Source organism: Schistocerca cancellata, chromosome 2 (genome assembly GCF_023864275.1).
Source record: "Schistocerca cancellata isolate TAMUIC-IGC-003103 chromosome 2, iqSchCanc2.1, whole genome shotgun sequence".
Classification (NCBI taxonomy): Eukaryota; Metazoa; Arthropoda; class Insecta; order Orthoptera; family Acrididae; genus Schistocerca; species Schistocerca cancellata.
Genome location: NC_064627.1, coordinates 812,883,174 through 813,027,352, shown reverse-complemented (window position 1 = coordinate 813,027,352; position 144,179 = coordinate 812,883,174). Strand labels below are relative to the sequence as shown.

General features: G+C 40.0%; 2 protein-coding genes across 2 annotated transcripts in view; one reads left to right on the top strand and one right to left on the bottom strand.

Moving 5' to 3' along the window:
• The window catches only part of LOC126162695 (zinc finger protein 160-like), a 76,365-nt gene extending 5,144 nt beyond the window's left edge, over nt 1-71,221 (top strand). The window contains exons 2-6 of the mRNA XM_049919349.1: nt 10,903-11,177; nt 23,106-23,322; nt 45,854-46,078; nt 66,454-66,795; nt 69,156-71,221. Coding sequence (XP_049775306.1) covers nt 11,002-11,177; nt 23,106-23,322; nt 45,854-46,078; nt 66,454-66,795; nt 69,156-69,470 — 1,275 coding nt within the window. The 5' untranslated portion in view covers nt 10,903-11,001 and the 3' untranslated portion in view covers nt 69,471-71,221. The remainder of the gene's footprint in view (nt 1-10,902; nt 11,178-23,105; nt 23,323-45,853; nt 46,079-66,453; nt 66,796-69,155) is intronic.
• A 7,502-nt stretch (nt 71,222-78,723) lies between these two features.
• LOC126162697 (Werner Syndrome-like exonuclease) lies at nt 78,724-132,776 on the bottom strand. Its single transcript, XM_049919350.1, has 7 exons — nt 132,268-132,776; nt 131,967-132,067; nt 126,337-126,469; nt 114,437-114,522; nt 84,096-84,237; nt 83,896-83,997; nt 78,724-79,594 (listed from the first exon to the last, which is right to left on the bottom strand). Exons 1-7 carry the CDS (start codon nt 132,319-132,321, stop codon nt 79,535-79,537), a joined length of 678 nt encoding a protein of 225 aa, XP_049775307.1. The 5' UTR covers nt 132,322-132,776; the 3' UTR covers nt 78,724-79,534.
• Nucleotides 132,777-144,179: the final 11,403 nt, after the last annotated feature.

Below are 144,179 nucleotides of genomic sequence, written 5' to 3'. Positions count from 1 at the left end.
TTTATTTAGCACCATTTCTAGGTTTTCAAAGCTTTCTTTCATATGTACAGAATGTCCAACAGGTGTAGATGCATACATGTTACCGTTGTGTAATAAAACTGCATTCAAACTAGTTTTGGATGACTCAATAAACAGCCTCCAGTCTTCCTTTTTGAATTCAGTACCAAACTCATTCATTAGACCGGGAATGTCTGAGCAGTACACTAAATCACCTTCTTGTTGAAAAAACTTGGTAAATTGCTGCTCTCTCTTTTATAAATGTATATGCTGGTTCCAACTGCCAATAAGTTATTTTCTTTTAATCTAGAGCCAAGCAATTTAACCTCCCCCCCCCCCCCCCCCCCCCATCCCAGATCCCTAACCAAATCGTTAAGCTCGGTCTGAGTAAATTTGGGCTCTAGATTTTCTGTTTTACAATAGAATTCATCCTCATCTGGTTCATCTAAATCAGATCGTACATCAGAAGATACTTCTGTTGTTGGAATAGAACTTAAATCATCTGGTGGCTCAGGAACCGGCAAATCTACACCATGCCCTACTAGTTGGATGGCAGACAGAAGGTTAGGGTAGCTTATTAGCTTGTTGTTTTTCAAATTATGACCAGTAATATCAACACTGCAAAAGCAGCAATTATCAGAGTGATTTCTTGGCTCCCTCCATATCATAGGAACAGCAAATCTAAAAGCTTTTTTCGCCTTTTTGGGCCATTTTCTCATATCTTCAACACACACATAACATACCTTGTGTGGCAGCCAAGATACATCTTGATCTCCAAGTTTAGATCCAAAGTATGATAGATAAACCTTTTTCACAAAGTCTGTAATGTTTCTTTGCTGTTTTTTAATCACAAATTCACCATAAATATAACAAAAACTGACAGCAGAGTTTTTACAACCACGATTAGACATTGTACTAAGCACATGTACAGGAAACGGGAAAGTGAGGTTAGGTTGTCAGTAAGCAAAACACCATCTATTAACACAAAAGCAGAATCGACCTTTTTTTGCCAGCAGATGTTTTTCAGTAGTGCTACCACCATCATCTACATTCATTACACCTCCTTTTTAAATTATTGTAACTATAAAAAAGCTGTTAAATTCTTTAAAATATAGATCTATTTAATAAATTTAATTGTAAAATGTGAAGAAACGGTGGGTGATAGAGTTTTTTGAGTATCATATTTGGATTTCCCACCCTAAAAGACATAAGAATAAGGTATTATCAGCAAAAAAGTTTCTCCATTGTTGGCCTGTTTAATCCACACGCTTTCAAATTGAAACTGAAGAGTTTCCTCGTGTGTCACTCCTTCTGTTCGGTCGAGGAGTTCCTTGAAAAATTAGGCTGATTCTTGTTGTATTGTTATTGCATTTAATTAAACTTATGGCTTGACTTTTTTCAGGTTCATAAACATTTTATTTTTATCTGTTATTACTTTTATGTTGTAAATTCATGTACTGACGTGTTTCATGATCTTGGAGATTTGGTCCTGTGGAACTTGATGTGTAAATAAATAAATAAATAAAATGAAATAACTAAGTAAGACACTCTGCATGGCATTGAGCTGGTAGTGCAGTGTGAAATAATTGTGAAGACACACTGCATGGCATTGAGCTAGTAGTGCAGTGCGGAATAACTGCAAAAAGCTGGGTTGACACGGTGAGAAACATGCACTGCCTGCCCTTCCTGGACTGCCGACGTAACCTTCCTAAGGAATTGGTCATAGTACAATGCAGAGGATACTTCATGCACCATCAGTGGAAATTCAAACAGGTTTGTTGGTAAGTATTGATGAAGGACAAAACACAGTTTCCTGGCAACCAAATTCTACACTGGTGTCAAAAGACGGTGGGACAGTGTGTCTTCCTTGACATGTTGAGTGGTGGGGTGAAAATGGCTTTGATGGTGATACCTACTCAAGAGCATTGCCCTTTGCCTGAAGACACTGCACTGTATTGTGCGGGAGCTTGGAACAATGTCCAAACAGGGAAATGCCCGAACAGTCAGCAGGTGGAATTTGTTGCCATACAAATACACATGTAATTTCTCGACTCCATAATCAATCGTGAAATCACCTCTTGTATCTAGGATCCGTGCAACATTTAACATTTTGGAGGCAAAGGCAATGAGATGCTCAGAATCATCTTACAGTTTGTGACAGAAAACTGCTGCAATGTTGTACTGGTATGCATCCAGTGCCAACATCAATGGTAGGCCCAACATGTATGGCATGAAATAGAGAGCCACATTGAAACCGTGCTGAAGGAACTGGAAAATCTGGTGACAAGGAACTTGCACAGCTGATTAGGGGCTGTGCGATCTGTGCCGCTTGGGGATTGATCTTTGCATAATATATTATTTTCTCCAGAAATAAAATACACTATTATTGTAAGATATGGATTGTTCATGCTGCATCATTATTGTAGAGAATATGATGCTCTGGCAGGCATTTGCATAATAAAAAGAAAAAAAAATGTAATAAATCAAGAAATAAAATAGCTACAGATATGTTGCATTCAGGGATGAAAGTTACAGGGCAATACTATCATATGAGATTTCATTTGTTGAAATTGTGTGAATCATTTGAAGTTGGTAATTCAGAGGTTCATTATCATAATTTTTAGTCACTGTAAGTTACTAACTTTTGTTGTTTTAAAGATACTGGAAGTATCATTATGTCACGGGATGTGCCTCATTTTTCTGAGGTCGCAGATGTATTCAGATTTGCTTTCATATTTCTCTGTGAATTAATGTCGAATTTCAAAGAGCTGTAAGTAGCCATCTTTCAGCTTGTCTCAGAGTCCACCGTTGCTGTTGCATTCCATATTTTGTTAAGTGTATGACCATTGTCCAGCTTTCTTTCTGGGATTTTTCCCATTTCCAGTGACATTGCTCACCTTTGTACCTGGCTGGCCCTTAACAGTTACCTAGCCGGGTAGGCAGCAGTGCACCCTGAGCACTGGGCCTGCTAGTGTTCAGCCTTACAACAAATTCACCTTACCTCATACGAACTCTGGGTGGCTGATTAGCACGCCTTCATATATGTAACATTACATAACTTAAACACTAATGTGTAAGCAGTAAGCAGTTATAGAATCAAGACAATGAGAAGTCATAGACTATTGTCATTTCCATCACAGGCCTGTCTTTGCCTTATATATATTTATTTTTAATGATGAACTAGTTTCAGATACTGACATTCGTTGTGACTTATCTGTAATAGGTATAGATGTACTACCTAAAGCTGAAGGGTTGGTGCCAGCATCTTTATGATTGTGTCGATGTAGTCGTGCCTAGGTGCAATGCCTGTGAGAGTAAGAATGTACCCGACATAGGTGGTGTTAGAGGCAAAGAAATTACACTTTTCAACCAGCAGTGCAAGCCATTTTCCTGGACTCATCTAAATAGGGATTCAAGATTCTGGTATGTTCCGCATAAGTTAGCTCCATAACAATAATGTTGTCCAAATAATTCACACAGTGTAGGATATCATCAATCAACTGTTCCAGATGCTTTTGAAAAATGGTGGGTGTATTCGCAGTCACAAATGGTGAGTGATTGTATGGATAAAAGCCAAATAGTTTATTTGAGACAAGCAACTTCGTGGCCCTCAGTCAGTCTTGCCCATAGCTTCACCGAACAAGGCAAGGGGTGAAGATGTTAGACTGCTGGGAGTTGATAGTGGAGTTAAAATTACCATAAACGCATAACAAACTTTTGGATTTTTAGTGACCATTGAGAACATCAAACATTGATGAACGGAAAGTGGAGAAGTAATACCATGGTCCTTACGCCGTGCGAGTTTCACGTCATGTACTGCAAATGAAAGCAGTTGGTTGGGGTAAAACTTAGGCACTGCAGAAGGCTTAAGGGAAACGTTTAAACATCTGCTAATAGGAAGAGCATAGGACATCCAGATCAGAAAACAGTACTGTTTCTGACAGTAAATTAACTTGGTCCTTTATTTTGAACCCAAAGCTGGTGAAAGCTCCAATCTATAGCTGTTAGTGGCAGTAGGAGAGCATAAAACCTGGAAGGTTAAGACGCTTTCAACTATTTTTGTACTTAGCTGCCAGCAACATTTCTCCGAGGAGAGAAACACCACAGTGACAGTAAGACAGGACCCAGCACAGGTCTCATTGCAGCAGAGGTGAACTGAGACAGTTATATGTATCATCGTTGATTAAAGACAATGCAATGCCGATCTGCAGCTTGAATTCCGCAGGCTGGCCACAAAGCCTCAACTACACTGTGAGCTTTCACAGTGGTAGGGGACCTACCTGCTCCTCTACTGTGACAACATGGACTGCCTTGTTGTTTTCACACTGTGGCTCACCCCACAGCTGGTGCGCTACTTGTTGACACACATCATCTAGGTGACCGCACTTGCCAAAGACCCACAATCTGCTGAATGATACAAGCAGTGGCTTTTCTTATGCTAACTATTGCAGTCAGAAATATTGAAGCTTTTTCAACTCTGGTGACATATGTCTCAACACTTTAGGAGGGATGGACATTGCTGACTCATCCTATTAACTCTACCAAAAAAGTCCATTGATGCTGAGGAGGGAGTAGAATAATTGATGCACTTAAAGTCTCACATTAGATGCTGGCAATCTGAATGCCTATGAAGTCGGGTGAGGTTTGTAGGCAGAAGTATAGGATGATGAATTGGAATTGTCAGTTGACCACTGAGTGTGATGGCAATTAACATCTTAGGAAACATTAAAGTCTTATGTAAAAGCCTGCCGAGCCACTGAAGCATCCTCAAAAGATTTAACAATGTGAAGCGTATCGCCAAGACCAGGCATTTGCAGTAACCTCCCTGTCAGGGGGAAGACACGTAGTCATTCTTGAATCGACAGTTCTGCATATGAAACATTATAGTTCCGGCTCTGAAAATTGCACCTGCAAATCAGCAGCCCATGCTTCATACGACTGTCCACATTGCTTACAACACTCGTGAAACTGGAAAGTATCCATAGCCAGGTGCATCTGCTGACTAGTATTTGGTTAACAGAGCACTCAGATCATTGAAAGACAAATCACAGGGGTCTAAGAATGCTTTCAGTTTCTCCTCTACCTTGTATCAACAGTGGAATTGAAAACAACAGAGTTAGACATCTCAAATCTCTGCAGACTTGTTGTCTGCAATGAATGGTTGTAGTGGGGGCAAAGCCATGGCCACTGACTGATGTGGTTGTTTCCACTGAAACATGAGCTGGAGAGGAGTGGCATGCTGCTCTGTGCAGCTGCTCTTGAGCAGCAAACTGTTTCTTCTGCTGCTGCAATGACAGCTGTTGCAGTCAGAGTTGGGGTCCATAACATAGGAATTGGAGGCAAACACATCATCATAAACATGAGAGGGTAAGAACTCATTGCCACTAAAGTGTGTGCAGCAGATACGAAAGCATAATCCCGAAAGAAAGCCAAGGTTGTCATGAGTGGAGCACTGAACAAACACCGATTACGAAAGCCAGTAAGTCACAATCCAAAGCAGAATCAGTTTTCTAATAGCAACTTGGTGAGAATTGAAAAAGTTCATATGGTGTGGTAAGTTGCAATAGGGCTCACTCATGTGACCCAGCAACGGCAGCCCTGCTGGTACCTGACAGAGGGTAACTGCTGTTCCTCTGACCCCTGCTCGATAATGTTGGCTGGTGGGGATATTAAATTTTTATTATTTGTTGTACTCAACAAATACAAACTATTTTTATACAGGTGACATTTTTTGTCTCTAATCTTTTCATTTTAGTTGTATAACTTCATCTTTGTTTCACAAAGTTTTTTTTCCGTTTTTGTTGAGATAGTTACATTTTTTCATGTGTCTGTTGCCTCATTTTATTTGATGGCAGCTCTAAACTCACTCACTCTATTGCAGGTCATACTACTCATAGTGTGAGAAGGAGGGTGGGGTGTTTCAGTTAGTTTATTAAGTAATATTTCAGGTAATTTTTTATGCAGTTTCTCATAACACCTATGTTACTATAAAATGATACATTTACATCCATACTCTGCAAACCACAATGAAATGCTTGCCAGAGGCTTTATCCCATTGTACCAGTTATTAGGGTTTCTTTCTGTTCCATTCACACATGAAGCACAGAAGAATGATAGTTTGAATGCCTCTGTGCATGCTATAATTATTCTAATCTTGTCCTCATGATCCCTATGTGAGCAATATGTAGGGGGTTGTAGTATTTTCCTAGAGTCATCATTTAAAGCCATTTCTTGAAATTTTGTTAGTAGAATTTTTCAAGACAGTTTACGTCTGTCTTCAAGAGTTTGGCAATTCAGTTTCTTCAGCATCTCTTGAACACACTCCCACAGGTCAGCCAAACCTGTGAACATTTGTGCTGCCCTTCTCTGTGTATGTTAAGTATCCCCTATTAGTCCTGTTTGGTATGGGTCCCACACACTTAAGAAATATTCTAGAACTGGTCACATGAGTGAGTGATTTGTAAGCAATCTCCTTTGTAGATTGATTGCACTTCCCTAGTATTCTACCAATAAGCCAAAGTCTACCACCCGCTTTATCCACAATTGAGCCTATGTGATCATTCCATTTCATATCCTTGCAAAGTGTTACACTCGGGTATTTGTACGAGTTGACCAGTTCCAACTGTGACTCATTGAAATTTCAGTTATAGTATACTATGATTTTTTCCATTTTGTGAAATGCACAGTTTCATGTTTTTGAACATTTAAAACAAGTTGCCAATCTTTGCATCAGTTTATAATCTTATCAAGATCTGACTGTGTATTTATACAGCATCTCTCAGATAGTAATTCATTATAGAGCACTGCATGCCAAAAGTCTGAGATTATTATTAATGTTGTGCATGAAGTCATTAATGTACAACATGAACATCAAGGTTCCCAACACACTTCCCTGTGGCACACCTGAAGTTACTTCTACATCTGATGATGATTGAACATTTGACAATAAGCGTAGGCGTGTCACTGAGTCAAATACTTTTCAGAAATCAAGAAATACTGCCTCTACCGGACTGCCTTGATCCAAAGCTTTCAGTATGGTATCTTAGAAAAGTTTGAGTTGGATTTCACATGAATGTTTTTGGAATCCATGCTGATTGGTGTGAAGGAGGCCATTCTATTCAAGATACTTCATTATGTTTGAGCTCAAATTATGTTCTAAGATTCTACAACAAATCGGTGTCAAAGATATTGGATGATAGTTTTGTTGCCCACTTCTACGACCCTTCATGTTGATGGGTGTTACCTGTGCTTTCCTCCAACTACTGGGCACTCAACTGCAAATTCGGTATAGTGTCTGACAGGCATTCCATTGTTCCATTTTAACAATTTCAGCTGTTCCTCAACAACACTGATACTTATACTTGTTTCATCCATCTTTTCAATGGTACAAGAATTAAATTGGGCAAGTCACCTGAGTTTTCCTTTGTAAAAATGGGGATTCGAAAACAGACTTAAGAATTTCAGAGGAAGAAAAGGACCTGATATAGTAGTCAAATGACAAGCTAACATCCAGGTAAGATTTACACAGAATAATTAAGAACCACAGCAGCATAATATGTTTACAGTAAGCAAATTAAACATTAGCCATGTTGTGTGGAAGCAGAAGAGTATATTTAAGAGATACCATTTCTAAATAGAATAGGAATAAGTTGTCTTAGAGATGTATGTGTTTAATATTAAACAGGATACTGTACCCTTATGTATAAATGGTGTTATGAATAGGGTAGGTATACCAAAGAAAACAGGATTTACACCTAAAGGAAGGAGACTGGAGATATATTTAGGGCCTATTGTTGTGAAAACTGGATAGTTATTAGGGGATAACCTTCTGAGGAAGGAGGTGTAGTTGATGATTTCTACAGAGGTAGACTACTGTTGTAATTTCTCAGACTTTCCTAACACTGTGTTGACATCTTGCGATACCTTAGGTTTCTTAGAATACTGTTGGTTTTGAGGCTTACTCCAAAGTTGCGTAACAGAGGGACCTACCTTTTTGTACTGGTCTTATTTATATACTGTTTTAATAATATACTGATTTGCTTTGTATGCTGTTGACATTGTAGGTAGTAAGGAGTAAAGAAGTGTACGATGGAAGGCAACAAAAAGTTGTTAAAGTGAAATATGAAATGTCTGATAAGAAATCTGATCAACATTAAGATATTGTTGGGTATATCCAATGACCTAACAAGTAAGCATATTATGCAAGTATACCTTGGCACATTTTGTATAGGTTTTGCATACCTTTCAAATGGGTGGTAATAACAGTGTTTGCTATGAGTTTTGTATTTGCAACCTGTTAAATAAATCTCATGATTGGGTTTGTACACATTTTTTAGGGGAGGTTAGCTCAAGTTAATATGAGCGGGATAAACATTTACCTATGCACAGTTCCAAGTTTCTTAGGTACTCTGGTCAATTAAGAGACGGAACTTGCTATTTCAAAGTATTATGGTGTTAGAACAAATTTTTGGGGCCTGTGGACGTGAAGCCAGTGGCGTCTGTTCTGTAGGATTGGCAAACATCTTTTTCCTCCATCCCATAAGTGAAGTACCTATCAGGCAGGGATCCTTGGGCTGGGGAATAGGGTGAGTATTCGTACTGAGTGTCTGTTGTCTTTCTTTTTTCTATTATGTAGTAGATAATGAGAACTTATTAAATCTTCCAGATTCCAGAACAAGAATAGGAGTAATGATGAAGGATCCATATTAAGAATAACTACATTATTTGTCTGAATAGTACTCAAGAAGCAAGAGATTATAAGTGGAGAGCTATGAGGTTCACAGTCTGAATGTATAAACATTATTTCAGACATAGGAAACAACTGGATCTCAGTAACATAATAATTGCAAATATCATTGCACTTCCCAAAACAGATGTGCATTGCACTGTTTCTGATATTAAACGTGTGTGAAAAAAGTTGTGCACAATTTGTTTCCAGGGTTTTGGTTGGTGTCAAGTGACTGATTTATTTTTAAATGAAAGTTATTGCTTCTGTGATTGGCAAAAATTATTAAACTTGGATATCTGCGTATAATCAGAAAGTCAAAAAGCAGGGTTCCAGAGGCAGATCTGGCTTAGCAATGACAAAAAGAAAAGAAGCATGAATAGGCTACTCAGAAGTAAAAGGCATTGTTCCAGAGGCAAATCTGGCTTAGCAATGACAAAAAGAAAAGAAGCATGAATAGGCTACTCAGAAGTAAAAGGCATTCTTGTTGCCTTTTTTTTATTGTAGAGTCATTCATATGGAGTTCACATTAAATGGACAAAAAAGAAATACAGCATTTTCTTTTCATGTACTCAGGTAACTCGAGAAAAAGTGTCACAGGTGCCTGTTTTAAATTGCAGCATGTGTAAATGCTTCACCAAGATGATGCATTGATCCATACCGCATTGAAGGTTAGGGAGTTTTTGGCTAAAAAGAAAATTCCAGTGCTTTTCTGTTCACCGTATAGCCCAGACACAGCCTTATGTGACTTCGTTTTGTTTAATCTTTTTAAACTTGACTTATAAGCAAACTATTTTGGGATCATTACAGACATACCAGCTAAATTGACAAAAAGAACTCTATCCGAACAAGCATTGGAAAGTACAATGGTGCTGTGTCATCCTCAGCCGATAGGCCTCACTGGATGCAGATATGGAAGGGCATGGGGTCAGCATTCTGCTCTCTTTGCCATTATCAGCTTTCATGACCAAAGCTGCTACTTCTCAATCAAGAAGCTCCTCAATTGGCCATATAAGGGCTGAGGGCACCCCACTTGCCAACAGCTTGCTGCAGGCCTGGATGGTCACCCATCCAAGTCCTGACAGCGATTAACTTCGTTGATCTGACAGGAACCAGTGTTACCACTGCACCAAGGCTGTTGGTACAAACAAACATGCAAGCAGCTATGACAGATACTTCGACAGTTTCGTGGTTAAAGTCTTTCTGAACTGGAGAGGGGGATATTGGATGTGATGCAGACACTTTGGGGACTGGAATAAATTTTTGATCTGCAGTGGAGTGTGCACTGATTTGAAACTTCCTGACAAATAAAAACTGTGTGCTGGGCCGGGATTGAACCTGGGACATTTGTGTATTGGAGATCATGAGTTTTGCTTCGAAAGCTAAGTAGATAGAGCTCTTGCCTGCAAAAGGTGAAGGTTCCTTGTTCAAGTCGCAGTCTGGTATCTGACAGGAAGTTTCACTTCTTTGCAAAGTGAAAATTCATTATAGAAACAATACCCCAGTGTGTGGCTAAGCCATGCCTCTGCAGTATCCTTTCTTCTAGGAGAGCGAGTTCCACAATGTAGGCAGAACTTCTGTTAAGTTTGGAAGGAGATGAGGTACTGTTGGAAGTAGGATGTGAGGACTGATCTTGAGCTGTGCTTGAATAGTGTGGTGTTAGGGCAAGGGCCCAGGTCTGAGTTTTGGCCTGGTACTGTTTCTGCCTGTCAGGAAATTTCTAAGGAGACTATTTTGGAAACTATTAAGTGTGTATGGACACCATTTCAATCAAATAATTTTATCAGACTCTCTCTCTCTCTCTCTCTCTTTTTTTTTTTTTTTTTTTTTTTTTTTTTTTTTTTTTTTTTTTTTTGTAGGATCTCCTTTTTGGGAGAGATATCGTGTATTGGATTTCATCTGTTTGGCAGCTGATCAATGTCCACAGTATAGGATGTGTACAAAAACAATCAGGCAACATGTTTCATTTATTTAAGAATGGTCTTTTGTTTTATCAATGGTGTAATGATGGCTATAATGGCGTTATGAAACTTTAGATAGCCAATTGTGTATGTAGATTATACTTTGCATCTGCTGCTGCTGCTGTTGGTGATGTGATGGCAAGCAAATAATGATATACTTATATCATTTTTTGTCAGAAGTAGGTCACGTTTATTTGTTTTCTTTTCCTATTGTTTCAGGCTCCACTTGCACTTCCTGGCACAAATCTGTATGGACCTCCACCACCACAGTCATTACAGTGCCGTGTCTGCCGCACAGAATTTTCATCAGAGGAGCAGATGGCAGCTCACCATATTCCAGATAAACCATTGTCATGTTCACTTTGTGGTAGACAGTTCTGTGAGCAACGGGTACTCCGCATCCACCGAAGACGCTGCCATCCTAATGGTATTCCAGCACAGAGAAAGTCGTACCTCTGTCCCCAGTGTGGAAGGGTCTTTGGTGATCGTGGTCGGTGAGTGGTATAAAGCACATTGTTTGTGAAGCTTAGTGATATTATGACATACTGCAGATAATCAAGTAATTTTATTTTTGTCTTGTGGTAGGCATTCAATGCAAGACATTCATTTCTCGCTTTCCTTTTTAAGACATTCATTTCTCGCTTTCCTCTTGTCTAGTGCTAACATCATGCGTGTATTTATCTTTTTTGTTGCCAGCCAGTAAAGGCACGCACTGCTTCCATTCCATGTCTTTCATTATTCAATAAGTCTTGTAAGTTGTGTTATTCCACAGAAATTCTTCATTATCTCTTTGTATTTTTCGATTGGTGCTCTTGAAAGGCTTTGATAAGACTTCTTCAACAACTGTCTTATAAGTGCTGTTTGGAAAAGCTCAACACTACCTTTCTAATTTTATTTTATTTTTATTTTTTATTATTTTTGTATTATTTGTGTGTGTTTGAGGGCCCACAGCCTCAGTTTGTATTGAGAATGAAATCTGAGTAGGCTGAACTCCTTTTATTATCAGTGCAATTGTTTTATTTCAACAGTGGGTCATTTTCAAGCAAATATCTTTTAACTTCCAGCTTCATTTCTGCGTGTACACATAGAAGTACAATGTATACCTGTCCATGTGTACTGTTGATCTACTGCAATATGAAATGAATCTGCAAGCTTAAGATACGTGCTTGAAAATGACCCACAGTTGAAATTGGACAATTGCACAGATAATAAAAAGAATACAGCCTACTTGGACTATGTTTCCATTCTCAAACCATTTCTGATTACTGTTAACTTGTTTCACATTAGTGAAATGGATATTGACAGTAACCATACCTATCATCAAAAGTATATGCTATAGCAAGAACAAACACAATTTATGGAATATAGTACTTTATAGAGAAACACATGAGATACCATGAAGAACAAGTTGTGCGTAGCACTGAACACATTGACTGGACAACAGTAATACATGTTACAGAATAGGCTGAGCTCTTGTTTGCAATCACTTAAGTAATACTGTTTCTTTGGCAGCTCACGGGAGTGGAGTCAACCCAGCTAACTTCTGTAAGTGGGCCTGTGAACTGTATGGTTGCATGATCTCTGAAATCATGCACCTCATGAGTGAAGGTACATCACCTCTCCCATCCAGGTTTAGGAAAACCACATACATAAAAACACTTTTGTGCCCCAATGGAGTAAAACGGTAAGAACTCAAAAAATGGTTGAAAGCAGCTTCAGGGGGAGCTTTAAACATCCAAACTACGCGTTCGGCCTCACCGTTTGATTTAGGATGAAACGGGGGAGCTGTGAGATGGTGAACACCAGTAGCCTGACAGAAAGATGCAAATTGTCAACAAACAAACTGGTGATGGTTACCAGTAACTACGGTATACAGAAGTCCCTCAATTGCAAGAATCTTAGACAGGACTGAAATAGTGACCACCGTGGACGCAGGCAGACAAGTAGGGAAATTTGGAATAGGTATCTGTTACAATGAGCCAATACTGATTCAAGAAGGGCCCAGCAAAATGGACATGTAGATGTTCCCATAGGCATTGCTTTGTTGGCCAGGGGAAAAAGACATCCACAGAGCCTCGTGTTGCTGAATACAGTGAGTGCAAGCAATGATAAGCTGCATAATGTCCCCACCTATGCCTGATCAATACACATTCTGGCGGACCAAAGCTTTGGTGCGAGAAGTCAGACACACAGAAGCCACAGTACATTATGGTGTAAGGAAGTGGGATTCACTACTTAGGCAGCAGAGTCCTCTATTGCTAAGAAAAGAATCCCGTCAAACACAAAAAGGTGGAGCTGGAGGGAGAAGTAATTATGCAAGGGATCCGAGGCACTGTCCGGGGATTTTACTGGAGAACCAGGCTGCACAACATAGAGAACCCAACTAAGTACAGGATCCATGGTGAGTGCCGATGCTATTGTGGTGCTAGTGATGGTAAACCATTGACCACAGTCTGGTTCTCAGTATCTAAATAGAAACAATGCGACTCATTGGGGTTTAACACTGGGTCTGGCCTGATTGGAAGGCGAGATAAGGCATCAGCATTGGCATGTTGCATCGTCGGCTGGTAATGGATCTGATAATGATAAAGGGAGAGGAAGAGAGTTCATCACTGGAAAAAATGTGCTACCGTGTTTGACATGGAAGCCGAAGGGTTAAAAAGAGCAACTAACAGCTTGTAATCTGTGATTAAATGGAACTTAAAACCATACAAGAAGATGTGAAATTTCTTGAGGGTGAACCAGTCGCTAAAGCCTCCTGTTCGATCTGAGAATACTGCTGCTAAGTGGAAGTTACCGTATTTACTCGAATCTAAGCCGCACTCAAATCTAAGCTGCACCTGAAAAATGATACTCGAAATCAAGGGAAAAAGAACTTCCCGCACCTGAAATTTGAGACTCGAAATTCAGGGGGGGAGAAAAGTTTTAGACCGCACCTCAAAATCAAAACAAAAGTTGGTCCATTGTAACATGAGACACAATTGACGTTGAATGGATGAAGATACAGCTACAGTAGTTTGGTTTGAGTATAATCTTAACAGTTAAGCTTTACCAAGTAGCCATTGATATGTGTCAGGTGCTCCATCTGTGTTTATACATGCACCCCTCCTTTTCAGATGCTTTGTCTGGTTTGAATCGATTACTTACTTTGCTTTGATGTTATAAGTGCCTTAGTCTTTGTTATAGGTGTTTACGTCACTCTAAGCTGAAAATGCATTATTGTACTGTGTCATGCATTGTTTGTCGCAATCTGATAATGAGTGTTTACAACCTGTCGCCGCTCGCGGCATGACTTGCTTTTGTGCACGCTACTGCCACTTACAATAAAAAAAGAGAGGAATTGTGTCATAAGCGAAACAATGGCAAGAGACTGCTATTTGTTGTTACTTACACTGCTACTTTTTTTGATAATGATCAACAAGAACCAAATAGATTATGTTCTGAACGCGAGTTTAGCGAAAATTTTTCTCTGTTTGAAAATCTTTGCAGGTGCCTCTTTAGTACATTACATTCTGCACAGAAATTAGAGTCATCTTAGATTTAAAAATCTGGTCAGTTGTTGTGCTTCATTTCTGACTGTATCACTATTCAGCATAAGAATAATACGAATATAAACATGACCTGATATGTATATTCTTCTGCGTGTGCTGTTGTCTCTCTCTAGTTTTTTAGTTTATTAAGCAGACAGGATGTAAATGAGATAGCAGCAAACGCGAAAGAATACATGGCGTAATAAATAAGATTCTTCTACCTTTTCTTTTAATTTATTTACTGACGCAGATGTTTTGGCACCATTATTTATCTTTGTGCCTGCAAAGCTTGTCTGTGTAGTGGTACATATAATCTACGGCAGAAGTTAGTTGTGGCGGCACCTACCAACATTTTTAGAACTTCCGCTTACTTTGCACTCGATTCTAAGCCGCAGGCGGTTTTTTGGATTACAAAAACCGGAAAAGTGCAGCTTAGATTCGAGTAAATACGGTAAAGTCTTGCTAGCATAAGCAGTGGGTCTTTCAGACCTTTTCGTGTATTCGTGTGTCAATAACACACAAAGACTGTGCTGAGAGGCACCTGTAGCCAACATGAGATGCTGACTCGACTGAAAAATGGCCAGACACGGGGCAGATTGAAGCTTAGATTTGAGCAAAGCAAATGCTTGGTCACAAGCCAGGGACCAGAAAAAAGGCAGATTTTTACGCAAAAGCGCGTGCAGTGGCTGAACAACAGTGGATGCGCCTGGTAAAAAGTTATGATAGTACACAACTTTACTTAGAAACACGTACAATTTATTTAGAAACACTTGAAGTTCCTTAACAGAGGTCAGCTGCGACAAAGCTGCAATTGCGTCTACATTTTGATGCAACAGGTTGAGAAACCTCAACACTTAGGTACTCTGCTGACAGCTGAAAAAATAAAAGATATGGCAGGATTACACTTGAGACCTGCAGACAGCAAAACAGGGAACAACTATCAGAGATTGCTAAGATGCTCTTTAGAGGAAGAACCTGAAAGAACATATTGTTGACGTAATTGATGCAGCCAGGTAGAGAGGCTGTCAGCTGTTTTAAAAAAGTTAAAAAATTGCAGGCATGTGTTGATATTGGTATTGGCGAAAAGGTGTATTGACAACTAGAAGGCACCTAGTGGCCTCACCCAATGGGAACTGCAGATATACTTCTGACAAATCAGTCTTGGGAAAGTAGTGCCCACCTTAAAATTTTGTGAGAAACTTGTCAGGGTGGGGCAAAGGGTAGATATATATCACAGAGTGTACATTAATCGTGACACTGAAGTCACCACAGAGGCAAAACTTACCTGTTGGCTTTTTTAGAATGACCAGTGGTGTAACCCATTCACTTGAAGAAATAGGCCAAATGACATCGAGTGATGATAAATGGTCTAATTCGGCCTTGACAGAGTCGCGCAACGCAATAGGGACATTCCATGCCTGGGAAAAATGATGGCAGGCTGACACTATCTTGGTAATGTGGGCCTGAAAACCAGTGGCACAGCTGAGCCCAGGGGGAAAACAGAGACAAAAGCTCAGTGCAGAGGTACTCCAGTTGCTGATATGGAACTTGATCTTACACTAAATTTACGTCATTGACAATGAAGAAACCAAAAGCATTAAACGCTTCTAACACGAACAAGTGTGTGGTGTGGGTATGATCCGAAGGTGAGAGGGTGAACAACAGATCTGTAAGAGACAGGAGGATGGAATCTGCTGTTCATTGCAGCTAACCAACTTCCCTGAAACCTGTGTGAGGGAATGGGAGCTCAAGTCGACGTACATTTGTACATTTACTGTCCGCAGCTTGTGGTCTTGCGGTACCGTTCTCGCTTCCCGAGCACGGGGTACCGGGTTCGATTCCCTGCGGAGTCAGGTATTTTCTCTGCCTCGAGATGACTGGGTGTTGTGTGTCCTTCATCATCATTTCATTATCATTGACTCGCAAGTCACCGAAGTGGCGTCAACTAAAAGAGACTTGCAATACGGCGGCTGAACTTCCCCGCATGGAGCCTCCCGGCCAACAATGCCATACGATCATTTCATTTCATTTGTACATTCACTAAAGTCACCACAGCTCATGTGTCCATAAGCATTTTTAGTGGTTTATTAGACACACGCATGTCAATAAACAATTTGTTTAGGAAACAGTCATTGTAGAGATGCAGTTTATGTTCAGCAGTGCTAATGTGTTGGGCACATCACACACAATGTGGCCGGTCTTTTGACACTTGCAAACCGCTCAATGCTTAGGACTCGCAGCATGTTGGACGAAGCAGCAGGAGCAAGATGGAAAGGGGGCGGGGGGTGTATATGCAGCCGCTGCTGTGATGTGTCCTGTCGCTTGTGTGACCACAACCACCACTGCCGCATGCAATGCTGAGTCAAAGGTTGTACTACTGCAGTGCCTTCCTTGTCATCCTGAACACTTGCAGCATGCCTAACACAGGTGACTGAGCAACTTCTGATACCTCCCCCCACCCCCACCCCTAAACAATTTGATTGCATGCAGCCTGTGACACTTCAAAGAACTGTGTTATTTTGAGCACATTCATAAGTATCGGACTCTAACATTGAAGTGCTTTTTCGTGGACTTCCCTATTGAGGGCCAGACGAATAATACCATCACTCACCCTGTGATTAGTGTAGGGTTCGTATGGGTACTAGTGTCAAATTTACAATGATGGCTCAACCCGTATAATTCTGCAGCCCAGGCTCTGTAAGATTCTGACAAAGGTAAAATTCGACATGCATTGCAATGGCATCCTTTCTGTCACAGTAATAGGTTGATACAAGCTTACACATTTCATCAAATGATAAGCTGGCCGGTTCTTGCAAAGGCGCAAGTTGGCACAACTGATAAATGCTCTACCCAGGTTTGCATCATCCACACAAAAAATCTGGAAATGTTGGCATAAGTGTGTCTCATAGCAGTTCCAATCTACAACTGATTCATCGTATACCGGAAAGGACGACGGTTGCACTTTTGATGAAACAAGCTGGGATCTCTTTACTTCCTGTCTTGTTTTGCCATCTGCCTCCTTAAATTCATTTCATTTTCATTTTTGCCTGATTATTGTTAACATGCTGGAGCATAATCTGTGTTTCCATAAAAGAGAAAGGTTGGCCCTCAGTCTTAAGGAATATAGCACTAGGTCTAATTTTATGCTTAGTTTTGTGTATGTAATTAATTTCCTAATTTATTTTGACTATTCCTAGTTAATATCTTTTGCTACAGATCATTATAAGGGTGAAATCAGTAATTGTTTGTGACTTAGATTCTGTTGTTGACTTATAAACAAATATAAATTCTGTACTAATTATAAACATTTGGAAGAAGAACTACTAGGATTCTTAAAGTATTTATTTGGCTCTGTTCGAAAACATATTAGCAAAGTCAGCCCTTAATTAATTAATAATTACTATGTTTGTCAAAAGTATTGTTTGTATTACTATATCTGTTAATTTAATTATTTAAACAAATAATTTGGCGCAACCTTTGTGGTAGAAGGAACTGTTAAAAAGAAAGAATTTTTCTATGTAGTCAGTTAATTGAATGAGTTATGTTTTAATTGTAATTTCAATACTTAAACATCGAACAATGTATAGTTTCAGTGCCTGTTATTGTGAGGAAATGTAAAGGACCGATTTTTGGTCTGTGGCCGATTTTCAGATGTGAAATGTATTGGTTAGATTAACAATAATGCGGCAACTTAACAGTGGAATAAGTGTAATACAGATAGGCCGTGTGTTAGAATAATTAATGACAATGTCTGTTTAATTTATTTCAAAAATAATGTCGCAAGTACTGTATTATTCTGCCAGAACTGTGAACTGTGTGGTTAGATTTTTACTGCTCATAGACGTTCAACAGCAAACTATTGTAGCAGTATGCTGATGTTGCCTGCAACCTATTAAAGAGGCTTATCAACATTTACCAACTGGCCATATAATTGTGTAATATTAGGGCGTTGTAACAGTGAAAGTAAAGAACTGTGAAACGCAATTGTGCAACTGTTGGCTACATCATTTATTGTAGTCAGTGTTGAACTTCCACCCTCCCCCCCCTCCCATTTTTCAGCCAGTATAACAAAGCAGTATGTCTACACTGAGGACTGTCAGTGAAGAAATAAAGCAAGTGAATGTCACACACTGATGGGAGAGTAACCTGACATGAACACGCAGATGCCATTTGGTTTAGAGCGGTGGCGAGAGCCTGCTGTTGTTCCACGGAAGCTTGCTGTTGCGCAGTGATACATTGGAGTATTTCGTCTTGCACTGCAAGGAAGCAGGAGAGAGGATAATGTTATGGGTGGCTGATTTCCTCTTTCTACAACACAAATGCACATGTGTATTAATACGGTTCTTTATTTACGTGAACTATAACATTTACATCAATTGAATAGAGTCCATGTTTTGTGGTACAAGCTCATCCGTAATAGTCCTCTTGCATATAATAGAGGGAAACATTCCACGTGGGAAAAATATATCTAAAAAGAAGGTAGATAATGATGTGCATAAAGGTTAGGTGGATGTGTTGCCGCCAAAACACGTTAAAGGGTGGAGAAATTCGGGAAAATTTCGAAAAAACTACGTGAGGATGTGTTAAAAGGAGTGGTTTGGTGGTGGCAGATTATGGAAATGAGGCTAACAATTGTCTGATGAAGAAATAATGACGTTAAAACCTGTGGGAAGTGGCTAAAAATGATCGGTGATGTGAGAAAAACGGAAATGGAAATAAAGCAAAAGTTATTAAAACTAGCCGAAAAGGTTGTTTAATAGCTGAAAGGAACTGTTTGTGAACTAGAAACGGTGGATTTTATAGCAGCGGTAGTGTTGAAAGCGGAAAAAATTTTTTTGGTTATGGTTTGGAAGTGGGTTACGTATTATTACGTATTATTGAGTATATATCGGCAGGATAAAATTGTATACTGGATTACGGTAAAAAAGGAGAAGGTGAATACAAAGTGAAACTACTGGCAAAAACAGAAGGAGGAAATGGACGACAGAAAAGATTACAAAATGTGACAGTGACAATAACAAACGTAATTGTTGGGTTCAAATTAATGTCATGAATATAACAGAGGGAAACATTCCACTTGGGAAAAATATATCTAAAAAGATATAGATAAAGATAGATATAGTCCTCTTGCAGATTGATGTAAAGTACAATTCTAGTTAAGTAAACTAGTTCCACTACAGTCACTAATCTGGCCGCTATGTATTGTCCTACCCTGTGACGAACTAAACCCCCATCTGCAAGTATACTGACAGATGCCAAACTGGATGATTGAGTGAGTTGGTTAGTAAGTGAGGCCCTCCAGTCGGCGACAGTAGGCTAAATACATGCTGTTGAGAGGGCGTTGGTGGCGTGTTGCTTGTGGGTGTGTCTCTGGCCTCTCTCGTGATAGGCACACTTGATCTAGCACCTGCTAATCGATCTTCGTGCTTCATCTTTTCCGACCAGTGTGCTGGCGACAGCTTACGCCAGCACAGTCAGGTGACTTAGCACTGACACTAACATGCAGGGAAAACATAACCCTCACTCTCGTCACCAAGCTTGCCACAGCAAGAACAAATAAAATTTATGGAATGTAGTACTTCAGAGATAAACACATAAGATACAACGAACTACAGGTTGTGCGTAGTACTGAACACATTGACTGGACAACAGTAATACAGATTACTGATTAGGGTGGGCATTCTTTTGTGATCATTTAAATAATACCGTTTCTTTTGCAGCTCACCAGAGTGCACCAGGAGGCCAACCCAGGTAGCCTCTATAAGGGTGTGTGTGAAATGCATGGACGTGTGATCTCTGAAATCGCATGCATCATGAGTATAACATCAAACTTCTCTCAGTATCAGTGTCCAACTTGTAAATCTCTGCATAGAATGAATCAATCAGTCTGAAGATAACATTTCATTTGTCATTTTCTGAACATCGTTTAAATTATTAAACTTATATTTTTTGAGCTTCTGCGACTCTTCAAAATAGGTCGATGATCCTTGAAACTTATAATTTCGCATCCCAGGAGGTACATCCTATCATGAAGTTGCTGTGATTGCCGTCCCATCTTGAAGACAGTAGTCCCTCAACATGACTCACCACATGCAAATAAAATAACAGACCCAAATAATATCTGTTCTCTTATCTACAACCTGTTTTGTATAGGTTTCATTCGTATCATTTGTCAGTCAGAAGATGAAGATATATGCATCACTTCTCTGGAGCAGTATGTAACACTGCAAAGGACAAAATACATCAGTCATGCGTGTCAAATTTCTTTTTCCTGCTATTGTTGATGAAGCTGTAATTTGCTTGTAAAGTTCTTGTGTATGAGATTGTTTAACAAGCTTTTCAGTCTCTCGCTGGGCAATGGTCTCGACCCATGCGTTTAAAAAATATCGGTTGAATGGAGCAATGTTATCTCAACGTGTAGCCTCCAAAACTATAGCACTAGGTTGATAGGAATATATTCTAGTTTAAAGGTTGTCATGACACTGCATACTTCAGACATACAACTGCATCTTTCGTACATAACGTCATTTTCTCCTAGTTCTGTGTGCCCAGTTGTGACAAAACTGCTGGCGTGGTACTTTTGAAGTTCCTACTTGCTTCTACTGCTCCTTTTCTTTGTAATGGTACCATTATTGCTTCACCTTAACTGGAAGACCTGTCATGGTAAATATAAGAACAGTTAATGTAATTTATTGTATAATAAAATGTTGTGTGCTTTTAAACATGAATTGTTTACTAATATTTACAAATCCATCAAAACAGGAATTACCTGTAAAATTATAATATTGTATGTTAGGAAGTATAAAAATTAACAGTGATGCACAAAACTCTCAGGAAAAAGAGATTACTAAAACTGTTATAAGGTGTATTTGAAGATTAGAATTAACATGTCATCAGCAACGAGTCCATTAGAAACAGAACATACTACAATGTAGGAGTTAACGACGTTATTATGGAAACGATAGATTGCTACTCACCATACAGAGTTGTTGTTGAGTTGCAGAGAGGCACAACAAAATGACTGTTGTACATTTGAGCTTTCAGCCAAAAGGCCTTCTTCTTAAGCAAAAAACACACACATTCACACAAGCAAGACTCACCCACACAACTACAACTCACACACACAACCACTGTCCTGGCTGCTGAGGCTCTAGTGCATACAGAAACTGCCACTGATGCTCCCATCAGTCTGTGGGTGGTTGAGGTGAGGAGGGATAAAGAGGAGGCTGGGATGGGAGGAAAAGGGATAGCAGAGTAGAGGTGGGGGAAGGTGAAGTGCTGCTTGTGGGAGCATGCAGGGACGTGATGTGATGTGGACAGGGTAGGGCTGCTACATGCAGTTGGGAGATTTTAGGAGGGGGGGGGGGGGGGGGAGTGGAGCGGAAAATGAAAAGAGACAGAGGAGGGGAAAAAGACTAGTTGGTGCATTGGTGGCATAATAGAAGGCTGAGTACAGCTGGAGCGGAGCAGGAAAGGGATAGATGGGTGAAGGACAGGGACTAGTGAAGGTTGAGACCAGGGGGGTTACAGGAACACAGGATACACTGCAGAGTTCCCATGTGTACAATTCAGAAAAGCTGGTGTTGATAGAAATGATTCAGATGGTGCAGGCTGTGAAGCCATCATTAAAGTGAAGCATTTTGTGTTACGCAGCATGTTCAGTAACAAGGTGGTCCAGCAATCTACTGACCTCTTTGTTCATGGCTATTCTTGCAGACAAACAGCTTGTTGATTGTCATGTCCACATAGAATGAAGCACAGTGGTTGCAGCTTAGCTTGTAGATCATATGACTTGTTTCACAGGTAGCCCTGCCTTTGATAGGGTAGGTGATGCTTGTGACGGGACTGGAGTAGATGGTGGTGGGAGGAGGTATAAGACTAGTCTTGCATCAAGGTCTAATGAGGAGATATAGGCCATAAGGCAAGGGATTGAGAGTGAGGGTGGAATAGGGATGAACAAGGAGATGCGGAGGCTTGGTGGGTGCGGATAACCACTATGGGAGGGTTGGAAACGGTAATGGGTGGGATATTTCTCATTTCAGGGCGCAATGAGAGATAGTCGAATCCTTGGCGAGAATGTGATTCAGTTGCTCCAGTCGTGGGTGGTACTGAGTCATGAGGGGAGTGCTCCTTTGTGTCTGGACGGTGGGAATATGGGATGTGGTAGGTGGCTGGATAGACAAGGCTCGAGAGAGCTATTTATCTATTTCTGTAGCAGGTTTGAAGAGTAATTTCAGTCTATGGAGGCATTAGTGAAATCCTTAGTTTATTTGGAAAGTGACAGCTCATTACTACAGATGTGATGGCCAAGGGTGGCTAGGCTGTATGGAAGTGACTTCTTTACAGGAAGAGTGGCAGTTGACAAAGTGAAGGTATTGCTGGTGGTTGGTAGGTTTGATATGGACGGATGTATTGATGGAGCCATCTTTGAGGTGGAGGTCAACATAGAGGAAGATGGCTTGTTTGCTTGAGGAGGCCCAAGAGAAGTTAATGGGGGAGAAGGTTTTGAGGTTCTGGAGGAATGTGGATAGGGTGTCCTCACCCTCAGTCCAGACCACAAAGCTGTCATCAGTGATGTGAACCAGGTGAGGGGTTTGGGATTGTGGGTAGTTAGCAGTTAAATTCCACATGGTTTTTCTATTGCTCAAAACAACAAATAAAATAAAATAAATTAAAATGTTAATTTAAAGCTAATTTTAATCTGTGACTTAGAATATGAGGTGTACCTTACAAAAATAACAACATGGAGAGAAACTGAAGCCCATAACCTTTTTTTTATGTTGCTTAATTTGTAATATGTTTTACAGATTAGAAATTGTTAGAAGTTTCTTTTCTTCCAAAATTAATGCAAATCAAATAGTTAATTTCTGTGTTTGCTTTGATATTTTTAAGATACCGTCGCCATCGTGAGGCCCATCTTGATAAGCAACCTCATCGCTGTGAGGTATGTCCCAGAGGATTCTCAACACAGCAAGCTTTGGCAAGACATACATTTCTTGCACACCCTCACCGCCAGGGATTCCGCTGTCAGGATTGCCGCTTGTCCTTCCGTGACAGCAATGCTCTGCGGGATCATATCCGCAAGGATCATCCCAGCAACAGTTCTCTTGTAAGTGCCTTTTCCTTTCTTTGCCATGGTCACAGGAGTGTGTGTGTGTGTGTGTGTGTGTGTGTGTGTGTGTGTGTGTGTGTGTGTGTGTGTGTGTACTATTGATGAAAAAAGAGCTAGTGCTTGAAAGCTAGTGTGAATGCTGTAAGAATGCAGTTTTGCAGTGATATCATTAAATAAAAAGTTCTTCGGTTTCTAACCATGTGAAATAATTAAAATTGTATGAGCTTTTGGCTAAATACTCCTTGGCCATTGTCAAGTAGTATGACTGCCGATGGGTTGCTGGTACATCTTTTATATACACTAGCTTCCAGCTGTGACGTCACAGGTGCCTGCAGCATCGCCATATATGGACATATGTTGACTCGGCATTCAGTGCACCCACGTCAACTGCATGATTGCTGGATCCCATGCCATGCTGTGTTGCAGGCCATTCTCTCCATGTAGGTTGTTATTGGTGTCGGTCAAGATAAACCGCCTGCTCAAATGACTCAAATCAAATTGATCTTCAGGCCTATGACAAAAATCCGTCAATTACTGAGACCAGTTAAAGATGCAGCAGGTCTCAGAACAACTGGAGTATACAAGATACCTTGCATGTGTGGCCAGTCTTGTGTCAGACAAACGTTACACACTGTGGAACAATGCAGCAAGGAGCATGAGAGATTTTATCCCCTACACTACCGGTGAAATCTGCCTTAGCTGGCATGCTTTAGAAAACAGACACCAGATAAAATCTGATGAAACCTCTGTTGTGGCTTGCACAAACAGCTTCTGGTATTGTGTAATCAAAGAAACCATTGAAGTAAAACTCACGAATAACACCCTAAATAGAGGTGGTGGCCTGCAGCTCATCACAGCATGGGATCCAGTGATCGCATCGAATGCTGAGTCAACGTATGCCCCTATATTGTGATGCCTCAGGCAACAGTGACATCACAGCTGGCAGCCGGTGTATGTAAGGGGCATACCAGCAGCCCACTGGCAGTCATGACACAGTTGGAAAACCAAGAACTTTTTATTCATTGTGTATGCTGTTTTCTGTTATGTGTTATTGTGCTCCACACATTGATCCACTATAAGTGAGTGGTTGCCTCTCCCTTATTTTATGCATAGCTAAATCCAGGAATTTACATTATTGTAATTTGTTATTTAAAATGAATATAGTTTCTATGACGAATAAAAAGTGAATATCAGGCTTGAGTGTGAATGGAGTAAACACACTTGCTGTTTCCTCCAATTCCTTCCTACACATATTTATTTCCTTCTTTAATCCTGGGAAAGAATACCTTTTACATCCACGTATATGGTTGATTAATGTATCAATATCATAGAAGGAAAGTTGTCACTTACCATATAGCAGACATGTTGAGTCATGATAGGCACAACAAAAAGATTCACACAGTTATAGCTTTCAGCGATTAATGCATTCGTCAACAATAGACAAACGTACATAAATGCAAACACACACATCCACACAAACGCAACTCGTGCACACGACTACAGTCTCAGTCAACCGAAACCACACTGCGAGCAGCAGCATCAGTGCATGATGGGAGTGGCACCTACGTGGGGATAAGGAGGAGGTTGGTGTGGGGTAGGGGAGCGATAGTGTAGTGGGGGTGGTGGACTGTGAAGTGCTGCAGTTTGACGGAGGGAAGGGGAGAGGTGGGGAGGTGGGGGGGGGGGGGGAGTAGCATAAGGTGAGAAATAAAAAGACTGGGTGTGGTGGTAAAATGTCGGCTGTATAGTGCTGAAATGGAAACAGAGAGGGGGCTGGATGGGTGAGGACAGTGACTAATGAAGGTTGGTCAGAAGAGTCACAGGAACGCAGGATGTATTGCAGGGAAAGTTCCCACCTGCACAATTCAGAAAAGGCTGTGAAGCAGTCATTGAAATGAAGGATGTTTGGCAGCATGTTCAGCAACAGGGTGGTCCACTTATTTCTTGGCCACTGTTTGTCGGTGGCCATTCATGCGGACAGACAGCTTGTAGGTTGTCGTGCCTACGTAGAATGCAGCACAGTGGTTGCAGCTTAGCTTGTAAATCACATGACTGGTTTCACAGGTAGCCCTGCCTTTGATGGGATAGGTGATGTTAGCGACTGGACTGGAGTAGGTGGTGGTGAGAGGATGTACGGGACAGGTCTTGCATCTAGGTCTATTACAGGGGTATGAGACATGAGGTAAGGGACAGGGAGCAGGGGTTGTGTATGGGTGGTTGAGTATATTGTGTAGGCTCGGAGGACAACGGAATACCACAGTAGGAGGAGTGGGAAGGATAATGGGCAGGACATTTCTCATTTCAGGCTATGATGAGAGGTGATTGAAACCCTGGCGGAGAATGCAATTCAACTGCTCCAGTCCTGGGTGGTACTGAGTTATGAGGAGAATGCTCCTGTGTACCTGGACTGTGGGACTTTGGGACGTGGTGGGAGACTGGAAAGATAAGGCACGGCAGATTTGTTTTTTGTGCAAGATTGGGAGGATAATTACAGTCAGTGAAGGCTTTAGTAAGACCCTCAGTATATTCCGAGATGGACTGCTCATCACTGAAGATGTGACGACCACAGGTGGCTGGGCTGTACAGAAGGGTCTTCTTAGTATGGAATGGGTGGCAGCTGTTGAAGAGGAGGGACTGCTGGTGATTTGGAGGTTTGATATGGATAGGGGTATTGATGTAGCCATCTCTGAGGTGGATGTCAACTTCTAGGAAGGTGGCTTGTTTAGTTGAGAAGGGCCGGGTGAAGCAAATGGGGGAGAAGTTGTTGAGGTTCTGGAGGAATGTGGATAGGGTGTCCTCACCTTCGATCCAGGTAGCAAAGATGTCACCAGTGAATCTGAAACAGGTGAGGGGTTTAGGATTCTGGGTTTTTTAGGAAGGATTCCTCTAGATGGTCCATGAATAGTTTGACATAGGATGGTGCCATGCATGTACCCGTAGCTGTACCCTGGATTTGTTTGTAGGTAATTCCTTCAAAGGAGAATTAATTGTGGGTGATGATATGTTGGTCTTGGTGACTGTGAAAGAGGTGGTTGGTTTGGAATCCATAGGGCATTTGGAAAGGTAGTGTTCAATAGCAGTAAGGCCATGGACATTAGGAATGTTAGTGTATAAGGAGGTGGCATCAATAGTGACGAGCAGAGCACTGTGTGGTAAAGGGACAGGAACTGTGGAGAGTCGGTGAAGGAAATGGTTGGTGTCTTTTATACAAGAGGGTATGTTCCGGGTAATAGGTTGAAGGTGTTGGTCTATAAGAGCAGAGATTCTCTCAGTGGGGGCACAGTAACTGGCCACAATGGAGTGTCCTGGGGGGTTTGGTTTGTGGACTCCAGGAACCATGTAGAAAGTGTGAGAACAGGGAGTGGTAGGGGTGGGTAGAGAAATGGACTCCAGGGAGAGGTTCTGGGATGGGCCTAAGGATTTGAGTAGTGACTGGAGATCCTGTTTGATTACTGGAATGGGGTCACTGTGGCAAGGTTTGTAGGTGGATGTATCTGATAGCTGACGGAGTCCTTCCATCAGGTAATCCTTGCGATTCAAAACAGCAGTGGTGGAGCCTTTGTCCGCAGGTAGGATTATAAGGTCAGGATATGTTTTTAGATGGTGGACTGCAGTTCTTTCTGTGGATGTAAGGTTAGTTTGCATGTTGAGGGATTTGGGGAATGATGGTGAGGCAAGGTTCGAGATTAAGAAATTCTGGAAAGTTAACGGGGTGATTTGGTGGCAGTGGGTGTGGATCATGGTTGGATGGATGAGTGAACGGAGTCAGGCAGGGTTCAACATTGGTCTTTGGTTGAGTCTGATTGGTAGGGGTGGTGGCGAAAAAGTGTTTGCACTGTAGGGACCAGGAGAAGGAGAGAAGGTCTTTAACAAGTCCTGCATGATGCAGGACTGGTATTTGTGTGGGACTAAGACTTCTGGAGGAAAGGTTCATGACTGTGTTGTGGGTCTGTTTAGATTCTGGATTCTGTGTGGTGGTGGGAGGAAGTTTTGGAGGGTGGGGTAAGTGTAGTAGGTCTGTGAGACAGGGTTTGTCAGCTATGAGGGGATGTGGGGGAGGTTTGGAGGTTGCTGTAGAGATGGTGGACAGTGGTACTCCAAGGCAGGAGTAGGAAGTCAGCTGGATGGAGAGTTTTTTGAGTTGGCGTTTCGCATGTTGCTCAAGTTCCTGCAGGGCAAGAGTACACAACATTCCTGATGCCCATGGCCTTACTGGTATTGAACACTACCTTTCCAAATGCCCTATGGGTTCCAAACCAACAACCTCTTTCCTAGTTGCCATGACCAACATATCCTCACTCACAATTACTTCTCCTTTGAAGGCCTTACCTACAAACAAATCCAGAGTACGGCTATGGGCACCCACATGGTACCATCCAATGCCAACCTATTTTTGGGCCATCTAGAGGAATCCTTCCTAAAAAACCAGAATCCTAAACCCCTCACCTGGTTCAGATTCATTGATGACATCTTTGCTATCAGGATGGAAGGTAAGGAAACCCTATCCACATTCCTCCAGAACCTCAACAACTTCTCCCCCATTTGCTTCACCTGGTCCTACTCAACCCAACAAGCCACCTCTGTAGATATTGACCTCCACCTCAGAGATGGCTACTTCAGTACCTTTGTCCATTCAAACCTACTAATCACCAGCAATACCTCCACGTCGACAGCTGCCACCCATTCCATACCAAGAAGTCCCTTCCGTACAGCTTAGCCACCTGTGGTCGTCGCATCTGCAGTGATGAGCAATGCCTCTTGGAATATACCAAGGGTCTCACTGAAGCCTTCACTGACCATAATTATCCTCCCAACCTTGTACAAAAACAAATCTGTCGTGCCTTATCTTTCCAGTCTCCCACCACCTCCCAAAGTTCCTTAGTCCGGCCACAGAGGAGCATTCTCCTCGTAACCCAGTACCACCCAGGACTGGAGCAACTGAATGACATTTCTCCGCCAGGGTTTCGATTACCTCTCATCATGGCCTGAAATGAGAAATGTCCTAGCCACTATCCTTCCTTCTCCTCCTACAGTGGTGTTCCGCCATCCTCTGAACCTACACAATATACTCACCCATCCTTACACAACCCCTGCTCCCAATCCCTTACCTCATGGCTGATACTCCTGTAATAGACCTAGATGCATGACCTGTCCCATACATCCCCCTACCACCACCTACTCCACTCAGGTCACTAATATCAACGGCAGGGCTACCTGTGAAACCAGTCGTGTTTTAGAAGCTAAGCTGCAACCACTGTGCTGCATTCTATGTAGGCATGACAACTAACACGTTGTCGGTCTGCATGAACTGCTACCAGCAAACTGTGGCCAAGAAGCAAGTGGACTACCCTGTTGCTTAACGCGCTGCCAAATGAGATATCCTTCATTTCAATGACTGCTTCACAGCCTGTGCCGTATGGATCCTTCCAACCAACACCAGCTTTTTTGAATTGTGCAGGTGGAAACTTTCCCTGTAATACATCCTATGTACCCATAACATCTTCGTTAGTCACTGTCCTCACCCATCCAGTCCCCTCCCTGTTTCCATTCTAGCGCTACACAGCCATAATATTACCACCACACCCAGTCTTTTTATTTCTCTCTCTCTCTCTCTCTCTCTCTCTCTCTCTCTCTCTCTCTCTCTCTCTCTCCCTCTTCTTTCCACTACTTCCCTCCCCCCTCTCCCCTGCCCTTCGTCTACACTGCAGCACCTCATTGTCAGCCACCTCTACTATAGGGTCCCTCCCCCACCCCGCACCAGCCTCCTCCTCATCCTCATGTAGTCGCCACTCCCATCATGCTCTGATGCAGCTGCTCGTAGAGTGGTTCCGGTTGTCTGAAACTGCAGTCATGTGAGTGAGCTGCATTTGCATGTGTGTGTGTGTGTGTGTGTGTGTGTGTGTGTGTGTGTGTTGCTGACAAAGCTATAATTGTGTGAATCTTTTTGTTGTGCCTATCATGACTCAATATCTCCACTATGTGGTGAGTGGCAACTTTCCTTCTCTAAAATTGTTACGTTCCATCCTGGGTTTCCCATTGGTTGATTAATGTATTTTTAATAGCTGAAGCTATTTCTCTTTCCAAAATGATTTCAGCGTTCACTCATCTATAAAATGAATATTTAATGCTGGATCTGGTGATAGATTTTTGTTGGATCATTTTTACCGCTTCTTTCTTATTGCAAGAATTGTCCTTTTGTGTGGTTGACAAGTAAACTTATTGTAGGTTGGAACTACTATAGAAATATTTTGAGAGACCGAGATTATCCTCTGAGGCATAAGATGTAAGATATAACACATACATTATGATCTTTTGCTTGTCGTGTTCACTGTTTTGATCTACCAGAGAAAATTTGTTCTATTTATTCTACTGCAATTTTTTTGTGAACAAATTTTAAACCATTAGGTGCATTTCAGTGTTTATTACAGTGTATTTCTAGTGGTCAGTTGATATCGCTTTCCAGAGCCACTGTTTTATTATAATTGTTGTTGTTGTTTTAATTAGATTGAGAATGTAGAGAGCTGCCTAGTTGCTATAGTGGCTCTAGAGTTGCAGAGAATCAGTGGATACAAATCTGCTTCCTTTTTTATTTTCACAAATTTATTTTACCTGTCCTGACTCTAGATTCCCTCTTTCTTCATTCTCATTTATTTTTGTCACGTGCACTACCATTTATGTGTGATACCTCATCCACCACTTTTCAGTAATCATTGCTTCTGTCTTTGTATACACAATGTTCTCTTTTGGAGAGAATTGTTGAAATCTTTGAGACCAAACCGTTTTGCATTTTTTTAGATGTCACAATTTACCTCCTGTCCATTGTTGTATGTGTGTAGTATTTTCTTTTCCTTTGTTGATTATAGCTCGGCGTGACCTTTTGCGTAGCTTATAGTTTTACGCTTGTAAGGGAACATTTGGTCCAGATTTCTTGATTGACTTGTTCTCTTTTTAGTGTACTTTCACCTCTACAACAGTTTGCACTTTGGGGGAGTTAACATGCCATCTTGATTTGTTAATACATGATGTATTCAGACCAAATGTGTAGACAAGAAGTTATCCCACTTTTTATTTTATACATGAAATGTGTTCATAGTTGTGAATGTGAACAGCCATCAGCTTTATAATAGAATTACAACAATGAAAATTTGTGCTAGACTGGGACTCCAACCAAAATTTCTTCCCTATATGGGAATATACATAACGAATGTACAAGTGCAGGTTGTAGACACATGGTTGATGGCATATGGAAGTCTGGGCCTGGCCGTGTGTTGTGGTCAGATAACATAATGATAAGGTGACCACTCACAATAAGTGGGATATCTGGATTTGAGTCATGATCCATCTGAAATGTTCATTATCAGCATTCAGTTACATAGCTGATGGTTGTCAATATCCAAAAGTGCAAATACATTACATGAATTTCAAAACAGCTGTAGATGCTGCAGTGCCTGTTCCATCAGACATGCATACATGTCTCAAGGAATATTGCAACATACTTCTGAACAACACAGGCACTGCAATATCATTTGTATTGTATGTTTCTCCATCTTCATTTCTTCTGTAGTGAAGATAAAAAACAAAATGTCAGAAAAAATAACACAAGAATTTGAAAAGAGAAACAACTTACTGTTGCAACAGTGTAGCATGTCCAGTCTGCGATTATAAATGTAAGAAAATAATGGGCTTATATCTTTTATCAAATGAAACTAAATTACTTCCAAGGCTGTGTTTTACTTAACTAAACTTTATACTTCATGATTCACCAGTTTTGATGTCATTGTCATTATAGAAACTTAATATGTTTGCTGCATTAGCAATTAGATATCACTGCACCACTTAATATAATTTATGGTTCGCCAGCAAAATCTGACCTGGTAAAGCTGCTACTTTGAATTACACCATTTGTGCCTTGTAAGCAAAGTGTGGGTAACCAGGAGTGATGAATTTCATTTTATGTGAGTTTTGTTTCAACCAATTCAGTAAGATCGGAAGTATAAACGGCTCAAGTTTTTCCTCCCCTACATGTCAATGAACTGAACTGAGAGAAAATTTTACAAACTCTTTCTGGAACAATTAATATCACTGTTTGGGCTCTGATTAACAACAGTATTCATCTTTCATATTCCAGTTCAAAAGCTAATTCCATACCTGCATTTAATACTAGTGATTATGAAGAAGTGGTTTTCATAAATGAACAGCTATAGCCGGTAAAATTTAAATTTGGACATTAATTAAGACTAATACTTCATAGGTGCTATCGCTGCACTATTTACACAATGTAGCTGTTAGCATTGTCACCTGTCTTAATAGAAACCTGTAACAATGTGCAGTTTCAGCCTAAACTTAAAACTATGAATTGTTAGTGTCTCACTATAAGATGCAGTAGAGAGCCATTTCACATATGCATAAGTGCATTGCACTACACTTAATCTGTGGAGAATTCTCATTACAGAATGTGTGCAAAAAATGCTCAATTTAACATTCTCCCTTTCTGTAACAACACAAGCGAAACAATGAAAAGCAGGTAAATTACTTGCTGTAGGACTGTATGGCCACTATATGAGGAACTAAAACAAATACATACTGCTTTACAGTTAATTGAGTGTAAGAAATAAAATCACGTTGTTTTAGATATTTACCAAGCAAAGAAAATATGACATTGATTTGTTACAGTGCTTATGGGCAGTAAAATCTCATAATACCCGTTGCCTATGTAAGCTTACTGGACAAAAAATTAGTCACCCCTAGGGAAAACATTTCAATAATTATGTAATTCTGTCCCTGGACTTTACAGACATGTGGAGTCGCTTAGGAGGTGAGTCCACAAGATTGAGCAGGTACATCACATCAGGGTTAAGTCACTCGCTGAGAATTTAATTGTGTGGTTCCACTAAATTGCAGGGATGCTGATGTCAGCATTTTACTCGCTGTTTCAACATGTCCCACAGATTTCAAGTGAAGTTATTTAGCAGCCAGTCAACATGAGCTGGGATGGAGGAGTATTCGGAAAACTGATCAAATATTATTTCAGCTCAATAAACCCTGCTGTTGTTGTCTTGAGAACTATGGGTATCAATAGCATACTCATCATGCAGATGTTAACTGAAAGGCAACGTCTGAGCATTCAGAATGTTTGATTATACAGCTGGTTGATGTTAGTGGTCATCTCCCCTCAAAATATCACAGATCCACCTTCAGTTGAACCTTGATATTCCACATATTCAGGACAAAATGCTTCATTTGGTCTTCAATGGCCAAGGATGTTGTCAAACATAATTGCCACTCTGTAGGGTCCTTTATATCCATGTTATGTGCAGTGTCTGCTTGAAACATGTCTCACTGATTGCTACTCCCTTACGTGCACATAGAGGCAGTATGTGCATGGTTGAGCATGTGACTTGATCGTTGTGCCATCTATAAAGGGTTAACAATTCATGTGTGCATGACTAACTTTTTGAGCGTACTATATTATGATTAGTTGTGCTGTATTACGTATTTTAAATCTATGAAAATGTGTACTTACTGTGATTGTTTTTCCCTTGTAGCTAAAGTAACTTTTCTATAAACTTCCCCTTCTTGTAACAATACCAGACAAGGAAAGTTGCCTGAAACCACATGTGTGTCTACTGCTGACAAAGGCCTTAATGGCCGAAATCTTTAATTGTGTGAATCGTTTTGTTGTGCCTATCACAACTCAGCATCTCCGCTATATGGTGAGTAGCAACTTTCCTTCTCTGGTATTGTTACATTCCATTCTGGATTTTCCATTGTTTGATTTTCCCCTTCTTGTAGCACTTTTGAACCTCATTCATAGTCATTCTTTTAGGCTGTTGCATAAAATAAACACTAAGGAAGAACTCCCTAATTTTACAGAAAAGAAAATCTGAAGACAAATGTAAAAATCTTAGAATTACTTTCACTAAGAAAGTTATACAAAATATGAATTGAATGAGCTGCAATATATAAGTGGAAAACTCAGCTGAAACAGTAGCTACTTGCATGCATGAGAGTGGCATTTTGGAGCAGCTTGAGGGAAATGTCAGACTATTTCTGATGGTTGCTAATCAAGTTTGGTTAGATTTGAGCTGCTGCCCATATGGCTTACTGCTAGAAACAGTTGAAGTAGTTGGAGACACTGCTCGAATGTCATTTTCACACTATGCATCCTGTTTACAATTTCAAACAGCTGCTCGAACATATGCACTATTAATAGTACAATTGGCTGTTGAAGTGTAATTTTATGTTGGTGAAACAAAACACTTACATTGTAAACATAATTACTTATTTATGAGAATCTGATGCCACCTGTTATGCAAACAACTAATAGTTCTATTGTCCAAACATGTTTCGGCACATACATACCATCATCTGTGGGTCATGTTTTGTTCAGGTGTAGAAAAATATTACTTATTTAATGTAATAATTATTGCAATGAAAATTAGGCCTAAAATATTTTGTATCTATTGTGATCTTGACATTTTTCTATCGTGTGATAGGTTGTGTCGAATTTCTGTGCACTGTCATATAACTTGCATCTGTAATAAATTGAATTTTTTGGAAGTTTATTGGTGAGCTTGCTAATCACTTTATCCAGGGTGTATACGACCCGGGACAACCGGGAAATCTGGGAAAAACACGGGAATATTTTCATCCGGGAGAAAACCGGGAAAAATCGGGGAATTTTTCGGAATCCCGGGAATTTTTCATTATTTTAGCTTTCAGTTAAATTTTTTAAATTTTGGCTGCAGAATTGATTCTCTAGCAAAGAATGTTATTGTATCCTGCTACTGGAGAATGATACTGCAGCAATAAAATATAAACGAGAGGGAAAAAAACAAAACTTTAGTGACAAAGGAAATGTGCAATTTACAACAAAAAAACCGTGCACGCACAAGCGTTTGCAAATAGCAAAAATATGTCAAAGGCCGTAGGGCGCAGACTGTAATTCTTCGTAACAATAAACTGCTTGCTATGAGCATGACGTCACAACTTTTCACATTAGGTTCGTTTGACCAATTCCCAGCGGTCTGTTGCGCATGCGCATTTGACTCGCGTATAAGCAGTACCTTCTCTTTCTACATGAAGTTTGGCTGTTAGTTGTGTCTGTAGCAGTAGCAAGCAGCCAGATACAAACGAGAAAAATTTTTCTCACGTGCCCTAGCTGCCAGATTCACACTTGCACAGAGTTGTCTGAGTTGTAGTGGGGAGGGGGTTAACCTCCACGTGACGCGTGTTTACGCTGCTTTCGCTGCTTCTCTTCGTGTACAGCTCCCAAGTCAAATGAAAACAAAACGGATATCTGTGGCTGGGGAGCTATCAAGTGAATTAAAATACATTCACATAATTATGGAGGGCAAAAATATATTATTAATTTCAGTTTTCTGATTTGATTTTATTTCCAAGTTAGTAGCAGTCAAGCATTAATCGCGTTGCAGAACATTGAAGTTATTTTTGCAAGTTTGCTAAAGAAATTTGGCTTTATTAATCTTTCCGCTGAGGCAATCATTTTATTTGAAACGAAGTGTTTCATTCTACATTATTGGCTAATTTCCACTTTTCGCTGAATTTCAAGTGCACGTTATCATCTTCTGCCATATATGGCATTATGCCATAATAAAGAACCAAAAATGAGATCGTAGAGTACTGGTACTCCAAGAAAATTTACATCCCAAAAACCACACTGAAAAGCTTAATATCAGATGGAACATACTTCATTGTGAATCTGGAAAAAGCCAATTCACACTTCAAGCCGAATTATGCATTTTAGTATGGTTTACGAAATTCCAATGCTCTGATGCCCTGTTTCTTTTATGGTGTAATGTAAGCTCTTTTAGTGCTTTATAAACACGAACATACTGGCTTCCTACACCACTGCAGTAGCACACGCACAATAATGCCTGTTTTCTGGTGCTCTCTGGAAACTGGTAAATCGAACCTATTTCTAACAGTCTTCGGATAGTATTGCGAACGGTGGTTAGAAAAGCGTTACTTTCAAAGTAAATTTCTTTTTATGCAAGATGAATTATGTTACGTGTGAGAAAGTGGGATGGATATCTAAACCACAGAGCATTCGAAACTGAACAGTTTGAGGACCAGCCACTTACAAGAGTTTCGAGCCGAGACATTTATGTCATAATATTAAATTTACTGGCACATTTGTGTGATGTATCTTAAAGTATAACACACGCAAAAAAGATCAATATTACATGTGAAAACTAAGCTTCTGTTGTAGCGTGTTAATCTTAGAGACTAATATTATATGTGAAAGCTTAGCTTTTATTGTAGATATACGGTACTGTGTACATTAATGTAAACCGTTAACTTTTGCTCTTGAGTGTTCGCGCTATTTAACCTGTGATCTTGCTATTGGCTGACTATAACAAGTGTCCAATGCTCTGAAGAGCTGCTGTTATCGGCTGACGAGATCTCGTGGCTTGAGATATGACTCGCTTACAAAACGACATCGCAACCTCGGTTTCAACGCTCCGCAAAGTAACGCGCTGTGTTTGGTGCAATTCGAATTTATGCTTTCATAATACGAAAATATGCAACGTATATGATGCTGCAAATCAAAGGTATCTTTTTTTTGTTATAAGTCTCTCCAAAACTTCTCTGCCCGTCTTTTTTTTTTTCCGGGAAGTTCTACGCGATTGTATAAAACGTTAACCATTCAAAGAATTGATAAGTTTTACAGTTCCGAGGGAAAATCTACTGTCAGTTAGCACAGAAAAAGTGTATTTTCGACCGGGAAAAAGCGTATTTTTTAAACGGGATATCCGGGAGAAATCCGGGAATAATCCGGGAATTTTTTTTCCTTGTCCCCGTATACACCCTGTTATCTTTTAACGTAATGTTGCTGCACAAAAATATTTCATAACAATATTTTGTGACTGCTCACAGTTTTTTCGTAGTTCTTGAATTCATCTGCAGGGCCATCTCTCATATCAGTAAGCATGAAACACATTGTATGTTGTTATTGAACAACACTTTCAAATTAAAATGACTAACTTCACAGAACACATTTGTTTGTGTTCCTGATGTGCGCTTTGTCCATGTTGATGTTCACCTGTTTTTCTGCTCAATCTTCCACTTCATTTGATCTTTGTTTGCTTACTTTTATTTTATCAAGTACCAATATATAACTTTGTAGTGTTTGGGTTATGCCAATGACATAATATGCCTGATTGATGAACCATACGCACAAATGCACAAAACAACTATGTGAGAAAATAAATGTGTTACCCCCAAAAACTCATTGAAGTAGAGAAACAGAAAATAAACTAAATTTTGTAGACCTCATCTTACAAAAGATAAACAATGCACAGGATTTCACAGTGTACAGAAAATGCACAGGCACTGCTATCCACATGCAAACGAAAAACTTGTTGACTAACAAGCAAGCTTCAGATTAATGATTCACAGATTAAACACAACACCTATAAACAAACAGGTACACACTGGAACAATACACAATAAAATAAATAGTACTAGAAAATAGTTATAACACTACCTCTCCAAGATCAAAATGAACCTCATCCCTCTCAGTAAGGCCATGAAAACTGGAAATAAACCTCTTCAAGATCAAAATGAATTTCATCTCTCTCAATAAGGCCATGTAAGCCGGAAATAAAATTCATAAATATGACATTGCGAAGCTCAAAATCAATCAAAACATATTGGAAAAATACCACCAGCAAATGACATTCGAATCCCATAAATGGATGGACATTGCCTCCAAGATACAACAAGCAGCTAATTCTGCAATCCTGTCAACTAAAAAGAGAAAGCATAGATGGTGGAATGAGGTTTGTGATGAGGTGGTGGCCCAAAGAACAAATGGGTGCAAAAAATGGAACTCGATCAGGAGACCTGAAGATTTTGATGTATTCTGTGGAGCTCAAAAATGTGCAACCAGCGCTCTATGAAGGGTTAAGTGATTGTATGAGAAACGAAACAGCAGTTTGAACAGATTGATCAGGATTTCCAGAAAAACAATGGCGTAGACTTCTATCAGACATTCAAATCTGTGATGGACCTGAATGGATGATCACCAATCTGAGAAAAATTGGATGAGTTAAGAATTTCAGGTATCTCAATGAAGTCATCCAGGATAATGGATTAGAAGAAGAAGCAATTAATGTCAGGATGAGGAAGTTGGACCAAGTATACCAACTGACAAAGAATACCTATAACAAAAAGTCTATGAGTATAGGGGCCAAGTTCTGACATTATAATACAGTTGTGAACACTGAGGGCTTATATGCATCTGAACCTTTGACCATGAGTAGACAAGGTCAAGATGAGCAGCTGGAAAAGCGAGAGCATAGGATATTAAGGAAAATCCTAGGTAATAGATGGGTTGATGGACAATGGCGAATGAGAGCAAATGAGGACTTGTAAACTTGTAAAGCAAGAAAGAACCTATCACAACATCCATTAAGAAGAGACGATTGTTACCGTATTTACTCGAATCTAAGCCGCACTTTTTTTCCGGTTTTTGTAATCCAAAAAACCGCCTGCGGCTTAGAATCGAGTGCAAAGCAAGCGGAAGTTCTGAAAAATGTTTGTAGGTGCCGCCACAACTAACTTCTGCCGTTGAATATATGTAGTGCTACACGGGCATGCTTTGTAGGCACAAAGATAAATACTGGCGCCAAAACCTCTGCGTCAGTAAATGAATTAAAAAAAAAATGTGGAAGACGAGCTTTTTTCTCCGCCCCGAGTTTCGACCACGGCATTTTCATACATTACTCAACGAAGTAAATACAAATTCCGTATTGTTCATCTTCGAATGTAGCAGAATTTCAATGTAATACGAAAATCCGACTGGCAAGACTGTTTGGGATGTTTGTCAATATATTTTTTCCTACCTGTGAGAAGAGATGGTTGCTAATAGAAACCTGATGAAATGTGAATCACATGCAGTATTCTCTTCACCATAAGAATAATAGGAATATAAACATTTTGCCATGTATTCTTTCGTGTTTGCTGCTATCTCATTTAAATCCTGCCTGCCTAAAAAACTACGAAACTAGAGTGAGACAACAGCAAACGCGGAAGAATATACGTATCATCTCATGTTTATATTCGTATTATTCTTATGCCTAATAGTGATACAGTCAGAAATGAAGCACGGCAACTGACTAGATTTTTAATTCTAAGATGACTCTAATTTCTGTGCAGAATTTGATGTACTAAAGAAGCGGCCGCAAAGATTTTCAAACGGAGAAAAATTTTCGCCTAACTCTCTTTCAGAACTATGTTCTATCATACGCAGTCTATTATTTGGTTCTTGTTGATCCTTATCAAAGAAAGCAGCAGTGTAAGTAACAACAAATAGCAGTCTCTTGCCGTTGTTTCGGTTATGAGACAATTCCTCTCTTTGTTTTAATTGTAAGCGGCAGTAGCGCGCACAAAAGCAAGCCATGCCGCGAGCGGCAACAGGCCGTAAACACGCACTATCGGAATGCGACAAACAATGCATGACACAGTACAGTAATGCATTTTCAGCTTAGAGTGACGTAAACACCTATAACAAAGAAAACGGCACTTATCAGCTCAAAGCAAAATAAGCAATCGATTCAAACCAGACGAAGCACGTGAAAAAGGAAGGGTACCCGTATAAATACGGACGGAGTGCCTGACGCATAGCAATGGCTACCTGGTAAAGCTTAACTGCTAAGCTTACGACTCGAACCAAACTACTGTAGCTGCATCGTCATTCATTCGACCTAAATTGTGTCTCATATTAGAATGTACCAACTTTGTTTCGATTTGGAGGTGCGGCCTAAAACTTTTTTCTCCCCTTAAATTTCGAGTCTCAGATTTCAGGTGCGGCTTAGATTCGAGAATTTTTTTTTTTTCCTTTATTTCGAGTCTCATTTTTCGAGTGCGGCTTAGATTCGAGTGCGGCTTAGATTTGAGTAAATACGGTATTTTACGGTCATTTCAGGAGGATGGACGGTGACCGACTAACAAAAAGAATATGGAGTTTCATCCAATCTAAGAAAACAAGGCCAAGATGGTTCGAAGAATGTGGAAAAGATCTAAGGCAGACTCGTGTCTCAGAGAGAGAAATTCCTGACAGGAACAAATTTAGAAGATTGGTGACCAACTACCAAGGTTTTAAAATGGCATCAGTGTCCAAAAAAACGGAGAGGACCATTATCCAAAGAAGTGCATAAACAAGCATTTCTTGGTGGGCTCAGAAGATACTGGCAGGAAGTCAAAGTGGCAATAAGAACAATACCATCATCATCATCATCATCATCATTTAAGACTGATTATGCCTTTCAGCGTTCAGTCTGGAGCATAGCCCCCTTATAAAATTCCTCCATGATCCCCTATTCAGTGCTAACTTTGGTGCCTCTTCTGATGTTAAACCTATTACTTCAAAATCATTCTCAACCGAATCCAGGTACCTTCTCCTTGGTCTGCCCCAACTCCTCCTACCCTCTACTGCTGAACCCATGAGTCTTTTGGGTAACCTTGCTTCTCCCATGCGTGTAACATGACCCCACCATCTAAGCCTGTTCACCCTGACTGCTACATCTATAGAGTTCATTCCCAGTTTTTCTTTGATTTCCTCATTGTGGACACCCTCCTGCCATTGTTCCCATCTACTAGTACCTGCAATCATCCTAGCTACTTTCATATCTGTAACCTCAACCTTGTTGATAAGGTAACCTGAATCCATCCAGCTTTCGTTCCCATACAACAAAGTTGGTCGAAAGATTGAACGGTGCACAGATAACTTAGTCTTGGTACTGACTTCCTTCTTGCAGAAGAGTAGATCGTAGCTGAGCGCTCACTGCATTAGCTTTGCTACACCTCGCTTCCAGTTGTTTCACTATGTTGCCATCCTGTGAGAATATGCATCCTAAGTACTTGAAACCGTCCACCTGTTCTAGCTTTGTTCCTCCTATTTGTCACTCAATCCGTTTATATTTCTTTCCCACTGACATTACTTTCGTTTTGGAGATGCTAATCTTCATACCATAGTCCTTACATTTCTGATCCAGCTCTGAAATATTACTTTGCAAACTTTCAATCGAATCTGCCATCACAACTAGTCATCCGCATATGCAAGACTGCTTATTTTGTGTTCACATATCTTAATCTCACCCAGCCAGTCTATTGTTTTCAACATATGATCCATAAATAATATGAACAACAGTGGAGACAGGTTGCAGCCTTGTCTTACCCCTGAAACTACTCTGAACCATGAGCTCAATTTACCGTCAACTCTAACTGCTGCCTGACTATCCATGTAAAGATCTTTAATTGCTTGCAAAAGTTTGCCTCCTATTCCATAATCTCGTAGAACAGACAATAACTTCCTCCTAGGAACCCAGTCATATGCCTTTTCTAGATCTATAAAGCATAGATACAGTTCCCTGTTCCACTCATAACACTTCTCCATTATTTGCCGTAAGCTAAAGATCTGGTCCTGACAACCTCTAAGAGGCCTAAACCCACACTGATTTTCATCCAATTGGTCCTCAACTAATACTCGCACTTTCCTTTCAACAATACCTGAGAAGATTTTACCCACAATGCTGATTAAAGATATACCTCTGTAGTTGTTACAATCCTTTCTGTTTCCATGTTTAAAGATTGGTGTGATTACTGCTTTTGTCCAGTCTGATGGAACCTGTCCCGACTCCCAGGCCATTTCAATTATCCTGTGTAGCCATTTAAGATCTGACATTCCACTGTATTTTATGAGTTCCGACTTAATTTTATCCACCCCAGCTGCTTTATTGCACTGCAATCTACTGACCATTTTCTCCACTTCCTCAAATGTGATCCTATTTCCACCATCATTTCTGTCCCATTCTACCTCGAAATCTGAAACATTACTGATCGTATTTTCACCTACATTGAGCAACTCTTCAAAATATTCCCTCCATCTGCCCAAGGCATCCACAGGATTCACCAGCAGTTTTCCTGACCTGTCCAAAATACTTGTCATTTCCTTCTTACCTCCCTTTCGAAGACTGCTAATTACACTCCAGAATGGTTTTCCAGCAGCTTGACCCATAGTCTCCAACCTGTTTCCAAAGTCTTCCCAAGATTTCTTCTTGAATGCTGCAATTATATCTGTTTGGCTTTGTTTCTTTCTTCAACATAACTTTCTCTGTCTACCTGAGTTCTAGTGTGTAGCCATTTTTGATACGCCTTCTTTTTCCTTTTGCAAGCTGCCTTGACTGTGTCATTCCTCCAAGCTGTTTGCTTCATCCTACTTTTACACACTACTGTTCCAAGACATTCTTTAGCCACTTCTAGTACTGTGTCCCTGTACTTTGTCCATTCCTTTTCCAATGACTCTAATTGACTGCATTCAACTAACTGGTACCTTTCTGAGATCGCTGTTATGTACTTGTGCCTGATTTCCTTATCCTGAAGTTTCTCCACTCTTATCCTCCTACATATGGACCTGACCTCCTGCACTTTCGGCTTCACAATCCCAATTTCACTGCAGATTAAATAATGATCAGTGTCATCAAAGAATCCCCTGAATACACATGTGTCCCTCACAGCGTTCCTGAATTCCTGATCTGTTATTATATAGTCAATGACAGATCTGGTTCCCCTGCCTTCCCAAGTATACCGGTGAATGTTCTTATGTTTAAAAAAGGAGTTTGTGATTACTAAGCCCATACTGGCACAGAAATCCAAGTGTTTTTTCCCATTCCTGTTGGCCTCCATGTTGTTGTGGTCTTCAGTCCTGAGACTGGTTTGATGCAGCTCTCCATGCTACTCTATCCTGTGCAAGCTTCTTCATCTCCCAGTATCTACTGCAACCTACATCCTTCTGAATCTGCTTAGTGTATTCATCTCTTGGTCTCCCTCTACGATTTTTACCCTCCACACTGCCCTTCAATGCTAAATTTGTGATCCCTTGATGCCTCAAAACATGTCCTACCAACCGATCCCTTCTTCTAGTCAAGTTGTGCCACAAACTTCTCTTCTCCCCAATCCTATTCAATACCTCCTCATTAGTTACGTGATCTACCCACCTTATCTTCAGCATTCTTCTGTAGCACCACATTTCGAAAGCTTCTATTCTCTTCTTGTCCAAACTAGTTATCGTCCATGTTTCACTTCCATACATGGCTACACTCCATACAAATACTTTCAGAAACGACTTCCGAACACTTAAATCTATACTCGATGTTAACAAATTTCTCTTCTTCAGAAACACTTCCCTTGCCATTGCCAGTCTACATTTTATATCCTCTCTACTTCGACCATCATCAGTTATTTTGCTCCCGAAATAGCAAAACTCCTTTACAACTTTAAGTGTGTCATTTCCTAATCTAATTCCCTCAGCATCACCCGACTTAATTTGACTACATTCCATTATCCTCGTTTTACTTTTGTTGATGTTCATCTTATATCCTCCTTTCAAGACACTGTCCATTCCGTTCAACTGCTCTTCCAAGTCCTTTGCTGTCTCTGACAGAATTACAATGTCATCGGCGAACCTCAAAGTTTTTACTTCTTCTCCATGAATTTTAATACCTACTCCCAATTTTTCTTTTGTTTCCTTTACTGCTTGCTCAATATACAGATTGAATAACATCGGGGAGAGGCTACAACCCTGTCTTACTCCTTTCCCAACCACTGCTTCCCTTTCATGCCCCTCGACTTTTATAACTGCCGTCTGGTTTCTGTACAAATTGTAAATAGCCTTCGCTCCCTGTATTTTACCCCTGCCACCTTCAGAATTTGAAAGAGAGTATTCCAGTTAACATTGTCAAAAGCTTTCTCTAAGTCTACAAATGCTAGAAACGTAGGTTTGCCTTTTCTTAATCTTTCTTCTAAGATAAGTCGTAAGGTCAGTATTGCCTCACGTGTTCCAACATTTCTACGGAATCCAAACTGATCTTCCCCGAGGTCGGCTTCTACCAGTTTTTCCATTCGTCTGTAAAGAATTCGCGTTAGTATTTTGCAGCTGTGACTTATTAAACTGATAGTTCGGTAATTTTCACATCTGTCAACACCTGCTTTCTTTGGGATTGGAATTATTATATTCTTCTTAAAGTCTGAGGGTATTTCGCCTGTCTCATACATCGTGCTCACCAGATGGTAGAGTTTTGTCAGGACTGGCTCTCCCGAGGCCATCAGTAGTTCAAATGGAATGTTGTCTACTCCCGGGGCCTTGTTTTGACTCAGGTCTTTCAGTGCTCTGTCAAACTCTTCACGCAGAATCTTATCTCCCATTTCGTTTTCATCTACATCCTCTTCCATTTCCATAATATTGTCCTCAAGTACATCGCCCTTGTATAAACCCTCTATTGGCCTCCATATCCTCTCCAAATTTACCCATAACCTTTTCATACCCTTCTGTTCGATTTCCAATCCTGCTGTTAAAATCACCCATTAGCAGAACACTGTCCTTGTCCTTTACTCTGAAACTACATCACTGAGTGCATCATAAAAACTATCCATCTTATCTTGATCTGTCCCTTCACAATGCGAATATACTGACACAATCCTAATTTTCTTACTAGACACTGTCAAATCTATCCACATCAGTCGTTCATTTACATACCTTATTGCAACTATGCCGGGTTCCATTTCTTTCCTGATGTAAAGCCCTACACCCCATTGTGCTATTCCTGCTTTGACTCCTGACAAGTAGACCTTGTATTCTCCCACTTCCTCTTCTTTCTCACCCCTTACCCGAATGTCACTAACAGCTAAAACGTCCAGCCCCATCTTACTTGCAGCCTCTGCCAGCTCTACCTTCTTCCCAGAGTAGCCCCCATTGAGATTAATAGCTCCCCATCTCATTACCATTTGTTTGCCAAGTCGTATCTTAGGAGTCCTTGGTTTGTCAGCTAGAGGTGGGACTCCGTCACCTCCAAAGGTCCGAGGCATTTTGCTCTGATTGTTGCCAGCATCATATTTAAGGTACCAGGGAAGCAGGTTGCTAGCTTTACTTGCCCTGAGTCCCACTGGGTTTTACCCCTAACGGTTGAGGGACTAACCGATGGATTTGGTAGTCTTTGCTGTATGAGCACAAAGGTGACCATGACTCAGAATATGTCCGAGATGCCCAGCCTTATTCCAAAGTAACTGGTATCCCGACTGTCGGGACCACTTACTTGGCCACTCATACGTTGCCCTTGGTTCATGAACTAGGACATGACTACAGGAACCCACACCATGAAGCACAAGAACAATACCTAGACACTAAAATGAAATTGGTTGTTACCACACAGTCCATAGAGGCTCAACTCGATAATAATAAGAAAAAGTTATAACATTCACATGATAGAGAAATGTAACCATAAAATATGCGGACAGAGTCAATTCAAGTCATTCAGAAAGTAAAGAACACTTTTTTCTACAGCAGTTTTTATTTGATATAATTAAATGAAACTGTGTTTTACATGCATAGTCACTGATCAAATTTAGGCACTTGTTGTACCGTTTTACCAGTTTTTCTGTGCTTTCTGCATACACAGTTGCCTCCAAGTTGTTGAACCAGTGATTAACAGCTTCTGTAATTCATCACTTCTGTAGCATTGTTCACTCAAAGAAATCTTTCAATTTGGGGATAAGTGATAATCATTTGGGGCCAAGTTCAGACTATATGGCAGATGTTGAAACATTTCCCACTAAAACTGTTGAGGCAAGTTTTGTGTCATTTCCAGTGCATGCAGATGTGCATTATCATGAAGGAGGATGACTCCATTGTTTAGCACTCTGCACTGTTTGTTTTTAATGGTGCGGTGAAGTCATTGAAGTGTCTGACAGTAGACTGCTGCATTTATGAAATGCCTATCTCCTTGGATTTGTGTTTCAGTCCTTGCTTTGAGTCCATCAGTCACCACTGAGGGCCGACTGGAGCAATCTTCATGGTGAACATTCTTCTGGCCGCCATTGAACATAATACTCCGATTCCAAACTGGCACTTCGTTCGTCACATTACTGTAAACCTCAGTTCCCTGTCTATAAATTTCAATGGGTTGGATATTTTGCGCATTTAAAATGCGGGTAACACTGTGTGTCTCACACGTCGTAGGATCATCAATTTGGTCACACATTTTAAAGTCACACAGCTATGAAGTAAGCAAACGTATTGGATCGTAGGTGTTGCCAAACTGAAGCAGATGAGTATCAAGGTCAGTGGTCAATGGGTGGTGATTGTGGGGGGATGCGACCACATGTCGAAACAAAATCTTCTTCACTTTCTGAATGACCCTTGTGTGTGTCTATAGTTCGTGCAGTACATTTGCCGATTACTTAGTAGCCCGCAACCACAGTCCAACTAAAGTTGACAAAGATTTAAAAATACTAAAATACTGCCGCATGTTATATCAAAAGGTTATCTCAGAAGAAAACTTCCACTTAACGAAGGCAATAGCAGAAGGAAAACAGCTTATAAATGACTACATGTACAGTGACCCAGTGCGTGGTATACTGAAGGAACAATACAAAAAAGGACAGCACACACACACACACACAAATGTATTTAAGAACATAATTACATGATTTGTTTTGCTTTTTATAGGTATGTGATGTGTGCCATGACAGCTGGCCAGCAGCCTCATTCCTTGCCCATTACCTATCTTGCCGTTCAGTGGGAGATGGTGCTCCCTGTGTGACATGTGCTGTGTGCCAGAAGGTATTCTCTCGCCCAGGTGCCTTGGACCGCCATCTCCGCCTACACAATCCTACTCTTCGGAAGGGTCATCGTTGTGACATCTGTGATAGAACTGTACTCAAGGCTGCACAGGTGAAGGCAGTGTTTATGTCACATGATTTCATTAGTGCTAGTGTCACTTTTGTATTATCACAAAATCTCAAGAGTGAAAATTTATAGCGATGTTGTATCTTAAATGAGTACTTCGTAAATAATATAAATTCTGCTCACTAATCAGTCATTACCTTAAGAATCAGGTCCTTAATTAGACTTATGTTATGAGTATATATTGTACTGATAAGAAAAGTAATATGCAAGTACTTCTTGACAAAATTCAGATTGCTTTTGTCTTTTAGGAAAATTACTTATTCAAGGGAAAAAAAAAAACTTCTTTTCACCATGCCTGACTCATCAAACTAACATTATCATATTTCTTTATTTATATTATGGGACTGATGAACTGCCTATCAGATTCTATGCCCAGTTTGCTGCTAAATTACACCTCTGTTAACTATAACCTATCGTAGATTCCTTGAGAAGGGGGTGGAGGGAGGGGACTGTTATAGAATCTTTGAACGTATTTCGAGCTCAAACATAATAAAATATCTTGAACAGAATGACTTTCTCCATGTCAGCCAGCATTGATTTCAAAAGCGTCAGTCATGTGAAACCCAACATGCACTTGTTACACATGACATACTGACTGAAAGCCTTAGATTGATGCAGTCAGGTAGATGCAGTATTTCTTGATTTCCGAAAAGCACCTATGTGTATTATGAAAATTACGATCATTTGGGCTGTCAAACAAAATTTGTGATTGGATTGAGGATTTTTTGGTAGTGACCACGCAGCAAATTGTCTTGTATGCAGAGTCACTGACGGATGTAGAAGTAATTTCGCGTGTGCCCCAGGGAAGTGTGTTGGGTCACTTGCTTTTCATATTGTATGTTGATTCCCTTGAGGATAATATAAACAGTAAATTTAGACTTTTCACGGGTGAATCCATTATCTATGATAAAATAAAATCTGAAAGAAACTGCACAAATATTCTGTCAGATCTTGATAAAATTTCAAAATGGTGCAAAGATTGGCAACTTGATTAAAATGTGCCCACATGTAAAGGTGTGCTCTTCACAAAAAGAAAAAAAAAAGTAGTATCCTATGACTGTAATGTCCCCGAGTCACAGTTGGAATCAGTCAATTCATACAAATACATGTATGTAACACTCTGTAGGGACATGAAATGGGACAATCACCTCAGCTCATTAGTGGGTAAAGCAGGTAGCAAATTTCAGTTAATTGGTAGAATACTAGGATATTGCAGTCAGTTTACAAAGGAGATTGCTTGTAAATAACTTGTCAACCCATTCTAAATATTGCCCTCGTGTGTGGGTCCCATACCAAATGGGGAAGATTGAACATATGCAGAGAAGGGCACCACAGTTGGTCACATGACCAGAGGGAGAGTGTCATGGAGATGTTGAAAGACCTGAACTTTCAGACCCCCAACGGCAGATAAACTACATCGACAAAACTTGTTTACAAAGTTTCAAGAATGAGCTTTAAATGAGTGTCAGGAATATACTATAAGGGGTGATCAAAATGTTTCCGTTCAGGGGCTGTACAGTCTAGAATTGGTATGCCAATCAGCAAACTCACCATGAGCATTGAGGCAAACACACCACTGGCATGCGAAGTTGAAGATGCCTGTTTGGTAAAATACTATGTCCTGCTGCATGAAGAAGCCCATAACTGCCTGCTACCCTTCCTCATCCAACAGGAACCCTCAACCCATCAAGGCTTTTTTTAAGAGACAGACGGTGTGGTAATCACACGGGGAGAGGTCAAGACTATAGGGCAGGCGTCCAAGTGTCTTCCATTTGAGTTGGCAAAACTTCTGCATTATAAAATTTGTGATATGGGGATGTCCGTTATCGTGAAATAGCAGCATTCCTTGTTGCAGTTTTTTCAGAAGTTTAGCACTGATGCCCCATCCATATTCTTCATTCTCCGATGCGTCTCTTCCAAGGTTTTTCCTTCGGCAGCCAAGAAACAAATAACAGCACTGGGTCCTGTTTGGATTCATTTTATAATAATGTTGCCATAGTTCAAATTTCTGTATTTACTGCATACACAGGAAAGACACAAGTGCCACAATAATCCCAGCCTACATGTCAGTGATTATATACCTGCTTCGGAGTCATGCTACATTGCACACATGCTGCAGCAACACCCTCAGACGGAAACTTTTTGCTCGCCTCTTATACAACCAGCCCTACATATTGTTCCCATAGGTATCCTGAAGACAAAGATAGATTAATTACAGCATGCACAGTGGCATTTAAACAGTCATACTTCCTGTACTACACACTTGAATGAAACGGGGGGGAAAAGCATAGAACAGTGGTTTGCAGAGTTGGTTGTACATGTAGATATGGATGTCTGATGTTACACTAATTAACTTTGTGTACTGTGCCAGACTGCTGGCAAATAATTGAAATGTAAATTTTTGGATGGTTGATCTCCTTAGAACACAAGAAACTCCATCATTGGATGAAGACATATTTTGAGACTGTATAAATACTTTGTAAGGGAGATTTGCACATTTGCTTGACATGATAGGAGGTAACTGAATTTTGTATATATTGTACAGATTGTGATGATTACTTTTCTCTAACTCAATTTTTGTTTTCGTATATATGTTCATGATTGTGTTAGTTGTAAATGAAATTATGAAGAGTAGGTAAAGTTCATTCAAGTGAGTATATTCAGTGTGTAGCTAAAAGTAGTAAGAATGAGTAGAACACATTTACTATATCCGAAGTATAGTGTTACATAAATATGCATGTTGACAAAGTTTTGAACACAGTAGATGTCATTTCAGACCAGGAGAGAAACAAATAAAAAATCATGATAGAGACTGTGACAGAAATACGTAGACCTCATTGCTAGAAAAAGATCCAGTTTTTTACTGCTACCAGTTAGGATTAATAGAGAACATTCAAATGTGTTTCGTCAAGGATTCAGTTACCAAGTTAAGAATGTCACAGAAATGCTCATTCAAATCTAATGGCAGTTGCTTCTGGAAAAGCTTTTTACATCACAGACAAATTTTATGTTGAAATCTGGAAATGCTCATTTTAAGAAGAGTTGGGCGACATGTTACTTCTTCCCACAAATATATTGCAAAATGACTGTGATAATAAAATAGAGAAATTTAAACTCATTCAGTGCCCCAGCAGCCATTCTTTTGCTGCATCATTTGTAAATCAAACAGGAAGGAAGAGGGGATAGTGATACAGGTACCCAAAGTACCTGCCACTACACCCTGGAAAATGGGTGTAGAGTCTAGTTATTGATTTATGTCATCAAATAAACAAGGATTAGGAACCATTGTGCTATTACAGTGACATTTGTCACCAAAGGTAAAAGCTTCATCAGGAAAGCTAGGAGAGTGTATGTTTTTGGTAGAACTGATGAATCTTATACAAATAAAAATGTAAATGTTCGCATGTAAGAAGTTGAAAATCTCCGAAAGTTCTCCACTAATTGCTTTAAAAATTTGACACAATGTTGCATTTGTATATGTGTGGGTTTTAATATACCTACCAAGTGCTGGTGTGTGTGTGTGTGTGTGTGTGTGTGTGTGTGTGTGCGTGCGTTTAATAAAGGGGATACGTTGTTAACAAAAATCTTATGTACGTTTGTTCGAACTCTTAAATCTCTGAAAGTTCTTCACTGATCCCTTTGAAATTTTGACACATGTTGCTTTCAGATATGCCCATTTTTATATACCTACTAGAGTGCCGTATGATATATATATATTTAAAAAGAAAGATGATGAGACTTACCAAACAAAAGTGCTGGCAGGTCGATAGACGGGAGAGGGTAAGGAGTCATTCCAGTCCCGGGAGCGGAAAGACTTACCTTAGGGGGAAAAAAGGACGGGTATACACTCGCACACACACACACACATTTCCATCCACACATATACAGACACAAGCAGACATATTTAAAGACAAAGAGTTTGGGCAGAGATGTCAGTCAAGGCAGAAGTGCAGAGCCAAAGATGTTGTTGAATGACAGGTGAGGTATGAGTGGCGGCAACTTGAAATTAGTGGAGATTGAGGCCTGGTGGATAACGGGAAGAGAGGATATGTTGAAGAGCAAGTTCCCATCTCCAGAGTTCGGATAGGTTGGTGTTAGTGGGAAGTATCCAGATAACCCGGACGGTGTAACACTGCGCCAAGATGTGCTGGCCGTGCACCAAGGCATGTTTAGCCACAGGTTTTACACCGGGGGCGGTTACAAGGGTAGGAGCCAGAGGGTAGGGAAGGTGGTTTGGGGATTTCATAGGGATGAACTAAGAGGTTACGAAGGTTAGGTGGATGGCGGAAAGACACTCTTGGTGGAGTGGGGAGAATTTCATGAAGGATGGATCTCATTTCAGGGCAGGATTTAAGGAAGTCGTATCCCTGCTGGAGAGCCACATTCAGAATCTGATCCAGTCCCGGAAAGTATCCTGTCACAAACGGGGCACTTTTGTGGTTCTTCTGTGGGAGGTTCTGGGTTTGAGAGGATGAGGAAGTGGCTCTGGTTATTTGCTTCTGTACCAGGTCGGGAGGGTAGTTGCGGGATGCGAAAGCTGTTGTCAGGTTGTTCGTGTAATGCTTCAGGGATTCCGGACTGGAGCAGATTCGTCTGCCACGAAGACCTAGGCTGTAGGGAAGGGACCGTTTGATGTGGAATGGGTGGCAGCTGTCGTAATGGAGGTACTGTTGCTTGTTGGTGGGTTTGATGTGGACGGACGTGTGATGCTGGCCATTGGACAGGTGAAGGTCAACATCGAGGAAAGTGGCATGGAATTTGGAGTAGGACCAGGTGAATCTGATGGAACCAAAGGAGTTGAGGTTGGAGAGGAAATTCTGGAGTTCTTCTTCACTGTGAGTCCAGATCATGAAGATGTCATCAATAAATCTGTACCAAACTTTGGGTTGGTGGGCCTGGGTAACCAAGAAGGCTTCCTCTAAGTGACCCATGAATAGGTTGGCGTACGAAGGGGCCATCGTGGTACCCATGGCTGTTCCCTTTAATTGTTGTTATGTCTGGTCTTCAAAAGTGAAGAAGTTGTGGGTCAGGATGAAGCTGGCTAAGGTAATGAGGAAAGATGTTTTGGGTAGGGTGGCAGGTGATCGGCGTGAAAGGAAGTGCTCCATCGCAGCGAGGCCCTGGACGTGCGGGATATTTGTGTATAAGGAAGTGGCATCAATGGTTACAAGGATGGTCTCTGGGGGTAACGGATTGGGTAAGGATTCCAGGCGTTCGAGAAAGTGGTTGGTGTCTTTGATGAAGGATGGGAGACTGCATGTAATGGGTTGAAGGTGTTGATCTATGTAGGCAGAGATACGTTCTGTGGGGGCTTGGTAACCAGCTACAATGGGGCGGCCGGGATGATTGGGTTTGTGAATTTTAGGAAGAAGGTAGAAGGTAGGGGTGTGGGGTGTCGGTGGGGTCAGGAGGTTGATGGAGTCAGGTGAAAGGTTTTGTAGGGGGCCTAAGGTTCTGAGGATTCCTTGAAGCTCTGCCTGGACATCAGGAATGGGATTACCTCGGCACACTTTGTATGTGGTGTTGTCTGAAAGCTGACGCAGTCCCTCAGCCACATACTCCCGACGATCAAGTACCACGGTCGTGGAACCCTTGTCCACCGGAAGAATGACGATGGACCGGTCAGCCTTCAGATCATGGATAGCCTGGGCTTCAGCGGTGGTGATGTTGGGAGTTGGATTAAGGTTTTTTAAGAAGGATTGAGAGGCAAGGCTGGAAGTCAGAAATTCCTGGAAGGTTTGGAGAGGGTGATTTTGAGGAAGAGGAGGTGGGTCCCGCTGTGACGGAGGACGGAACTGTTCCAGGCAGGGTTCAATTTGGATAGTGTCTTGGGGAGTTGGATCATTAGGGGTAGGATTAGGATCATTTTTCTTCGTGGCAAAGTGATACTTCCAGCAGAGAGTACGAGTGTAGGACAGTAAATCTTTGACGAGGGCTGTTTGGTTGAATCTGGGAGTGGGGCTGAAGGTGAGGCCTTTGGACAGGACAGAGGTTTCGGATTGGGAGAGAGGTTTGGAGGAAAGGTTAACTACTGAATTAGGGTGTTGTGGTACCAGATTGTGTTGACTGGAATTTTGAGGTTTTGGAGGGAGTGGAGCTGGAAGTGGGAGATTGAGTAGATGGGAGAGACTGGGTTTGTGTGCAATGAGAGGTGGTTGAGGTTTGCTGGAAAGGTTGTGAAGGGTGAGTGAGTTGCCTTTCCGGAGGTGGGAAACCAGGAGATTGGATAGTTTTTTGAGGTGAAGGGTGGCATGCTGTTCTAATTTGCGGTTGGCCTGTAGGAGGATGCTCTGAATAGCCGGTATGGATGTGGGAGAGGAAAGATTGAGGACTTTTATTAAGGATAGGAGTTGACGGGTGTGTTCATTGGCTGAGTTGATGTGTAGGTGAAGGATTAGGTGGGTGAGGGCAATGGATTGTTCAGTTTGGAACTGGTATAGGGACTGATGGAAAGAAGGGTTGCAGCCAGAGATGGGAACTTTAAGTGTGAGGCCTTTGGGGGTTATACCAAGCCTGAGAAAATAAAATATGTGAGCGTAATCTGGCTAGGGTGAAGGCATGTTTGCGGAGGGAATGTAAATAAAACTTAATGGGGTCGTTGTGGGGGTGTTGTAGGGTGACATGGTATTAGAAGGTGGAAAGTTTAACATGAGGTTGAAATGAAAATGAAAGATAGAAATATATGGGGAGAGATAAAGGTGAACTAGAAAGCAACTGGAGATCTGGTATGAAAAAAGGCGAAAAAGTGTTGGTTAAGTGGATCCTGTGGTGAACTTGGGTTGGTAGACAGCGATGTGCATAAAGGTTAGGTGGTTGTGTTGCCGCTAAATCACGTTAAAGGACGGAGAAATTCGGGAAAATTTCGAAAAAACGTATTAAAAGGAGTGGTGTTGTGGTGAAAGATTACGAAAATGGGGCTAGCAATTGTCCGACGAAGAAATAATTACGTTAAAACCTGTGGGGAGCGGCTAAAATGATCAGTGATGTGCGAAAAACGGAAGTGGAAATAAAGTGAAAGTTATTAGAACTAGCCGAAATGGTTGTTTAATACGTGAAAGCAGCTGTAATTGAACTAGAAACGGTGGATTTTATAGCAGCGGTAGTGTTGAAAGCGGGAAATAAAATTTTTTGGTTATGGTTTGGAAGTGGGTTACGTATTATTGAGCATATATAGGCGGGATAAAATTGTCTAGTAGATTACGGTAAAAGGGGAAGGTGAATACAAAGTGAGACTACTGGTAAAAACAGAAAGAGAAAATAAAGAGAAAATAAGACGACAGGAGAGATTTCGAAATGCAACAGCGACAATAACAAACGTAATTGTTGGGTTCAAATTAATGATATGGTTATAATAGAAGGAAACATTCCACGTAGGAAAAATATACCTAAAAACAAAGATGATGTGACTTACCAAATGAAAGTGCTGGCAGGTCGACAGACACACGAACGAACACAAACATACACACAAAATTCAAGCTTTCGCAACAAACTGTTGCCTCATCAGGAAAGAGGGAAGGAGAGGGAAAGACGAAAGGGTGTGGGTTTTAAGGGAGTCATTTCAGGGCAGGATTTGAGGAAGTCGTATCCCTGCTGGAGAGGCACATTCAGAATCTGATCTAGTCCCGGAAAGTATCCTGTCACAAATGGGGCACTTTTGTTGTTCTTCTGTGGGAGGTTCTGGGTTTGAGAGGATGAGGAAGTGGCTCTGGTTATTTGCTTCTGTACCAGGTCGGGAGGGTAGTTGCGGGATGCGAAAGCTGTTGTCAGGTTGTTGGTGTAATGCTTCAGGGATTCTGGACTGGAGCAGATTCGTTTGCCACGAAGACCTAGGCTGTAGGGAAGGGACCGTTTGATGTGGAATGGGTGGCAGCTGTCGTAATGGAGGTACTGTTGCTTGTTGGTGGGTTTGATGTGGACGGACGTGTGATGCTGGCCATTGGACAGGTGAAGGTCAACATCAAGGAAAGTGGCATGGGATTTGGAGTAGGACCAGGTGAATCTGATGGAACCAAAGGAGTTGAGGTTGGAGAGGAAATTCTGGAGTTCTTCTTCACTGTGAGTCCAGATCATGAAGATTGATGCCACTTCCTTATACACAAATATCCCGCACGTCCAGGGCCTCGCTGCGATGGAGCACTTCCTTTCACACTGATCACCTGCCACCCTACCTAAAACCTCTTTCCTCATAACCTTAGCCAGCTTCATCCTGACCCACAACTTCTTCACTTTTGAAGACCAGACATACCAACAATTAAAGGGAACAGCCATGGGTACCAGGATGGCCCCCTCGTACACCAACCTATTCATGGGTCACTTAGAGGGAGCCTTTCTTGGTTACCCAGGCCTGCCAACCCAAAGTTTGGTACAGATTTATTGATGACATCTTCATGATTTGGACTCACAGTGAAGTAGAACTCCAGAATACCCGTCCTTTTTTCCCCCTAAGGTAAGTCTTTCCGCTCCCGGGACTGGAATGACTCCTTACCCTCTCCCTTAAAACCCACATCCTTTCGTCTTTCCCTCTCCTTCCCTCTTTCCTGATGAGGCAACAGTTTGTTGCGAAAGCTTGAATTTTGCGTGTATGTTTGTGTTTGTTTGTGTGTCTGTCGACATGCCAGCACTTTTTTATTTGGTAAGTCACATCATCATTGTTTTTAGGTGTGTGTGTGTGTGTGTGTGTGTGTGTGTGTGTGTGTGTGTGTGTGTGTGTGTTCCCAGGTAGTGTATATAATTTATATACCATATGGTGCTCTGGTAGATGTATAAAATCACGGACATATTCAAATGTAATGTTGTGTTAAAATTTCAAAGGAACCGGTGACAAACTTTCAAAGATTTGTGATTTTGATCAAAAGAACATTTACAACTGTATAAATAAAAATGTTGAAAACCTTAAGTCTCCAATCAGTCTTCACTGGCTCCTTCAAAATTTTGACACAACATTGCATTCAATTACCCACATGTTTTTATTTACCAATTTTAATATACAAAATATATTTAAAAAATACATAAAGGGGAAACATTATTACCAAAAGCCTCCAAAAGCTCATGACAGATTCACTTCAGATTTTTACACAATACTGTAATGAACATTCGAGACGACATAGGCTATATATGTTACATATATATCATACAAGTAATGAGACTGGTAAAACTGCGAGTGTCTTGTAATGCTGTGTTTTTCTACTTGTGTAGACTTGTGTGTTCATCCCTTCCAGACATTCAGTCTGAGTTTCAGCTCTGTACAGCCATCACACAATTTTTGAGAGCTCCATCACTGAAGTTGTGCTTTTACTGTGTGTTATGAAGATGGTTTGTTGTGTAGTACAAAAAAGGAACAGCGGAATTTATAGCAGCATTATGCTGTGAAGTTTAGTGCTAAACATGAGGAATTCGTGAGTGTGGCCTTTGAAAAGTTGAAAGAGGCCTATGGGAAACATTCTTTGGGAAGGCCAAGAACACATTGAAGATGAACGTAAACCTCGCTCAGGAAGACCTTCAACGGCAAAAACCAACAAAAACATCGAATGTGTGTGTGCTCTTGTGAGATTGGACTATGATGAAGATGGGTGACCTTTCACAATTCATCAAATTTTGATCAAAGTTTTGCAAAAGCGAAAGGTTTGTGCCAAAAAACCTCACAACTGAGTGGAAGGACGATCGAAGAAACGTGCATTCGTCTTTGTAGAGGATTGTCAATTACCACGAATGGTTTGTCAATTACCACGAATGGTTGTCGTGTGATCACAAGTGATTAATCCTGGATTTTTTAACCTGGTCCTGAGGAAAACGGCAAAGTGGGAAGAGACACTGAGACATCTCCTTGACCGAAAAAAGCACGAATGAGTAAATCAAAACAATGTTGATTTGCTTTTTTCGCAGTAGGGGTATTGTGCACAAAGAATTTGTTACTCCAGGACAGACCATCAGCCAATTGATTTGCAAAGACATCCTTGACAGGCTCAGGAGGTTGAAGTCTTTCAGCGTTGCTATCAAGACTGGGGACGACGACTCTCCTGATGTGTAGCTGCTGAAGTGAACTGCTTTTAAGGGGATAGTATTGTTGTTTGGAAAAAAAGTAAAACCTTTAGTAGATAAAAGTAAGTCCCTTTGCTTTTTTCGCACACCTCATATATAATAGTGAAACATTGTTAGCAAACAGGAAAGTTTTATTTATGGCTTATTGGATTATGATTGAAATACTACCACAGAATCTTTACTTGCAATAACAGTAGACAAGGCTGAAGGTCAGAGAGTGGGGGTAAGAGGTGATGGACTGAGGAGTGGGAAGAAATGGACATAGAAAACAGAAAGGGGGAGATAGACAGAGAGAGGGGCAGGAGAAAATGGAGAGAGGGAAGGAAGGAAGGTTTTGTTTAATGTCCCTTCGACACTGAGGTCATTAGAGACGAAGCAGATGAAGCACAAACTCGGATTGTGTCAAGGGTGGTGAAGGAACTCTGCCGTGGCCTTTCAAAGGAACTGGTAATTGCCTGGAGCATTTTAGGGAAATCACGGATGGCTGTACACGCATTTGAATTGTTGTCAATAGGGAAGGAGAAGCTGGGCGTAGGGAGGAAGGAGGAGGTGATGGACAGAGAGAGGGAGCAGGAAGAGATGGAAGGAGAGGGGGGGGGGGGAGGACATGATGGACAGATAGAGAGGGAGAGGGAGTAGGAGATGTACAAAGAGGGGGGGGGGGGGGGGGGGAGATCAGGACATATATCCAATTCCCATACATATCAGAAACATGCTTTCTCTTTTCTTTCGTTTCCATCTAACCAGACTGAGACCCAACTGTCTGTGGCTGTGAACAGCAGGTATTTAATAACATTCTGCTTAAAAGAAGTGATAATATTTAGTATAAATACATACTGCTATATAAAGACAAGCCATTGTCTAATATTGTTACCAAAAATTTCAAAAAGTTCGTAAGTGATTTACCTCATATTAAAAAAAAAGTACTCTAATAAACATTCAAATGGATGTAAGCTGCACATTTTTTAAAAAAAATTGTGTGTTTGTGTGTGTGTGTGTGTGTGTGTGTGTGTGTGTTTTTGTGTGTGCAAATGGAAATTGTTGTCAGCAAAAAACTCAATAAGTTCTTGACTGGCTTGCATGATATTATTGCAAGATACTCTAATAAACATTCAGACAGACACAGACTACATATTTTTGTAATATAAGTGATATAAAAATACATATTTAAAATCTGTGCCGCTATAGAAAGACAGTAGATGTTTGACATTGTTTCCAAAAATTTCACAAAGTTCTTGAATGGTTTACTTCAAATTTTTACACGAAGCTCTAATAAATGTTCAGGCAGGCATATGGAAATGTTGTGAGCAAAAATTTTGAAACGTTCTTGATTCATTTACTTCAGATTTTTAAACAATCTTATAATAAACATTTTGTCGGACATATGCTGTACATTTTCAGTATATAAATGTATATAGTATATCATAGGGAAAAGTCATTAACAAAAACCTCGAAAAGTCTTGATGGACACACGCTTTCTGTTAAAACTGACTGCAAAAAGAAATGTGAAAATGTATGGTTTTGTTTTCTTTCTGGCAGTCAGTCTTAACATTGTAACGAAGGTGTTGTGAATTCGCATCATACCAGTGTGACTCTGATAAGTGTAAGGTTAACTGTTCTCAATTACCTGTGCGGGTAGGTGCAGGTTCTACACAAAGCTGCCAATGCTTCTGACATGTGCTGCCATATCATGAATGTTTTGGGTACTTCTAGAGCAACACAATTTTTGATTCTTTTTCTTCCAGGAAGAAATATATGCAGGCATTAAGTGGTTAACAATAGTAGCTGTAGACCAATTGTTTCTCCCATATGTATTCCTTCTCCTTATATATAATTTTAATCAAGACATGTATATGCAATATTTGCTGTTTTTGTTTTCTTCCTCACTCTTATACTACTGTGGAGTCTGAATCATGTGAAACTTCGTAATCCTACCCATTTGCCGATTAAAACTATGTGAAATACTCTCATTGAATTTTCTTGGGTAATGCCGTAGAACCTCTCCTAAACAATCTAGATGAAGATGATACGGTTAAGGGTATAGTTGCTTATGCTGGCAACTTTCTAGAGCAATAACAGTGAACTTGAGAGCACAACTTGAAAGCAAGCCTGAACAACTCCTTGTAAAAATATGTAACTGGTGCAGCCATAACAAGCTTACAATTGCGACAAACAATGTAGTATACTTACTGATCAAATAGGCACTGCAGAGAAACCCCAACATTAGACTGAACAGCCCTGGCATACAGAGAAAAATAACAAGGTAACTAGGAATACACCTCAGTGAACAGTTGAAATTCAATGAGCACATGTGACTTATGATTGAAAAAGCCACAAGACTATTGCACAAACCTGTCGCTTTACACTCAGCTCATTGCAAATTGCTATTGCAGGTGCTATGAATGTATAATACAGCCCTCTTTGAGCTATTTTGTGCTTCGCATTAAGTGGCTGGGCACATCAACTTCGCAACCCATAAAACCATTGTGAGGTATGGGCAAGGAGGTGTATTACTCAGAATGTCAGGTGCCTTTGGCACCACATCTGTGGAAGCCCTATACGTTGTACTTGCAATGTACCTCTGACACAACTATTAAGACTCAGAGCAGCAGCATACTGTCTCAAAAGGGAAAGACTGGACAAGTTACATGAGATAACAGGGGAGCATGTTACAGAAAAATGCCAATTAAATCCTTAGAAGGTAGAGACATGGCAAAAAGAATAGGAAACATCTGACAAGGGCCGTTGGGTGTTGTCCTTCTTCACAATTATCCAGGAATGATTGAGGCACAGATACATTGACCCAAATCATGGTAAGCTACACTTCCTGATGGACCATGGCCTTTACCCTGTGGTTTGGCCTTAGCTAAAATGATGCACGTGAATGCCATGAAAATGGGTCCCCCAAACATGTAACATTGTAAGACTGATGACAGTAATCAGAGACATAGGACAATCTTTAAGAGACCCAGATGAATGAAACATGCTTAACTATGTCACTGACGAAATATCAAGAGTGCTACGCAAGACTCATGAGTAGCAACGGCCATATACAAGATCGCGAACGAGCACACACCTATGCCGCAGTGTGATACATGGGACATTAGAGATTGCAATGCTGATATGGAAACAGATAAATATGCAGATGCAGATGACAACATGACACACTAGTATCACCGGATACAGGTACATATACCGTGTCACATAACTGCAACAATATTACAAGTAAATTCAAACAGTGGAAAATCAAGGCTGGAATAATGACAGTATTATGAAAAGGATAGATTGATAATCACCATATAGCGGAGATGTTGAGTCACAGATGGGCTCAACAAAAAGACTCAAACAAGTAAGCATGTTTCAGAAAAAGCTTTCCTCCGAGTTAGTCAACATATCCACACTCATGCAAATGCATATGACACAGATGACCACAGTCTCTGGTCGTGGTGGCAAGAGACGTGTGTGTGTGTGTGTGTGTGTGTGTGTGTGTGTGTGGTTTGCATGAAGGCTTTTTGGCCAAAAGCTTACTTGTTTGACAGTCCTTTCGTTGTGCCCATTCCCGACTCAAGATCTCCACTGTATTGTGAATACTTGTCAATACTACAAGTAATATATGCATGAAATCTGGAAATAAGTTAATAAAATAAAATAAAGATTTTTCCTGTTTGTAAAAAGTAAAGTGAGTGATTTGAATCATTATTTTCAAATGTGTAATTATGTAATATGTGAACTCTATAAGATGCAAACTATTAAACATAATATTGTGAAAAGGAAAGTTGATACTCACCATATATTGGAGATTCTGAGTCGCAGATAGGCACAACAAAAGACTGTCACAAATAAAGCTTTCGGCCGTTAAGGCCTTCGTCAACAATAACCATGCACGCGCGCGCCCACACGCACGCGCACACACACACACACACACACACACACACACAACTGCAGTCATCTCAGGCAACCGAAACCACACTGCGAGCAGCAACACCAGTGCATGATGAGAGTGGCGCTGGGTAGGGGTTAGGAGGAGGCTGGGTAGGGGTTAGGAGGAGGCTGGGGTGGGGAGGGGGAGGGATAGTATGGTGGGGGTGATGGACAGTGAAGTGCTGCAGGTTAGACGGAGGGCAGGGGAGTGGTGGGGAAGAGGGGGGGAGGGTAGCAGAAAAGGAGAGAAGTAATGTGATGGTGGAATGACGGCTGTGTAGTGCTGGAATGGGAACAGGGAAAGGGCTGGATGGGTGGGGACTGTCACTAACAGAGGTTGAGGCCAGGAGGGTTACGGGAATATAGGATGTATTGCAGGGAAAGTTCCCACCTCCGCAATTCAGAAAAGCTGGTGTTGTTGGGAAGGATTCATATGGCACAGGCTGTGAAGCAGTTATTAAAACGAAGGATGTCATGTTTGGCAGCGTGTTCAGCCACAGGGTGGTCCACTTGTTTCTTGACCACAGTTTGTCGGTGGCCATTCACGCGCGGACATACAGCTTGTTGGGTGTCATGCTTACATAGAATGTGACACAGTGGTTGCAGCTTAGCTTGTAGCTCACATGACTGGTTTCACAGCTAGCCCTGCCTTTGATGGGATAGGTGATGTTAGTGACTTGACTGGAGTAGGTGGTGGTGAGAGGATGTATGGGACAGGTCTTGCATCTAGGTCTATTACAGGGGTATGAGACATGAGGTAAGGGGCTGGGAGCAGGAGTTGTGTATGGATGGACAAGTATATTGTGTAGGTTCAGTGGATGACGGAATATTACTGTGGGAGGGGTGGGAAGAATAGTGGGCAGGACATTTCTCATTTCAGAGCACGATGAGAGGTAGTCGAAACCCAGGCGGAGAATGTAATCCAGTTGCTCCAGTCCTGGGTGGTACTTAGTTACGAAGGGAATGCTCCTCTGTGGCCGGACTGTGGGACTTTGGGAGGTGATGGGAGACTGAAAAGATAAGGCACGGGCGGTATGTTTTTATACAGGCTTGGGAGGATAATTATGGTCAGTGAAGGCTTCAGTGAGACCCACAGTATATTTTGTCAGGGACTACTTGTCACTGCAGATGCGATTACCACTGGTGGCTATGCTGTACGGAAGGGACTTCTTGGTATGGATCTGGTGGCAGCTGTCAAAGTGGAGGTATTGCTGGTCGTTAGTAGGTTGGATATGGACCGAGGTACTAATGTAGCCATCTTTGAAGTGGAGGTCAACATCTAGAAAGGTGGCTTGTTGGGTTGAGTAGAACCAGGTGAAGCAAATGGGGGAGAAGTTGTTGAGGTCTGGAGGAATGTGGATAGGGTGTCCTCACCCTTGTCTAGATCGCAAAGATGTCATCAGTTAATATGAACCAGGTGAGTGGTTTAGGATTCTGGGTTTTAGGAAGGAATCCCTTAGGTGGCTCCATGAGGCTCCAATAGGTTGAAATAGGATGGTGCCATGTGGGTGCCCATAGCCGTATCCTGGATTTGTTTAATGGTAATGCCTTCGAAGGAGAAGTGGTCATGGCGACTAGGAAGGAGGTTGTTGGTTTGGAATCCGTCCAGCATGGGGAAAGGTAGTGTTCAGTAGCTGCAAGGCAAGTTAGTGTAATGGTATGTCGTATCAATAGTGACAAGCAGGGCACTGTGTGGTAAAGGGGCAGGAACTGTGGAGAGTTGGTGGTGGAAATGGTTGGTGTCCTTTATATAGGAGGGTAGGTTCAGGGTAATAGGTTGAAGGTGTTAGTCTATGAGAGCAGAGATTCTGTCAGTGGGGTTTCAGTAACTGGCCACCATAGGGCATCCTGGGTGGTTAGGTTTATGGACTTTAGGAAGCATGTAGAAGGTAGGAGTACAGGGAGTGGTAGGGGTGAGCAGAGAGATGGACTCTGGGGGCAGGCTCTGGGATGAACCTAAGGATTTGAGGAGTGCTTCCATTAAAAATATTGTCTTTCTGTAGTGGCGCTTGTAATTTAGATAGAGTGGCATGTTTCCTTCTCTTACAATATGATGACGAATAGAGTTTGTCTCAAAATCATCCAAAGTTGTCACTTGCTTCTTCCACAGCTGCTTCTTTCCTGATGTGTGCAGCCTTGTTGTGCCACTCCCACCACAGTATATACTGTACTGTTCTTTCCCTATTGTTACCACAGTGTTCTTTCTTATTATCAGTGCTATGGTCCTCTTAACAACCTGAGGAACAGGAAATAAGGGCTCACCTTTTTCCTTTCATTTTTCAAAGTAGTCCCTCAATGAACACATGAATTCATGGGCCTGGCTGTGTAGCACACTTTTCTTAATCTGTTTCACTGCACTTGTTGGGCTGGCACTACTTGTTTCACTGTCCATTGGTCAAAAGGCAACAGTAGCAAATAAACACTAACAACAACAAAAACAAAATAAACTATGAACTGAACTATTAACACAAACGATGAAATGATAGCACTGATTGCACGTGAGACACTCCTGGTACTTTGTGACTGCACGCATCAGGTTTACAGAGGGGCAATGTGCTCCTGTTATCAGCTCGAGTGCAATCCATCGTCAGTTGGCTACCTGTGGTCGCTAGGCAACAGAATGATGCTACTGAGCTATCAGTAGTAAAGACTCATTCTCCAGACTATAAACCCTGTGTTGATTTGACATGGAATAAATAACCCAAAAGTAATCTCAACCTGTATTAAGAAACAAAAGCAAACAAATTCTCACACCCTGATAAATTTCCTATTAAATGTCGCATTGAATACACTGCAGAATTTGCAGTCCCAGAACAGCAGTTAGTTACAAATGTAGGTGATGTCCTGTTGCAGGAACCTAAAACATATTGATAAAATTGATGCAGGACGATTGCAAGGAAATGCAGAATGACTTGTACAGTAGCACTTCCTGGACTAATGAATCACAGCTCTTTTTTAATAGAATAAATACAAAATAGTTCCCATAACAAAATGGAAGAAACAAGTAGTATCCACTTACAAAACCATTCATAAACTGCTGGAGAATACCACGTAATTCAGTTATTGACAAATAATCCTGCAAAGTAATATGAAATGGGACTAATTTGTAAAATCAATAATGGGAAAAGCAAACAGAAGGCACGAATTTATTGAAAGATGTCTGGAAAAGTGCAGTAAGTGCAAGGCACTATTGCAACCAATTATGAATACTGCTCCATCTCCAATGTTTGGAGTATTTATGTATTGGGCATGACAGCAGACATCAAATAAATTCAGAGACAATTTGCTAGAATTTTAACTGGCCATTGAACCCAAACAAAAACCCAAGCAGGCATTCTTGTGAAACCCCGTGGGCTAAATTAAGGTAACTGGTGGACCTGTTGTATGTGTTACAGATGCTTTTAATTAGTGCTTCTTTGACTGGCACTTACTTCTAGATAAGCCAAAAAAGATTTGTGTCACTTGGTCTAGTTCCTCAATCATTTCCCATCTCAGGCCATTTATATTTGAGCAATATTGATTGACTTCCATTTGTTCATTGCCAATCAAATACGATTGCAAAAATTTATAAGTGTCTTTTGGAAATTATCCCACTCTGTGCTAATCTTGTCCTTTAATCAAAAACACAGGATTGAATTGATGTTCTTCACTGCTTGTGGAAGTAGACCTAAATGATGTCATTTGAAAGCAGGCATTGTATGTTCTCATATTTCATAGGAAGTGTTCTAATTCTGAAGTTTCTCCAGTCATGTACTGAAACCATTCAGTTGGCATCATTTCCATTGGTGCTAATCAAATCTTTCCACTCATGCAACATTTTCCTGTTGCTTATCTACTTAATTTCTTTCCGCCTAAGAACTGACACACAATCCATTTTGCCAAGGACGATGTGTTTTTGATTTGTGGGATCATAATGGAATGCTTCATCTGCCAAACTGTAATCTCTGCTACTTGTGCTTTGCACCTCTCATACACAAACATTTTGTTTATATGTTTGCGATCATTGTCTTTCATGAACTTCACTCGTTATCTCTGCATACATTGTTTTGTAATTTTTTACATTGTTTTGTAATCTTGTATCTCGAGCAGCTTTTCCCTATTGGCTTGTTGAGTGTCCCACTCAGTCATCTTGTCTAGTGTAGACTCGTAGTTCATCTGTTAATAAACTTTTTCTCAATTCTGTTCATTAACTTCCATTGTGAAGCTAAACATGCATCTCCCTCTCCGTAAGTTTCATTTTTCTTTGCTGTTCTTTGTGTTCCTTTCTTTTCAGTTCACCGTTGGCAAGATTTTCTTTTTGTTCCTGTTAATGTTAATTTTATTTAACACACTAAAATTCCATCAAATACACTTTTTACTACCGTAACCAATTCACTTTTACTTAAATTTATTTCCCTTTTTCGTTTCCTTGATCTTTTCCAGTTGATATCCAAAAGTATTCTGACACGTGCATCTTGTCATCTCCTGTATAGAGGGTGTTTCAGGTGGAATGGTAAATATTTTAGGAGGTGTAGTATAGATGAATTACGATAAAGAATACCATACAACGTTTGTCCAATTTTTATTGAGTAAGAGATACAGCTGAGTTCACAGTGCACTTTCGTTTCGTGTGTTGGTTCACCAGTTCTTATGGGGTGGGGGGTGGGAACAACAACAACAACAACAACACACCAGCACTCCTCTTGTAATCTTTAGTATGCACCGATTCATCATTGAGACTCAGTACCTCAGTTCTTTGTGGAAGACTTGTTCACCCTGCACACAAATAATCATATCTGCATCTACGTTGGATTCTAGGGAAGCAGAAAGTTGAAAGTTGAGTCTTCTGCTTTGCAGCTGAAAAATCATTCATTATGTGAATAAACCAAAGGCGCATCCCTTGCCAAAGTAATTTTTTGGAAAAGTTTTAGTTTTTACACAAATATTGACATATACAGATTGTGGATGCACATGTTTATTTGCAGTGTGGTTGTTCTCAAATGACTACTTAAGATACTTCAAAGTTAAGTGACTCACTGCACATTATTCGAAAAATGTGGAGTGAATTATGAGTGCAAACTGCGATTGCACAAATGTGAGGGGCGCAGAAATCCAGTCTGAAATTGTCCCCCCCCCCCCCCCCCTCCTCCCCCCTCCTCTCTCTCTCTCTCTCTCTCTCTCTCTCTCTCTCTCTCTCTCTCTCTACGCATTCCTCAATTATTTGTAGAAGTTTTCCTAAATTTTTTGTAGTTGTCTGCTGGGAGTTTCTGAATTCCATTCCAGCCTGTATTTTCAAGTTTTCTGAATATCGTGCCCATTTCTGTTTCCTTCTTTAAGAAGCAATGCTGCTACTTTCGCTTGGTGCACTTTAGGCTATAGAGTGCTGCACATTAAATGTAGCTTAATTTCAAAGTGTCCAGATAATATTTGAATGTGTTAAGTTGCGTCCCTACCGATTGTGCTGTGCCAAACAAGTTACTTCTGTTTTTGGTGCATCTAACGAAGCAGAGCATTTGAGAGTATTCAGCTTGGCTCTGGCTACGTGACTATGCACAGAGCTGTGGAATCAACGGGTTTTGCTGTGCTCTGTTAGATGGCAGTGGCATAAAATCCTCAGTGGTGGTTGAAAAATTCATCATAATTCAGCCAGTTTGCTCGAAATATTTATAAATTACATACACAAATCCTCCTCATAAATCAGTCAACATATTAGTAAAAACAGTATTAAAATCTGTACAGTAGTTTCTGAGGTTAACCTGAATATACAGAAAGAAGTGAAGAGGGGACTTGAATTTATATATATGTGGAGATGTGAACATCACACACACAAGTGTAGCTTAACTAAAATTACTAACTCAGTATTTTATTGCTGCACTCTCTCTTTTCTGCTGCGTGAAACTATATTGAAGCTTTTATTGAAACACATGTTGCTGTGACACTTGAAGATGAAGATTCAGGGCTCCAAATGCATTGTACTGTTCAATAAAAATCACTATTTGTGGCTGAAGGCAGATGATTTTGCATTCACATTTTAAGACTGTAGATCAGTCGCCACTTTAATAGTTCCTGCTTTGAAAGTAAGATACATTGATGCCATGTTTCAGTTATTCAAGTAAGCTAGTTGCCTGCAAAAGATAGAAATCTGCAAAGAAGTCTTAGTGTGCTACATTACCTTGATTAATTTCAAAGTTGAGTTACATAGAAACTACATAGTCAAGTTAAATTCAGGAAGTAAACTCAAGGACAGGTTAAGTCATTCTCTACTACATTCCTCTCTTGTATATTTGTTAATCCTAGCATGTGTTATAGCACTGTGTGTTGTTTACAAACATCAAAATTTGGAAGGCTTCTGTTGTTAAAATAGGGTAGAACAGATGTAATGCAAAAATAATGTCTTCTATATTTCTAAAAATGACTTTCAGATGCCAGCACACATCTTGACTCACTTTGGTGGTGAAGTGTCAAGAGTCCCAGAGCGTTACCGACGACTCTTATCACGTCCACGAAGACGCATTCACACATGTGAATATTGTGGACGAGACTTTCCTTCAAGTATACGTCTACGGTGCCACATCAGACGACATACAGGTGAACGCCCATACACGTGTCAGCTCTGTGGAAAGAACTTCTACACAAACCTGCAGCTTGTCGTCCATGTACGTCATCATGCTGGTGAACGCACTTATCGCTGTCCTGCACCATCTTGTCCTCGAGCATTTGCCAGTGCATCTGCTCTACGTGCACATTGTGCAACACATGCAAGGGTAAGCTAATACTTATATTTGCTGAATAATATCAAAAGCCTCTGAACACCGTTAGTTTCCAGTAGTTGTTTTTCTTCTGATTTTTATCATCCTTAGGATCTTAAATTTGATTACGTTTTAAGTAATGCAGCTAACAAGTTAATATGACATTTTGCTCTTTCTCCAGTTAAATATGATATCAGATTTCTTGTTTGTCTTGTAATGTCACTGTTTGCACTTGATGTGATTGATCTGTTTGCAACCTGCTTTTACCTTTATGGGTGACCTATAAAGTCCTGTATCTCTCTCTCTCTCTCTCTCTCTCTCTCTCTCTCTCTCTCCCCCCCCTCCCTTCCCCACCTCTCCCTCCCTCTCTTAACTACACCAGCACACAGAGTAAAACCATCACATTGTAAATTAAGTTTTGTTTTTCAGTTTTAAAGCAAGGACCTGAAAAACATTTGATTTGAATATTAAGATGTATCTGGCAGAACTCCAAATATGCACATAGTGTTAAAAAAAAAAGAGAGAGAAGAAGAAGTTGTGGCTGATACTGGTACAAAATACTCTCCACCATGCATTTTACAGTGACATTTGGACTATAGAGTGGCTGCAAATGTAGAAACAATGCTGAAATTAAAAATTTATGGATCATCATACTTGTTTTTTCATAACTTACAGGATACAAGATTATCAGTCCATTTCTCTAAACTGTGCAGAGTTTTATAATTCCATAGAAGTGCCAGTAGAAATTTCGCACATGCATTATATTTCACATTAAAGGAGACTTGTGGAGAAGCAGCTATTCAGATGCTGTCACTGATAGATTTATCTGAAAACTAAATCGTTTCACTGTATATTTTTGAGATGCCATTGTAATTGTCTTAAGCACTGTAAACATTTTACATTAAACTATACTTTGTTTGGCAGCTATGAAGAAAGTGCTTGTGGGGAGGCTCACATAAAAGGCACTGCCTGCATTAAGTCAATCTAGTGTGACGTATAGCAGCAGCAACCACCAACAGTTGTCAAAGCTCCCTCTCCAGTATAACAAATGCCACTTCCCTTACACTTCAGACAGCTTTCTGTACTGTGGGGTCATTGGTTGCGCATTGAGATTTTGTGTGTTTTCATTTCTTAAAGTTGTGAAGTTAATATTTTATCTGTTATTACTATTGTTTGTTGTATGTTGCTGTACAATGTCAAAGGAGTTTGTCAAATGTAATTAAGTGGGAAAGTTTACATCACTCACTTTGTCAGAGGATTGCTGCACAAGATCAGTTGAAAGAGATGGTTTTATGAATTATATGTGTGCACAGTCAACAGTTGTCTTGATAATGCTCACAACCATTCTGTTGTTGTTGGTGAGATATCTACCTTGGCAAAGTGGAAGGAGGAAATGATTGATGTTTTCAGCATCACAATGAGGAAGTAAGATACGGTATTAAAAGGTGGAACTCTTAATATCTCTCCATAAAACGTGTTTCGCCAGATATAAAATAGACCAGCTGGCAAAAAACATATAGGCATTCAGTCTATGAGCTGCCATTTCAACCCAATAGAATTTTTGTAGGCCCAAGTTAAAGACTGTTGCTAGTAATAAATAAGGTAAAATAAAAATGACTCTGCGACTGAAGCATTCAGCAATGAAGCTGTTAGGACAGTCATCTGCGACAACTGGAAGAAAGCTGCCACTCGTATGCAGTGCGATATGGGAATAGCTTGGTGGAACGAACCTATTATACAGAAATGATCATGTCAGAATTAACAACAGAGTGTGATAGTGGAACATACACTTGAGCTATTCTCACGTAATGTCTGTACGCCATGGACCATCAGGTGCTAGTGGTACATCCACTTCTTGCTTAATCACCATCTGACAGAATCCTCGTACAACTAGATGATAATGCCACATTAGCATTTCAGAACAAAGTAATGTATATGTGCTTTTTTCTTAACCTCGGTTCTCAATAAAATAAAAGACTTGTGTTTGTGGCCTGTTATCATGATGTGTTTGTAACATCTGTTGCCAGCTGCTATACAGGTGCTAAGAACCATTTTCATTTTTTTTTGGTTGGTAAATTTTGTTATGTGAGAGTAAACTTTTCCAGTTGTCCCAAGTCTTATATTCTACAAAACACACAATTTTCCTTGTTTGTACTGACTAATATAGTATGCATGTAATGCATTTCTCATTATGACTCAGCCAAAAGCTTTAAAGCGTAAAATACTAAGACAAGAAATACAGTTTTGTGTGATTACATTCTTGGAATTCTTAAACAGTGTCTTATTTTGCTTTTTCGTAGATTAAATAGTAGTTTATTTCAGATGATACCATAAATTCAGAACCATTGTATTATTCCTCTCTCATATTTTTTCAGGTAAAACAGTACAACTGCCCACAGTGTGGAAAGGCTTTCTTCTGGCGTTCTGCATTTGTAGCACATGCCAGACAGCACACTGGATCAAGGCCATATGTGTGTGGAGCCTGCAACAAGTCATTCACACTACGGGGGAAGCTAAGTTTGCATCTACGGCGGAAGCATGCTGCTGAACTAGGCCCTGGAGCTGAGGGCGAGGAAGGCCCACGATATTGCGCAGACTGTGGTCGTGGCTTCCGGACTGGAGCTCTCCTTGTAGACCACGCACGTGAAGCTGGTTGTGTTACTCCTCCCCTGCCTGAAGGGACAGGTTAAAGAAAGATGCACAAATATGAAGAGAGTAACGTGTGGCACATGATGACCAAATCCATTACAAGGTGTCGTATACCTTGATTACCGAAGCGTAGGATACCTATATGAGTGCCTGAATATTTTTAATTCAAACTAAAACACTGACATATGATCATGTGAAACTTTTGTTTCCTTGTGAATGCCCTGTTAAGACTCAGTTAGTGATATCGAACACTGAAATAAAAACACGAGTTTTGAATGTTGTTCTAAATTTACTGGGTTAGTCATGTAGAGTGGAGCAAAGGGATGGATTATTTCCTTTGCACTAGGCAACTGTTACCTGATTAGGCAGTCACTAATAATTAGGGGAATGCCTAAGCCATATGCGTTTTAGTCAAGATTTCAGTTTTCTATGGTAAATTATTTTAGGTGCATTTATTTCTTAAAAAGCGTTTCACTGTATCTGATCAGACAAAAATCAGGATCTTCCATTTCTTTTAAATATGTCTGCATCCTCAGTCAGTTAATTCTTGGCAGTTTTATGACAAATTTACCACAATGTGAAAATATTTTCTTCAGGTATTAAAGATTTCTGTGTGTATTTCACTTTCCTTGCATTTAAGAAATTCTGAGTATTAAATAGACATCCGGTTAATTGGCAAGACATTTAATTTTCCAACTGACACTGCCAATTTTATAATAACTTTTAAGAGGTACTATCCATGTTCAAATTATTGTTTAATATTACTTTCTGATATGTAAAAAAATGAAATATTTGGTCAGCTGTAGATGCTAGTAGAAGAACCAAAGCAACTACAACAGAGGAATGTTTTGATACAATATACCCCAAATGATGCTGTGTTGGTTAATTGTAAAAGTTTCTGAGAAAAATACAGCACTATTTTCTTCTAATCATTAAGTGACATATTTAGACTACTTTGTGATTTAGAAGCAATGTGTATATTAAAGTGCCATTATCTGAGTTGTATATTGTTTAAAAAGAAAATTTTCTGATGTATGGTAAGCCATGGGATCTTTTTGAAGATGTTCTTTTTGTGGTGTATTTGAATATTGCTTTGAAGGGATAATGATATGTGAAGAGGTTTATGAGTGTGCTTCATATAGTGATAAAGCAGTTGATAAGACTGGAGTGGATTAATTTTCTCTTGAGCATTTGATAGATGTCTTGGTAGTCTCTTCCAGAAACAAACTGGTATTTTAAAATGGTCTCCCTTTAATTCATTATGGCAGTGCTGTGTTGCACTTCTTAAAAAAGGGACAGTTTTTTCTAAACTGTGTATGACTGATGAGTGCTACAGTCCGTAGTTTTTTTTTTTTTTTCTCTCCTCTAATGTGGCAGTTTGATATGGAAGAGACAGCTAGATAGCTCAGTTACCTGTTTTGATAAGACATTTTGTGTTACAGATGTACTACTTTGTCTCTCATTCCATATTTTACAAAATAAAACTCCATGTGTTGTTCTTTGTTCTTTTATTCATTTTGTTCATTATCAGTTTTCAAACTATTGAAATTAATAGTTGTGTGTATAAATTTTTCTGCTTCTTTGCACCATAAATAATGACGCAATATTGGAAGAAGGAGAGATTCTTGAAATAAAAATTATTGGCGTGCTTTTCATGTCCATATTCTTTTAAAATAATTCATTGTATTCAATCTACTAACTGCCCACTCAATACAGAACATTATGTGAATATCTACGCGTAAGGTAACTAACTTTAAATGCTACCTATCTAGAACTGAGACCCAATAATAATCAATTTAGCAGCTTCCAAACAAAAGGAAGTGAAACTAATTGGATAACTGTATGTTAGTTGCAATATTAAAAATTGTTTGACGTGTGTCAAATTTGCCTGCAAAGTAAACATACAGCCTTATAAAAATTAAAAACTATTATGTTTCACATAGGATAACTTTGCTGTTTGTACATACATACATACGTATATAATGTGTCACAGTTCACCATACTTCAGTAGTGCTCGTAAGAGGTTTTATAAGTGGCCATGTCATTTGAGATCTCATTGTGTGCACGTTCTTTGACAGAACATACACTTTTCCTAAAATGCACAAAAATTAGTGATAGAATTTGGTCAGCTTACCTCATATATGAGGATAAATTCCAAACCACCCTTTCACATAGAAGAATCATTACTATCATGTATTAACCAAATGGACAATTTGTTGAATTTTTGCCTTGGAAGAATAATTCTACTCTGAAGCAGTACAAAGTATTGGGTTACCGTATTTACTTGAATCTAAGCCGCACCTGAAAAATGAGACTCGAAATCAAGGGAAAAAAATTTTCCCGAATCTTAGCCGCACCTGAAATTTGAGACTCGAAATCCAAAGGTGGGGGGGGGGGGGGGGGGGGGGGGGGTGGAAAGTTTTAGGCCACACCTCCAAATCGAAACAAAGTTGGTCCATTGTTGTAATATGAGACACAATTTAGGTCGAATGAATGACGACACAGCTACAGTTGTTTGGTTCGAGTCGTAAGCTTAGCAGTTAAGCTTTACCAGGTAGCCATTGCTTTGTGTCAGGCGCTCCGTCCATATTTATATGGGTACCCTTCCTTTTTCACATGGTTCGTCTAGTTTGAATTGATTGCTTATTTTTCTTTGATCTGATAAGTGCCGTTCTCTTTGTTATAGGTGTTTACATCACTCTAAGCTGAAAATGTATTAGACCCCTACTGTATTGTGTCATGCATTGTTTGTCGCACTCTGTTTACGGCCTGGCTTGCTTTTGTGTCCATTACAGCCGCTTACAATTTAAAAAAAAAAAAAATGAGAGGAATTGTCTCATTAGCGAAACAATGGCAAGAGACTGCTATTTGTTGTTACTTACACTGCTGCTTTCTTTGATAATGATCAACAAGAACCAAATAATAGACTTCGTATGATAGGAGTAGGTCTGAACGAGAGTTCAGCGAAAATTTTTCTCCATTTGAAAATCTTTGCGGATACCTCTTTATACATTACATTCTGCACAGAAATTAGTCATCTTAGATTTAAAAATCTAGTCAATTGACGTGCTTCATTTCTGACTGTATCACTATTAGGCATAAGAATAATATGAATATAAACATGACATGATATGTATATTCTTCCGCGTTTACTGTTGTCTCACTCTAGTTTCGTAGTTTATTAGGCAGACAGGATTTAAATGAGATAGCAGCAAACATGAAAGAATACAGGGCAAAATGTTTATATTCGTATTATTCTTATGGTGAAGAGAATAGTGCATGTGATTCACAATTCATAAAAGTTCCATCTCTTCTCAGCGGTAGGAAAAAATTCAGAAAGTAGAGTTGGCCATATTGACAAACATCCCAAACAGTCTTGCCAGTCAGATTTTTGTAGTACACTGAAATGCTGCTACATTAGAAGATGAACAATACGGAATTTGTATTTAATTTGTTGGATAATGTACGAAAATGCAGTGGTCGAAACTCTGGGTGGAGAAAAATGCTCGTCTTCCACCTTTTTTTAAATTTATTTACTGACGCAAAGTTTTTGGCGCCAGTATTTATCTTTGTGCCTGCAAAGCATGCCTGTGTAGTGCTACATTTATTCGATGGCAGAAGTTAGTTGTGGTGGCACCTATCAACATTTTTCAGAACTTCCGCTTTGCACTCGATTCTAAGCCGCAGGCGGTTTTTTGGATTACAAAAACCGGAAAAAAGTGCGGCTTAGATTCGAGTAAATACGGTACTTAGAGCAGGCAAGGAGAAACAGGGAATTTGATCAATATGCACAACATTAGTAAAGATAACTGCAGAAGCTTCTGAAATATTTTCTGTGCTTTGTATTTTTAGGTCTAATTAATCTTCATGTAAGTACAACTATTCAGACTGATAGTCATGTAAGTTCTTGGTTTATTATTGGCCAAATATCAGCTGTAGTGGCTTCTGCCAAGTATAGCAAAACCTCAAATTAATGAACACCTTTTTAATGAATATTTACGTATGTGCTGATGAAACTCCAGTGAGAACAACATCATTCTTCACCACATTTAATGAACCTCAGTTTAAGAAGAAAAATTCACTTTTAAGAAATAACAATAAAATGTTCTGGACATTAAAATCCCATTTTAAAGCAATTTCTAACATGCCTGACTCAGTTTCTGATTTCTTACAGTTTCACACAGTTCTTAGTCCATCGTATTTTGTGTTGTAAGCCACAGTAAATAGTAACCTATGCTTTCACTCGACACATACCTAGATTGACTTGACACATACCTAGATTGTGGTTTTTGGGTCAATCACTTGACTTTCCTTGTATTGATAATGGATAGAGACAGGAAAAACTTGCATTTTGCAATAAATCTACCTCAAAATGCAAAATTACTTAAATGCTATTTCATAGCATTTGCATCCATATGAACTATTTTATCAGAGATAGTTTGAAATAGCTGCATATAAATATCGACAATGTAACCAATTGTCAGTTATTGGATTAGTACATCATCTGGCAAAGTCCAAATTAGGAAGATAGTTCACGTAAGAACCTGTTTGTAAAATAAAAAGTATATGAACACAATGATGTATCAATGCCCACAATGATAGGGCACCATGCCAATTGTGGACAGTTGAATGGTATATAAGGGACGTTCAAAAAGAAATGAGCCGGAGTCTGGAATGCACAAACTGGTGACAGGAGGGTAATATCATGGCATATGTAACAAGGTGTGGTTCTGACCAGAACGTGGAAGTTAACAGCACGTCACTAGAGGGCACACGTGCACTCCATATACAGAGCTAGCAGCAGCATGCATCCATTGTCCAACGCTGCCAGTCGCATTGCAAACAGTGACATGGAAGTGTCAACAGAAATGCAAAGAGGTGGTGTTAGTTTTCTGACAGCGGAAGGAGTAGGAGGAATGGACATCATCGATGAATGTCACAAGTGTACGGCAAACACTGCATGTCCCTTGCAAGGGTCATGGCGTGGCACAAGCGCTTCAGGGAAGGACGGGTGTCGTTAGCCAATGATGCACTATCTGGAGCACCACACTGCATCATCAATGACATTGTCCAGCAAGTGGGTGCACTCATTACCCAAGACAGCCGAGAGACAGTGAAAGCCATAGCTGCCGTGGTCGGATTGAGTGTCGGAAGTGTTCACACTATCATGAAGGAACAACTGCACATGTGCAAAGTGTGTGCCCAATGGGTGCCCCACAGTCCTCAACCACACCAGGGTCATCTGCAGTGCTACGCTCAGGAAGGGAATACGTTCCTGGCACGAGTGGTGGCTGGAGATGAGTCATGGTGTCATCACTTCAAACCAGAATCAATACGACAGTCCCAAGTGGAATCATCCAGTGTCACCACCAGCAAAAAAAGCCAAGGCCATCCACACGAGTGCAGGAAAGGTTATGCTGACGTTCTTCTTTGACCAATATGGCCCCCTTCTGATTCACTTCCTGCAGCACAGGACAACAGTGAATGCCCAGCATTACTTGACACCCTTTGCCTAGTGATCAAATCAAAATGACCAGGCAATCTCACCCGTGGGGTCATTCTGCTCCTCGACAATGCAAAGACTTATACGGCAACACAATCACGGCACTCCATCAGAAATACAAATGGGAGTTTCTCAGCCACTCTCCATACAGTCCGGACCTCTCTCCCTGTAATTACATCATTTTTGGTCCCAATAAAAAGGCTCTGAGTGGCAAACTATTCACCTCGGACGACAATGTCCAGCTGCACGTGTGGAACTGGTTAACATCGCAGCCCTGGGAATTTTATGAGACAGCCATTCACTGCCTTGTGTCACAGTGGGACAAGTGTCTCAACAGCCAGGGTCAATATTTCTAACATACAGGTACTGGTTTCTGTAATTATGCCTCTGACTCGTTTCTTTTTGAATGCCCCGTATACTTAAGGTACATGCCATGTAATGCATCTTAGTAGTACTCAGCCATGGGACCTAGCATTTCACAACAGAGAAACACTTACGTTTGTTTGTTAGACAAGGCTAAATGGATTGTATAACACAGAAACCTTTAACGTGGCAATTAGATGGCAGATGTTTCGAACAGTGGTCGCATCGAATACCGCTAGAAGTCGGGCCTGAAGTACGTCGTTAACAATACTCTGCTAACCTCAACAAGCAATTGAGCACTAGCCTTCCCTGAATGCTGTGTGTTTTACATTGCTTATGGTTTTCTTATTTTGAAAAAAGTGAAGTGACTAGTCCTGTCTGTCGCGGATTTCAATTACCACCCTTACAACACCAGAAGAGATTGGTGATCCTGGTAACAACATGCAGTCCTGCTGTAGGCTGCTGATCAAAACAGAGGCAGAGATTGTTTCCCTGCAGTTCTCCTGTCTGGTGGTCAAAATTCTAGTTTGTTTAAACTCGCGGCTAACTGCCACTATAGCAAATAGTGCCCGCGCTCTTAGCTATAGCGACTGGAAAACGAAATTTGTAACTTTTTTCAACGGCACTGAAATCATTTCCCTAACATAAAAATAGAATTACCCTACATTCAGTTCTACTTCTGTACTAAGTACCATTCAGATGAATTGGTAGCATTGCCAAGCATGGGTCTCACAGCTATGAATGGCCACTAAAGGTCGAAATTAATGGTCTCCAGGTTTTCAAACTTCGAACTGAGCAGAAAAAGACAAGTAATGTCCGGAAAAACCTTAATTTGACAGCGCATTCAGTTCATTGGCGGGAAAATGCTGCTGCTTTTCAACAGAACAATCATTCTTGAAAGCTTAAATACTGCCAAACCAACAAAACAAAGGCCATTTTAAATCAAAAAGGTGTTGAAGTTTTTGCAAAAGCAAACGATCCAGTAAAAGTTCCCACTCAGCACTTAAAAAGTTTCAAAGAATGAAGGCTTTGTTTGTCTTCACTGATGTAGTGTGTTGTTGTTGTCGTGGTCTTCAGTCCAGAGACTGGTTTGATGCAGCTCTCCATGCTACTCTATCCTCTGCAAGCCTCTCCATCCCTGCGTAATTACTGCAACCCACATCCTTCTGAATCTGCTAAGTCTACAATTTTTACCCTCCACATTTCTCTACAATACTAAATTTGTGATCCCTTGATGCCTCAGAACGTGTCTTATCCACCAATACCTTCTTCTAGTTAAAGTTGTGCTACAAATTCCAGTTCTCCCCAATTCTATTAAGTACCCCCTCATTACGTCCATGATCTTCCCATCTAATCTTAAGCATTCTTCTGTAGCACCGCATTTCAAAACCTTCTATTCTCTTCTTATCTAAACTATTTATCATCCATGTTTCACTTCCATACTTGGCTTCACTCCATACAAATACCTTCAGAAAAGACTTCCTGACAATTAAATCTATACTCGAGGTTAACAAATTTCTCCTCTTTAGAAATGCTTTCCTTGCCATGGCCAGTTTACACATTATATCCTCTGTACTTTGACCATCATCAGTTATTTAGCTTCCCAAATATCAAAGCTCATCAACTACTTTAAGTGTGTCATTTTTAATCTAATTCCGTCAGCATCACCTGATTTAATTCAGCTACATTTCATTATTCCTGTTACGCTTTTATTGATGTTCATCTTACATCCTCCTTTCAAGACACTGTCCGTTCCGTTCAACTGCTCTTCCAGATCCTTCGCTGTCTCTGGCAGAATTACAATGTCATCAGCAAACCTCAAAGTTTTTATTTCCCATGGATTTTAATTCCTCCAAATTTTTCTTTTGTTTCCTTGACTGCTTGCTCCTTATACAGATTGAACAACATTAGGGATAGGCTACAACCCTGTCGCAGTCCCTTCCCAACCACTTCTTCCCTTTCATGCCCCTCGACTCTTATAACTGCCATCTGGTTTCTGTAAAACTTGTAAATAGCCTGTTGCTCCCTGTATTTTACCCCTGCTACCTTCAGAATTTGAAAGAGAGTACTCAAGTCAACATGGTCAAAAGTATTGCCTTGCATGTTCCAGCATTTCTCCAGGATCGAAACTGATCTTCCCAGAGGTCGGCTCCTACCAGTTTTTCCATTTGTTTGCAAAGAATTAATGTTAGTATTTTGCAACCGTGACTTATTAAACTGATGTTGTTGTTGTGGTCTTCAGTCCTGAGACTGGTTTGATACAGCTCTACATGCTACTCTATCCTGTGCAAGCTTCTTCATCTCTCAGTACTTACTGCAACATACATCCTTCTGAATCTGCTAAGTGTATTCATCTCTTGGTCTCCCTCTATGATTTCTACCCTCCATGTTGCCCTCCTATCCTAAATTTGTGATCCCTCTATGCCTCAGAATATGTCCTACCAACCGGTCCCTTCTTCTTGTCAAGTTGTGCCACAAACTCCTCTTCTCCCCAATTCTGTTCAATACCTCATCATTAGTTATGTGATCTACCCATCTAATCTTCAGCATTCTTCTATAGCACCACATTTCGAAAACTTCTATTCTCTTTTTGTCTAAACTATTTATAGTCCACGTTTCACTTCCATACACGGCTACAGTCCATACAAATACTTTCAGAAACGACTTCCTGACACTTAAACCTACACCCGATGTTAACAAATTTCTCTTCCTCAGAAATGCTTTCCTTGCCATTGCCAGTCTACATTTTATACCCGCTCTACTTCGACCATCATCAGTTATTTTGTTCCCCCAAATAGCAAAACTCCTTTACTACTTTAAGTGTCTCATTTCCTAATCTAATTCCCTCAGCATCACCCGACTTAATTCGACTACATTCCATTATCCTCGTTTGCTTTTGTTGATGTTCATCTTATATCCTCCTTTCAATACACTGTCCATTCCGTTCAACTGCTATTCCAAGTCCTTTGCTGTCTCTGACAGAATTACAGTGTCATCGGTGAACCTCAAAGTTTTTGTTTCTTCTCCATGGATTTTAATACCTACTCCAAATTATTCTTTTGTTTCCTTTACTGCTTGCTCAATGTACAGTTATGACATGACAAACATCATGTCAGCTTAAAGCTTACTTGTGACAGTCTTTTTGTTGTGCCTATCTGCAACTCAGCATCTCCACTAAATGGTGAGTAGCAACTTTCCTTTTCATAATATTGTTACTTTTGATTTTCCTCTTACATAATTCAGTACCCTCAGTACTACAAACCTGACAACAGTACTACAAACCTGACAATATACTAGTAATCAATGAAGGATAATAGTTGTTATGCCCTGAATTGAGCCTTATTTACACTTATTATAATTTTCTACATTACCAATTGGTATTCACAAACTTATAAGTGAAATATACAAATAATTTTTCAAGGAGCTAATATGATAATGTATTTTTAATTTAATGACTACTAGACAAAAAATTTGCACACTGATCTCCACTGTTCTCTAGACAAGGGTGAAAAGTGTATGAGTAAGTTATATTTACAACACAGTCATCAAGCATATTATATCTTACAAGTTGCTCAAAACTGACCTTTTTAATCTACAAATAACATGAAAGAGTAAATTTATTGACATGCAGGCACAAGAATTTCAAGATACTTGAAGCAGTCTCTGGCAAGATAGCTGATTATGGCCTAAACAACATTAACATTATCATTTCTGCAGAATAAATATTTTATCGGTCAGCCATATTGTCTCAGAAAATTATCTTGTAAGCCAGCAAATACCACAAATACGCTAAATGTGGTAAAATTCAAAGCAATCAGAAATACTTCTAAGTATAAATTTGGCTGAACTGAATTATTTGCCACCTTATCAATATGCCGACTGGATTTTAATCGACTGTGAAAGACGCGGTTACAATAATGTCAAAAGGATATTTTTCTTTTTTCACCTCTGTTAAACTTTTTTTACAAAAAATGCGCTTTTCTTCATAACTAGAAGTTATTTAACACAGTTACCACACGAAAAGTTTGTAGTGTACTCATACTGCTCACCATACTATTTGATAAGTTGTGACAAATTTCTCTGCATGTAAAATGACACAATGTTAAGTTTTGTTAACAATGATTTTGAAAGTGAAGAAAAAGTCTTAGAGACAAAATCATAAAACTGCATTCATACATCTTAAGTAACAATAGAAGATACAAAATTTTGTAGTTACTTGAAAGATCCATAAAATTGACATTAAATTTCACATTTCACTTTCTTCTTTGAAGTAAGTTCATGAAAAAGCACAAAAGATGCCTGAAACAGTAAAGAAATATATACAATACATTACTTAACAATACAATATTTTATGACAAAGGAAGAAATTTCATTTAGTTTTTTGATGGTAGTAGTTAGTTTATATGTGTACCTACAGTGAGTACAGGAGTTGTACAAAAGAACTGACACACACACACACACAGATATGTGTATAGTGTGTGTGTGTGTGTGTGTGTATGTGTGTGTGTGTGAGAGAGAGAGAGAGAGAGAGAGAGAGAGAGAGAAACTATGGGTTTCAGAGTGTGGCTTTAAAGCAAATATGCTCTATTATCACCAAATTTACAAGTTTAGGTCTCTGGACCTCATCTTTGACCAAGAATAACTAGCAAAATCTTTCCCGCAATGTTATAATCAGGTTGGACACAATTTTAAAAAGCAGTATAAATTATTGAAATTTTGTTGTCAAATGCTGGAACACACACAGAGGATTAACACTTAGCATAAGGAATGGTTACAGGCTGTCTATATAATGTAGCTGAATGTACATAAATAGACAAAACACAAGTCATTAATAGGTTAGTTTATAAATAACTCATCTGCTACCAGTCAGTTTTCTTTCTTTTATTTTTCGCATGACCCGTTTCGGGAAATGATTCCCATTTTCAAGTGTGTTTTTTGTGTTTGTTATGTCACTCCTATGTGATGTTGTCGATGCGTGAGATTCTGCTTCATTTCAGTGACTTTACTGCAATATGTAAGAAAACACGCCATTTTATTTGGTTGTTTATCTTTTTGTGAAGTTAGTGGTGAAATTTAGAAGAATTTGTACTTACAGTTTCTTTATGGTCCATTTGTGCAGTCTCTCACACACACTAAACATCACACACAACTTATTGCACACTTTTAAACATCAAAAATATTTTACATAAACAAAACAGTTACACAGATGTTCCTACAAGTAGTCAACAGAGATGACATTATAGGTCTTCCACAGACTATTCTACACTTTTGTACAGAGGTTATTTACCTTAACAATTTGGATCATAATTTACTTATGTCTATTTTACAATTGTGTTTATTTTTATGTGTTACCTCTTTTCAAAAAGTATACTATCGAAACATCTGAAGAAATTCACTTTCAAGTTTTTCGTTTAATATTTTATTTTCATATTTTCTGTAATATGAATATATCTCCAGTTCTTCTAGCAAATCCATTTTATGTCCTTTATTTAATCGGTGGAGTACTTTGACATTTTGCTCTATTTTTCCAAATGGGTGTCCTGTATTCTGTACATGTCTATGGTTGATGTAGTGTGTCTATTGTGTGTGTAGGCTTCTATGTTCTCTGTGTACCTGGTGTTGAAATTTCGGCCCGTTTGACCTAGGTTGAACATGGAGCATTCCTGGCATGTGACCTTGTATATTCCAGAGTCTGAGTGTGGATCATGTTACACTTTATACTGTGTATTAGTTTTTGTTGTAGTCTATTAGATGTAGAAAACCCAATTTTTACTTTGTGATTTTTGAAAATATTTGCAATCTTCTGTTATACATTGCCAATGTATGGGATACTAGATATACATATGTTTTTCTCTTTTTCTTCTGTGGTGCATTTTGTACCTGGGTCTTTCTTCACTTTGTCTAGGATTGTGTCAACCATGGAAGCATTGTACTCATTGGCAACTGGGATCTTTTTCACTGTGTTTATTTCTTGTTGCATGTTTTCTTGGTTCAATGGTATTTTAGTTGCCCTATGTAGCACTGACCTCTATGCTGCCTCTTTATGGATATTTGGGTGACATGAAGGTTGCAAGGATTGTGGTGTCAGTCATTGTGTTTTTCCTACGAATTTTGAATGAGCATGTTTTGTTATGTCGCGTAATATTTAGGTCCAGAAAGCTGATGCTTTTATTTTGCTCTTGTTCCACTGTAAATTTGATTTTCTCATGTAGATTACTGAAATAATTTAGAATCTCCTACCCCATCAAGGGCAAGGCCACTTGTGAAAACAGCCATGTTACCTATCAACTAAGCTGCCACCAGTGTGCTGCTTTATGCATGGGTATGACAACTAACAAGCTGTCTGTCCAACAGATCGACTGGCAAGATGACTGATGAGGCTTCACGAGTATGTCATCAGAGTGATATACAAAAATGGATGCAAACACAAGGACGCTGAATGTCTTTTGAGGAATCCTTTGGCAGAACACAGCACTGTGAATGAAATCTCAGTCGTTACTGCATTAAATGACACTGGTGCTGAACAGAGGGAAGATCCAGCGTTGCTGGAAACCTCTGAAGCCTTGAAAAAGGAACTGATCAAAGAATTCCAATTAATACATGAAACATTGAATATGAGAAACTATGAACCAATGAGGCGGAAATGGTTGCTCGTCACCCCAGCTCATCTACAGCTAGCTACCCTGAAGTTTTTCCACGATGCTCCAAAATGTGGTCACCTAGGATTTGTGAAAACTCTAAGCAGAGTCAGATGCAGGTCTCTACCAATCCTTTAGACACAATGTGAGCCACTGTAAATACTGCCAACAATGAAAGCGCATGCCGCAGTTACCCTCATGGCATCTGGTACCAACTGTGCCTAAATTGGAATCAACCTCTTCGGGAGAGTTTTTATTTATTTATTTGCTATTTTCTTGTAGTTTGTGATCTATATAAAAGAACAGAGCAAATGTTGCACATGAAATGGCATGGATGTAGCACACAGTATTTTAACATAATTTTGAATATCTTAGTAATAACTAAGCATTAAGCTGCTTAAGGGGGGGGGGGGGGGGAAAAAGCTACACAGAATATTTGAATAAAAAGAATAATAATAAAAAAGTCAACATCTCTTAGGGAGGTTTCTAAAGTTGACAAAAGGGAACTGATGGATAACAGTCTGCACTGACAACATCATGCATCATGCTGCCACCAAAGAGGTACCGACTGCTGAAGCTCCAGAAATCGCAAAGTTCCTTGTAGAGGAAATTTTGACATCCATTCATGACTAGTATCGGAGGTAGTTTCATATTGTGACATTAAACACAGGATGACAACTGCCTTCCATCCACAAACGAATGGCCTCACCAAATGCTTTAAATAAGAATTTGGCAGTGAAGCATTCAATATATGCCTTGTGTTGAACAGACAACCAGATGATATTCAGGATGACTATGTTCAACATACCATCAACATAACTGAAGAAGCAAGGCAGTTGGCTCACATATGAACTGTGAAAGACTGAGAGGACTATAATGTCAAGTGCCGGGCACTGAAGTATAGCTTGAGAGACTAGGCATGGATTTTTTTGCTTGTGCAGAAAAGAGGGCTATTGGAAATGTTACTGAGGTGCTACTTTGGGCCGTGTCATATCTTTTATCAACTGTCAGACATCAAATGTGAAGTCTAGGATTGTGACCATCATCAAGAATAAAAAGCCACGGACACATCATCCATGTCCTCCTCTGTATGAACCCCTACTGTGGTCCAGAGGAGTAGATCGATGATGGGAGGTTCAAGGAGACTGAAGACCCACTGACAGTTGGGCATCTTACAGGGCAACCTTTGATACTCATCATAGTTAAGAGAATGTAACAACATGACTGCAACATCAATATCTGCAGGCACCCCTACACAGAGAAACACTGGCGAGATCTAGATCCAGGGTGCCGTAGTCAGTTCCAATGATAACTTCTGAAACAAAGGGTTACAGTTTCTTCAGGAGAGGGAGCAATCATGCAATTATCACTAAATAACATGCTACAGATTGCCAGTTTAAACCTAACAACCAGCATTTTTTTAAAAATATTTGTCATTTCTGGAACGTTCTTGAAATATCTTATGTTTGTAGTGTTTGTGTATTCTGTAAAATTCAATGTTTGTATAAATAGCTGCATGCTCCATGCAGGTGTGAAATTATGTTCTGGTTGTACTTTGGTGTTTGTAATAAACGTGCATTCACTACTACGTGTCGTATTTCATTGATGACCTTGCATTCAGATTTGGACTTTAGTGTGATTATAACATGACAATATTATACGTACATTAAAGACTAATAGATGCTGTGCACAACACATGAAGCTGATTCGTTGCTCTGCAGCTACAATGAGTGCAATTTCAGAACTAGCGGTGTAAGTACACTAAAAGTATGGAAAATTTCATCAAAAGAAGGGAAGTGTGCCTGCAGAGTCATGGAGGGAATTTGAGTAACATATTTCATACATAATCACAAGTAGCATATACAGCAACAAAATGTAAATTACTTAATTACATCACTAAATTTGCACATGATTATGCTCTTAAAAGCTGTGTTCTTAATAAGACATCCTGTGTGTATTTACCAAAGCATCTGCAGCAGCATAGTGCTTTTGCTCTTCCGACAGCAACTCAAGCTGCCAATTGCTCTTTCTTACAGCATCATTTTTGTCCAAATTTTTGCGAAGCTGTAAGATCAAACATCCATTTTAATGCAATAAACAGTATCATGTCAGAAACACACATAATATAGTGTCAAATACATATGTGCATCAGTCACACTCACCACATATCTCACAAGTCTTTCTAGACTCCATCTCTGCGAACAATTTAAAACCTTATTTGCCAGGACACCCAAATCTATTATTTTCATTTCATCCATGCTTTGGAACTTAATGGGAAAATCACGAATTAGTTTCCACAGATCACTGAAAAGACAGAATATTGTCAAAAGTTTTATTAGATGAGAGCTCTTACTACACTTATTCTTTAGTTACATGTCAATAATGAATGACCATGACGTGTTCAAAAACATATTGCTTATACAGTATTATAGCCAACTTATTGACAAAAAGAGAACCAGTGTGTATGCTTTCTGTAGTTACAGCCACACAAGATGAAGGAAATAGAAAAACAAATGAAGAATGTTGGAGGAAGAGGGAGGGAGGGAGGGAGGGAGAGGGAGAGAGAGAGAGAGAGAGAGAGAGAGAGAGAGAGAAAGAAACCATGGTGAAATAAATGTAAAAAAGTGAGAATGTTTGAGCTACAGTAGGGTGAAGCAAATGTCAAAATGCAAGAATGTTTTAGTTTTAATAAGGTCCACAACCACCACAATGTTTTATGTCCAGCCAACGCTCACCATTTTGTACCACTGTATGACTTGACAAAAGCTGCGACTGTAGCTCAATTATGTCCTTTAGATGGGTTATGCTATATTTAGTAACCTTGCCAGACATGCAGATAGATGAAACGGTGCCCAGTGGTGGTCTGCTTCACTAGCTGTTATCCAACTCTAGCTTCAGCTGCAACAACTAAGCCAGCAACAACAGCTAGATTGTGTAAATTACCTTGTAGATATTCTGGTGAATGGTTGTATAACAGATGAGCATTTGCAGAATTTCCACCTGGATTTTGTGGCCCTAGTACATAAAGGGCTTAAATGTAACTTTCCCAGATGCACTTTCTTTCAGTCTTCAGACATATATTTAGGTTATATTCTCAGTGGAGAGGGCCCTTGATCCATCACAGAATATGTAGAGGCTATTCAAAATATGTCTGTGCCCATATCCATTAATGATATTCAGTTTTTTCTAGAAAAATTGAACTACTATGGATAATTTATCACCCATTCAGCTTTGGTAGCCTCACTACTGAACAGTCTCAGAAAAAAGGAGTAACTTTTCAATGGTCAGAAGAGTGCAATTGTGTTTATCAGAAATTAAAATCTACCCTCCAACCATTAGTCAGAATTGTGATTAACAGTTTACCAGACCCACTTGTCATTGGTGTTGGCCACAGATATCGGCCTACATGGGATCAGAGTGGTTCTTTCACAAGGGAATGGTCCAATAAGACATTTTGAAACCTACCCTGAATTTTTTTTACACAGGAAGAACACAAAGAAAGAAATGCACTGTCAAAATTTTAGCTGCTAAGAGGCACTGCAAGTATTTAAAAAAATTGCTGAAACTTGACAAATTCATAGCATGCCAAGCGGCAGTAAAAATGTACACCCCTAATCGTGCTGCAGCAACTGCGCATGCACAACTAGGCACACACACAGCCAAGGTCGGCGGTACATTTGTAAAGGATGTTTCAGGTTACCGTTTGTTGATAGTTTTTATGACACTGAAGTACATAGTTACTATTCTCTTGAATTAGCCACTCAAGTAACATCCATTACAAATTATCAGTTGCTTTTTGCAGTATTGTTAACTATAGACAATACAGATAAAGCTGAATTAATATTTATTATGCTTTCATAAGGCTAATAGTACCTTTCTTCTTCCAGTTTCACAGTAATGTGGAATCCAATTAACATTCTCAATTTAGCAATGATGAAGTATGAAGAACGTGGCTTCTAGCTGAAATCACCTACTTCTCCTGAGGACATACATATGTCATTTGATAGTTGATTTCCCTAACATTCATTCGAATGATATCGATCATTTGAAATTGTGGATACGTTAAAAGAAATAGGAAATAACTGTGATTATTCCATGAATTGTGGTTCGGCAGATGTCAGTTGTGTCAGTAACAGTACTGAAGAAGAATACCTTCCAAGCCTAAAAACAAACATGTACTGCAACAGCTGTCAGCGACAAAGAAAAGTCAGTGAAATACTGGTTAAATGAAGGAGGGAAAAAGTGCTTGAAGTTACGCAGTGTGCAAAGGTGTTTTTGTTTTGTAAAATTGGAGCGTGGACTGTAAAAACGGTAGAGTGAATTACAAGTAAGAAATATGTGCCAAATAGAAACCCAAAACCATCTGAGTGCAAAACTGTTCGAAAGATATAGAACTGCCCGTGAGAGGCTATGCACCATTACCGAAGGAGATCTACAAGACTGGGCCCTCCGAACTGCATCTGACATGAACATTGCTAATTTCCAGGCTTTGTCAACCTGACTACGCAGGTTCAAGAAATCGTACAGAATAGGAAGTGGGAAAATTACCATGTTTACGTCATGTAAACGTGTAGAGCAGCTGCTAGTGATAGACAATGCGATAGAGAAATTCATAGCTGACGTAAAGATGAAACTTACTGTTATCCTCGCAAATGCTGTTTATAACACTGATCAGTCAGGTTTCGCGAAAGAAATGTGTGCATAACACACTTTTATCATTTCGGGGTGAAAAAAGGATGGAGTCTGTTGCCCAATCAATGAATGCTATGACACATTCATATACAATAATGCCAGTGATAAGTATGAGTGGTTTACTGTTTCAGCAGCTGCGTATCTGCTGTCAAGAACCGCAAGGCAAATTAGGACCAAAAATAAAAAAATGGTCTGTATAGTTGCAAAAGTCTTGTAATCGACATATCTAAATCTGGAAAAATGGGAAAGAATAATTTTCAACATTTCGTTCGAAATGTATTCCTACCAGCTGCAGAAACTAATTCATTGCTTTTGTTGGATTCATGGTCTGAACATAACAAAGCCTCTGTTTTTGTGGAGAATGATGAAAAATCTGTAGATGAAATGTGGATTCCCCCTGGACCTACTAGTGCAATTCAACGGCTTGATACAGAATTTTTTTGACAGTGGAAACCATTTCCTGGGAAATTATCAGACAACATAATTTCTGATACCTCTCTCTCATTTCAGTTTATCACTGGAACAGTATTCTTAAGCTCCAGTCATTTGTGCATTACCAGTTTTCTTCGCCACACTTTACAAATTCGATCAAGTATGCCTGGTACGCAGTGCAATACGCAGAACGGCCGGGACCATTTCTGACTCCATAGAGGGTGCAACCCATACACTGGTAATCAACAACAGTCCTCCAATTTACTATAGCCAATTTCAAATGGTCTTACACCTCTAACGTTGTTAATGATATTATTGATCTTACCACACCCCCTTTCCATCTATCCTCATATGGAATGGTGGAAAGGCTTGTTCGCTCCTTTAAGTGTGAATGCTGAAAGCTTTAGGATCTGCTAAATCAGCTTCATCACTGAACACCTTCCTAGCTTCTTACAGGTTCATGCCCTTTAGTGTTTGAAATCTGACAGAGCTCATTTATTGGTGCTGTCATGCAGGGTGTATGTGTGGACAACATTAAAAAATTATCAGATATTTCTCGGATTTCCTATGTGAAAACACACTTTTTCCAGGTTAAGCAACAATATGCTTTCCATTGGAGCTTTAAAACTTACAAATCCTTTGATTGGTAAAGGTATTATATACTGGCATAGAACTTCTTGGGACTTTATGGACTGAAACACAGCAAAAAACAACGCATTTTGGAAAGATCTTTGATATGCAGCAACATGTGCACTGCATGTTTGGTATAAATATTTATTCCACTAATTACAGCATGGTAACTTTCAAAGTACTGAAATCAAGATTGCGATGCACTTTTGTCAGCCAATCATAGCTTATGTTATGTGGTTTGCCAGCCAGTGGCAGCAGATATTAAGATCATAGGACTTGGATGTAGTCAGCCAATAGTAAAATCACAGTTCAGTAGTGCGAACATACAAGGAAAAGTTAATGGTTTAAATTAATATGCATTCAGTATAGCTACATGACAAGCTAAGCTTTCAGCTATAATGCTGGTCATCAAAATAATCCCCCCCCCCCCAGGGGTGTGGTTAGGCAGGATCCTAAGAGCACAGCTTAAATTGCAGCAGCTGAATATTTCTGACAAGCACAATTATAAATTTCACTGCTACATTAAGGTGGTGTCCCCTGAGGAGGGCTATGCCCATGCTGCCAGTGTGGGCAAAGAGGTATGTGTGCTCTGGATCTGGAGGGCTATGCCGGCAGTAGCTTAGCTACCAGATTGGTTACCCAGGCCGGACAGGCCAAAGGGAAGGAGCCAGACAAAGTGTGTCCCAAAACAACCTATCCTAAGGCTATCCCTTTTTCCTTATCATTCTCAATCAGAATTGTAGCATGGAAAGGGCAACGGCTTGAGGTGCAGAAGAAGATGGCCAGTCTTTTCAAAAGAAGATTTGGCAAATCCCAATGTGATAATTACAAATATACCCCAGAGGGCTAATACCTTGTTGACCGAGGTCAACGCAAGCAGCTACCGGATTCTGGTGAGCCTGCATCATATGCGAAACAAAACTCTGATCCTACCAGTACCTCAAAATCCAATCTAAATCACGGACACAATATCAGACCGAAACAGATTTTTAAAATGGGAATCATAAACATACAGACAATGATGAAGGTGGGCAAGCAAAAACAAGTTCTTGACAGTATGAGAGAACGTGGGATTGGCATACTGGCACTATAGGAAACAAGATTCAGGGACAAAAGCATGACGGAATCATAGGGATACGTAATTGTGATAGGGAAACCCGGTGTTGGGGAGCCAAAGCAATCTTCTATGTTTGGCACAGCCTTTGTAGTAGATCGTAGATACCTGGATAGTATCACTGCATGGAAGGGCATAAATGAGCGGTTGTCATATCTGACAGTAAAAATAGGAAACAAAACCTATACGATAGTAAATGCACATGCACCAACAAATGATAAAAACAAAAAAGACAAAGCAGGAACTGAACATTTTTGCTCCACTTTGGATAAGGTAGTGACATATGTGGACAAAAGAGGTGTCACTATTTTGCTAGGAGATTTTAATGCGCAAATAGGCACAGAAAGGAAGTTTAGAGGTCCTGTGGGAGATTATCCAGCCCACACGAGAACAAACAAGAATGGCAAGAGATTAGTGGACATGTGGAGGTGATACAAGATGAGAATAGTGACCACTCATTACAAAGCTAAGGCAAGCAAGAAAACAACGTGGGTCAGCCCTGCAAAAAGGACTGGGGAAAAACAGCTACACCATGTAGCAATCTGTGACAAGAATCACAGATTATGAACATGAAAGTGAGGAGAAATAGCAGGATGGAATCAGATCACTATCTTGTTGAAATAAAATGCAGATGGACACCTGACAGATCAAAGAAATATAGGAACATAAACACTCACAGAATCAACCTATATCTTCTGAAAAAACACAGAGCAGAGTATGCAAAGAGAATGGTAGTTTAGAGTGATTGGAAAAGAGTGAGAGATCTGATGGAAGAAGAGGAAGTGCAACTTGCTACTAACAACAAGAAAAGGAAGCACGAGTGGTGCACAGATGACTGTGACAATGCAGTCGAGACCATGAGGAAAGCATGGGTGACATGGCAATCCTGTAAAAGCAAGAAGACTTGTCAAACTTCCAGAATGCGAGAAAAATTGCTAGCAAAACAATCAGAATTGCCAAGTGTGGTAACCACAACCAACCGCGGGAACGCCTTGGGCTGCGGATCAGAGCCGCCAGGCGGGGAAGCCGCCGACGGTGGAGCACGCACCACTGGGTAAACATAAGGACGAGTCGGACGACAGACCAACAACAACCGACAATGACCAACTATGACCGACACAACAAGGAAGAGATAAACAACGGAGGCTTGTAGAAAGCACAACACTAAAACACCAACAGTAAATCCACTCGGAAACAGAGCCAGGCAAATGTCAACAACGAGCAATGACGAGAACGCCGTATCGCCGAGATAGAGATGCAATCCAGAGCGAGTACCAGACTGACTGGACTAGGGCAGAGCGGGTCCCTATATACGAAACCGGAGGGAGCGGCTATTGGCCGCGGTCTGCACGTGGTGTAGCGGTGGCGCCCTTGCTGCGCGAGAGCCGCTGCGCGGAAGAGCCGCCGCGGATGCGGAGCCCTCTATGGGCTGGCCACGTCAATTTGTTCTGGCACATGTTCGACTTCTGCGGCGGGAGGTACTAGACCAAGAGAAGCAGATGGAATGAGAAACCTAAAGAAGCAAACACAGCCTTCAAGAAACAAATCATGAATCTTTTTCAGAGAAATGAAGAGCACAATTAAAGGCTTCGAGGCAAAAGAACCCCTCGTAATAGGACAAGCTGGCAAAATAAAAATTGGCGATAAAGAGGTGTGCGAGTAAACGGCTAGGTATTTTAGGGATTTGCTGAATGCAGAAGCACTAACAGTAAAGTGGACACACCTACGCTCTAGGCACAAAAGTCAGGATAGTCTAGACAATGCACCCACCAGGGCAGAAGTAGCAGAGGCAATTCTGTGCTGAAGAGATCAAGTGGGGTTGGCCTGAAGTAGAAAGAAGTGTGTACAACATAATAATGAATATCTGGAGAAATAAGAAAATATCCATAGACTGGAAAGAAGCCATTATAATACCACTGCACAAGAATGGGGACAAGAAAGTGCTGGATAACTACAGGGGCATCTCTCTCTTAAACTTAGGGTACAAGGTTTTGTCAAGAATCTTGCTCAACAGAGGTGAAGAACAACTGAGGCTGACAATAGAAGAGCACAAGTGTCGCTTTAAAAAAGGGAGGAATTGTACAGAACAGATATTTGGAATAAAAAGGATAATAGAAAACACAGACACAGGAAAGGAAAAAAAAGATAATAGTGACATTTGTTGACTTCCAAAAGGCCTACAATTCAGTTGACATAAGTATTCTGTTGGATGTGTTAGAAGACAGAGGACTGGATGCTACAACACATGCAATAATAAAGGAAACATTAAGCAACACTACTGCCAGGATCAGGTATCGCAGAACGCTGTCAGACAGCTTCGAAATAAAAACAGGAGTCTGGCAAGGGGATGGGCTGTCACCCATTTTATTTAAGCTGGTTTTGGATGAAGTAGTGAGACAGTGGAGACAACTAAATAGTAACATGAAGAATAAAGGTGTGCAAATAGGGTACAAGGTCAAACATAATGCAACAGTGGACTGCCTGGCATTTGCAGTTGACATGGCACTCTTAAATGAGACAGAAGAAGAAGCAAAGACAACACTAAAAAATCTAGCCAAACCAGCAGAAAAGGTCAGACTGAAGATTGCTTATAAGAAGACCAAGACATTGAACACTCAGTCTAATTGGAAGATAGGTGGCCAAGTGGCCGTGAAAGCCAACAGTTTTTGTTATTTGGAGGAGAAGATAACTGGTGGCATACAGAGCAGCAGTAGCACAGTAGACAGGACACAGCTTTTGCAGAAACTTCGGTATGCAGTGAAAACAACATATGGCAAGAAAAATCTGTCACGAAATGCCAAATTGCAACATTACACAGCAACTGTAAGAAATACTGCTCTTTATGATTCAGAAACAATCACACTTGGCAAGAGAGCTTGTATTCAGTTGAAGGAGGAGGAGCAGAAAATTTTGAGAGAGATATGGGGCACCAAAAAACATGGGGATATCTGGATACACAGAACACAACAGGAACTGTATGAAAATATTGAACCCATATCATGCGAGATACGGAAGAGAAGGTAATAAATTGTTGGATGAGGATGGATGAGAAGAGGTCGACTAAGAAGATATGGAATGCAACATGTCATACAGGAAACAACTGGGTGAAGGAAGTCAGAGATGACTGGAAGGCTGTAGGAATAAAAGAAAGGAATTTGCAGGCAGTAGTTCACTGAGGCTTTTTGCGGATGATGGTGTGGTATATCGAGAGGTTGTAACAATGGAAAATTGTACTGAAATGCAGGAGGATCTGCAGCGAATTGACGCATGGTGCAGGGAATGGCAATTGAATCTCAATGCAGACAAGTGTAATGTGCAGCGAATACATAGAAAGAAAGATCCCTTATCATTTAGCTACAATATAGCAGGTCAGCAACTGGAAGCAGTTAATGCCATACATTATCTGGGAGTACGCATTAGGAGTGATTTAAAATGGAATGATCATATAAAGTTGATCGTCAGTAAAGCAGATGCCAGACTGAGATTCATTGGAAGAATCCTAAGGAAATGCAATCCGAAAACAAAGGAAGTAGGTTACAGTACGCTTGTTCGCCCGCTGCTTGAATACTGCTCAGCAGTGTGGGATCTGTACCAGATAGGGTTGATAGAAGAGATAGAGAAGATCCAACAGAGACCAGCCCACTTCGTTACAGGATCATTTAGTAATCGCGAAAGTGTTACGGAGATGACAGATAAACTCCAGTGGAAGACTCTGCAGGAGAGACGCTCAGTAGCTTGGTATGGGCTTTTGTTGAAGTTTCGAGAACATACCTTCACCGAAGAGTCAAGCAGTATATTGCTCCCTCCTACGTATATCTCGCGAAGAGACCATGAGGATAAAATCATAGAGAGTAGAGCCCACACAGAGGCATACCGACAATCCTCCTTTCCACGAACAATACAAGACTGGAATAGAAGGGAGAATCGATAGAGGTAGTCAAGGTACCCTCTGCCACACACGGTCAGGTGGCTTGCGGAGTGTGGATGTAGATGTAGATGTAGTACAGGACAGGGAGAAGTATAAAGGCTTTGTGGATGGTCACAGGTGGCCGGACACCAAAATCAAAGTTGTCTTAACAGAAGAAGAAAGAAACAGTAGAAGCGAGAGAATGAAGACGTATTTGGAAGAAAGAAGGGTCCTAACAAAACAAAACAAGAAATTTCACTGCTGTGCACTGAACATTTTGTGGATTACCTGTCAGAATAAATGTTCTGATGAGCACTTTGACTTTTCTGTGCAAAAGTCAATTATGTGTTAAATTGCTCAAGAATTCACCTTGCTCTTTTTTTAAAAGATAATTATATTTGTTGCCATTGTTATTGCATAATCTATAATCTATGAAAGAACTAAAATAGATATGAAAAACTAACCTTGAAATTAGTTTTTTTTCTTTTTTAGTGTTACTCTTCAAGATATATGACACGCAAATAGGCCGATAAGTTAGCATAAATGGCTGGTCTTCTGGGCCCAAAATTTTTCTAAGCAGCTGGTCCTGAAAGTTTTGAATGAAATTCAAACACTCCATGACTTGAGAAATTAATTGCACATTCTCAAACGTAGCATAATTCATCATGCGTAAAAGGAAATTTACTTTCCAAGTAATGCTTCTCAAATGACAATCTCAATATTTTCCCACGACTTGTTATAAATGTAAATAGTTGTGATGTCATGCTCATCAAAAGCAGTTTCTTGTTGTGAAGCCTTGCATAGTCTTCATCATAAAGCCTTGTACACATTTCACTCTCGGCAAATGATTGTGAGTTTTGTTGTAAATGGTGCATTTTCTTTGCAACTAAAATTTTATTTTGGTGTCATTCTCTCATTTATGTTTTCTTGCTGCAGTATTATTCTACAGTAGTGGGCCAAAGGAAAGTTATTAGAGTATCATTTCTTACCAGTCAAAACTACAAAAATTTAATTGGAAAGTAAAACAATGAAAAATTACCAGATTTCCCCATTGTCTCAGGGCATATACACCCTGTTAAGAGACACTTCTGGATCTCACGTGTCAAGGGACTTTTCTAATCGTCACTGAAATCCATTACCAGTCAAAACAGAAACCATTATGAAAAAACACCTGTCTCTCTCTGTCTATAGTGTGTACCTGAGCTACAATCATGCCAGCTTCAAGATACATCTGCATCACATTAGTCTTACTTCATTTCCACTAGGTCTGTATATATGAGGACAGCAATCTTATCTTCTTCATTTGCATGAGCTGATACAAATTCCAAAGTGCAACTGGTAAAAAATTGTAAATTATTTATCTTATTGCGTTATGTTACTAGCCATCAACATAATAAAGCTGTAAGGAATACCTATCTACTCTTTAAGTTAAATGAATTTCCTTTGAGTGGTGCAATGCACACTCAATTGTACAGGTAATGGTTGGCATGGATGAAATTTCAAAATAATTAGTGGGAGAAGTGTGATTAGTCACCAACTGCAGGCTCTTGATATCGCCGCACCATTAGCTGCCAATACAAACCATGCCACAAAGGTTTTATCCTGAAATGACAAACAGTTAATTTTTCAATCTGGAAATAACACTGTATTATAGGATTAATCTCACTTTAAGCTGCTGTTGACTATTTATTTCTAGACTATAACAGAAGATATACATAAATATCTTCGGTTATAGTCTAGAAATCATGATATAAGTTTCGAATAATGATGATGGCAGTCTCATATCCCAAGTATACATACATATAACTTCTAGCATTAGTGATGTAGAGTCCAGTATTTCATTTCTGTGTAATAGAATTAATAAAAAACAAAAGACTGGCAGCAGTGAGCACAAATATGCACTGAGTGCAAAAGAGCACTGATACACTGTATCTGACAGAAAGAAAACATTTCATACACTAATAATAATAGTAAACTTTACATGTTGCTACTGTTTTTTCCGTACAACCTTCTTTTGCCCTTCTGTCAGTTCATTTATTTACCTTAGTCCCTCATGCCAGCTTTCACATCATCTTGCCATATCTTTGCAGGAGGAAGAGTGCATCTTGTTTGCTCCAAAGCACCTTGTCTGTTGGGTACATCTGGACAAAAACCTCCTGAGTTCTTAAAAAGGTGTAGACCACAATCTTAAGGTACCTCATCTGTTTTGATGCCAACAGCATAAAATATATTTCCTGTGCAATGGAAATCCGTGCTCACTACCATTATTTGCAGAGTGCTTGACATATGGGACAAGGACAGCCTACCTATTGGGATGCAGCACCTGAAGAAAACCTTCCAGAAGAATGGCTACACTGAAATACAGATTAGACGTGCTCTCAAGATGAGCAAGAAGAAGAAGAAGGAGGACCTCCAGGAAGAAGAGGACAACAAGGGCCTAGCATTCCTCCCATGTGCAGGGCCACCCACTGCAAAGACTGCCAGGATACTGGAGGAGAACAAGATCAAAACCATCTTCCGTCCTCCAGTAAAAATCAGGAATGTGCTGGACTCAATGAAGGACAACTTGGGTCTAAGAACACTGGGTGTCTACAACATTTCTTGTGGATGTGGAAAAGAATATACTGGACAGATGCAGCATCGCATCCACAATGCCTCTCTGAGCACATGAGAAGCATTCACCTTAGAGGAAAGGAAAAATCTGCAGTAGCGGAGCACAGCCTTAGTGAATAACAGACTTTTCATTTTGAATAAACCAAGATGCTGTGTAGAGTGAATGGATTCTGGGACTCTTGTTATTAAAGAGGCAGTTGAGATACAAGTCAACGATAACTAGGCAACTGGGATAGTGGCTTCCAACTCAGCACTGTGTGGGACACAACATTAGCAAGAAAATGATGAGAGCGCACTGATGGAGACAGGACAGTGGTGGCTGATGGAATAAACAGCCACACCGAGACGAGATGCCAGGACCCGCCACTCGCCACTCACATCAACCCCCTCCCCACCACCACCCACTGATTCACACCTGATTGGTCCGACCAGTGCTAAGGATGCAGAGAAGCCTGTGGTCCAGCAGCTATAAAGACCCGGGTGAGACGCGAACCCGACTCTTCACCTGAAGATGGCAAGTAAGAAACTTGCTGAAACATTGCTGGAGAACAACGCATTGACTCAGCTGTCAATCCGAGAAGATTTTATCATATTTGTAACATATTCATCAATAAGTAGTCCATATATTAAGACTATTAGATTTTACATGATCTTCTTGGCTTTCTCTTTGTATTAACTCATACCTCTATCTTCTGTAATACTAAAGCTCTTTTTAGGATTCCCTACCTCAATCGGTAAAAAACAGAATCCTTATAGGACCACTTTGTTTTCTGTCTATCTGACTGTTAAAAACCCTTTTCTCAGGAACCAGAAGATGTATCAAGTTGAAATTTGTCACATAATAAGGTCTATGGTCCCTTGGCTGTGTAAAACATCGAAGTATCTGAGTCAATGTAACCCCAAAATATGGCCATTTATGTAACATTTTGAACTCGCAAACACACTCGTTGAAACCTATAGTGTACTTCCCATTGATGTAGAATCACAAAATATGGCAAGAAGTAAGGTTTCACACTACAAGTAAAAGGGGGAAAAAATCAGAAAGTTGTTAATTTGTGATTATATCACACAAACAAATATTTCTTTTTTCATTTGTTATCCAACTTCAAACAATGTTAAAAGATTTTCAGAAGTCTTTGAAAATCCCTGGGACTGATATCTTGCCAGTAGCAACATCAACAACATGCCAAAATTGTAGAGTTCTTGATTCCTGGAATGGATGAACTGTCTTTATACATAATTAAATTTGTACGGAACCTTCAGTGCGCAAGTCCTACTCGCACCTGGACAGTTTTTTATAGTGATGTGACAGCTTTGACCCCACAGTAGAAAGGGATACACAAATGTTCAGTTTTTAATGCTTCAGGATAAAGTAATGGAACTACTCTCTTTAGTACATTCTATTAAAGCAACAGCTTTCCACTGACACAAGTGTTTACAAGTTTTAAGAAGGCATCATGCCAAACTTCACTGAAAATTTCTCAAAGATCTAAAAATATACTATTCAGCATAATTTTTTCTATTTCTTTGGTAATAGTAGTTGTTATGGCAACTGGTTTGCAGTTCTGGTCTTGCTCCCTTTCCCCTTTTTCTTGACTACAGTCAGTTTCAACCCTGTGGTGACATTCCATCTTCATGCACATTTTTATTAGATCTCCCACTGGCTTGGTTAATTCTAATTTGTATTTCTTCAACAGGAAAGAAGAACATTCATCCCAAACTGTAATTTTTTTATTTTCTGAGGTTGTTGCTTAGCTGCAGAGTGCCTTTGATGGTAAATGAAGGTAATCTGCAACACTTCAGTTCATTTCCGCCCTCATATTTCTAGGGCCTGTCTTGTTTTACATATCAGTTGTCATGGTATCTGTAACACAATTGTTAGATATAGTGCTGACTATAGTGGGGTCAGAAACATTATCATCATTTACTGTTAATTATTGTTTTCATAGTATTTTTCCCAATTTTATTCACTACCAACCAGCAAAACTTTGAAACATGGCCAGAACTTCGTCTCTATTATGTAATACTTTCTATTGTTAGTCTCCAGACTTCCTTGCAATATTCGTATTTACACAGCTTGTAGGTGTTTTACAGTGACTGAAGTTCGTCGATCTGTGCAATCTATACATGTTCTCCTTTCTCTCATTCTGCCTTTTCATTTTATCATCTAGTGCTACATGTTTGGTTTGGAAATATTTTTATTGACAATTTATTGACAGTTATTTACTTTAATAGCATAGTACTATCAATGTGCCAAGCTTCAAGTTTTGAAACCACCTTCCATTTGTTATTAGTCCCATCACATCCATATACCAATTCCCAGGATTCTTTTCTCAAAGAACGTCTTGTCAACACAGTGTATATTCACTAATGTAAATATGTTTTGTTTTGTTTAAACTCAGTGTCACATTCTATCACTGACATCTGTGCTAAAGAACAATATTATGAAAATGATAGATGGCTACTCACCATACAGAGGAGACAATGTGTCTTAGACAGCATGACGAAAACGTAGAAAACACACATACATTCACACAAGCAGAACTAACACACACATGACAACTGTCTGGCTGCTGAGTAGCAATCTATCCATTTTATAATATTGTTGTTACATCCTGGACCTAAATGATCAGAGATTTGTGTGTTTACAATACCTGCTATGACAATATTTTCATAATTGATCATCATATGATCTATTAAGCTGTTGTATGCTTCAGATATTCTAGAGGATATAAGCCCAAGTACGGTATCACATATCAATACCAACCACGGCTATCACGGTTGGTAACGAAATGACAAGTTTCCGTCTGATGTAGATAGTGGTTGCGCAGAATCTGGCGGATCCAATGGGGCGCATCTGCTGAGCCACACCTCCAGCAGCTCTGTACTACAGGCACCCTCTGACACAGCAACATAGGATGGCCAGTAGCAACTGCACAGCCGACTTACACTCAGAGCCACATCGCCATGTGGTGCTACATGGACGCCATCTAGTTGCGGCTCAGACACCACAGTTTGTGCTGTAATGAAGAAAACCTCAACCATGCTGACATGCATAGCTGGACTTTGTTTCTTGCTGCAATATTTGTAATGAGTCTCTGTATGTTTGGAGACAAGTAAGTTAAGTAACTCTCCTATTTTCTGTATTAACTTGTTCATTCATTATTTCTGCTCCTGTCCAGCTTTCTTACAACGATAGTTGCCGCACCACTCTGTAGCCCACCTCTCCTTATCGTTGTGTACGACATCATACACAAGTACACAATATGCCTAGCAGCATAAACAACATTAATAATGCAGACTGCTCCACATAATTATGACAAACCTGGACTTTTGAATAACAATTAGGCAATAAATTTTTGCACATTACAATTTCTTATTTCTGTTGAAAGTAGACATTTCAAGAAGTGCAGTGCATGACAAGTGCTGTGTGACAAGTATGCCAGGCAGCACAGCGAGGGCAGTGGGCCAACTACAATGACAACAATCAAAAACACCTACCGAAATGACAGCAGCGGGTAAAAGTTTGGCAATGTGTACAATTAATGCAACTGAACCAATTGTAGACTATAAGATGTGGATGGATACAAATATAAAGGACAGATGCGCCAGCGAAGCAGAAGAGTGTTTGTTGTCCTGGAGGAACACTTTGGGACTGCATTCTGGCTCTGGGGTACCCAGAGGTCATTGGCATGGGCCTCAATTGGCCGCCATGTTCTCCGGACCTCCTTTTTGTGGGGCTATATTAAAGAAAAGGTGTACAACAACAACCCCAAAACCATTGCTGAGCTGAAAATGCCATTCAAGAGGTCATCAACAGCATTGATGTTCTGTCATTTCAGCAGGTCATGCAGAATTTTGCTATTCATCTGTGCCACATCATCACCGACGATGGCAGGCATATCAAACATGTCATAATCTAAATCCGAACATCTGTAATGGTGTTTACACGTTGAATGAAGCATGTGCACACCATAGTTTGTAACTAATTTTTTTTATACAGTCCAATAATTGTCACCCTGTATATGATGTAGGTTCAGTGTGCACAGCAACAGTCACTTTTGCTACATTATGAAATACCACGAAGAAAATGATACACTGATACAAACAGCATGAATTCAGATAATATCATTGTTGTGTAACACAACTGGTTCTTTATTCACATGAAGTAACAAGTACTATCAAAAAGGCATCTCAAAGTGATTCCATATTTCTAGGTTTCCAGAGGTCTTTTGGCACAATTCCTCAGAAGCGGCTTCTAAACAAATTGTGTGCTTATGGGGTACCGTCTCGGTTGGGTGACTGGATTCATGACTTCTTATCAGGAAGGTCACAGCTGGTAGCAACTGATGGGAACTCATCTAGTGATACTGAAATGGTATCTGGAGTTCTGCAAACAAATGTTACAGGTACTCTGTTGTTCTTAACCTACATAAACATTTTAGGAGAGTGTCTTTTTTTTTTTTTTTTTATGGTTGTAGGGCGCAAAACTGCTAAGGTCATTAGCGCCCGGTCTATGACTTAGGAAACAGTAAAAAAACGAAAACGGAAACTAGCAGCAATGGGAACGAAAGTCATAAAATTGGAGAAACTAAAAGCAGAAGGAAGGCTTAAAAATTCACTACAGAAGGGGGGTTGGTTGTCCCAAAAAAAACTTCAAATGACTGACGACATTTCACTGGCACGAATGAACTCTAGAACGCGATCGGCCGATCGCGTGTCATCTGCTAAAATTGACGATATATCAGGCGACAGCTGTAGACGGGCGCGTAACGGAGTAAAATAAGGGCACTCAATTAAAAGGTGTCTTACCGTCCACAACTGAGAGCAGTGGGGACAGAGTGGGGGAGGATCGCCGCTTAAAAGATGTCTATGGCTAAAAAGACAGTGCCCTATCCGGAGTCTAGTTAAAATTACCTCCTCCCGACGACGCGTTCGGGAGGAAGAGGTCCAAGTACAAGGAAGAGTTTTCACGTCCCGCAATTTATTTTGGGGAAGTGTCGACCAGTGCACGTGCCATAAATGAACAACACGACGACATAAAACGCGCCGTAGATCGGCGACGGGAATTGATGGAATAGCTGGCCGAGGAAGAGAGACTGCAGCCTTGGCTGCAATATCAGCCGCCTCATTTTCGCAGATACCAACGTGTCCCGGGAGCCAGAGGAACGCCACCGAGACGCCCCCCAGGTGGAGCAAGCGCAGACAGTCCTGAATCCGGTGGACCAGAGGGTGCACAGGGTAAAGAGCTTGGAGACTGAGGAGAGAGCTGAGAGAATCAGAGCAGATAACATACTGTATCCGCTGATGGCGGCGGATGTAGTGGACAGCCCGGAGAACAGCGTAAAGCTCTGCAGTATAGACCGAACACTGGTCGGGAAGCCGAAAGTGATTTGGGGTGTCGCCAACAACATAGGCACTCCCTACACCTAACAATGTTTTCGAGCCATCGGTGTAAATAAATGTGGCTTCCGTCATTTGTGCACATAGAGCAGCAAATGCCCGACGATAAACAAGTGAAGGGGTACCATCCTTGGGAAATCGACAAAGGTCACGGAGCAGGCAGATCCGGGGACGGAGCCAAGGCGGTGCTGTACCCCAAGTTGTCAAGAAGGTTGTAGGAAAGCGGAAGGAAAGAGAATGGAGCAGTGGACGGAAGCAGACTCCCGGTGGTAGTAGGGAGGAGGGGCGGCCTGCATACCCTACATCAAAGGAGGCGTCGAAAAATATGTCATGGGCTGGATTAGCAGGCATGGAAGACAGATGGCTGGCATAACGGCTCAGAAGGACTGCTCGCCGATTGGACAGCGGAGGTTCAGCAGTCTCAGCATAAAGGCTTTCCACAGGGCTGGTGTAAAAAGCTCCAGACACTAAACGTAATCCACGGTGGTGGATAGAGTCGAGACGCCGAAGAATAGACGGCCGAGCAGAGGAGTAGACTATGCTTCCATAGTCCAATTTCGAGCGCACTAAGGCGCGATAAAGGCGGAGAAGGACCACTCGGTCCGCTCCCCAGGAGGTACCATTCAGGACACGGAGGGTGTTGAGGGATCGCAGACAGCGAGCCGAAAGATACGAAATGTGGGAGGACCAGCATAGTTTTCTGTCAAACATAAGACCCAAGAATTTAGCGACGTCCGAAAACGGAAGGTTGACAGGTCCTAGATGTAAGGAGGGTGGAAGAAACTCCTTACGTCGCCAAAAAGTAACACAAACGGTCTTACTGGGAGAAAAACGGAAGCCGGTTTCGATGCTCCAAGAGTGGAGGCGATCGAGACATCCTTGAAGACGTCGTTCAAGAAGGCTGGTCCGTTGAGTGCTGTAGTAGATCGCAAAATCGTCCACAAAGAGGGGAGCCCGAGACATCAGGAAGGAGACGATCCATAATTGGATTGATGGCAATGGCAAACAGTACAACACTCAGCACGGAGCCCTGGGGTACCCCGTTTTCTTGGGAGAAAGTACGGGAGAGAGTAGTGTTCACCCGCACCCTAAATGTGCGCTCTGCCATAAATTCGCAAAGAAGAAGGGGCAGCCGACCTCGAAAGCCCCAAGAGAACAGTGTGCGGAGGATACCTGTCCTCCAACAGGTATCGTATGCTCTCTCCAGATCAAAAAATATTGCTACTGTTTGGCGTTTCCGGAGAAAATTATTCATGATATAAGTGGAGAGAGCAACAAGATGGTCAACGGCAGAACGATGTTTTCGGAATCCGCATTGGGCAGGTGTTAAAAGACTGCGGGACTCCAGCCACCACGCTAGACGGTAATTCACCATACGCTCCAAAACCTTACAGACACTACTCGTGAGAGAAATGGGGCGATAGCTAGAGGGGAGATGTTTGTCCTTTCCAGGTTTCGGAACGGGAATGACGATAGCTTCCCGCCATCGTCTGGGAAAAGTACTGTCGGTCCAAATTCGATTATAAAGGCGAAGGAGGTAATGCAGACTATGGGTTGATAAATGCAGCAACATTTGGACGTGGATACCATCCGGTCCTGGGGCGGAGGAGCGAGAAGAAGAGAGTGCATGTTGGAGTTCCCGCATGGAGAAAACAGTATTATAGCTTTCGCGATTTTGAGAGGAGAAAGCAAGAGGTCGCACTTCCGCTGCATGTTTCTTCAGGAGAAACGCTGGCGGGTAATTGGAAGAGCTCGAAATCTCAGCAAAGTGCTGACCCAATGAGTTAGAAATTGCGACGGGGTCCATTAATGTATCATGCGCAACAGTGAGCCCAGAGACCGGGGAGAAACTAGGCGCGCCTGAGAACCGTCGAAGCCGACTCCAAACTTCCGAGGAGGGAGTGAAGGTGTTAAATGAGCTAATAAAGAATTTCCAGCTTGCCTTCTTGCTATCGCGGATGACGCGACGGCATCGCGCACGGAGCTGCTTATAGCGGATACAGTTGGCCAAAGTAGGATGATGACGGAAAATGCGAAGAGCACGTCGCCGCTCACGTAGTGCGTCACGGCATGCCTCGTTCCACCAAGGAACTGGGGGGCGCCGGGGCAATTCGGAGGTGCGTGGTATTGAACGTTCCGCAGCTGTAAGAATAACGTCGGTAATATGTGTGACCTCATCGTTGACGCTGGGAAAGCGACGGTCATCGAATGTCGCTAGAGACGAAAAAAATGTCCAATCGGCTTGGGCAAACTTCCAGTGTCGCGGGCGCATATATGGCAGTTGAGGCTGCAGTCTGAGGACACATGGAAAGTGGTCACTTGAGTGTGTATCATCAAGGGCGAACCATTCGAAGCGCCGAGCCAGCGGAACAGTACCGACCGCAAGGTCCAAATGAGGTAAATTTGTCGTGGAGGCAGACAAAAATGTGGGGACCCCAGTGTTGAGGCAAACTAGATCCGCTTGGTGGAAGACGTCTAGCAATATGGAGCCACGGGGACAAGGATGTGGAGATCCCCAAAGCGGGTGGTGGGCATTGAAGTCCCCAACCAGCAAATAGGGGGGTGGAAGCTGACCGAGAAGATGAAGGAGATCAGCTCGTGCCAATGGTGTGGACGATGGAATGTATACAGTACAAAGAGAGAATGTGTATCCGGAAAGGGAAAGACGGACGGCGACAGCTTGGAAGGAAGTGTTTAAGGGGATTGGGTGATAATGGAGAGTATCATGGAGAAGAATCATGAGTCCTCCATGGGCTGGAGAGCCTTCAACAGAGGGGAGATCATATCGGATGGACTGAAAATGAGGGAGAACAAAGCGGTCATGGGGACGCAGCTTTGTTTCCTGAAGACAGAAGATGACCGGCGAGTAGGATCGTAAGAGGATCGACAATTCATCCCTATTGGCTCGAATGCCGCGGATATTCCAGTGGATAATGGACATGGGGTGAACAGAAAATGGAGGAATGTGACCAAAGTTGCTGTCAACTCAAAGACTGCTCGGAGCTAGCGACCGACAGCATTGAATGGCAGTCAGCCGAAGGCAGAAGATCCTGATCCATAGGTTGGTCAGGAGCAGCTCCTGCCACCAGCGACCGGTCGGTTGACCGGCCACCAGCAGTGCGCCTCGGCGACACAGAAGACGGCCGAGGGCGATTTCCGCCAGGTGGTGCTGTAGATGGGACACGTCTTGGCGGAGAAGGAGAGGAACTGGGTTTCTTTGTAGCCTTCTTAGAAGTATGATGTTTAGATGAAGGAGGAACCGATGGTTGGGAAGTTGCGGTACGTAAAAACTCTTCACGAGTATGCTCTTTTTTGGAAGGCTTGGTGTCTGACTTTTGGGCTCGAGATTTAGCAGAACCCGACGAAGGGTGAGCCATAGAGTGGGCAGGCGAAAGTGGTGAGGTTGAACGGGCGATCTTTGCGCTGGCCGATCTGACGACCGTGGCACTAAAGGTGAGGTCGCAAGTCTGCGTGGCCGCCTCCTTTGTTGGCCGAGGAGAAGCAAGGACAGTGCTGTATTTTCCTGTCTGAGGCACGGTGGGCTGGCGACTGGCGAATAATTTTCGAGCAGCAAAGGTGGACACCTTTTCCTTCACTCTTATTTCCTGGATGAGCTTTTCGTCCTTAAAAACGGGGCAATCTCGAGAGGAAGCAGCATGGTCACCCATACAGTTGATGCAGCGAGGGGACGGAGGTGGACAAGCACCCTCATGGGCATCCTTGCCACACGTAACACATTTGGCCGGATTGGAACAGGACTGGCTGGTGTGATTGAACCGCTGACACCGATAGCAACGCGTAGGGTTTGGGACATAAGGGCGAACGGAAATTATCTCATAGCCTGCTTTGATTTCCGATGGGAGTTGAACTTTGTCAAATGTCAAGAAGACAGTGCGGGTTGGAATGATGTTCGTGTCAACCCTTTTCATAACTCTATGAACAGCCATTACGCCCTGGTCAGACAGGTAGTGCTGAATTTCTTCGTCAGACAATCCATCGAGGGAGCGTGTATAAACGACTCCACGCGAGGAATTTAAGGTACGGTGCGGTTCCACCCGGACAGGGAAGGTGTGGAGCAGAGAAGTACGCAGCAATTTTTGTGCCTGGAGGGCACTGACTGTTTCTAACAACAGGGTGCCATTCCGTAATCTGGAACAAGACTTTACAGGACCTGCAATTGCGTCGACATCTTTCTGAATAATGAAAGGGTTGACCGTGGAGAAGTCGTGACCTTCGTCAGACCGAGAAACAACAAGGAACTGTGGCAACGATGGAAGAACTGTCTGTGGCTGAGACTCAGTGAACTTACGTTTGTGAGCAGACATAGTGGAAGGTGAGGAAACCATTGCGGAAGAATTCCCCATGATTACCAGCGCTCCGATGGCGCGCTCCTCCCTTGTGGGGGCCCTCACTGAGGGCACTCCCGCCTTAGGTGATTGTTCACACCTCAGGTCACACCTCCCGACAAACGGACGGAGGGACCAATCGGCACTTTCGGAAGGTATCAGCTCAGGTAATCACCCCTCCCTGGGCCTGGCCGTTACCAGGGGGTACGTACGTGTCCTACCTGTCTACCCGGGGCGGGGAATTACGCGTTACCCCGTCACCGGCTACGCATGGAAGTGCGTGGGTCGACCTTCAGACACGCACAGGGAGGAAAAAAGAGAAAGGGAAAGGAAAGAAGTGGGGTCTTAAACGCCGCAGCGGAGAAAAGTGCAGAGAGAAGCGGGAAGGAAAAGAGAAGGACAGAGGAAGGACGAAGACTTGCAAGTATAGAAAGCAAGGAATTTGTAACAGTTAAGAGCGTCCGTCTCCGGACGTAGGCACAAACCTTACTCCCAGAGGGGGAGAAAGGGAAGGAAAGAGCCAGAGGTGAGGGGGGGGCGAAGATGGGGGAGGGGGAAGGATGAGGAAAGGGAAGGTATGCAGCCCGGAAAGGAAGGAGGGCCACATTAGCTCGGGGTCCCGTGCTCGCTACGCACGTGTCCACAAAAGAGTTGTGAACCCCCTGGGGGGTAGGAGAGTGTCTGAGCAGTGCTGTTACATTGTACATGATGTTGTTTTTTACCATCTAGTAAAGTCATCGCAAGATCAAAATTAATTGCAAAATGATACACATAAGTTACCTGCATAGAACAAAAAGTTGCATTGGGTCTTTAACAATAAAAAGTGTGAGCTGCTCCACATGAGTAGAAAATAAAGTTCTGTTAAATTTCAATTGCATAATAAACAACACAAATTTAATGGTTGTAGATTCAACAAAATACCTACGGACTACAACTACACACATCTTAAACTGGAACCAAGACACAGAAAATGTTGTGGGACAGGCAAACCAAAAACTGTTTTATTAGCAGAATAATTAGAAGATGCAACAGGAATGCGCAAGATACTGCCTACACTACATATGTCCGTTCTCTTCTGGAGTACTGCTGCATGGTATGAGATCCTTATCATATAGCACTGACAGGGCATATCAAAGAAGTTCCAAAAGGGCAGCCTGTTTTTTATTATCACACAGAAGGGCAGAGAGTGTCACAGATATAAAAATTGAATTGGGATGGTAACAATTAAAGCAAAGGTATGGTGAGATCTTTTAAAAGTATTTTAATTACAAGATAAATTAGTTTGTAATCAATTAGCAGTAACAAACATACTGACAACCTGCTGTGCATCACATTAGAATCATAATTGCATCATAAAACACTATCAAAACACATTTACATAAGAAAAGTGATAAATGGTAATACTGACATTATATATGGAAATTACAAGAGAATGTTGAGAGACATTACTAGTCTGAATGCTCAAGTAGAAAGAGGAGACCACTTCTTACAAGAATGGCATTATACACAAATAGACACTAAATGATTTAACACACAATTCTTTAATACAATCAATTTGTAAAATAATGAACAACATTAAACAGACAATCTCATGCACCAATTGATGTAGAATCCATCATTTATAACATTTATTCTCCTGAAAGTGCACATGAATTACTCATGCAAAGGTTATTTAAGTAATTCGTGTTGCAATTGTAAAATCTATTCTGATGCAGATGTTTTACTTCAAAAGCCAGGAAGATGGGACAGTATATGAGCAGGGGATTACGATGACTCAGCAATTTGTTTTGCAGAAGCAGCAGCAGTGGGTCAGTATTCTGTGGTGGTTAACACGAGAGGGGGCGAATCAGCTGCATTCACTAGTTTTGTTGATACTCTACAATTATATGGTAGCTACGACTTTTTCAGAGTTAGTCCCATCTGACATTTAGTAGAAACCAAGAGTTATTCTGAGCAATCAATAGAATTTGTGAATGGTGAAGTAAGTTGGATAATAGAAATGCAAATTGGCATTTACAAGAAGAGGAACAACACTAAAAATGGAACAGGAAAGTAATATGTAATAACTTGTCCACGCAACCTATAAGAACAGTTCAAAAATATTACTACATAATAGCAAAAAACAACCACCAGAACTGTTTATAACCTATAGGTACACTGACCAAAATGTAAACTATATAGCAAAAATATGTACATATTCCAGGCCACTAAAGATACCTTGCAGAAACGCGTATGGCACAAAAATTGTGATTCATTCAGTGGTAGTCAGACGGCCCATAAAGTACAAATTATATTAATTTAGATAGCAGTATGTATGTCCCTTGCCCTCAACAGTATGTATGTCCCTTGCCCTCCAATGCTGAAGTCATAAAACGACATTAAGATGGTTTTGAAAAAGAAAAAGGAGAGATACTGTATAGCTTACAGCTCACTGCTTAGTATGACATATATAAAGAGAAAATCAATGCTTTTTGCTGCAGCAATGGAGGCCTATAAAGACAGACCTGTCACGGTTGGAAACATTTGAAAATGAAAGAGTGCCAACAACTATTCCACATAATCCATACTTATTACTATAATACAATAATAGAGACAATACAAATATTCTCCTCTTGCTTTTCAAAGAACAGATAAAACAGAAAGCAATGCATTTAAATTCCAATACATCTGATGTTGACAAATATAGTAATCAAGAATTAGTTGTCTATCTTGGTAAGTCGTAAGAGTCTTATTGCAAATATTCAATGAAAGATAATGCCAGGATAACTATATTAAAAATTGGACAATACGTACTGTTACACCTATACTCAAGCCAAACAACATTATCCTGTACAGGGAAAATACTGCAATGATTGATAATGTAAAAGCTAGAATGGTGTTTGGATTAATTAACACTCAACCAAAGTCTGAATCTGACTTCAGTACAGGCAAAGTGACAATATACAATTTAACAAGAAACATTAACTGTTGCATTTTTTTCATTAAGCATATGACAAAGAGCAAACAAACTTATAATCTCAAAAACTGGAAAAGATTAACAAAACAACAGAGTTCCTACAAAGCAGCTGTAGTTTTGTAACAGAAAGAATGATGTTACACAATCAAAATTTAAATATTTGTTACTGATTAATGAAAACCACCTCAGCAGTATTATTACATGTTATGAATGGTTTCATTCATAGAACATCTTCAGGCTGTCAAATTGTGCTAAGGTTCTATGAATGAAACCAATAATACTGCAATACTTGTGTAATAATACAGCTGAGGTGGTTTACATTTAACATTAACATTGGTGTCTGCTGAGGTGCTCAATATGATCAAGATATTTAAATACTTGGTCCGAGATACCTTACTTTACATAATTTATACACTGAAACTTGTGTGAGTCACTGATAAAATTTGAACAGTAACAACTTTTCCTAATGACCAATGCTATATTGGGATCTTTCAATAAAAATTATTTATAATAATCACATAATGTTTGTATCATCACTGCCTGTTGCTCCTATCCATCCATTTTCAGTTTTAAAATTTTGCTCATGTAATTAATTTACTGTAAGAAATTTGCACAATCAGTTTGTGTACTTGCTTAATATACACAGAACTGACCAGTGATTGCCATCATTCAACTAGTAATTTCACCAGCTGTTACAAGCAAATAGCCAGGATTTTGTTAAAGGGGGGGACGGGGGAGGGTCTGATTTCTTAAAGAAGACCTTAGAAAGGCTCGTATTACTTCATTCTATTCTCAAAACACATTTATTTATTAATTTTATGTACATAATTTGCTTTTGGGAAACATTCACGCAAATAGTATTTTGTCTATAAATTTAAGCAGGAGAATCTCTACCTAAAAAAGTAAAACATATAATACCTATTCAATTAAATATTTTTGTCAAAAAATAAAGAACAATTGCCTTCAGTCACAGTTGTGATTTTATTTCAATCCATGATGCATTTCGAGTCCTGGGGGCTTATTTTCAGGTGCTTAGAAAATGCAACAAACAGAAGCCAGAAAGAATAAGCTTTTCTACAAATTACTCGGAGTACAAAGGTGACATCACAGGAAGGGCGATGGCTTGGTTGTTGGCTGGCAATGTAACTTGGACTCATGTCACTATCAGATGAGCTCATGTGAAGAAGCTGCAAGGCACAGCAACGTGGTTGTGGGGACCATATACAGTTACATATAAGGCCCCAAAGTGTGGTGGCTAGAAGTGCCAATGTGGAAGGGACAACGCAGCCTGTTGCACAGATAAAAGGTGGGGCAGTGTAGCTTGCGAGAGATTTCAGTACAGGCAGAGGTCCAGGAGGGACGTCTGCATAGGTCAGGCCTTGGGCTTGGACTTTTAGTATTTGCTCTAGATCTGGTCACACTCATGCTTGGTCACATAGTCCATGGGATTTTGCAATCAGGAGTAGTGTACTTTTATTCAAATCATTATACAATTCTTGTTCAGATGAGCGACTAAAGGTCGTAGTTATTCAAGTCTTGTCTTTGTCTGATTATTTGCCAACCGAGTTCTTTCAAACTTCCAGTTAGCTATCTTTATGTTAGTTGTCTGGACAGACCTCCAGTCTCCAGTGTCATTGAGCGTCTAAGGTTAATTCTGGTCCTGGTAAGATTACAATAGTATATTACAAAGTGGCACACTGTGAATATAAGTTCACAAAACTAAGACAAATCGAAAGATAACTTTATGTTTCCAGTACTGGATAGATGGTTTTGAAGCACAGTGTAAGTAAACATGTTTCTTTGCATTTATACTCTTATGTATATGTATGTTGTTATGTATACGTATGTTTACCCATACTGTGCTTTAAAACATCTACCCACTACTGGAAACAGTACGGTATTTTTCGATTTGTCTTAGTTTTGTAAACTTATATTCACAGTGTGCCACTTTGTAACATACTATTGTAAACTTACCAGGACCAGAATTAACTTAAATCTGAGAGAGAGGGGGAAAAAAAACCAACGATGCGGACTGTGAAAGCACATTGAAGGTGAGTCCCCAGGGCTCGAAATGCATCATGCATTGAAACAAAATCACAAATGTGACTGAAGGTGGTTTTTCCTTATTTTACTAAAGTAATACAGTCACAGGACAAACACTGACAACTATGGGTAAAGTAAAGCAAAATATTTGTTTGACAATATGATAACTTCACTCTACTGATAAATGAATTAAAATTTGAATATAATGTATTACTTCATTGCTAACAAAACACAGCTCAGTCTTCTGATATAAGGTTGACTACCACAGAGCAGAAGAATCTTAATGTTGGGTTGAATAATGTGAATAACATATAAAGTGAAATGGGCTCATAACTTTTTTGACAATGATTATCTTCTTCCTACAGTCCCATATTCAAACTTATGACTTGTCTGAAACAAAGTCAGAATTTCTTCAGCACATCAAAGCATCTCATCTTCCTCAATTCACTATGTGATCAAAAGTATCCGGACATCCCCAAAAACATAAGTTTTTCATATTAGGTGCATTGTGCTGCCACCTGCTGCCAGGTGCTCCATATCAGTGACCTCAGTAGTCCTTAGACATCGTGAGAGAGCAGAATTGGGTGCTCTGCGGAACTCATGGACTTCAAACTTGGTCAGGTGATTGGGTGTCACTTGTGTCATATGTCTGTATGCGAGATTTCCGCACTCCTAAACATCCCTAGGCCCACTGTTTCTGATTTGATAGTGAAGTGGAAACTTGAAGGGACACGTACAGCACGAAAGTGTACAGCCCGACCTCGTCTGTTGACTGACAGAGACCACAGACAGTTGAAGAGGGTCATAACGTGTAATAGGCAGACATCTATCCAGATCATCAACAGGAATTCCAAACTGCATCAGGATCCACTGCAAGTACTATGACAGTTAGGCGGGAGGTGAGAAAACTTGGATTTCATGGTCGAGCAGCTGCTCACAAGCCACACATCATGCTGGTAAATGCCAAACGATGCCTCGCATGGTGTAAGGAGTGTAAACATTGAACGACTGAACAGTGGAAAAATGTTGTGTGGAGTGACAAATCATGCTACACAATGTAACAATATGATGGCAGGGTATGGGTATGGCGAATGCCCAGTGAACGTCATCTGCCAGTGTGTGTAGTGCCAACAGTAAAATTCAGAGGCTGTGGTGTTTTGGTGTGGTCATGTTTTTCATGGAGGGCGCTTGCACCCCTTGTTGTTTTTTCATGGCACTATCACAGCGCAGCCCTTCATTGATGTTTTAAGCAGCTTCTTGCTTCCCACTGTTGAAGAGCAATTCAGGGATGACGATTGCTCTCTTTCAACACAATCAAGCACCTGTTCATAATGCAAGGCCTGTGGCAGAGTGGTTACGCGGCAATAGCATCCCTGCAATGGCCTGGCCTGCACAGAGTCCTGACCTGAATCCTACAGAACACCTTTGGGATGTTTTGGAATGCCTACTTCGTGCCAGGCCTCACCGACCAACATTGATACCTCTCCTCAGTGCAGCATTCCATGAAGAATGGGCTGCCATTCCCCAAGAAACCTCCCAGCACCTGACTGAACGTGTGCCTGAGAGAGTGGAAGCTATCATCACGGCTAAGAGTGGGCCAACACGGCGCAATTAGCTCGTATGAATTCAAGCAGCCCACTGAAAAAATCTTTTACAAACAAACAAGATAAAGAATGTATTGTCATCAAATACCTCTTCTGTTCTTTGCAAACCAGTCTCCATCATTCCGAATCGGAACCATACTTTAGTACCACCTGGATGACCAAATTTGGGCTAATAGTGATGGAATTATGAGCAAATTTTTTAAAGAAATGAAACCTCAGCACTTGCGTGATATTTTTGTTGATCAGCACAATCTGTGGACAACGCAGTCAAATCCTGTTGTACTTTTATGCACTGATTTTTGCTTAATGTTACTAGCAATGATGTTTGCCACTCTGCTGCCTTGTGGAATACTTAAATATTTCAACACTTCAAGTTCTACGAGTCCACAAATAACAACTCCACTGCTAACATTAAACTACTAAAGATAGGTTATTAGGCTAATATAGCAGTGCATATATTTATCATAACACTAATGGACAAATCAAAATCAGTTTTCTTCTTTCTGTAATTATAAGCTATGAGAACAGCTAACTGCACAAAAATAATAAATGGCGGCACTTACATTATGTTACAATGCAACTAAGAACTGAAATGATTAACAAAACAAAAACCGAAGTCAAATAAGGCCAACAAGGTAAAACAGTTGGTCTTGGCTAAAGTAGGGATAGGTACAAGCCGATAAAGCTATCAATATATCGATAATTAAAATCTATCAATAGCCATGTTGCCTATCGATAGTGCGAAAATCAGAACAAAAGGGACGATCAAGAAGTTTCGATTCAATGGCTGTGTAGTCCAGAATCAGTATGCCACTTAGGCAAACTTGTCGTGGGCGCTGGGACAATCATCCCACCAAAGCACCACGTTTAAGATACCTGTTTGGTAAAACACTGTGTTCTGCTATGTCAAGAAGTCTGTAACAGCCTGCTGCACATTCTCGTCCGAAAGGCATTGTCAACCCTTCAAGGCCTTTTTTTAAGGGATCGAAAGTGTGACAATGGCATTAGGAGATATCAGAACTATAGCACGGGTACTCAAGTGTCTCCCACTCAAGTTGGTGTAACTTCTTCCTTATATTTTGCAATATGGGGATGTGCATTGTCATGAAGCAGCAGCACCCCCTGTCACACCATTCCACAATGGTGCTTTCTGACAGACATGCTGCCCCACACATATTCTTCATTCTCCAATGGTTGTCTACCAGTATCTGTCCTTCAGCAGTCAATAAAAGAATAACAGCATGTTGGTCGTGTTTGGATGCATTTGGCAGTAACGTCGTCACAGTTCACGTTTCCGCATTTACCGCATGCACTTTGGAAAGCCCCAAATGCCAGACTGACCTTCTGTCTACAAGCCAGTGCTTATATACACATATCAGAGTCTTGCTTATTTCATTTACTCTGCAGTAACACCATCAAATGGAAACTTTTTGACTGCCTCATATATCTTTCAATTTCATCACACAACAACTAGGTCTTGTGTAATTAATTTAGGTGATTAGGAGGGGGAAGGGGGCGTCTGAACCCCAGCAACTCCCCCCCCCCCCCCTTGGGCTACGTCCTTGGCTGTTATAATCTGTGATCAGAATTTAGGTGAACTCTGATTTATAACATGCTCATTTGTAGTATTGGCTGGATGTAACAGTCAACTTGGCCTCACCAACATGAGTGTGAATTGCTCTGGAAACATCATAAGTTATCAAAGATTCCTCCACATAAACGCATACAAAATAAATCATAATCAGTCAAACAGAGACCAATCAGAGTTGTGTTCTGGATGATTAGCTGGCTCTGAATTTACACTGGGCCACCAATTTAACAAAACAGGTAATCAAAGCATGCTTTACAGTACTATACACTGATGAGCCAAAATATTATGACCAATGCCCACTGCAATGTTGGATACCACATGGTGGCATTCCAGGCATGTGATGCAATAACAAAAGTATGTAAGTGGAGCGGACTTGGATGGGGGATCATCCTAGCGAAAATATGGGGTGCAAATGGGGAAATCCATCGAGATAAGTGCCTTTGACAAATGGCAGATTATTATTATGCAGAGCCTGTGAATGATATCACTTGCTACTGTTGTGATCCTCTACGGAAAGAGGTAGGAGGACACTGAAACTATGGTTTAATGTCCACCACTCTTAACAGAACATGTGGTCTGGAGGCTTGTCTGCTCTGTAAAGTAGGATAGATCATGGTCTCTGGCATCTCTGCCAAAAGAGCACAATGCTGATGCACACACAGGCGTTTCAGAGCACACTGTTCACCATACATTGCTGAACACGGAGCTCTGCAGCAGACACCCCTATGCGTTCACATGCCGACCCAACAACATCATCAATTACAATTGCAGTGGGCATGGGACCATCTGGATTTGACCATTGGTTAATGGAAACATGTTGGCTCTTCGGGTGAAGCACGTTTTTGCTACACTAGGTCGATGGTAGTCTCCACGTCCTCTCTTCATTCCAAAAACAGACAAATAAGCTATTAAGCAGATGGGAGTAATGTTTTGGTCTTTAGTGTATAATTTTCCTAGTTGACTGTATACAATATACAATTATTGTGAGACGTATATTACACATCACACAAGAATGATAGATGGCTCTAGATTCTGCAGCTTTATACAGAACTCCCCAGAAAAAAAGGGAGTTTCTGTTGGCCTTATAAAGATTTTATATTTACTGGAAAATATAAAGGAATTTAATCACATATTTCAGTCTAAAGAGCTCATAACAAATTTTAATACTATACCTCTTAATGTTGAGTCCAGCCAATCTTACTTTAGGGTGATTAAGGAAATGTACAAGAGCCACAGGAATATTTCTCATCTGGCTGACCTTTGAAAAACAAATAGCGTTGTTACTGATCACATTCACATTTAAAATATTCACTGGTACAACTACTCAACACTACCTAAAGGCTAGAAGAATGACTGCTTTAACACATCAAAACTACATTTAGCACATTAATATCTATGTGGGCCACAACTGTTCTGCAACATGTTCATGGTAAACAAATATGTCACAGTTGTAGAATACTTTTATTAACCAAAGTCTTGCACAATAGAAGTCACAATACATTACCACGGTTTCGGGGTCTTAGCCCCATCATCAGGTGTACCTGAAATCAGAAGTAAAACAACAGTTGTAAATTTAGTCCATTAAACAATTAATAAATAAAAAAAAAATTAAATATTAACATTTAGAAACTCAAAATCAGATAAAATTATTTTTTAAAAAAATCACCTACTTAGAAGTAGTTCGACATTATGTTCCTGCCCAAACAACTAGTAGGAAAACATCTACCATAGACGGATCATCAAATAACATCCCAAATTGTGGCTACAAAGAAACATAACTTCTTGTCACAGCCTGCGAAAATGGCTCTTGTCCCAAAGTTGCCACTGGGAATGCATGTTGTCTATAAAAGTAAAGCCACCATAGGACTAGAGATGGGAGTCATGAGCTAGCCCAAAGTTGAACTAAGCAATGACCTTGCACTGCAGAAAGAGCAAATAGGCTTACAATCTGATACAGTGAGCCACAAGAAAATGCCTTCTTTCATGGCCAACACTAACCAAATGCTGTGTGACCTGTGTGGCTACAGCAAGCAGACTGAGCAGTAATGCTGTGGGTCATAATCATGGTAAAGGCGCTGTGTTATGCATCCCTTTCACGGTGATTACCACGAAAACATTCCACAGTGTTACTGCTCAGTCTGCTTGCTATAGCCGCATGGGTCACATGGGCGCGCTGTATCAGTGGGCTAGCTTGTGACTTCTACCTAATGTCCTAGGACGACTACGGTATTTTCATAGACTGCATACATTCCCAGTGGCAAGTTTGGTGTAAGAGGCATTTTCACAGGCAGCAAATGAAAGTTGAGGTTCTTTGCAGCCAAAATTTGGGATGTTATTTGATGGTTCACCTATAGTAGATGTATGCCTGCTAGTTGTTTGGGCATGTATGTGACGTCCTACTACTGCTAGGCAGGCTATTTTATAATCATTTTATCTTATTTTTCTGTTTTTAAATGTAAATCTTTAATTTTTAAAAATTTCTTAATGTTTAATGGAGTAGGTTACAACTGTTTTTTTACTTCACATTTGATGATGGAGGCTACGATCCCAAAACCATGGTAGTGTACTGCGATTTCTTTTGTGCACGACTTTGGCCAATGAAAGTATTTTACAACTGTGGCAGATTTGTTTACCATGAGCAATTGTTATAGGGTTCTAAAATTTGAATTTACTGAAGGAAATATGGCCAGCTTCTGGTAGCTCCAGTCCACAAAATATCAAATTTTGTCAGATGGCACAAGGGGCCAGCATCTCACTTGAACCTGCCATTCACAACATGTTGTTTTCAGCAGGCAGTCAAGTTAAGACTTTGCTATTCAAGCTCCTAACACAGGTAATATGTGCCACTGCTTTTAAATCTGTGAAGACCTACGTATCATCAAGGATCATAATTATAATTCAGCTAAGAGATGAATATTGTAGCAAATGTTCCATAAAACAGCCCTCTAGCCATCACCTTTGAACTACTGACTAACACATGGAACCATTATGTATGTAGTTGGTTGCTATTGCATTGTACCAGTTGAAAAGTAAATTTCAGTGTTTAATGTTTACCCACAAAACATTACAAGGAGATAATCGCATATAATTCCTCTCTGTTTATTTTATTGCCTTTAAAATTAATTGTCTTGACAGTACATGTGTTTGTCGTTCCCACTTTATAGCCTGAAGCAAACTGTCCAAGTGAGGAAACACTACTAACTCTCCAAATAGACGCCCCTGACTCATTCTGCAGTAGCATTGTTGAAACACCAAACTTCAAATCAAGTTTATGGATAGTTGACAATCTTCAAATTGATCACACTTTAATGGAAAAAGTGACTTTGTTGGCATTGCAGGGATCCTGAGAATGAAGATGGCCTTCTCTTCAGGCACAACCAATTTAATTGTGGTTTCAATTACTTTCCACTAAATTTCCACCACAAGCCTCATTTCAATATACAATCTGGGTATCCCCCCCCCACACACACACAAAAAAAAAACGGCCCAAGTACAACATATAGCATTTTCTCTTTTTTTTCACTATTTGCTGTATTCAAATTTATGTCTGTGTCATGGTGTAACATCCATTTGCAACAGTGAGGTGTATGGAAGGTGTCTACAATGAAAGCTTATTCTGCACAACTGCTCTATTAGCAGCTGAAAAGAAGTGGATTTCGAATGGGAACCACAAACATTTGATGACAAGTCAACGGAATCCTCCACCTGAAAACACGTCTGCTATGCCAAACATGGCATTAGTGACAGTATGTATGTTATGTGATAGGAATCTCTTGTTGATGCACTTAACTTGAACGCCTGGTGAGTGAGTGAGAGATTCCTACTTGCCTGATTAAGGTGTTCGTATGAATGTGAATGTGACCACTCCCAAGGAAACAATAAAAACACAATAGTTTGTCACATAAGCTGCAACAAATGAATGCAACAGTTTCACAATTAAAGTCTTCCCTGTGGTCTGTCAAATCATGTTTTTAAGGTTTTTGAAATTGTGTTCCATTTTGTACTTTTTGACTCCTGAATTTTTCATTACTGTGAGACATCTATGTGCTACCTCGCCTCCTCTCAGTGTTCATCACATTTACTTGTGATGGTAATGTATTCTTGCCATGACTCATAGTCTATAACCAGTGTATAGTATGACAATTGCCAAGACTACAGAAAGAGAACAAACATTTCAATGCCTGGATGGACAGTTCATAATTTTGTGAAAATAAATAAATAAATAAAAATAAATGTCATGAAAGAGCTTTGAACCCAGGCGATCCCGCTAGCAGACAAACACCTTGACAACTTAACCACAATGCCGTAGGTATTTCATAGTGCTCACTGTTGCACTTGTTAACTTTGGATCATTCACTGTTCCTATTTGCTTTTTTTCACACTTCATTACACCTTCTTCCTGTTTTCATGCTTCATCTGTGTTCAATTTTTGATGGACTATCACTGAGTCATCTTACCACTAAATCTGAGGGGGGTGTGGTGAGGAGTTTCCCTTGTTAAGTATCCTTGTTTGTCTCTTTACAGAGTTGAAATGTAATTGTTTCTTTCTTCTTCACATTTCTTTTACATTGCAGCCTTTTCTCAGCATATTTATTGGTTACTGGAAATAAATGAATAACTAACAGACTAAATTTTCAGAAGTTACGTGTGTCATTGATTTAAAAAATGAAGAAATTGAAAGAAACACAGCAGCAGGAATTACATGAAATAAAGAAGACTTTTTAGAGCCAAAAGCTATCTGGAGTCAGATGCCCAAACAGCCAGCCCAAATGTAGTGCACAGTTTACGGTAGAACCATACTGCATCTGTGGGGTGTCAAGGTGACAGAATAGTCACAACTGACCCGAGCAGATGATGAAAAGAGTGCTAACTGACAAATTAGAATTCCTGCATGAAACCTGCACACTGTAGTTGGATACTTCTTTTGAAATTTGGTTGTGATATCATATAAAGCCTCAACTTAAAACGGCAAATATTTCAATGTAGTAATAAGTACACATCACCATACTTTTATGCATTAGCATAAGAAATATATATTTATCACGAACATTATCTACACACCTCTAGAAAATATACATTACATTTTGGTCATGCTTGGGCCACCTCTTCATGCTCGACCACATCATTTCACACCACAGGAACTCAAAGTGGTTAAGCAGGAATTGGATCCATGCACACACAGGGAATCTGCCATCCATCAAGTAGCAGTTTGGATCTTCCCTCCCCACGGTACGGCATACTTGTGGAGACTATCAACAGCTAAACACAAGAATGATTCCAGATTGTTGTCCTATACCAGACATCGAGGATTTCACACCCATGGTCTGCGGTAAGAGCATTTTCTCTACACCGGGCCTTTTTTAGGGATTTTTACCAGATACCTGTGGCACTAGACAACATTCCCAAGACAGCTGTAAGCACTCCTTTTAGGCTGTTAGCCTTTCAGGCTATGTAATGCTGCTCAGATGTTCCAAAGATTTATGGCTGAGGTTATATGTGACTTGGATTATTGCTATGTATACATAGACTATGTTTTGCTCACGTCACCCTCAGAAGCTGAGCACCTGTCACACCTGTGACAACTCTTTACCCAAATGAAATTTTCACTCTGCAGTGGAGAGTGCGCTGATTTTAAATTTACTGGCAGATTAAAATTGTGTGCCAGACTGAGATTCAACGTTTGCCTTCTGCGGGCAAGTGCTCCAGATAGCTTTTGGCTCTAAAAAGTCTTCTTTATTTCATGTAATTCCTGCTGCTGTGCTTCTTTCAATTTCTTCATTTTTTTAATCAATGACACACTTAACTTCTCCATGTTTCGCAGGGGAACTACTGGGAAGTTTGGAATGTAGGAGACAAGGTACTGGCGAAAGTAAGATTGTGAGGATGGGTTGTGAGTTGTGCCTGGATAGCTTAGTTGGCAGAGCAATTGTCTGCGAAAGGCAAAGGTCCCGAGTTCGAGTCTCGGTCCAGCGCACAGTTTTAATCTGCCAGTAAGTTTCAACTCTTTGCTCATCTACATGAACATGGTCTCATTATTAATTCATCCAAATATGTCTTTGAGGCAGCAGATGTTCAATTTCTTGGCTACACCATTAATGCTCAAGGGACTCAGCCATCAAATACGCGCAATACTTGGTTTTCCATGACTTACAGCAATCAAGATACTATGATGCTTGCTCAGTGTCACGAACTATTATCATCATTTCATACGTAACCAACAACTGTCTTATGCCTCTGTATAAGGACTAATTTCTCATAACTTATCCTCTCGATTCTTACACGCTATGTACGTTGGCAGTAGTAGAATCATTCGGCAGTCAGCTTCAAATGCCGGTTTTCTAAATTTTCTCAGTAGTGTTCCTCAAAAAGAATGTTGCCTTCCCTCCAGGGATTCCTATTTGAGGCAAAGAGTTTGGGCCTTTGCCTTTACAAATGTCTGCTTGTGTCTGTGTATGTGCGGATGGATATGTATGTGTGTGCGAATGTATACCTGTCCTTTTTTCCCCCTAAGGTAAGTCTTTCTGCTCCCGGGATTGGAATGACTCCTTACCCTCTCCCTTAAAACCCACATCCTTTCGTCTTTCCCTCTCCTTCCCTCTTTCCTGATGAAGCAACGGTTTGTTGCGAAAGCTTGAATTTTGTGTGTATGTTTGTGTGTATCGACCTGCCAGCACTTTCGTTTGGTAAGTCACAAGAATATAATAACTCGCACCTATGGATTCGCATTCCATCAGGCCACATACATCTGTATGGATTAACTGTAAGACCTCATCAGATTTACTTTCACTAGTCTTAAAAGGTAGCCTCGGTTGTTTTCCTTTTATGCATATCTCACAAGGGTCCTTGGATACACTATAATTCTCTATTCCCTTTACCATATCCCTTATTAAAGACACACTCTTTCTATTTAGGTGTCCAAGTCTGCAGTGCCATAAAAAAACTTTCACTGAGTATACTGAGTGACTAACATTTCTATGCTTATGTTCAGTGGTATCCAACTTAAAAATACCCCTTTCGTTACTTGCTGTAGTTATAACTTTACCATTTTCGCTGATTCTCTTGCTCAGTGCATGTCAAAAGTGACTGTATTTCCCTTCTTCACAATTTCCCCTACATACAGTAGGTTAGTCGCAACAATTTTTACATAATGAACATCATGTGCTGTAACCGTATTGGGTTCACTATTTACACTTACTTGTAGGTCTAGTTTTCCAGCCAAATGACATTGGAGTTTGCTGCCATCAACAGTAGATATTCCCATATGAGTCTTATCTTTAACATCATAAAGAAGAGATCTGTCTTTAACAATATGCACAAATGCATTTGAGTCTAAAATCCATTCCAGTTGACAATCACCTACATCTCCAAAAGAATAAAAACACGAGAGTGCCTTACCTTTATTATTGGTCCCTCTCTCTCTGGACTATCGGCAACAAACCTCTTTTGCTGTGTGTCTGACCTTGGGTTTACTTTTTCTCTGACAATACGCCCCTTCTTCTGACATCTATAACACATCACTAATTTCTTCCTTTTGTTTTTTGAATAAAGAGCACATGCAGTTCCCTTTTCCAACACATGACAGCTCGAAGTACTCTTTACACCCTGTACGATTTTCTCTTTAATACTGTCACCCGTAATTGGTATACCTGAGCTTTCCAGTCCCATAATCATAGGCGCATACCTTTTGGGCAGTCCTACCAGCAGTAGTGTCCCTATCCATTCGTAAGCGATCTCAAACCCAACATTCCTCAGTCAGTTTTGCTGAAGTATTTGTCTACACTCTTGCATTTGTCCAGCTGAGTGGTAATTAACTCATGTAATAATACTAATTTTCTTGTAAGACCTCCATCCTCAAATGCACTTCGTAATTTGTCCTAGACTTCTTTCGCTGTCGCAGCTTTGAACATAATTCACTGAATCAACCAGTAACACCAACTTTGATTTTGCTTTCCTATCCTTACTTGAATAATTCTGATCTGTGGATTTCATTGTTCCATCAACTACATCCCACAGGTCGTCCAAACGTAAATACGCATCAACTGCAAATTTACACGTTGCATAGTTTTCGCGACCCATAAGTCTTTCAATCTGCAGAATTTGTGCCGCACCCATTTTAACGATATTTGATGTTTCTTAACATAAAGAACAATACCGAAGAATAATACAAAAGAGTTGCATTTATCTTGTAAGGATAACTCATACTTCACACATGTGGACTACTTGGAACTTTTCCAATACTTTTTAACTACTATATTATGGGTATACTTATTCCAAGTGCATCACTGGGCCCATAACCTATTAAGAGTCGACACAGTTAAATAAGTAATAATGAGAAAAAGACATTTAGTGCCCATAACTATATTTGCACTTCTGGGTAAAATACGTTGAACACAACAACCAAGGAACATTATATTACACACATAAAACTCAGAGTGTATAATAGCACCAGAGAGGTCTATTATATTTCACATGATGCACTTCGCCTCCATCTCACACGAAATATATTGATCACACAGTTCCAACAATATCCAAGGATTTCTATTAGGCCTTGTCATTTTACCTCTTTGTTCCTCTGCTGCCTTCACTATTTCATCTCTCAAAGCTACCCGTTCATCTCCTACAGTATTCCTTTCCCCTTTTCCAGTCAATCATTGTCTAATGCTCCCTCTGAAACTCTGAACCACCTCTGGTACTTTCAACCTATCCAAGTCCCATCTCCTTAATTTTCTACCTTTTTGCAATTTCTTCACTTGTAATCTACAGCTCACAGCCAATAAATCGTGATCACAGACCATATTTGTCGCTGGAAATGTTTTCCAGTTTAAAATCTGGTTCTGAAATCACTGTCTTACCATTATATAATCAATCTGATACCTTATGGTGTCTCCATGTCTCTTCCATATGTATAACCTACTTTAATAATTCCTAAACCAAGTGTTAGTACCAAGCATTCATCCCTTTCCCCCAGTCCATATTCACCTGCTAATTTTTGTTCTCTTTCTTTTCCTACTACCAAATTCCAGTTCCCCATAAGAATTAAATTTTCCTCTCCGTTCATTAAACCTTTTTTTTTTCTTCAATTTCTTCATCAGCAGAACTACTTGGCATATAAACTTGTACTACTGTTTTGGGTGTTGGATTTGTGTCTATCTTGGTCATGATGATGTGTTCACTACGCTATTCATAGCAGCTAACCCACATTCCTATTTTCTTATTCATTATTAGACCTACTCCTGCAATACATGTATTTGCTTTTTATATTTATTTATTTATTTATTTTCTGTCTACATAACAAAAAGTTTTTGGACACTGTCAGGAAAATTTAGATTACATTACTCATATACAGTAAAATATTTACATTCTTTCATGACAACATATGGATTAGACACATGTCTATACACATTATTTTTCAAAAGGGCACTACAAGTAGATTCCTCTATAGTGTAACACAATTTAGCTTATATTTATAATAGTACTGTACACATAATACAGTGTATAATTACTAATGATAGATCGGAGACATTGTCTATATACACTGTTTTCCAAGATGGCACTACAACTTTAAGTCCTCTATAGAGTAACAACACTTCCCTATTAATAATTGCTTCCTTCTACTCTTTAGCATATTTAGATTTACTTTCTTGAGTTCACAGGGTAGTGCATCGTAGAAAATTGCTCCCATTCTGTGTAGGCTGTGGTCTGTTGCCTTTTTATTGGTCACAATTCTATAAAAATTTTCCCTTCCCCGTCTATCATAGTTGTGTACATTACTGTTTCTTATATTAAATTCAAGATTTTGTTTCACGAACATGACTGTCTGCAGTATATACATGGAGTACACTGTAAGAATTTTATATTTTCTAAAGATGTCTCTACAAGGCTCCCCCTTCTTTACCTTGGCTACCATTCTTACTGCCTTTTTTTGTAATCTAAAAAGTCTATCTATATGAACTGCTGATGCCCCACCCCATATCTCAATACCATACTGAAGGTGCGGATGAATTAACCCAAAATATATTTGCCTTAAAGTATCATGGTCCAAGAAGGCCAAGACCCATTTCAGTAGATACACATTTCTACTGATTTTCTTGCAAATATTATCTACATGATCTTTCCATGATAAGCGTTCATCAACAATGATGCCCAAAAATTTATGTGATTTGCATATGCAAGACCCAATGGGGATGTAAATACAGTATCAGTTATGGCAGCATTATAACTGTGGATGAACTTCATTATTATCGTTTTGTCTTTATTTACAAGAAGCTTGTTTGCTGTAAGGTATGCGGACAGAGTATTGAAACTGATCTCGGTACTGTTAGCTGCAGACTGCGTATCACTGCCACAGCTGACGAAGGATATGTCATCGGCATAGCTTCCAACCACACAATTTTGGAGTTCAAATAAGTTATTTACATATACAAGGAACAGAAAAGGCCCTAGTATGCTTCCTTGAGGCACGCCACATTGAAGTGTCCTGAAGTTTGATTTGGTTGTTAGGAGCTGCTCATTATTTTGATAAGTTAGCTTTACACACTGTTTCCTGTCTTTCAAATAGGAGGCAAGTAGTTTCAAGGCTAGTCCTCTCAACCCGTATTCTTCTAGCTTACACAGAAGAAAGGTATGATTCACAGTATCAAAAGCTTTATTTATAACCCTGTACTTACTTAACCAGAAGTCCTGTTCCTCTCCCACTGAACTTCACTAATTCTCACTGTATCTAACTTCAACCTATCCATGTCCCTTTTTAAACTTTCTTGCCTGCCTGCCTGCCTCATTAAGGGATCTAACATTCCATGCCCCAGCTCGTACAGTGTCAGTTTTGTTTCTCCTGATGATGACATCCTCCCGAGTAGCCCCACTCGGATATCTGTATAGGGGACTATTTTACCTCCGTAATATTTTACCCAAGAGAATGCCATCATCATTTAACTATACAGTAGAGCTGCACAACATCAAGGAAAAGTAACAGCTGTAGTTTACACTTGCTTTCAGATGTACACAGGGTCAGCACAGCAAGGCCACATTGGTTGATGTTGCAAAACCAGATCCGTCAATCACCCAGGCTGTTGCCCCTGCGACTACCGATAGGTCTACTGCCCCTCTTCAGGAACCACATGTTTGTCAGTCTCTCAATAGATACCCCTCTGTTGAGGTAGCACCTGCGGTATGGCTATCTGTATTGTCAAGGCATGCAAGCACCCCACCAGAGTGGGGCCCATGGTTCGGGGGGAGGAGTCCCACTTCAGAGCTATGAAAAGCGAGTCAACACATGCTCATCTCAAGAACCACGATGTCATACTATTAATTCTGATATATTCTGAATTTCAGAGGTTCCTCCAAGTCATGGGTTGGTAGTGCAGATCGTGTGGTACTCACCTGACAAGTTCACACATCAGTGTGGGCTGCTACCGGGTGGTTGGACAGAGGCTCTGGAATAATACACTTAAAAGCACTGAATAAAAAGAACTACAGTTTGTAGTAAAAATAATAAGGGAGAATAGATATAATGGACTGGAATTGTAATGTACTGTTGCATGGTGTGATGCAGCGAGCAGAGCTCTTACAAGTTACCCAAATGTTACTAATAAAATTGAATACACATTATGAGGTAAGCCTTTGTAATTACTGGAATTTTACAAAAGTATTTAATTTGATCGCAGCTGTGTGTAAGGCATATAAGCGAGGTTCTAGGGTGGAGATGAATATAGTAATGTGGTCTGAGAAACAAAAGCCAAAAGTAAATAAGCAAATGAATCCTAGAAACACGCACATAATAAATTTGATTTTTCAGAAATACCCAATAATTTAAGATCTTTGTACAAAAAAATAGAGAACATCACACTGAACTCTTAACCATGGAGGCAAAATTCTACATAGATGTTATTTTCGTGCTTTATTTTGTAGTTGTTTAAATCACAACTTGCGTGAATGTGTGAAATGTTGGATAATTATAATGAGACCACTAGAACACCATACCCTGAAAACAATTTCATCAAACTCATTGCATGTCCTCTGTCCTCAAACATCTTAATTTTCCCTTAAGCGGTATAAATGTTGTAGAACGCAAGTACTTTATGATTAAAAGAGACCACTCACTGAAAAGCACAAGCGTTGAGCCGTTGAAAGGCAAACACAAAAGAAGGAAAACTTGCTTGTTTTCAGACTTATCCTTTGATGAGCTACAGTACAAACACATGCACATGCGCACACTCATGCTCAGGCATATGAGCATATACCCCTACATGGTGCCGGCTACACTCACAGGACAGTGTCAATGCTAAATGCTATTTTGTGGCAAGTGGGCTGACAGTGGGGGGTGGGGGTATAGTGTGGGGTGGGAGTAGAGAGTGGGGTGGGGTGGGTACAGATGGAGAGGTAGGTAGAAGGTAAGGAGAGGGATTGGGAGTGGGTGGCTAATAGCTCAAAGTGAGGCCAGTTTTCCAGTTAGGGATGTGGGAGGGTGGGATGGCAGCTATAGCTGTAACAGCCAGTGGGAAGCACTACAAGCTGAGGGGGTGCCACCCTGTAGCACCAGTCTCTGCGATTACGACTGGGCCATATGGTCTTCGAGGAACACCCATCCATCTGATCACAGTCATAACACCTTCCAGCAACCAACCTCCACATTTAATCTCCGAATCCACTCATCCCTCCTCACACATTCCTCCCATCAGAATTTTAATCTCAGGTAACTCGCAGTGCCCGCAACCTCCACCCAACAGTTCCCCTTTCCTCCACTGTCACTCCCTTCTGATTCATGACCCCACATAGCCTTCAGTGTGATGTGCTTCCTTTCTTAAAGCATGATAACAGTAGGAGACACCACATTACACAGACTTAAATGGCACAATGATTCCATTGTTTATTATAACTCTTGGCATTGAACATCTCTCACCATCCTACATCTGCATTGCAGCCACTCTAGAAATGCATCATCTTCTTTATATAATATAATACTGCTATTAATTTTTCTACTGAACTCTCACTAACGCTTTCAACAATTTTTTAAAGTAGCAACTGAGTTATTTAGCAAATTGTTCCAACAGCAACTATACAAGAAAATACTTACATGAAATAAGTGGCACACATTTTCATCATGACAAATCTGTATAAGTGATGTTTTCCCACTCCCTGTTTTGCTATTTACAGGCCACTCCATGTCAAACCCAACAACCATTTCATCTAGACTTCTCAGCATTTCCCTGAAATACAGGTACAATATTAATGAAATATTGAAAAATATGTGGAAAAATTGGGAATTAGACATCACTTTTTAAAACTCTGTGTCAGTGTCATATCCCATTATACAACTAGCTCTTTTCTTTTAGAGCGAACAACACAGAAAATAATCTTTTTAAACTGTCCATTACAAGTACTAGAAGAGCAAAAGATTATGCGTCTTGATACCTTACCTTTCAAATGTGACTATTTTCAAGGGGAGAAAAAAAAAAACACACACACACACACAAACTTAGCTGCAATTGTACAACAGCTGTTCGTGGAAAATGGGTCATTCGAAGTTTATGGAACCACCCATCTGCTTTCACCAGAGGTGAAACTGTGTTGTTCTGTATAACATCATGTGGTGCAGTGTATCTGAAAGGGAAAGTGTTTACAAAGGGTGTGTTGGAGTATGTGGTGGCCCTCTGTAGTGTGGAGTATTTATGTTTCTTGATTGTTTGTGAGGGCAGCATTGGAAGATATTTACTTGCATGTCTGGATGACCAGACATTATTGACGAAAGATAGCCGACTGAAATTGCTTTGAGATAAACTCGCTGAATGCGAATAATATCGCTTCAGCTGTGTTTGTATAGATTTACTACCTGTTGATGGCGTGAAAATTTTTGCCGGACCAGGACTCAAACTCAGATTTCCTGTTTATCGTGAGTGGTCACCTTAACCATTACGATATCTGTGCGCACCTCCTGGACTGACCCAAACTTCTGTGCATCATATGTCAACATCCCTATTCCATAGTCTGCTACATCCATCACTAAATGCTCGCAGCTCTACTCTGTGTTCCCACACCAGTCAGAATGAGACTACGAGGCATCAAGACCTATGATTATATCATCTTTTGTCCACACTGGTATTTCAATGTTTACTTGCACATCTGGATGAACAGACATTATTGGTGATAGAAAGCCATCCAATATTGCTCCAAAACAAATTCACTGAATGTGAATAACTTGTCTTCAGCTGTGTTACAGAGTTTTGGTTTAGATTAACTACTGATTGATGACATACGAAATAATTACAGATGGCTATCTATTGCCAACAATATCTGTTCATCCAGACATGCAGGTAAATGTTATATGCCACGGTGGAGAAAAGATGATAAAATCACAGATCTCAATTCCTTCTAGTCTCATTCTCACTGGAGCAGGAATACAGAGCATAGCTGTGAGCATTTAGTGACGAATGTAGCAGACTATGGTATTGGGTTGTAGACAGTGTGACGTATGGAAGTTTGCATCAGTCAGACAGATTGCACAGATAGCCCAGGTTTCGAGTGGGTGCGTTTCTGGATGAGGTATCGAATATATTGCTTCCCCCTACTTATACCTCCCGAGGAGATCACGAATGTAAAATTAGAGAGATTAGAGCGCGCATGGAGGCTTTCAGACAGTCGTTCTTCCCGCGAACCATACGCGACTGGAACAGGAAAGGGAGGTAATGACAATGGCACGTAAAGTGCCCTCCGCCGCACACCATTGGGTGGCTTGCGGAGTATAAATGTAGATGTAGATGTAGAAGGCAACCACTCGCGACAAGCGAGAAATATGGTTTGAGTCTCAGCCTGACATAAATTTTCACATGTTACTAATAGGTAATAAATCTATATCTAACACAGCTGAAGCCATGTTGTTCATATTCAGCGAATTTCAAATTTGGATTTATTAGTGCGATGTGTTGTTTACAGTTGACAATTTAATTTTATGTTTTGTTATTTGTTACTTATGGATATGACAATGAAGTTCACTAGCATGTCCCTGCATGCCGCAATGGTGGCGACCAGTTGACTGCAGTTAAATCCCTATCATTATTCTGTTTAATTGCTGAGTACATGAAGTGCTATGTTTGTGGAGAAGGAATGAGATTGATCAAAGTTGCTGCATCTCGGACTGGGGACCAGTATATGTAGCACTGTTGGTGGGACAATGTATGGCATTGGTTTCTGGTTTGAGAAGTCTTTACTGACCATTTGAGAGATTGCATTGATGTAGTATTATTTTTGTTATCACTAGATTGCTAGATTTATATACCGCCTGACTTTGGTAAAGATATTTTTTCTATTGTGGTATGTACTGTGTGTGTTTATGTCCATAATAGAGTTTCTTGTATATCGAAATTGTGTTAATGATTTTTTTTTTAATTTTTTGGTTGTGTTGTTAGTTGTAATTATGCTGGATTGTGATAGGTAGATACTGTGCAGTTTGTTTTATCTACATTCGTGAGGTTAAGTTTTTGATGTTGGTTATGTGAGCAAATTGTGGTTTTGTGTTACTGCGGATTTTGTTTTAGCTACATTGGTCAAGTGATATTTTCAGTATCAGATTTTGGACTTAAGTGTGGGTTTGTGGACTTAATTTGAGCTATATATGTCAAGGGAAATTTCCGATACCAATTTTTTTTTTATCGGTTTTTATTTTTTATTGTGGTTTTGTGGATTGTTGAGGATTTCATTTGCTTAATTTTTGTGTTTGTATGTCTTCATTACTAGGACAGCTGTATATTTAGTATACCCTCACCCAAAACCTCCTAATTCCCACGGTAGCCCTGTTGGTTTAACTGAATTTTTTAAATTACACATTTTTCATGTTATTTGTGTTTGTTCACGTGTGTAGTGAGTGACGTCATGGTCACCATATTGTATACACATGAAATGTGGGTTCTCCATCTTGGTAACATTATAGATCAAAGCTGACAGATGCTATCACAATCTTCAGTTTTGCCATGGAACACAGGTATCAGTGGCAACAGACAGTATAAAAGTAGTAGTAGGAATGTCTGATTGAATACTGAGTTGATGAATTATGGTGTTCTTCACGGATTGGCAATAGGATTGCTGCTCTTCATTTTGTCTGTATGATATGCCTTCAACAGTAGTTAATCACTTCATAATGTATGGATGTTGTACTTCACCCGTATAAATATAAACGTAACCAATGTATGAGAGTTACAAGTTTCAATAAATATGAGAGAGAGATTTCACCTAGAATAATTTATCTGTAAATGTCGATAACATGTCGTACATAACACAACCACATGATATCTGTCTTAAGCATGGAGACTTTGTTCTAATAGTAGAGTAACTACGATCAGGTTCAAATGACCATATGACGCTGACTGGCCTCCATGCCCTTGTCTGCCGATGACGTTATTTGTATGTGGTATGGAGGAGCACGGTGTTAGCAGACTCATCTCCTGGCAACTGAATGCTTTTCAGACCTTGACCCACTACTTCTCAATCACATAGGTCCTCTATTGGCCTCATGAGGATGAGTGCACTCCATTCCAGTGTTCCCAGTAAGAAGATGATGACTGGCAGTACCGGGAATTTAACCAGGTCCTCCATGTGGACAGACTCACTGACCACTCAGCGGACACAATTGTAGCAGAGAACTATAATTTCAAGAGTGTTGCAGTTTGTAAGTACGCAATACTGGAGTATTGTATCAAAAATTTCCCCAAAATAAGCAGCAGCAAATGCTCAAATAATAATGTCAATCTCCCCCTCCCCCTTACTTGAAATATCTGTTGTGATAATAGTCTGATATACAGCACAGTCAGAGGTTAAGGTCCAGGTGGAAGGCAATAGTATGGTTATGTGACTAGGGCCTCCCGTCGGCTAGACCATTCGCCGGGTGCAAGTCTTTTGATTTGACACCACTTCAGCAACTTTCGCGCAAATGGGGATGAAATGGCGATGATTAGGACAACATAACACCCAGTCCCTGACCAGAGAAAATCTCCGACCCGGCCAGGAATCGAACCCAGGCCCTTAAGATTGACATTCTGTCGCACTGACCACTCAGCTACCGGGGGCAGACAATAATATGGTCATTAATTGGTTAAACCAACAACTGTGAGCACAAAATCTTGGCTATAGTGACAAGAAGATCTGTAGTGTAGCCAGAAGTGTAGGTTCATCATTGGTGACATTTACTCACAGTATAGAACGCACAACATAGAAATCCTGCTATATGACTGGTTCAATCATTTCTATTTTTGAACAGAATATGTTGTTGGCAACAGTCACTTGATATTTAATAGTTTTCTTATGGATACCTAAAATCACAAGTCAAATTACAAAAGGGGGGAAGGGGGGAGAAGCAGCATAACTCTTGCCATTAATGTATCACAGCCTAATCCACATATGGTACACTCACTCGTCATACTGCATTACAGTATGGGAAAATTTAGTCCATGGCAAAAATATGTAGTCTACCGTAAACTTGTCTCCAAGACAAATGTGGAGAACTAAGTGCATTAACTTTGTGTTCATAATGTGTTTGTGACAATTATCTTATGTCCTTGAAATATGCATGTACTACTTTGTTAATAATAGATAGTCACTGTAAGAATATGGTCAACATGTGTCATCTTCATCTTGAAATTAACCACATGGATATCGTTATCTGAAAGGGATCTCCTAAATGCTGGAGCAAGTCTGTACGCAAATTACCACAGAAAACGGAAAACTTGTGAGTGAGGCACATTCAGAACAAAACTAAAAGATAAACTCATCATGTTCATACGGTGTAACATAATATTTAGAGGGCAGAAGGAAATTTTCCAAGCAAAAACATCATCAGTGTAGACAAATATATAAATTGAACAAACAATTGGCTACTATTATCTGCAGTTCTTTTTTCTTTTGTTTCTAATACTTAGTTATTTCTATTACTTAGTTAGTTATTTTCATGTTCCATGAATCATTTTGCACGATAAATTGTCATTATGTGGAATAACCCATTTTACATTAATATTAATTTGTACTCTAAACATCACCACCATATAACGTTGTCGCCCCCCCCCCCCCCCCGAAATTAAAACATGAAATACAGACTGAGTTAGCAATTACTACCCACCACCTTTAACACATTACAAACACAGCAATTCTTCTACAGAATATAAGGAGCTGTCAAGAAGAAACTTTTTCAATTTATTTTCAAATTTTATCTTGCTGTCTGTTAGACATCTCATATCACTGGGTAAGTAGTCAAAATTTTTGTTGCAGCATTGTACACCCCTTTCTGTGCTAAAGACAACCTTAATATTGAGTAATGAATGTCATTTCATCTTCTGGTATTGTAACTGTACTCACAGTTCCCTTCGAACTGTAGTGGATTATCTACAACAAATTTCCTGAGGGAATAAATATACTACGAAGCAGTAGTCAGAACGCAAACTCCTTAAACAGATGTCTACAAGATACACAAGAAATGCACATAAGCTCTGCACATTAAGTGGGCTTGACATAGTGGAATAGGTTATGTAGTGTGAATGAAGTGGCTGAGAGATGTAGCATACAATTTTTTAACAGAAAATTTAATAACTGTGGCGTATTTCTGTTTATAATTTGCTTAATTATTTCTCCACAATTTTAGGTACATAATATTTTCTAATATGTTCCAGTAAGATAAATGCTATTACCAAACAATGTGAATTTCAAAGACATAAGAATAATTACATAAGACTTTCACAAGCCATTCCACAGTCACCTACGGTTGCACAGTAGTTTATCTCTCCTTTAAAACGAAGAAATTCTGCTTCCTGTATTTCATCATTCCCCTGGAAAAAAAACGAAACTGCCATTAATTGTTAATCACAAATTTCCTGTCAGCTAAATAGGATGTTCCCATTCCACACATATTTGGGCGAAATCACTTTTAAATTTTTTGTTGGCGGACCAATATCAAACAGGTAATTAGATGCCACATATGATTCACCCAAGCAAATGCCTGTTAGTACTGTTTATATGTATTCCTTACCTTTTTAGAAAGCCACACTGGCACAGTGCGAACCCTGTTTTGTTCATTCGACATTGTGACCAGTTTATATATGGATAAAATGGCAAATTATGTTACTCTTGTTAACACACATTCCCTACGTAACTCATATTTTTCGCGCGCAAACCTGTAACAAAACAAAACTACAGATGTCAGTATAGCCAACACACACCGATGTCACAGAAACGTCTTGTGATAGTTTTTTTTTAATCAGTTACTGTTTTCCCTAAAAAGAGAAATCCAGAGGAAATTGCTATGTCGCTATCGTGGAATCGATTTTCAGTAACAGGCCCAAAAAAGAATTTTCTGTAGCAGAAATGTGTCTCTACCATGATGATAGAATTATACAAATAAAATTTTGTGCAGCGATATTTTTTACAGAATTATCTTTATGGGCCAGCTGTACAATCTCGGGTTGGAGCCAAGGAAATCCAAGGAAAGCCAACCGAGGAATAGGCTAACCATGGTTTAACTTGGAGCGGTACGACACCGTTCTATTCCCCTGTTAGCTATTCCCGCAATAGCGTTTCCGTCCAGTTAAGTTGGCAACAACTTAAGAGCATCCTGCATATTTTCGCGTACGTCATTTCACATTTACTGAAATGGGCGCTAATGACCTTAGCAGTTTTGCGCCCTAAAACCCCCCCAAAAAAAAAAAAAAAACATTTACTGAAGTTGTCGTCTGCAGAAATAGCGTGTCAACTGTGAGCGATAAGCGTTTCAGATTGCAAAATTATTCGTTTGAGTATATTTTCAGGCTGGTCATATTGTAGACGTCTTCAAGGGTGTAGTAGAAAAAACAAGAACTTCTGTGTTCTCATTCAATGAAAACATTTAACTAAGTTTGTACGGTACTTGCATGTATAACAGTGTAACAATCTATCGTCAAATTAGTTAAATGATCAGGTATTTGTTGTTTGACCAGTAAGAGATCTTTCTAGATTTCCGAATAAAGTATGGAACAAAAAATGTTCAACAGTTCCCAATCATAAACAACACCGGTCGACAGAGCAGCTATAACGGACGTATGAATTTTTTTCCGAGAAAGAAACACGTAAATATTATGCCTAGAAAAGGTAGCAGAGGCTATTAGATCAGTATCACACCATACGTGGATGTAAGTTCCAAGTTATGTTCGATGAAATTTACGATTTGATAAAGTTGTCAAGGGAAGGAAACCACAGACCACGTAGGGATATAATAGTTAGTTAGTTGGTAGCGTGTTCCATTGATCAATCGCACGGTACGATAGCCGTTATGATGTGGAACGTGTCAAGTGCACAAGAAATGCACATATGAAACAAAATTTTTTAATATATATATATATATATATATATATATATATATATATATATATATATATATATATATATATATATATATATATATATATATATATATATTACAATACAGAGTTAGAGATTAATATTTCTATTATTTAATGCATTCCCTTAAATGGCATAAAATGCATATACTATATTTATAGATTTATTTATTCCTATTCAAGAATTCATCTATGGTATAGAAGGAGCTGTCAAGGAGATATGATTTCAATTTATTTTTGAAGCTATTACTGCTGTCTGTCAGACACCTTATTTCATCTGTTAATTTGTCGAAAATTTTTATAGCAGCATTTTTTACCCCTTTCTGTGCCAAAGATAGGTTGAGCAAAGGATAGTGTAAGTCTTTCTTTTTTCTGGTATTATAATCATGAATATCACTGTTGTTTTCAAACTGGTCCATGTTGTTGAGAACAAATTTCATTAGTCGGTAGATGTATTGCGAGGCTGTTGTAAGAATTCTCAAGTTTTTAAAAAGATGCGTACAAGCTGTGCGACTATGAACCCCACACATTAGTCTAACCACTTTCTTTTGAACAGTGAATACTTTTTGTCTAAATATTGAGTTACCCCAAAATATTATTCCGTATGACATCAGAGAGTGAAAGTATGCAAAGTACGTTAGCTTACTAATTTCTATATCCTCAAAATAGGCAATTATTCTGATCGCAAAATTGCTGAACCTAGTTGTTTTAGGAGATCCAAAATATGAATTTTCCAGTTAAGATTCTCATCTATATGTACACGCAGTATGCTCTGTCCTGTCTACTGACTTCTGTTGATGTGTTATATTTATTGAAGAAACTGTGCTTTTTGCAGCATAAATTGGATGTACTGTGTTTTTTTCAAAGTTTAGAGCAAGTCCATTTGCAGAAAACTTTTCTAAAGACCTTCTTTGTATCATTTTCAATTGGACTTTCTTTTACTGGATTAATAATGATGCTTGTATCATCAGCAAACAGTGCCAGTTCAGCTTCCTGTTTCAGATAGGAAGGGAGGCTGTTCATGTATATCAAGAACAGAAGGGGACCCATGATTAAACCCTGTGGAGCACCTAATGTAATTTCAACCCAGTTAGATGAAGTGGCAAACTTATTTAAATCACTTGACCCATATAAAGAAAATTATTGCTTCCTGTTCTGTAGGTATGACTTAAACCACCCATGTGTTATTCCATTTATACCATAGAATTGTAATTTCTCTAACATAATGTCATGGTTCACACAATCAAATGCTTTGGACAAGTCTCAGGAAATTCCTATCGATGACATTTTATTATTTAAAGACTCTGTTATCTGGACAGTGAAATTGTATAATGCTGTCTCAGTGAAACAGCGTTTTTGAAATCCGAACTGTGATTTACTAAGTTGCTCCACATTGTTTTAATATCTTATTAGAGATGACATCTACTCCAACAAAACATTTATTTTTCAGAGATTTAGTAATTTTACTTATTTCACAAGAGGTTGTTAGGTGAAATTTAATCTGACTAAATATTTTCAGAACAGACTCTTCCATGTACTGCCTAGCTTTTTCTTTTGAACTGTTCTCACCAATTTTTTCTCCTACACTTATGAAATGATTGTTAAATACATTAGCTACTTGTGTACTGTTGGTTAGGATGGTCTTGTTGTCTTTAACAGTAATACTACCTACCCCAGTGATTACTTTTCCTGACTCCCTTCTAACAACATTCCATACTGGTTTGATTTTATTGCTGGAGTTGTTAATTTCTTCCCTAACATACATATTTCTTGATATCCTTACAACTTTTCCCAGTATTTTACAATAATTTTTTGAGTGTAAAACTACTTCTGGATCTTTACTAGTTCTTGCTGTCTCACACAGTTTTCTTTTTCTTTCTGAAGACACTTTAATACCTGTAGTAATCCAAGGTTTCTTTGAAAAGTGTGTGGTGTTACACTTAGTAATTTTCTTTGGGAAACAATGTTCAAAGAGGGATATAAAGTTAATCAGTTGTGCATCACAGTCTGACAATCCATTTACCACAAGAAAGCATGTGTTTATTTTACATCCTCTTTCTGTACAAATACATTATCTATTAGTGTGCTACTGTCCTCAGGGAAATTGATCACTGATTCTAAGTTACATGTCGTTAATAACACTTCTAGTTCACTTTTCCTATCAGAATTATTTAGAAAGTTTCCACTGAAATCACCACAGATTAATAACTTCTTTTTTTTGTCTGACAGACAGCATAATAGGGAGTCAAACTTTTTTGTGAACAGCCCCAAGTCTCCTAATGGGGACCTGTACACTGTTGCTAATATCAATACTACATTATCTAGCTGAAGTTCACATGGACAAACCTCAAAGTGCTGACCAACACAAAATATAAAAGCAATCGTGAAATGCGGTCTCCAACAAGCTGTGGCAACATCATTGATATTGATTTGACTTACAATCCTGATATTTAGAATGGTCAGTTCATTACAGCTACAAGAGATATCTACAGCAAGTACCTTTGCTGAATTATTAAAGATTGTGCACCCACTTTTACCATTATTGTTTCTATAATGTGATTATTAATAATTATATTGAGCATACATATGAAGAATAAGATGTCGACATTTACAATAAACGAACTTTTTTTATAATCCTGTGGAAGAAATGTACTTATGGTACATACCCAAAATAGAGCCTGTTAGAGTACCCACCCTAAATGTTTCAGGAACAGAAATTATTTCATAAATAATGTTGGCTTTTGCAATAATCTTTGGCAGCTACATATAATCTGGGAGGGAAGGTGAAGTAACTTTAGGTGTGACACCTTCACTTTGTTCTTCCTTTCCTACAGTCATTGCACCTTAAGACTGTTAGTTTTCTTTTCAGGATAAAAATGCCTGGTCTCAAATGTGAAAGAATTAGCAGAGTTGCAGATGGTGTTACTTCACAAGTAACATGATGAGAACCAGAGAAAAGAGGAAGAACTGTCTTGATTAAGTAAGAGCATGTAGTCTAAAATTAGAATCAGAAAATACAAATTAAACATAAGATTTCAGAATAAAAATATCTTATTTCATATACATCTGTTTATTTTATTTTCACTTAATTACATCAGAACTGAAATAATTAACAAAATTGTCTCTTGTGCATGCTGTCCAATGTCATACACATCCTTTCAATAACTCTGCTGGCTGTCTGCTTGCCAATAGCAATGAAGTCTCCAATGGACAGAAAAATATCAATAGAGGCAAAATATTTGAGTGTCAGTAGTAGCTGCTTCACTGATGGGACAGTCATTTCAAATGACATGAGACAATTTGTTTGACAATTCAAGAGAGATTTAAAATCATATATTGCTATCTACACCCTCCACTGTTATGATTATGTAGATTCAATAACTAAAGATTCCTTGTTAGCTGAATGACAAGTGCCTGTGTTCTTATGACACACAGATAACAATTACTTCATGATAAACATGGATGTGGTTTGTGGATAAAAACTAACAACTGAGAAACACAACAGGGGCACCCTATAAGTTTCTTAAAAAGCCTATATTTCCTGCTAATTTTAGTGTGTTAAGCTTAGTTCGAGTAAACACATATAATTTATACGTGTATGACAATAATTACAGATAGTGTATAATGTTTTTGCTCTGAAGCATTCACTACAAGATGGACAGCGCACAAAGTGTACAATATTTTCTGCTATAGGTGTGGCTGAGTAAACTCTGGACAGTAGTGTACTATCAGACTTTTTCTTACATTAAACAGTCATAAAAGCCATCAATTTCAGAAAAAATGGTACTTCACAGAAGCGCAATGTAAGACATGTCAGTTTAACTTCCCTTCAGCTAGCTACAATCTGAATTAAAGGAGGACATAGAAAATAACGTGATATTCAAGGAAAGAGAAAGCATTCAAGGCACTCCTTCCACATGCTACAACTATGTAGATTCATTAAATAGTTTCTTGTTACGCTCCTATAACATAATACACACATCAGAAAAAGTTTTGCATCACCTCTGTTCAGAGCGATCCGGAAACTGTACAGAAAATTGGAATAGAGATCAACATAAACATCATTTCCGCCATTTTTATTGCTCATGAAAACCACACATTGCATGTTGTACCACCATACAGCGAGCCCTTCAGAGGTGGTGGTCCAGACTGCTGTTCACACCTGTACCTCTAACGCCCAGTAGCACATCCTCTTGCATTGATTCATGCCTGTATTTGTCGTGGCATACTATCCACAAGTCCATCAACGCCCTCTCAGAGTGGTTGGTGGGTCATTACGTCCATAAACAGCCCTTTTCAATCTATCCCAGGCATGTTCGATAGGGTTCATGTCTGGAGAACGTGCTGGCCACTCTAGCCAAGTAATGTTGTTATCCTGAAGGAAGTCATTCACAAGATGTGCACGATGGTGGCGCGAATTGTCGTCAATGAAGACGAACGCCTAGCCAGTATGCTGCTAATATGGTTGGGCTATCTGTCGGAGGATAGCTTTCATGTATCATACAGCCATTACGGCGCCTTCCACGACCACCAGTGGCGTACGTCGGCCCCACATAATGCCATCCCAAAACAACAGGGAACTTCCATCTTGCTGCATTCGTTGGACAGTGTGTCTAAGGCGTTCAGTCTGACAGGGTTGCCTCCAAACACACCTCCAATGATTGTCTGGTTGAAGGCATATGCAACACTCTTTGGTGAAGAGAAAGTGATGCCAGTCCTGACCAGTCCATTTGGCATGTTGTTGGGCCCATCTGTTCAAATGGTTCAAATGGGTCTGAGCACTATGGGACTTGACTTCTGAGGTCATCAGTCCCCTAGAACTTAGAATTACTTAAACCTAATGAACCTAAGGACATCACACACATCCATGCCCGATGCAGGATTCGAACCTGCAACTGTAGCGATCGCGTGGTTCCAGACTGTAGTGCCTAGAACCACTCGTCCACTCTGGCCAGCTGCCCATCTGTACCGTGCTGCATGGCGCAGTGGTTACAAAGATGGAACTCGCCATGGACGTCAGGAGTGAAGTTGCGCATCATGCAGCCTACTGTGCACAGTTTGAGTTCTAACACGACATCCAGTGGCTGCATGAAAAGCATTATTCAACATAGTGGCACTGCTGTGAGTTTTCCTCTGAGCCACAATCCGTAGTAGCAGTCATCCACTGCAGTAGTAGCCCTTGGGTGTCCTGAGCGAGGCATGTCATCAACAGTTCCTGTCTCTCTGTATCTCCTCCCTTTCCGAAAAACATCGCTTTGGTTCACTGAGAGACGCCTGGACACTTCCCTTATTGAGAGCCCTTCCTATCATGAGCTATATGTTCTGTGGTTTTGAAACGTCTCCTTAGAACAATTTATACACGACTGTGCTTAACCCGACACACAATATTATTTAGCGCAACGCAATCTGACTTTCAAAAATCCCTACAAAAGAATGGCCCTGACTAACATTAACCTATACCACTTACCTCACAAAAATCTTCGTTACTGGAACTACTGCAATACAGCGAGCGCCACTACTGCCAGCTAAATAAAAGATTCAAACTACTGAAGGCACTAACTACTGATAGGGATAGTTAGCAAATGAAAGATTTTAATAGAGAACAAACACTGTATTTACCTTAATATCATCAAAAGTCATAATATATGTAATTTCAAAACTCCGCCATTTCCTTCCACACATCCACCACTACTGGCGGCTCACCTCTAACTGCGCAACGCTACGCGCTGTTCACATCCAGCTGCCGCTGCCCAACACTACAATGGCAGACAACAATGCAAACTAGCCACAGGCTGCACACAGCACAACCAGTGATTTTCATACAGAGCGCTACGTAACGTTGCCAATAAGAAAATATAAACAGCCTACTTACATAGCCCCCATGCTCCCCACAAAAAATTTTACAAATTTTTTTGGGCAGTGGCCAATAATGATTTGATAAAATTTTTCATAATTGTAATTACAATAACAAAGAAATCAAATGCACACACTTATTGATACAATGTTGGTCAAAAGCTAAAATTTTCTCACAGTCCATAAAGACAGTCCTGATCATTCATCATAATAGTAATTACAGTTTTTTTTTCACAAAGTCTCATTAGTAAAAAAATTGCACACAGAAGTAGTGGATTTCCATGCAGTCTTGAAGAAGTAGTGTTGTCCTTCCAACGGAAAGACAGTGCTGACTCTTGACATCCTGACAGGTAATGGGCCACAACAGAGCAAACCCACAGCAGAGTCATTCGACGTTTTGAAGAGGATTGGTAGGTAGGTAATCACAGAGCAGACCCACTGTAGTCCTGGTAGAGAGTATGGCATTGGTTGGTCATCAGAGATGCAGACCCACTGTAGTCCTTGTAGAAATAATGGTATTGGTGAGTCAGCAAAGGTGTAGACCCACTGTACTCCTTGTAGAAATAATGGTTTTGGTGGGCCATCAAAGATGCAGACCCACTGTAGTCCTTGTAGAGACGGCCAGCAGCCATCTGTTGCAACTGTGCAGGTGCACAATCACCACTGAAGAGTCTTGCGGATAATAGAGCAAGTCCATAACCACCACTTGTGCACTCACAAAGTTTTTGGAATAGTCCTGAGAACCAGCAATGCTGTTATCCAGTCCCTTGCTGTATTATTAATACACATGCAAACACTAACAGTCACAACTTCTCACATTTTGTGCATTACTGTGACCAACAGAAATGTGTGCAGTGAAATGAATGCTTACAAGTTACTTAATTTGATTAACTGGTGTCAATTACAATATTATAACATGAGAATACAATTACAAAGGTATAAAATACATCATTAAAGAACATAACAATACAGATAACATTTGTAGTACAGGCTTTACAACAGAATAGAAGTAAACATATACATCAGTGTTACAGGAATTATGACATAAGTAAATACATAAACGATCAGAATAACTTTTGAAACATCAACTTCACACATGAGCATTAAAACAAAACAGAATAAATAATGTCTCAACATCTTTACAAGGTAAATAACATATTATTAATGCCAATTATATTCGAGGATAACAGTATTCCTCATCATAGTGAATATAGCTTAGTATTAGAAGAAAAAATTCTATGAAACTACACAGAGACAGGAAGAAAACAAATACATAAGGGTACACAAACACATAGTGGGATAACACAAAAGGAAAGGACTGGGTTTGTTTTCAGTGTAACATTTGGTACTGCAATGCACCCCAAAACTTCATTCCATATATCTTTCCTCTTATTTCATCCTTTGTTTCCACCAAAAAAATTCTATCTAAGCATGCTTTCTGTATTTATATGTTCACACATTTCTTACCTCATCATTTATTTCCAAGAAAATCCTACCTAAACCTGTTTTCTGTACTTTTTTTCGTATAACTTCTCAATGCATTTCTTCCAATTCATCGCAACTCATTCTCTTATATAGTCTACCCCCTCTTAAGCTAACTTAAATCTACTGAGCTCAGATGCTAAACTAAGGGATGAGGCAATGCAGCAGCGCAAAACGATTAACACAAACATCAATGACAAAAAAATTCAAATTGGCAAAGCAATTGCAATATTATAACTAATATAAGGCACTGTGCAGCAAACAAGAAAACTAAATCCATAGTAAAAGTGGCTTAACAGCGTAATACAAAGTCAAATTCTGTAACATTATGCCTGGCAAACAGCAGCAGCAAATATAAAAAATATAAAAAATATAAAACTTATATCTATACATGACAAAGCTCAAGCAGAAAAAATATTACAGTAAAAATGGCCATGTTTAATACCTATGTCACATCTTAATGTCTATTTAATTAAAGTGGTGCACCATAAATTATTCTACAAAAAATTACCAAGTACTTGAAAAGAAAATTATATATGCAGTTATTGTTATCAGTCCCTTCTTATTGTTCTTTCCATTCCAAAAGCTCCTTTTTCGAAGAATGTGGATCATAAAATAATTATTTAATAGATCTGTCGACAGAAAGTGTTCACATTAGCAAATGCATCTAAGTTTATTTTATAAAACTAATGCTGCAACACAGCTGGAAAACAGGTATCAAATGAAATAAGCAATTACGCAAACTAAAGCATAAAAACATCATTCAATAGCTATGTGGCATTTCGTAAGTCAGTAGCTCTCAACTCTCGTAGAAAGACACTTCTCATAATCAGATGTGCAGATGTACGAATATTTCCCATCAATTCATAAGCATTTCAGTAATTAGTAGAAAGAACGAGTAATCATATGTTTTCAAGTAATGAGCGTGTAATATTTGCGATGCTTTCTACAAAGGAATGTCAATAGCGAGGTTAATGGTCTCTTTTTTTTTTCTCCACCTCTGTCTCTGAAAGGCGCACACACTAATGGCTTTCTTTTGTCAGACGACTACCTCTCAGCTGGGCGCCCAAAACGCATTACGTGCAGGTGGTCACTTACCTTTCTTACTGAAATATTTATGACAGCAGTTTCTGCTACAGTGGCAGTCTCATATAAAAAATTTCACAGGTCAAGAATTAGCGTTACAAATGTGTAGAAACAAAATCCTGTAAATATAACAATGTCTAAAAAATTTTCGCCGGCATTGCGATACATTCACACATTTACACACATTTCATAACTCTTAAAGTACGATTCTCGGTTTCCAACATCCTTTTTCACAAGTCAAGAGTCCCTACCCACTATTCATTACTCCTTACCTTATTACACATATACGTATCCATCGACACTCTTCAGTATTTCGTCATTATAAATATGAAGCATAATCAAATAACTCATATAGCCTCAGCCTATTAATCATAAACATACCTCAGCAGCATAATACACATCGTCGTCGTAATAATAACATCATAACACCTCAGTCAAATCTCAAAAACGTCGTAGCTTCCTGCAATAATTTCAAAACCTAAAAAAATTCTCTGCTCATTTAAATAGTGTCATCTACCTCAAACGCACTTTAAAAATCATGCTCCCTTACCAAATACATCATTCAAAGCTCTCATAGTATCACAATGGTACCAAAAAAATATGAACAGTTCACAAACTACAGACAAAATACAATTTCGTAAGTGTGAAGTTATCCAACGGTGTAATTACGTAAACATCTGTCACTGCCGTAGTAAAAAAGTTTGTCTCAGTTAAACGATCAGATAGCTACGTAATTTATGTGTTAGAGGAATATGGTACCGATGTGTAAAATTGTATAAGCAAATACCATATTAGCTAGGGCTCCTTGTGCTTGCCAAACACATGGTACACAAAGTAGGCGTGTACCCCCCTGCATTAGTAGCGTCGTGATAAAATCGTGTAGCTGTCACATTAACTAACCACTGTGCCATCTGGTATCTCCCAGAAAGTACTTTAATTCAGAATGTATTTTCAAGTAAACCAAAATGTAGCATTAAAATCTCATTAGCAGTACTGGTAAATATTCTAAGTATGTGAGCCTTATAATCGTTACGTAATCGTGCAACTAACAAGCAAGAATGTACACACACAATAACACTGTGTCGTCTGTCCGCAATAACAATGCATTCGTAATTTCTGTTTGAATAAGTTCTCTTGGTTCTTGACTGGATATTTAACTTTAAACATTGTTGCATGGTAACAGTTTCTAAAGCATACTAGTAACGTGAAATGAAACGTTTTATGGCAAAGACAAAGTTAAAAAGCAGATTATTTTTCAATAAACTGTTTTACATGTGAAATGTGGTGTAAACCTTTACTCTTCCTAGTACGCAGAGTTTCAACTTCAACGCAATTATCATGTGGTATACGTCGGATTCTGTAAGGTCCACTGTAAACTAGAAAGAATTTGTGACTCAAGTGTTTCTTCTTATGTGACAATGAATGAGCTTTAATGAGAACTTTCTGACCAATATATAATTTCTTTGCATTTGCTTTACCGTGTAGTTTTCTCCTTTTGTTTGCTGCAGATTTTATATTTTTAAGAGCCAAATCAATTATATCTTTGTGTCGAAGTTTACGTGTATTCGGGAAAGGTACAAGCTCTCTGATTCTGTTCGGTGGTTCTTCATTCTTCAGTACAAGAGTAGGAGGTAAAGCAGTGGAGTCATGAGGCATTTCATTCAGCACGTTTTGAAATAAGTGTAAATATCTGTCCCAATGCTGATGCTTTCTGTGACAATAAAGTCTGCAAAGCTTATTGATTTCTTTCATAATCCGTTCGGAGGGGTTACAATGTGGTGAATACAACGAAATAAAAACAGGTTTGATTTTATGATTCCGAAGCATGCGTGACCAAACAGCAGATCTGAATTGCGGTCCGTTATCTGAAATGACTTTAGCAACGTGGCCAACTTCACGTAAGAAATTTTTAACAAAGGCGTTGGATACAGACCGTCCAGTGGCTTTACGTAACGGAGTGAAAGAAACAAATTTTGAAGTAAGTTCAACAGCGACTAGAACGTACGAAAATCCATTCGATGTTCTGACAAGGGGTCCCAAGAGATCAACAGTAGCAAATTCTTTTAATTTAGAAGGAATAATAGGAAACAACGGAGCACGATGTGAGATAGTAGATGGTTTCGCCTTTTGACAAAGTTTACAAATAGAC

Bases quoted from the DNA above. Each gene is read 5' to 3' on its own strand.
- LOC126162697 (XM_049919350.1), bottom strand. From the start codon at position 132,321: ATGTCGAATGAACAAAACAGGGTTCGCACTGTGCCAGTGTGGCTTTCT. The intron at 84,238-114,436 runs GTATAGTATTAA...CTGTCTTTTCAG, and splicing joins GCTGGACTCAACATTAAGAG to TGATCTGTGGAAACTAATTC. The intron at 79,595-83,895 runs GTAAATACACAC...TTACTGTTTCAG, and splicing joins ATGCTGCTGCAGATGCTTTG to GCATCTTTTGTGCTTTTTCA.